Source organism: Podarcis melisellensis (assembly GCF_964234715.1).
Source record: "Podarcis melisellensis genome assembly, chromosome: Z".
Taxonomy (NCBI): domain Eukaryota; kingdom Metazoa; phylum Chordata; class Lepidosauria; order Squamata; family Lacertidae; genus Podarcis; species Podarcis melisellensis.
Window position 1 is genome coordinate 13,258,237 of NC_138547.1, and position 142,589 is coordinate 13,400,825.

A 142,589-nucleotide genomic window follows, 5' to 3' on the forward strand; every position below is an offset into this window, starting at 1 on the left:
ACCAAGCAAAAATTCAACAGGTTGAGCTATTTCCATGGAGAGGTGGGGGAAACGCAGCCTGTGGTTTCCCCCACTTCCAGCACACAGCGGTTCGGGAAGACCCAGGGCTTTTGGCCAGTTAAAAAGATAGCACAAGAGTAAAGCTTGTAAGAAAAAGTTGGCTGTTCTAATGCCCCTGAGACTTCTTAGTCTCTCACATACACATGGCTTGCTGTTTTCATGTGGTGTGATCCCACGTGGCTGCAGTGTATCTGTGAGGAATGGAGAACCTCAGTTTCCCTGTGTATAGCTGTTGAACTCCAGTTCCCATTAGCCCCAGCCAGCATCGCTGAAGATCAGGGATGATGGGAACTGGAGCCCACCAACATCTGGAGGGCCACAGGTCTCCCAATCCCAGGAAGATATAGATGCTGCAGTCAAATGGCTGGGCTGATCCTGTGGACAGCTTTCACCCTCCTTCAAGGCCTTGTGGCAATTGAGTGGGGGAGACCACCAGTGGGTTAGTAAAAAACAGATACACCACCTACTGAATGAAAGCCTGTTGTGCTATAGGGCCAACCCAATAGCAGATATGGAATAGGTCCTACATTTCCACTATTAAAAAAGCGTTGGGTTGTATTCAATACTAGTCCTACACAGAGTGGACCCACTTACAATTATGGGCATAAATTACTTGTGGAACAAACTGGGTTCAGATCTATGTCAAGCTATGCTCATTCACAATGAACCTTAGGAGAGACTTCCTAACAGAAGGAGCTGCTTGATAGTAGAATAGACCTTCCTTGGGAAGGGCCATGGGCTCTTCTTTGGATAAATTGTTTAGGCAGCATCTGGGTGGGAATCTTTAAGGGGTCTTGGACTTGGGAAAATTCCTGTCAGGGATCCAGCATGTGATAAGATTTTTGCCACAGATACTGGAATGCCCATAAGTTAGGGTAGAACAGGTTGGGTGGGTGGGTGGAACTGAGGGAAGATGGTGGGAGGGGCTTAGCTGCAGGGTGCAGCCTCCCCCAGTTGACCTTGGGGGAGAGACCTATTGGGGATAGAGAAGACAAACACAGCATACACAGCATGCATCACATCCCCCCACCATTGTTATGGCTGCTGGGAATTAGTTGCTCTGTGAGGAGTCAACTGGAATTGCCAGGATCCTTTGGAGATGTGCGTTTTAAATGTATGGCATGTACACAGCCCAAGGAAGCTAGATTCTCTTCTAACGTAACAAGGATAATGACAATAATAATGGTTTTATTATTTGTATCCCACCCATCTGATTTGCCTATCTTTGTCACCCAGCTCAGGCATGATATCTCCTCTGTTATCTTATTTCTACACCCTGTTTGCTCATCCTCCCTGACTTCCTCTTTTTGGACTGCTGCTAGACCAACCAGAACAGAGATTTCCTCCCCAATAGCACACTTCGTTTGGTGTTTCTTCTACAGTTGCTATTATTTTTGCCTTTTCTGCTTTTTCCTTGCCCATTTGGGGAAGGAAGGTTTGCTGGAAGGCAAACAGCATCTCCTGGTGCAGAGGGAGTGGGAACAACTGGGCCCCCCAGCTGCATCTCCATCTCTCTCTGAGAGGGAAAGGCACACCTTGAGCCACCCTGGATCCCCGCATCAAAGAGCCGCTCCTCTGCAGGGAGCCTAGAGAAGATTATCAAAGCTTGAAGGAGAAAGATGCTCAGCAGGCGGAGAATGAATATTACAGGTAAAGTTTCTGCCTCTCTTAAGACAGCTCTGCTAATTTCATCTCCCTTTTCCCCCTTCTTATGCCTTTCTTGCTTATAACTCTTCCCCCTTAAATCCCACTTTCCTGGAATACTTTTGGCTTAAGGTGCTAGTCCTCATCCCGCACCAGATCCACACCATACTTTTAAAGCATATCTAATGCAAGTTTAAAGCACATGGCTCACCCTCCCCCAAAGAATCCTGGGTACTGTAGTTTGTAAGGGTGTTGGGAATTGTGCCTCTGTGGAGGGAAAACTACAGGTCCCAGGATTCTTGGTGGTGGTGGCTAGGGAGCAGACAGTTTAGCTTACGGTTCCTGTACAAAACATCATGTACTTTGATAATGTGTTGTTTGTGTTTCTGTGACCCAGGAGTGGGAGAAAACATTTTCAGCCTGAGGCAAGGCATTCAGTTCTGGCAAGGGTTACATGCCTGCAATGGCCAGATTTGCCAGAGGGAAAAGCGGGTGAAGTAACACACGTAGAGCAAGAAGCATGATAATATTGCAGATATTAATATTGTGCAGCTTGAAGCAATTGGATGCATTAAAACTAACTCCTCTTGGAATAAAACTCTGCCCAGACCCATAAGTATTGTTCAAAGCTTTACTAACCAGATCTTCTTTCAAAACAGGTACAAAAACATTAATGATACATCCAAAAACAATTCCTTACAGTTATGTGCATGTCCCAACACAGGTTGGGCTTCTTATAAAATATGAAACGGAGGGTCTGTCTCTCCACAACCTCCATTACAGCCTGGAGCTGTTTTCCCTTTAGGAGAGACCTCATTATCACATCCTTTGTTATTGGCTGCTTGAGAACAACTCACACAAAACAGAGACACCCCCCCCCCCCCGCAGATTAAGATATGCATAAAAGATCAGTCTATCGCTTTCACGTGATCTAAGGTCAGTCACGAGACAAACCAGAAGACATCAACAGTTAATCATCAACCTGCTAGAGAGCAGAAAGCTCCTGTTGCTCTTCTTTAGTTTTGGAAATTTCCAGTTCAACCCTTAGTAATATACATACAGGCATTCACCATTTCAGTGTCAATTAAACAAGTATACTTAACACATAAGAGTTCAAGGACACATTTCAGCCAAGAAAAAGCACTAAAAGAGGGTGTGGATTAGGAGCGGTGCGAGGCCTGGAGAAAGTTCAGGGGGCCATACAGAGAGACTTGGAGGGTTGGATTCAGCCTGCATGGAGGGCAGGTGCATGGAGTTTAGGACGATAAGATGGAGCTACAAAAGAGGAAGGCTCCACTCAATGATAGAACCAGTACCTGGCAACCCTGGGCAAGTTGCTAGGAGCCTGGCAGGGGCATGCTGCCAATGGCTGCCTTGGCCACCCAATTTTGACCTATTCCAGCCGGGCTCTTCCTATGTTCCACCAAACTCGTAAAAATACAGGAACCCTCTTGCCATCAATATCCGTGATGGACCACATTGGTCATTCCGTAATTGTTCTCTTCTCTCTCCCTTTCCTTCCCAGGACTCTTAAAAACCATCGGCTCTTCCTTGCCACCTTCGCTGCTGTGCTTGGGAACTTTAGTTTTGGTTTTGCTTTAGTCTACACCTCCCCGGTCATCCCTGCTTTGGAAAAATCTCTCGTCCACAATTTAAGACTAACAGAGGCAACAGCATCCTGGTTTGGGGTAAGAGTGGCCAGCCAGCAGGAAAGGCGGGAGAAATAGACCTAAGAGGTGCATGCCATTGGTTGGATTGCAGTGTTCCCAAGGGGTGCCAGGTCTCAAAATATGACCCAAAGCTGCAGGGTTTTAGCCTCTTTCTCTGGGTCTCCATGGGAAATATTAAAATCTAAGACTGATGGGGTGGTCTAGTTTCTGCTTGGGAACTTTTGCTGCTAGCCAGGCTGGTCCACCTATGAAGCAGGATCCACAAGGGTAGAAGGACCCAGAGGGGAAACAGATCTACCCTCCAATAAATTTATCGCTTCTACCCAGTGGCAGAAGCGACAGCTGCAGCATGCTTCTTGGAGGCCAGATCTGCCACTTCCTTGGCAGCACCCCCATGCCACTTCTACAGCGGCCTTTTGCTAAACAGGAAGTGCTGCTAGTCTCCTCCCATCCTTCTTCCCAAAGAATGTCCTTATCCCCACCACCACCATCCCCCTTGTTCCTGATGTAGATCTTCACTCACTCCTTCCCTGGTTATAGTGATGGGGTGTGTGTGCCTTTTTGTGGTTTGGCTCAAGTGCCAAAATGTATAGGACCAGCCCTGCTGCTAGCCCCCCCCCATCCTGTTAGGCTCCACCCCCTGGTCTATATGCCATCATGTGAGCCTTAGGAGACCCAGCAGCCCTGGGCTCAACCAAAAGAATCTGCTTCAACCTTTGCAATGGAAGAACCCAAGCTGAGTGAGGGGCTGAGGCTGAAGCAAGGATATGACTTCTATTTCTGGGCAAGTTGCTGTATCTTGGATTAGTTGACTCTACCTCGCTTGCAGGGTTGTTGAGAGGACACGATTGCATTTTTCAAATCCCTAAGGGCACAAAACGGTTCTCTGCTGCTCCAGAGGGCAGAAGTGGATCTCATAGGCTTCAGGTACAGGAGGGTAGGTTTAGATGGAACGTTAGGAAAATTATATTGTCAGTAAGAGAGGTTTAGCAACAAACCAATTACCAAGAGGAGGAGTAGACTCCTCTGCTTTGGAAGTCTTCAACTGGAACCTGATGAGCCCTGGAGATGTTCTTGCTCTTAAGTTTTCTTCTATGACCTCGTGGCTGGATTAGCATAGGGGTGGGGAACTTTTTTTCCAAAACCTACACTGGCTCCCAGTACGTTTCCAAGCACAATTCAAAGTGTTGGTGCTGACATTTAATCCCCTAAATGGCCTCGGTCCAGTATACCTGAAGGAGCGTCTCCACCCCCATCGTTCTACCCGGACACTGAGGTCCAGTGCCGAGGGCCTTCTGGCAGTTCCCTCACTGCGGGAAGCCAAGTTACAGGACACCAGGCAGAGGGCCTTCTTGGTAGTGGCACCTGCCCTGTGGAACGCCCTCCCACCAGATGTCAAAGAGAAAAACAACTACCAGACTTTTAGAAGGCAGCCCTGTTTAGGGAAGCTTCCTGCTTGGCAGGGGGTTGGACTCGATGGCCCTTGTGGTCTCTTCCAACTCTATGATTCTATGATTCTAATGTTTAACAGACTATTGTATTTTAATATTCTGTTGGAAGCCGCCCAGAGTGCCCAGTCAGATGTGCAGGGTATTAATAATAATAATAATAATAATAATAATAATAATAATAATAACAACAACAATTACAGCATTATAAATCAAGGGCCACATTCCCCCCTGGATAAATTTCCAAGGGCTGCATAGCATTTGTGGGAGGGGCTAGAGGCGAAAGTGGGTGGAACTACAATGCAAATGCTATTATTAATAACTACACGACTTTTAGAAGACATCTGAAGGCAACCTGTATAAGGAACCTTTTAATGGTTGATGTTTTTCTGTTGTTTTATATGTGTTGCAAGCCTCCCAGAGTGGGCGGGGTGAATGAATGAATGAATGAATGAATATATATATATACCTGCAGGTCTCAGGGCAGTTACAACAGAAAACCACAATGTAAAAACAGAGAATAAATAATAAAAACAAAAACAATCCAATAATCCCCTTCTCCCCAACACATTTTAAAAGGACAGTGGATGTCAGTCAGCCAAAGGCTTGGGTTAAAGAAGAATGTTTTTGCCTGGTGCCTAAAGGTGTATAATGAAGGCACCAGGTGAACCTCCCTGGGGAGAGCATTCCACACATAGGGAGCCGCTGCCGAAAAGGCCTGTTCTCATGTTGCCATCTTCCTGATCTCTTGTGGAGAAGGCACACAAAAAAGGGCCTCAGAAGATGATCTCAGGGTCCAAGTTGCTTCGTATGGAAAGAAGCAATTCATTGAGGTATTTTGCCTTCATCCAGCTCATTTCAACCACTCAAAGAGTATGGAAAGCAGGGCTGTGAGGGTTGTGGCCTGGGAAGATTTTCCAGGGACCCGAATTAGAAGATGGCCCAACTCTAGGATTCTGAAAAATTAAACAAGTGGATTTTGCAGAGATGATTAGGCCTAAGAATTTTAATCTGGGGAGCGATCTGCAAATCCATCAGATTAGTCAACGGATGCTAATTTTAACCAGTAGGGCAGAGAGATAAATACATCCACTGGGTGCTGCTGCTTTGGCTCCAGTGTGTCGCTCTAGCAGAGGAGGCTGTGTTAAAAGTGGCCTTCCTGTCTGACAATGTGGGAGTTTTTTGTTGATTAAACCATAATGTCACATGCTTCCCTTTTTTCTCTTAACATCGCCTACACTGAGGCTTTAATAATATGCAAATATACTTAAATATAGTTGATGGGTGGGTTTAAGAGGCATGTCAGCTCTGCCTATTTTCCACAACCTATCCCAGCCCCCCTAGCCTGTAATCTTCATTCTAGTGAGAGTAATTGTTCAGGTGTCATTACCGATTCCAAAGACAAACATAACTTTAATGAACAGACTATACAACCCACTAGACTTGCTTGTGATGCTTCCTTCCTGGGCAAAATACTCATGGTTCTATATAGGACACTCTATTCACGCTGAGAGCTAGAAGGGACCACTGGCAGAGGAAGAGGAGGGCAGGGGGAGCGTACCACCCCCGGCAGCATGATCCTGGTGGGGCACCATCACAGCTGCCCCTCTGCTCGTGCTGGGCACCACGACCCCGCAGGCGGTGTGCCATGCCTCCAGGACGCGTGCCAGCCACGCCCACGCCTGATCTCTGCCCCCGGTGCCAGAGCATGAAGCTCTGCCACTGGAAGGGACCACAAGTTCATCTAGTCCCACCCCCTGCAATGTAGCTTAAGAATCCCCAACTGATGGCCACCCGGCATTTGTTCAGAAATCTCCAATGAAGGAGAGTCCATCACCTTCTGAGAGTCCATCCCACTGTTCTCAAACAGCTCTTACTGTCAGAAATGTCTTCCTTATGTTTAGTCAGAATCTTCTTTTTAATCATTTGAATTTATTGGTTCAGATCCTGCCCTCTGGAGCAACAGAAAACAAGAGGCTCCATCTTCCATGTGACAGCACCTCGGCCATTATATTAGGGTTGCCATATTTCAGATGCAATTCAAACACAAAAGTTGTTGAGGGCTTCCCCCCCCAAAAAAAATCTCAGACAACCAATACCGTCATATTCTGTTTGCCAGGTGTATGGCAGCCCTACCTTATATTAGCTCCCAGAATGCTCTTCTCCATGCTATACATACCCAGCTCCCTCAAGTCTTTCCTTCATCATGGAAAATTTATTTTTCCCCCAGGCCAGATTTCTCAGGGTGCTGAATTCAAAGCCTACTAGTTGCAATCCTATTTCTATGGTTTCAGGCCACCATCATGATCATATTTGCTTTCCTAACATATTGCCCCTGTTTCTTTGTGTGTCTGGCAGTCTGTGTTCACTCTTGGAGTCGCAGCAGGTGGTTTGGGCACCATGTATTTCAACGACTACCTGGGCCGCAAGCTGAGCATCATGTTTTCTGCTGTCCCATCTGTCATCGGATATCTCTTTATGACCAGCGCCCAAGGGACCTGGATGCTGCTGGTGGGCAGGCTGTTAACAGGATTTGCTGGGGGAGTGACTTCTGCTTCCATCCCAGTAAGTCAACAATGTTCTTTTCCTTGAGGTTCAATCTCATTCCAGCAAACTCAAATTGAGTACCATACGTTGAAAGCACTTTGAGGCCACTTTAAACAGTAATGGCTCCCTCCCAAAGAATCCTGGGAAGTGTAGTTTGTTCAGGGTGCCAAGAGTCATTAGGAGACTCCTGTTCACCTCCCAAAACCACCATTCTGAGAGTGGTGTAATAACCAGTCCCTCTTCCCAGAAAACATCCAGGAATTGCTAAGCCCACACTGGAACTTGGATGGGTCATAGAGATTTTCTTGCCTCCGCAGCTACTTTTGGGCATGTGCCCAAGAGCCTGGATGGTAAAGTGATAATTGTCTCTGCCACACACTTCCTTCCTCTTCCATTTACTGGCTGAGCAATATTTAAAATAGTGAAGCTGGAGGTAGTGGTGTCCTGAGTTGTAGTTCCCCCTTTCTGTCTCCTGAAAGGACCACAGGAATATTAGGGGAAGGACCATAGTACAATGGGAGAGCATCTGCCTTGCGTAGAAGGCCCCAGATTTAACCCCTGGCATCTTCAGGTAGGGCTGGGAATATCCCCAGTCTGAAACCTTGGAGAGCCACTAACAGTCAACAATAGTGGAGCAGTGCATCTGACTCAGTAGAAGGCAGCTTCCCAAGTTTTCCCATTTAAACCAGACCATTATTTGGAACCATAAGGACTGGAAAGCTTAATTTAATTTTAGGGGAACAGTCATAGCTCAGTGGTAGAGCATCTGCTTTTTATGTGGAAGGTCCCTGTCATCTCCAGATGGGGCTGGGAAAATTTCCCCGCCTAAAATCTTGGAAAGTCACTGCCAATCAGTGTTGACAATCATGAGCTGTTTGATTTTCATACTAACCTACCTTTCAGGGGCCCTGAGTGCAACAGAGTTCTCTACACCTATGAATCCCAGCAACTGGAATTCAGAGGCATATTGCATCCGACAGTATGTGGCAAGGAACAGGGGAGAAATTAAGTTCTCATTCAAATGTAAACTTTTAAAAAATGCAATTCCCAACACAATATTTGAACCAAAACACAGCCATTCTACAAAATACCTACTCATCTGGATTTTGCACTACAGTTTTCCAGCCACGCAATGTCTCAAAAAATGCATGTGCTAAGGTAAAGTGCATCAATGCATATATCAGTGAAAATAACCTACAGAAGTGCAAAACTGCTCAGAAATAACACGTAGAGTAGGAGACATTCGCACAAAAAATGTTGATGACTTTTTTTTGAGGACATGTTATTTATAAAAAAAAATCACAGGCTAATGTACAAACATGGATGACTGATGTTATGCTTGTTAAAACAAGAAACTGAGAGAAGCTGAAACTGATAGATTCATCCATCCCTATTTGTGGCTACATCCATTAACTTAGGTCCATTAATTTCACTGGGTCTACTCTGTGCAAAGCCTATTTGGACACACACACCCCTGTTCTGCTGATTAAATTCTGGCAACTTACCTTCCTTTTCTGTCCCTCCAGGTGTACATCTCTGAGATCTCTCACCCTGGAGTCCGGGGAGCTTTGGGCTCCTGCCCTCAGATCATGGCCGTCTTGGGTGCCCTTTTCCTCTATGCTTTAGGCAAGTAATTGGATGTGAACTGTGGAGGAACGGATCAGCGTCAGACTATTTGGCTTAAACGTAGGGCGGCTGGTGGTCCTTAGATCAGTGGTGTCTTCAGACAGGAGAACTGGGCTTCAGAGATGATTGGAATGCTTTGTTTGTTCTGGAAGGATTAAGGTATCCTTCTCCTCCCCCTGCCAGAGTCTTGCATCCCCTCTTCCAATACATGGGCCTAGTCTTCTGGTTGGACAAGTAAGACCAGCTCAGGACCTCCCCAAATTGCAGGGTTTCCAACCCAGTGACTCCTTGTTTATTTGTTTGGAGAAACACTGGAAATTTCACAAGCTATTTATCTGATCTTTTGAAGTCATTCTGTGTTTAACCCTTTCTCAGACCTTTGACACTGAGGTCCAGCTCCGAGGGTCTTCTGGTGGTTCCCTCACTGCGAGAAGCCAAGTTACAGGGAACCAGGCAGAGGGCCTTCTCGGTAGTGGCACCCACCCTGTGGAACGCCCTCCCACCAGATGTCAAAGAGAAGAACAACTACCAGACTTTTAGAAGACATCTGAAGGCAGCCCTGTTTAGGGAACCTTTTAATGTTTAACAGACCACTGTATTTTAATACTTTGTTGGAAGCCGCCCAGAGTGGCTGGGGAAACCCAGCCAGATGGGCGGGGTATAAATAAATGATGATGATGATGATGATGATGATGATGATGGCAGAAATACACATTGGTTATCAGAGCTTAGCCAATGTCTGGGGCGTGGGCTTCAGATCAGTGGCAGAGCTTATGCTTTGCATGTAGAAATGTCCTAGGTTTAATAGCCAGCAGCTCCAGTTGGGCTGTGAAAGACTCCAGAGGAGAGGAGAGTGCCCTGGATCTTGGGTGCTGCTGGTGGGCTACCCATTGGGGCATCAGGTTGGCAACTGTGAGAACAGTATGCTGGACTAGAAGCGCCATTGGCCTGATCCAGCAGGCTCTTATTCCTTGTCTGAAACTCTTGGAGAACTGCTGCCAGTCAGTACAGACACTAATGAGCTAGATCAGCCTTTCTCAACCTGTGGGTCCCCAAATGTTGTTGAACTACAACTCCCATCACCCCTAGCTAGCAAGGTCAGAGCTCAGGGATGATGGGAGTTGTAGTCCAACAACATCTGGGGACCCACAGGTTGAGAACCGCTGAGCTAGATGGACCAATGGGCTGACTCAACATAAGGTGGTTTCTTATATTCCTGGAAAAGGCCATAGCACCATAACAGAGCATCTGCTTTGCGTGCCATGTTCATTCCCCATCTTCTCCAGTTAAGGCTGGGAGAGACCTGCATCTGAAACCTTTCAAGGTCTGTTGCCATCCAGTGCAGGCATTACTGAGCTAGATGAACCAATTATTGGAGTCACGAAAGCTACTTCCTGTTGGAATCAGATAGATTTGAACCCTGGCCTCCCAGGTCGTAGTCTAACTCTCCAACCATTGCACCACACTGGCTCTTCAGGTTACTCTTTCAGGGGCCAGTCAACCTTTTCTGTAAATGTTCAGGTTGACATTCAAGAGGCAAGGACTGTGTAACGCAAGAGCCAGGAAGTGCCCACGGAAGACCAAACACACTGGACAGGATTGGGGAGCCGATAATGTCGCAGTCAGGCTCTTGGTTGCAAAACCTGAGATCGAAACAACAGATTGGGTGGAGATAATGCAGTCGCTCAGGGCGCCTGCCAATTAACTCAGAACATGTAAGGTTTTTGAAACAGCCTGGCTGGTAAAGGAATGGAGAGAGAAAGGGGATCCAGCAGTAATTTTGTAGGCCTTCCCAAGATGACAAAAAGGACTGGAATTACTGTACATTTAAGCTGTTGTGCCCAAAGCTGGGGCAGTCACCATGGTATCTTCCAGCTGATATTGGACTACAACAGGTATGGGTAATCTTTGGCCCTCCAGATACTCATGAACTATATCAGCCCCAGTCAGCATGGCCAACAGCCAGGGATGATGGGAGCAGTAATTCAGCAACATCTGGAGGCCCAAAGGTTCCCCAAGTGTGGACTACACCAGCTCTGAACATGGGGAGTAGAGGGGTATGGTTGTTTATTACTGTTGCAGCTTGTTGGAGACAGTCCTTCACTCACCTCTTGCTCTGTCCTCTTCCCACTGCAGGCCTCGTTGTTCCCTGGCGCTGGATGGCAGTGGCTGGACAGGTGCCTGTCCTACTCATGATTGTATTGCTGTCTTTCATGCCTGACTCACCTCGTTTTCTGGTCTCCAAGGGGAGGGAGGATAAGGCCCTGGATGCCCTGGTATGGCTGAGAGGAGCAAAGGCAGAGTACTGGTGGGAATACGAGCGAATCAAGGAAAGCTTCAGTGAGCAGGTGTGCTATGGAAGGGAGGGTCGAACATGTCAATTTCAGTTCCTTTGTTCCAGTCGTAAATTCAGTTCTCCACATTTTCACATCCTTTTGCAACTTACAAAAAAAAAAAAAAGCTCCTGTGAAAATTTGTCAGCATTTTTGTGTGAATTTCTCTTACTGTACACATTTTTTAATGAGATGTTCCCTAATGTCCCCCCACTTTTTTTTTTTTTGCAAGGCCACTTTTCTCTAATTCAATGCATTTTTGAACCAATTTTCACCCATATAGGCATTTTTATGGATGCTTTGCCTAGCATTTTCATTTTTGTACACCTTACTTGGCTGAAGTGCAGCACTACAAAATTTGGCAAAGTGTGAATTTTGAAGGAGGGCTGTGTTTTAGTTTGTACAGTGGTACCTCAGTTTAAGAACAGTCCTGTTTACGAACTACTCCGCAAAACCGGAAGTAGTGTCCCGGTTTCCGAAATTTACCTCGGTCTAAGAATGGAAGCCGAACGGTGGAAGGGCACCAGCTGCAGGAGGCCTCATTAGGGAGAGAGCACCTCGGTTTAAGAACAGTTTCGGTTTAAGAACAGACTTCCATATATATATATATATATATATATATATATATATATATATATATGCAGGTTTTGGTGTCCTCGGGTGTCTTCCCGTGTAAAAGTTGGGGTGTCTAGGCGACGTTTCGACGAGGTCTCACTCGTCATCTTCAGGCTGGTGCTTTCGGCTTCTTGTTACTGGAACAGAGCAGGATCTCAGTGTTTGAGTTCCTATAAATACTGTTGAGGGGGTGTGGTGTATAGCCTCCAATGTTCTGGGCAGAGAGGAAGTTCCCAGGCTAGTGTGCCTTTTCTTCTTTTGTTCCTTAATTACTTGAGGGATATCCTGAGTGATTTCTTGAGTGATATCCTGAGTACCACTTTGTGAAGAGTTTTTCTGAGAAGATGGCTGTACTGCACTTAGTTGTGCTCTGGCTTGGCTTCGTGTATAGGGGCGAGCTGTGGTTTTGTGGCTTGTGTCAGCTCGCCCCTATACACGAAGCCAAGCCAGAGCACAACTAAGTGCAGTACAGCCATCTTCTCAGAAAAACTCTTCACAAAGTTCAAGAGGTCAAGACACAAAGACTTTAGCAACTAATCCACACCTAATGACCCACCTAAGTGGTACTCAGGATATCACTCAAGAAATCACTCAGGATATCCCTCAAGTAATTAAGGAACAAAAGAAGAAAAGGCACACTAGCCTGGGAACTTCCTCTCTGCCCAGAACATTGGAGGCTATACACCACACCCCCTCAACAGTATTTATAGGAACTCAAACACTGAGATCCTGCTCTGTTCCAGTAACAAGAAGCCGAAAGCACCAGCCTGAAGATGACGAGTGAGACCTCGTCGAAACGTCGCCTAGACACCCCAACTTTTACACGGGAAGACACCCGAGGACACCAAAACCTGCATTCCTGTACCCGTGAAAATCTACGAAAGCATATATATATATATATATATATATATATATATATATATATATATATATATATATATATATATTTGCTTTCGTAGATTTTCACGGGTACAGGAATGCAGGTTTTGGTGTCCTCGGGTGTCTTCCCGTGTAAAAGTTGGGGTGTCTAGGCGACGTTTCGACACTCAAGATATCCCTCAAGTAATTAAGGAACAAAAGAAGAAAAGGCACACTAGCCTGGGAACTTCCTCTCTGCCCAGAACATTGGAGGCTATACACCACACCCCCTCAACAGTATTTATAGGAACTCAAACACTGAGATCCTGCTCTGTTCCAGTAACAAGAAGCCGAAAGCACCAGCCTGAAGATGACGAGTGAGACCTCGTCGAAACGTCGCCTAGACACCCCAACTTTTACACGGGAAGACACCCGAGGACACCAAAACCTGCATATATATATATATATATATATATATATAATATGTAATATAAAAACGGCCTCACAGTTTGCAGTTAACTAGGAGAACTCTAAAGTGGCACCACCCCAATTTTCTCATCTCCTTCTGTGCCCCCTGCTCCCAAATTACATTCTTGTGTCTTAAAAGTAGGGCTGGAGGAGGAATCTGCCTTTACTCAGATTCTAAATCCCACTTACTGTACTTTTCCGTGTATAACACACACACACACACACACACACACACACACACCGTGTATAAGATGCCCCCTATTTGGGGGGACTAAAAATTAAGAAAACACCACGTCCCCGCTAGGCACTACCCATTTGTAAGACAACCCACTATTTTTAAACATAATTTTTCAGTAAAAAACATAGTCCTATACATGGAAAAGTACAGTACTTAATCCAACCCAAGAGGATTATGACCAGGGGCAGGTCAGTGGCCCACTTCGGAATCTGCAGTCTGGCAGATTCCTTTGCAAAGTGCCCTGGAGTTTTAAAGCTACAGTTACTTAACACTGTAGTCTGAGTATTGCACACACACCCCAGGGGCGTCTTAGCCATAGAGGCTAGTGGCACGGGGAGCCATGGCACCAAGTTCTGGAGGGCGCCAGGGAAGAGGCGGAGGCTGGATGCAGCGCCTCCTGGCATCAGCTCGCCGCCCTCGCCCGGACCCGGAGCCTCCGCCCCGCCGGAGGAGCTGCCCTGCAGCCACTGCCTGCCCAGAAGGAAACGTAGGGGTGGGGGGGCGGAAGAAGGATCCTTGCACCATGGTGCCAGATATGCGTAAGACGGCCCTGGCTCCCCCGCACTGTCTTCCCCACCTTTGAAGCTTTTGAAATAGCCTGCCTAGCTGCCTATGCTTGCTGGGGCTGGTGGGAGCTGTAGTTCAAAACATCTAGAGGGCACGAGGTTGGCCAAATCTAGAATATACCCCTGAATGGAAATAGTTTCCCGCAAGAATTCCTCCTCCATTCATCTGGAAGGCAACAAATCCTCAAGTGTGATGTGTTTCTGTCTTCTTCTTGATATAGAACAGGTGCGAGGAGCCATTGGCCCTTCAGGTGCTGCTGAACTACAACTCCCAGGGGAGAATGGTACTTCAGCACTTTCTGGAAGGCCAAAGACTCCCTAGACATAGGAGCAATTGTCTATCGAAAGGGAGAGCCAAGCAAAAGGGAAGGCATCATTCCATTCCTTGGAGGCCATTCCACGAAATCCTGATCTTGTTCCTGGGTGTGTGTGAAATGGATCTGTCTGAGCCATTTGTATCCATATTTCCTTAGAACAGACCAATTTCTTGGAAAGAGATCAAGCAGCCCTACATCTGGAAACCGCTGGCTATCACCTTGTTGATGAGGTTCCTGCAGCAGCTCTCAGGGGTTACCCCCATTCTTGTATACTTGCAGGTGATATTTAGCAGCACAGAGGTCATATTGGTAAGCTAGCCACTTATCCGAAATTCTCCTCAGGACCTGTCCCCACCCCCATTCCACCCACTACCTTCCTTTTTTGGCTTCCATTGAAGTATCCTGCAAACTCTCATTTGTGAAGGGGCCTTCTAACAACAGTTCCCAGGATGCTTTGGGGGAAGCCATGACTGTTTAAAGTGGTAAGAGAGTGATTTAAATGTTTGGAGCAGATGTAATTTAGTTTTTACAGCATGCCTTCCAACGTTCCTCAGATGAAAGGAGAGACATTCTGTTCTACATCAGTATCACTGCCCAAGGGGAGGGGTTTTCCCATGTTTTTATTAAAGTTTTTCATTATACAGACAGCCCCTGCCCCGCAACTCCCCCGACCATTGCCTATGCTGATGGGCTAACGGGAGTTCTAATTTAACAGCATCGAGGGAATCAAATACCAAATCAGCCTACAGAAGTGAGGGTGCTGCTTGTTCACTGTATGTTTCATTCTACCATTGTGGCACAATGGTTAGGTTAGGGTGTTGGACCAGGACCTGGGAGACCAGGGTTCGAATCCTGACTCAGCCATGAAGCTGCTTGAGTGACCTTGCGCCAGTCACCATATCTCTGCCTAATCTACCTCACAGGATTTTTGTGAGGATGAACTGGGGAGGAGGGAAATGATGTACACCACCTTGAGAAAAGGTGGCATATAGAGGTGATAAATAAAATAAAATACCTTCATAACCTGTACATTCCCCACACCCCAGCACCAAACTAGACATGAAGCTAAATGTGGCATTTGGAATCACCATAAAAAATTGCTCCTCATCCACATCCACTATTGATTAAGAAAAAATATTATATCATTCTTAGTTTATTAAATTCATTCTCGTAACAGAAAAAAATAAAACTCTCATTTCCCTCAGGCTTACAGCCTAAAGAGACACGAGAGAAAGGGGAAATGGGTTGGGGGCGGGGGAGGATTTATTATCATGTCCAGTTTGGCCAGTTATCTCCTGTTCGCTGCGTGTGTCTGTTTTAAGAAAATGCTGACTTAGGGAAGGAGCCTCAGACACGCTAAATGTTTTCTCCTTTTACCTTTGCAGGAGCCACAATATGATGCTGTTATCGTGGGGGCCGTACGCTTAGCATCAGTGGCAGTGGCCACCTTCTCAATGGACAAAGTCGGAAGGAAGGTTCTTCTGTATATCTCAGGTGCAGGTTTTGTCCACTCTTATCACACCCCACCTGGTGCATCTATAGATCAATTTTGCAGAGTCAAAACCAGCTTTGGGGAATTGTTTGGCTCAATCATTTGGGTGTGGGGGAGAGAGATAGGGGAGAGAGAAAGTATTGAATTGAAAGCACTGAACATGTGGGGTGCGGGTGGGCATTCTCTCCCCATCACCCCCCAAACCAGATACCCGATAAAGTGAAATGGGCCGCTGGTGCTTTGCAACATTTGCCTTTGCCAGCCTAGGCCAGTGTTTCCCAACCTTGTGCCTCCAGCTGTTTTTGAACTACAATTCCCATCATCCCTGACCACTGGTCTTGCTAGCTAGGGATGATGGGAGTTGTAGGCCAAAAACATCTGGAGGCACAAGGTTGGGAAACACTGGCCTAGGCCACATTCACACCACACATTTAAACCACTATGATATCACTTTAAACAGTCCTGGTTTCCACACAAGAATTCTGGGAGCCGTAGTTAAGGGTACTGAAAGCTGTTAAGGAAACCCCTTATGGCCTTCACAGAGCTACAATTCTGGAGTTCCGAATTCTGAAGAGAGATTGGTCATTAAACTACACTAGGGATGGTAGGTGTAGTTCAGCAACATCCATGAGGTAGGCCAAAGTTCTCCTACCCCAAGCACTTTACAGGGGGGAAAACCCTGTAGGTTCTTAGCCACAGGGCCATCTCCCTAGAATGTCAGGATCCAGAGACTGGGTGTGAAATAATGAGCAGGTTGAGGAAATTCCCAGACATAAATAAACCTCACATCTCACACTGTTCTTCTTCTTTTTTGACAGCCATCATTATGCTTGCCTCAAACTTGACTTTGGGCTTCTACATCCACTTCATACCTCAATATTCCCACAATTCAGCAATTATGGTTAACTGTAGCAGCCATGAGGGCCTGGCTACCAGCTGGATAAGTGGCCTCACTGTCATCCCTCTGATTGCCACCATGGTCTTCATTGTAGGTATGTTATTGTCAAGAACAGGAAGCCACCCAGATACCCTCTGAATGTTTTAAGCAGTAGCTTGATGTGGCTTACTATTATTGCAAATTAAATTTATATACCATCCTTCAACTGAGGATCACAGGGCATTTATAGTATAAAATTATGCAAGGTGTGGAGAATGTGGAAAGACAATAACTTTTCTCTTGTCTGTCATAACGCTGGAATTCACGGACATCCAGTGAAGCCGAATGTTGGAAGATGCAGGACAGATCAGAGAAAGACCTTCTTCACACAGCACATAGTTTAACTATGGAATTCACAAGAGGCAATGATGACCACCGGCTTGGATGATTTTAAAAGAGTACTGTACAAATTCATGGAGGAAGAGGAGCCTGTCAATGGCTACCAGTCATGATGGAAGTGTATTACCTCCAGTACCTGTCACTGGGGACCATGAGTTGGGAGAATGCTGTTGTGCTCAGAACTTGTTTGTTGGTTTCCCTTTGGGGTATGTGGTTGGCCACCATAACAACAGGATACTGGATTAGATGGGCCTTTGCTCTGAGCCAGCAGTGCTCTCCTTATGTCAAAGCTTCCCTACACCTGCTGTTATAGAACAGAACTAAATCAAAATTGACAGTTATAGCTGTTTTGGTTTGCCACACTAACATGTTTGAGGAAGGACTAGTCATTCAGCTTTGCCTGAGGTTTTTCAGAGGGGCTCCTCTTTCCTGTCTCTAGGTTATGCCATCGGTTGGGGTCCCATCACCTGGCTGCTGATGGCTGAGATTCTCCCACTGAAGGCCCGAGGGACAGTGTCTGGGTTGTGTGTTCTTGTGAGCTGGTTGACTGCCTTTGTCTTGACAAAAGTCTTTCTGTTGGTTAAGGTAAGTAGAAGAGTAGGGTCGGCTTACCCATAGGTGCAAGGGGTGCGGGGCACTCAGGCGCCGGGCTCTCAGGGGTGCCAGGCTGAGAGTCTGGGGCCGAGATTTGGAGTCCGGGGATTGGGAAGAGCCAACAGCCGCTGTAGAGCAGAGCAGAGCCTGTCAGAGCGCAGCAGCAGTTCTGCTGCAGGCAAGCGAGGTGCTGAGGCAGCCGGCTGACTCCACTCTCCTGCGTGCCCGGGCCGTCAAGAGGCCTGCCCAGAGCACGTGGCTCACACAAGGCGCCTGGCTTCACTCAGTCACCGCCACCTCGGGCTCGACTGTTGTGCTGGGCTCTCCTTGCCCCCCCTCCCCCCCCAGGCACCTGGCCCCAGCCTTGCTCTGCCCCCACTGCCGCTGCCACCGCCTCAGGCTCCTCTATTGCTGCTGAGGTGGCCAGCCCAGCCAGCTCTGCTGTGTGCACCTCGCTGACCCGCCCTAAAAAAAATGTCCACAACTTTGTGGTCCCCCCCTAAAAAAGGTCGACTTGGGGGGGCGCGCCAGGCGGATCTTTGCACCCCAGCACCGCATATATGATTAAGATGGCCCTGAAGAAGAGACTTCATACATGTTGCGAGATATGCCACAGAAAGGGGCTATGTACACCCCCCCATTCACCTTCAGTGCAGCCCCCCCACAATCTGTATCTATCGTGTCGTTTCTTATGGAATATTATGTTTTGATGTGTTTTCCCCACAAACCCAGTTTCAGGTGAAACTGAGAAAAAGGACCTAGCGGCGTTTTAAGCTGGTAACATTTACACAGCCCTAACCTGCTTTAACAGTCTGACCCCTGATCCTGGGAACCTTTAGCACCCTTAACAAACTACAGTGGTACCTTGGGTTAAGTACTTAATTCGTTCCAGAGGTCCGTTCTTAACCTGAAACTGTTCTTAACCTGAAGCACCACTTTAGCTAATGGGGCTTCCTGCTGCCGCCGTGCCGCCGGAGCATGATTTCTGTTCTTACCCTGAAGCAAAGTTCTTAACCTGAAGAGTCTGTAACCTGAAGCGTACGTAACCTGAAGCGTATGTAACCTGAGGTACCACTGTACAACCCACAGAATCCTTTGGAGGAAACTATGACTGTTTAAAGTGGCATCATAGCGCCACCATAGTGCATAGTGGTGTGAATGAAGCCAAAGTCTCAGTACCCTCACCAGGGTCTAGAGCAGGGTTGGGGAATGTTGTTGTTTTTTTAGCACAGGGGCCACATATGACTAGTGGGCAAGGCCACAGTCAAAAGTGGGAGGAGCACCTAGGAAATAGATTTAATGCATAAATAAGTACTTTTCACTCTGCCCCATGTCCTCTTTCTCTGCTTGTCCAAAGGATAATTTCTTTTTCTTTTCCAGGCACAGTATGGTCTGGAGGTTCCTTTCTTCTTCTTTGGCGCTATCTGCATAGTGAACCTTATCTTCACGTTTTTCATTCCTGAAACCAAAGGAAGGTCCTTGGAGCAGATTGAATCATACTTCCGGACTGGGCAGAAATAATGTATGGAATCTTTCCACTGCCTTAAATGAACTTTCAACATCAATTCAAGTCCTTACAATATGAGCAAATGAGAGACTTTTGAGGCCATGGCAGGTGGACCACTGTGATAACTTATTATCCAAGCTCCTCCAGTCCTTCAACTGGGATGGGAGGTGGGGGCGGATATAGTGAGATATTATTGCTCATATGCATTTATTAATTTCCTTAAAACTGACAGGTACCATGGCAGCTAAGAGGTTGCAATACACACCAGAAAGTTCTCAGTTGGAACCTTGCTTCAGTCACAAACTCATTAAATGGTTGAAGGCAAGCCACTCTCTCTTTATTAGCTCCCTCCATCTGCAATATAAAAACAATGATACTGACCTACCTTGCAAGGTCTGCTATTAGGATGTGTGTGAAGCATTTTGAACATTGTGAACCAAGGGCCGCCAACATCTGTGAGCCAGTGAGCATATCTGGAATTTTGAGAAAGTGCCATGGGTGCAATTAATCATTTGTTCATCCCAGGTGTTTCAATGGACTTCTCCATCACTATCCAAACCACACAGTCCATTTCCCCCCTTTTTAAAAATGGATTTATTTGAACTAGAGCAACTGAGTGCTTTATTTAAGCAAATCTGACATTTCAGTATGTGTTTGAAATCCCTCCTACAAAATATTGGCTAGAGGCACCATTTGTCATTTCCCCATGTGCTCAGCTTGGGTCTAGCAGATTACCTGACAATCACCACACCTATTTTCCTGGTCCATGAGAAACAATGGAAATGGAAAAGAACACTAGATTGCCATGGGCCCCTGTCTATAAGACGTTTAGCCAATAGCATTCAAGAAGTCTGTCAAGGACCCAGATTCCACTGGCAGCTCTGATCACATTCAGCACAACTGTTGCTGCCATTGCCAAGTGACCTGACCAATATCATTATCATCATTACCACCTAACTCCTGGGCTTGACAAACAGAAATAAACAAGGGTTTCTTTTCATATCATGGAGAGCAAAGTCAGCAAAGTCATCTGCTCAGAAAACTGCAGTGAGAGGCACAGCTGCAGGAACCAGTTGAAAAAGTTGGCAGCCCCAACAACCACACCATGGAATCCAACGCCAAACATCAGAATGCATTATGTGTATTAACCATAGGCAGCTTTAGCTTTTTAAACTGCACATTGGTTTCATACTACTTCTAAGGAGAAGAGGAAGCCCCAACTATTTATTGAACTAGATGGAAAATGTTTATGTATTTAAAACGTCAGCAAATGGCATTGCATTCTGTTCTTGTATTTGCAGCCCAAGCACACATATTTGCTTTAATAGTGCCATTTTTCAAATAATGAATAATTGCTTGGCAAAGAAGACAGTGCAAGAGGGGATTGGAGAAAAGGGGGAGGGTTTTATGGACTAGTTCAGTGGTGTCCAAACTTTTTTCAAAGAGGGCCAGATTTGATGAAGTGAAGGGTTGTGAGGGCCGACCAAAGGGCCAACCAAAATTGTTAACCTTTTTTAGGATTGAAGTTGTTGAGGGTTTTTTAGGATTTTACCCCAGGAAATAAATTGCCACAGGGGCAGGATTAAACTGACCGGTGGGCCGGATTAAGCACCCGAAATTGACTTTGGACATGCCTGGACTAGGTTAAGCTCAACAACTACAGGAGAAGTAGGAGCTTTTCAGTAGTACCAAGACTCCCCACAACCCTTAGTTGCTGGATATCTCCCCCTCACTTTTGGTCTTTTGAACATTCATCATCCACGTCAGCATACTTTCAAGCTATCTTCTGGAATCATGATGGTTAGAACTTGGAGTGATTAAAAAGTAAAGCCATGCAAAACACCCAATTCTGTACTGGGGAACTTTCAGAAAAAGTGAAACACGTGCAATTTTCATAAGATAGGAAGTAGCTCCTCTAAGTCTGAAATAGCTCTGAAAAGATCAAAAGGGCCAGAAGCTCTTTAATCCACAGGAATTAGCTCCATAGAATGCATCCTGCTTTTTCTGTTTCCAGAGCACATTCTTTAGCAGCAGGAAGCACATACATACACAAACACACACACATTCCACCGTAGTAAGTAGCTTTTGAAACTGAAGAACTTATTACCAGAGGTAGAATGGTCTTTTTATTCACTGCATACACAAAAAGGGGATCAGTGACAGGCAGGTTCAGTAAACTGGTGGTTGTCAAGGGATTCTACACAGAATAAAAACTGGTTTACTCAGATCAACCCTTTCCCCCGTAGACCAGTGATGCAAGCCAACAGTCTCAGCTTCACAGAAGTGGCCCATCCCATTTTGCCAACTGAGGAGAAACAGGAAAGTGCACCCTTGTAGCAGCGCCCCCTCAAAGCCTCACTTACTGGAGTTGTATGGTGACTTCCAGCGAAATCCCCCTGGAAGCCACAGCTGCACAACCCCAGCACTAACCCATGGGATTCCACTGCCTAAGCTGGGCTGCTTCATCTGCCTCATGGGCCCTAAAGATTCACATCCTTGAAAAGGAGGAGGCCATCTGCTCATGGTTGCTTATCTTGTAGGCCAGAGATGACCAGCCAGTTGCCTTCCCGAATCTTACTTCCAGAATCCCTGGCCATTGGCCATGTTGGGTGGGGCTGATGGGAATTGTAATCTATGAACATCTAGGGGACATACTCTATGCAATATACCTCCACTAGTGCATCATATAATTCACGAGACAGGCGTAAGGACTTCTTCACACAGCACGTAGTTGAGCTATGGATTTTACTCCAGAGAGCTGTTCCATGAGGGGCGCCAAGCAAAGATGGCTTTAAAATGGGTTAGGACAAATTTGTGAAGGGTAATAAGGCTATTGGCCACAGCTGCTATGTTGTTGTTGTTGTTGTTGTTAATTGAATTTATATACCACCCTATACCTGCAGCTCTCTAGGTGGTTTACATCTTGCCTGTATGTGCCAGTTGCTGGAAATCACAAGTGAGGAGAGTGCTGTTGTGCTTGGGTCTGTCTTGTGAGCTTTCCACAGGCATCTGGTTGTCCACTATAAGACCAGGATGCTGAAGTAGATGGGCCTTTGGTCTGATCCAGCACAGCTCTTGCTGAGGCCCCTTAATAGCAGGGATGGGGAACCTCAGGTTCAGGGGCCAGCTGTGGCCCTCCAGGTCTCTCTAACCAGCCTTCAGAAAGCTCCCCAAGCCACGCCCTTCAGCAGCCCTGCATCACATCCTCAAGTGGTTTTGCCAGGCTGAAATGTGTCCTAGGACCCTGAAGGTGCCTCTTGCTTGCTTACCAGGATGGAGGAAAGCAAGGCATGTGTGAATGTGTGCTGAAACTCGTCTACTGTACAAATGTTACACCTGTCGTTTGGCCCACTTTTGCCTCTGGTATGTGGCCCCGAAGGTTGTCAAAAAGGGTATGTGGCCCTCAGGCTGACAAGGATTCTGTGCCCCTGCACTAGGGTGCATGCACTGTCTTTCAAACAATAGCTTTTCATTCCGCCATGAATTACAAGATAAATAAATTTCAGAAGGGATCCTAGAATTAAATCATTGCATTGCATTTCCATCTGCTTGAAAGATGGTGTTGGTGAATACAAGTGGTATGTTTGTTGCATGCTAAAAAAAAAAACACCTGAAGGGAAAAATCAGACAATACTGTGCAATACTCATCCTAGAAACAAGAAAATGTTATCTCTTATACAGCACAGTAAAATAAAAAGAAATTCTTACAATGTAGAATCCAGAGTCTCCAATAATTATTCACAAAAATTAACTATGTCTGAGAAGAGACTGCCTTATTCTTTTATGCTCTTTCAAAATGGCAGTGATCCAGCTTTGTTCAATCTTCAGAGACGGGGTGAGCTTTTTGACAAAGGTCCCTTCCTCTGAAACCTTATCTTTCAACAAGAAACTGGAATCTCTAGCAAAGCATTTCCTCCTAAAGGAAGCCTATAATACCATCACTTCTTGTTGATAATGCATTTGAAAATACTGACCCTTAGCGGTGGGACACAACATTGCATCTGGCAGGTAAGATTCTCACACGCCCTTCTATCAACTACATCTATAGACTAATTAAGTCTATTCACACTATTTCTGTGCCCTACTCAGTTCCCAACTAGCCCCATCTCCCTCTTCCTAAAAAGACAGTGACCTAACACTACTAGACAGAAATTGTTTCCCAACAAATGAAAGCACCTGACTCATGTTCTATACCCCAAGAGAACAGATCCCCCACCAGAACAGTTCGAGGAACTCCAAATAAATAATAATAATACATTTCTTATGCTTTCCAAAGCAAATTACAAGGAAAAGGAATAATAAATTAAATTTATAGCTACAGGGTATAAATACGGAAAGTGGAATTATCAAGTAGTAAAACAGGTTAAGCAGTAGCAAAGAAGATTGCAACTGCATAGCATTTCAGGGCAAGGAAGTTTTTTCCAGTTATAAAAAGCAGTGACCAGAAACAAAACTGGCCAACTGCTTGAACCATTTTACAGTATTGCATTATGGAACCTAAGATTTGTGCTTTTTACATGTACAAAAAATGCCTATAATTGCAGCTCAAGTGTTTTTTATGGGAGACGGGGAAGGGGCTTATTGAGGCCCTTAACTTGAAATGCTTTGAGGTATTGTAAACCAATAATTCTCTCATGCCACCTATGGCCATCTTTGCTGCAAAGTGAGAGCGACAGTTCTCTCAAGGAAGCAGGGGGTCCTTTGCTAGACTTTGGGATGCAACAATGGCTGCCCTTTCCACCCTTGGAAGCCAGGACCACTCCAAAAAGTTATCCTTTTCCCCCACAGCAAAAGCTATTCCTCCCCCCCCCCCCCGCTGAATAATCCTAAAAGGAAAAATAACAAATGCAAACAAACTAAAGGTTTTCAAGTAATTTCTCTCCTTAAGAAAATGCATCTCACAAATCAACACACAGTTTGCTCAGTTCTAAAGTTACTAAAGAAATGGGTCTAAAAATTAATCAGGGGAATAATTATCTGCAATGCAGAGGTGGGAAAACAAGACTCTAAAGTAGGAAGACAGCAAGGTCCATCAAGCCCCCAAAGTTTGTAACTCTAAGAGAGAACACCAAATCAGAGACTGGGTTGGTGGCTCAGATATTCAACACTGAGGTCCTAGAATTCATTTGGTACCACATTTTCCAGCTCCCAAAATAGCTTCCCCATCACCCCAAATGTCAAAATAAAATCAAGGCCTAGAATGTAGCTTCTGATGATCTCAGAAGTACCGTATTGAGCTGCTAAAATTGTATCAAAAGGCTGTTGCAACACAGGTGACTAAGAGTCCACCACAGTGATGTGACAAATGGGGCTTGTTCACCCTATTTGGTTCCACACCAACCTGAGAAAGGAGCAGGGTGGGAGAAGGGAGGACCCCCACATTAAATCCTGCCCCCTTAAAGCTGCAGCATATAAGATTCACAGTGTTGCATAAATGTGTTTTTCTTTTTTAAAAAAATGTTCTGGGGACAAAGGAGAAGGTATGTTTTCATTCTGCACTCTCCGGCTTGAAATTAGAAGTTTTGAAAGAGTTTCACAGCACAGGATTCCAAGGCCAGTTTCTAAGGCTGGAGTGAATTCCCAAGCTTTGCTTTTCAATGAGATGGGAATGACTGGCCTCAAAAGAATGGCGATGTCACACGGCCTGCGGTTCGACACTTCCTGTCATTCCTTCTTCGTTTGTTTGCTTCCGTTGCAACTGCTGCATCCTTGCATACGTGATGGCGTCTCCCCTACAAAAGGCAAAAGACAGCATAGCAGCTTGGAGTGAGTGGCGGTTTTGACAGGCACAGCACCCAAGAAAGACCAGCAATCCACTGGCTGAAATAGGGAGGGAGGGAAAACTCTTCTCTCTTACTTTTTGCCTAATGCTGAAAGTCCATAGAGCACTCCCGTCGCAAAGGCAATGGCATTGCCTAATAAAGTTGTCAGAGTCAGACTCAGTATAACTGGGAATATAGCCATCCTGGGGGAAAAGAGAGGAAACTTGTGAAGTTAAGGCAGTGTCGTGCTGCAATCCACTTCAACACAGGATGCCTAGCAAAACAAGGACCCAAATGTGGACCAAGCGTTTGCTGGTACAGGATTTGTGACCTCAGATTTTTCGCTTCCAAATGGTCACTGAAATGACCTATTGAAGTGAATGAACCCAAGTTAGGCATGCATGCCCATGAATTACAATGTGTTTTAATCACACAACCAGATTTAGGGTACATACAAATCAGATATTGGAAAGGGGTCTGCGGAGAGGGAAAACATACCCAGCTTCAAGAACCAAACTCATTCAAGGGGGGAAAGTTTAGAACAATTTGTATTTTAAACATATTGAGTGATATCCAACAGGTCAGTGTCAGAGTAGATTCACTGAAAGTTACTGGACAAATGACTGATCAGGTCTACTCCAAATATGAGATATTGCCCATTAAAAACTTTTCTAGGAAGCATACGCCAGGCAACACTCATTAACCTTTGATTTAAAAGATTTTCGCCACATCTGCACCATGCATTTAAAGCTTTATTAGATAAGTTTTAAACAGTCATGGCTTCCCCTCAAAAAAAGAATCCTGAGAATTGTAGTTAGCTGAGAATTTTTAGAAAACCCCATTCCCCTCACAGAACTACAATTCCCAGAGTTGTTTAATTATCAACCCCTCTTCCCAGTGAGTAGGCCAGCCTCCACCAGGCCTCTTCTTCCTTAACTGTTACTTGAAGGCAGCCATTCCACCCCAGGAAGCCAGGCTCATTTCATCAGCTTTACTTGAGGCCCAGCTTCATCAGGCACCTCCTGACCCTATACAGGACCAGATGGTCAATACAGGAACAACTGTCTAGAAATCTGTGCCTGTGTTTTTTGTTTTCCTCTACCCTCCGTGTCCTTTCCCCCTTGTGTGTCATGTGGGTTCTTGTTAGATTGTAAGCTTGTGGGTAGGAACTGTCTTGTTTTGTTTGTATTGCAAGCTGCTCTATGAACCTTTTTGGCTGAAGAGTAGGGTACAAATGCCATATATATATATATGTATATATATATGTATATATATGTGTGTGTGTGTGTGTGTGTGTGTGTGTGTGTATATATATATATATATATATATGCTTTCGTAGATTTTCACGGGTACAGGAATGCAGGTTTTGGTGTCCTCGGGTGTCTTCCCGTGTAAAAGTTGGGGTGTCTAGGCGACGTTTCGGCGAGGTCTCACTCGTCATCTTCAGGCTGGTGCTTTCGGCTTCTTGTTACTGGAACAGAGCTCTGTTCCAGTAACAAGAAGCCGAAAGCACCAGCCTGAAGATGACGAGTGAGACCTCGTCGAAACGTCGCCTAGACACCCCAACTTTTACACGGGAAGACACCCGAGGACACCAAAACCTGCATATATATATATATATATACAGTGGTGCCCTGCAAGACGAACGCCTCACAAGATGAAAAACCCACTAGACGAAAGGGTTTTCCGTTTTGGAGGTGCTTCGCAAGATGAATTTCCCTATGGGCTTGCTTCGCAAGAAGAAAGCCCATAGGGAAATCTCCGGGGACCTCTTTTAAATGCTAGCGGTGGGGAGCAAAGCCTTCCCCCCCCTCCGGCCTTCAGAAGAGGTCCAGGAAGGCCGGCGGGGGCCAAAAGGCTTTGCTCCCCACCGCCAGCATTTTAAAAGCAGTCCGGGATAGCAGGGAAGCGCTTCCCGCTATCCCGGATGGCTTTTGAAGGCAGGCAGGGGGGACAAAGACTTTTGCCCCCCGCCCACCTTCGCTGCCGCCGGGAAGAGGTCCAGGACCTCTTCCGAAGGCGGGCGGGGGGCAAAAGTCTTTGTCCCCCCTGCCTGCCTTCCCGGGGGCTTTTAAATCGCCCCGGGACTGTCCCTGGGCGATTTAAAAGCCCCCGGACCACTTTTGAAGGCAGGCGGGGGGGAGCAAAGCCTTTTGCCCCCCGCCAGCCTTCAGAAGAGGTCGGGGGACAGACTGTCCCTGGACCTGGTCTGAAGGCGGTTTCCATAGGAACGCATTAATTGATTTTTAATGCATTCCTATGGGAAACCGTGCTTCGCAAGACGAAAAACTCGCAAGAGGAAAAGACTTGTGGAACGAATTAATTTCGTCTTGCGAGGCACCACTGTATGCGTGTGTGTGTGTGTGTGTGTGTGTGTGTGTGTATGAACTCTGGGATAGCTCAGTTGGTAGAGCACGAGACTTTTAATTTCAGGGTTATGGGTTTGAGCCCCATGTTGGGTAAAAGATCCCTGCATTGCAGGGCTTTGGACTAGATGGTCCTCATGGTCCCTTTCAACTCTACAATTCTATGATTTCAGAAATAGACTGGAAAGAGAAGTTGCTGAATTGCAACTTATTACCAAAATTAAAACCATGGAGAGACCTGGTCTGAATAGAGACATTGGATTCTTATCTCATTATACATGATAAAGCTATTTTTAGCCATCTCACCCCTTGCTTTTTCCTGTAAGACCAATTGCAGTCGTCAACAGTCGTCAACAGGTTTACCACACCTATCAGCCAATCACCCATTCCCACCACCCTTCTGAGTAATACCCCTCCCCACCCTCTCACAATATATAAGGGTCTGGTGACTCCTGTTTCAGTGTATCTGAAGAAGTGTGCATGCACACAAAAGCTCATACCAATAACAAACTTAGTTGGTCTCTAAGGTGCTACTGAAAGTAACTTTTTTTATTTTGTTTCGACTATGGCAGATCAACACAGCTACGTACCTGTAACTATTCTATGATTCTGTGATTCTTCTCATTAGTCACCGTCCCCTTCCAAACCACAAAGAGTATGCTTTGTTGTGTTTACTGTGGATTTGTTATGCCAGAGCACTTTAACTGTGCAAATTTAGAGCTTTGGTATGCACTTGAATCGCTCTGGCACAATATTGGCAATCCAGAGTCACTCCCAACCCCAGGACACACTTACCCGCAGTAGAAGGCACCTTTCTGCCATGGACGCAGTTTGTCTGCCCTTGCTGACACAGCGTTTGCAAACTCGATGAACTGGCAGCAGAAGGGGGCCTCGCACAGGAAAAGGACGAAGGCATTCAACCTTTGGGGCAAGAAGTCACACTCAAAACCAGAGAGAACCCACCCCATCCATAATGAAAGGACCCATCTGGTGAACGCATGAATTTTTTGCTGGATCAGGCCAATGGCTCATCTAGTCCAGCATCCTGTTCTCACAGTGGCCAACCAGTTGCCCCAATAGGAAACCCACAAGCAGAAGCCAAGGACAAGAGCTCTGTCTTCTCCTGTTGTTTCCAGCATTCAGAAGCATTGCTGCTTTGAAGTGTGGAGACAGGGTAGAGCCATCATAGCTTAGAAATCATGGATAGCCTTCTCCTCCATGAATTTACCTAATCTTCTCTTAAAGGCGTCTAAAAGTTGGTGGCCATCACTACCTCCTGTGGGAGCAAGTTCTTCTCTACACTAAGAGAAGAAGTCCACCCTTTCGTCTGTCCTAAATTATTTGACTTTCAGCCATGTTGGATGCCCATGATTTAAACTTTTTTTCTACCCACTTTCTTCATGCCATGCATAATTTATGAACTTCTACCATGTCAACCCTTGCTTGCCTTTTCTCAAAAGTCCTAGACACCACAGCCAGTGAAACTCTTAGACTGCTTTAGGTTCTAAGCTTTTATAACCTTACTGGGGCCAGAGGGCTATTTAGCTAGTACAGTCATACCTTGGTTCTCGAACAGAAAGCGTTCTGGAAGCCGGTTCAACTCAGAACCGTTCGAAAACCAAGGCGTGGCTTCCGATTGGCTGTAGTAGCATCCTGCAGCCAATCAGAAGCTGCGGAAGCTGCGCCGGACGTTCAGCCGCTCAAAAATTGTTTGAAAACCGGAACACTCACTTTTGGGTTTCAATCGTTTGGGAATCGATTTGTTCAGGAGCCAAGGCATTTGAGATCCACTGTAATTGGAATGGGCAAATCTGCCAGTTTTGGTTTCTCTCAGTTTCTCATTTTTCTGATTTTAAGTTCAGTTCTTTATGTTTCTACAAATGTGCAATATTTTCCTTTGTAAAAAAAAAAGTCCACATGAAAAACCACCCCAAACTTTTTCCTATGTGCACATTTTGTTATGAATTTTTGCCTATTATTATTCATTTCTCTACTGCTTTATATTCTTAATTAAAAAATCTCAAAGCAGCTTAGAACCGACATTGAAACATCAAATAAAACAATCCAGAATAAAACATTACTAAAGAAATTCAAGTATACATTCAAACAAAGATATTTAACAGGAAACTAAAATATTATCTTAAAGATTTCAAAACAGAACATTGCAAAAGAGGCCAACTACAGAATGCGCATAAGAGACTGAAAAAAGTTCTGATGGAGGAGATTCATGGAGACCAAGCGGGCTTTCTCCCAAGAAGACATTTGTCAGATAACGTAAGGAATATAATTGACATTTTGGAAAAGTTAGAAGTGAATATAAACACTAAAGCAGTTTTGATATTTGTGGACGCGGAGAAAGCCTTCGACAATATTTCTTGGAGCTTTATGAGGAAGAATCTCCAGGGGATGGGGGTAGGCCAAGGGTTTGAAAACGGTATAGGTGCAATATACTCTGAGCAAAAAGCTAAGCTAATTGTGAACAATGTGGTTACGGAAGAATTTAAGATAGAAAAATTGACACGTCAGTGCCCAGTCTCCCCATTACTTTTTATATCAGTCCTGGAGGTTTTGCTGAACATGATTAGAAGGGATCAGCTGGTTAAAGGGATACAGGTCGGAGCTAAACAGTACAAATTGAGAGCATTTGCAGATGATCTGGTACTTACATTACAAGAGCCAGAATCTAGTACTAAAAGGGTCTTAGAATTAATTAAAGAGTTTGGTCAAGTAGCAGGATTTAAACTGAATAAGTCAAAAACTAAGGTACTAGAGAAAAACTTAACAGCTATTGAAAAAGAGAGGAAAACTTAACAGCTATTGAAAAAGAGAATGAGACAGGTTTAACTGTGGTTAAGAAAGTGAAATATTTGGGGATGAACATGACAGCTAAAAATGTGAATTTATTTAAAGATAATTATGAGAAATGTTGGACAGAAGTGAAAAAAGACTTAGAAATCTGGTCAAATTTGAAGCTTTCCTTGTCTGGTTGAATCGCAGCGATAAAGATGAATGTATTGCCTTGAATGTTGTTTTTGTTTCAAACATTGCAAATTGTGGACAAAATGGATTGTTTCAAGAAGTGGCAGAAAGATATTTCTAAATTTGTCTGGCAGGGCAAGAAACCCAGAATAAAATTTAAGATTTTAACTGATGCAAAGGAAAGGGGGGGATTTGCCCTGCCAGACTTTAAACTTTACTATGAATCAGCAGCTTTCTGCTGGCTGAAAGATTGGCTGCTTCTTGAGAACACAGACATTTTGGATTTAGAAGGTTTTAACAATATTTTTGGGTGGCATGCATATTTGTGGTATGACAAGGTTAAAGCTCATAAAGCTTTTAAAAATCATATTGTCAGGAAAGCATTGTATAATGTATGGATTAAATATAAAGACTTGCTGAAAAATAAAACCCCAATGTGGTTGTCGCCAATGGAGGCAAAAGCTGTGAAAAGGCTCAATATGGAGTCCAAATGGCCGAAATATTGGGAAATTTTGGAACAAGAAGGGGACAAATTGAAATTGCAGAGTTTTGAGAAATTAAAAGATAAAGTGCGAGACTGTTTTCATTATTATCAAATAATGGAGGCTTACAAGTTGGACAGGAAAATTGGCTTCCAGGTGGAAAAATCAAAACTGGAAACAGAATTGTTAGAACCCAAAACTAAGAATTTGTCAAAAATGTATAACTTGCTGTTGAAATGGAACACGCAGGATGAAACGGTTAAATCAGCCATGATCAAGTGGGCACAAGATATTGGTCATAACATTATGTTTGCTGACTGGGAAAAGTTGTGGACCACCGGTATGAAATTTACGGCATGTAATGCCTTAAGAGAGAATATTATTAAAATGATTTATAGGTGGTACATGACCCCAGTCAAGCTTGCAAAAATTTACCACTTGCCTGATAATAAATGTTGGAAATGTAAAGAAAATGAAGGTACATTCTTTCACCTTTGGTGGACGTGCCCAAGGATTAAGGCTTTCTGGGAAATGATATATAATGAAATGAAAAAGGTATTTAAATATACCTTCTTGAAGAAACCAGAGGCCTTTCTCCTGGGTATGGTCGGCCAATTGGTGCCAAAGAAGGATAGAACTTTCTTTATGTATGCTACAACAGCAGCAAGAATACTCATCGCAAAGTATTGGAAGACACAAGATCTACCCACCTTGGAAGAATGGCAGATGAAGGTGATAGACTATATGGGACTGGCAGAAATGACTGGCAGAATCCGAGACCAGGGAAGAGAGAGGGCGGAAGAAGATTGGAAGAAATTTAAGGATTATCTTAGGAAACATTGCAAAATTAATGAATGTTAGAATGACGTTGGTTTAGAAATTAAGTGGTTTTCAACTGTAATGATTAAGTAAAAAGAAAAGAAAGGCTAAAAATTAAATGAAAAATAAGGGAGAGGATTTGCTGAATTAATAATTAGAAATTGGAATACAGAAAGGGGAGGTATGAGGAGGTCGGGCAAGTAAGTTATAAGAAAATAAGGGATTGAAATTATACTTGTTTTTGTTTGCGTTTTGTGTGTATTGTTGTTTTGTTTTTATATAATTTTTGAAACTTTAATAAATATCTTTTTAAAAAAACCAGAATGCGCATTTAACGCAGCAATGTTAACAAATTATCTTAAACATTTCAAAAGAAAACATTAATAATGTCAAATATAAAATGCACATTTAAAACAGCACAACTAGCAAGAGAATAAAGCATTACCTTAAGCACAGAACATATCTTCTGCTGCTACCAATCCTGCCATTGGAGGTTCATGGCATAGCTGTCAACTTTTCCCTTTTCTTTCAAGGAATCCTATTCGGAATAAGGGAATTTCCCTTAAAAAAAGGGGAAACGTTGACAGCTATGGTTCATGGCAGGCAGTGGTTGTGGAACCTCAGGCTCAGTGACCTGGGGCTGCACTAAGAGACAGCCAAGACGGCAATTTCCCCATATATAAAGCATTTTTATATGTTACTTTCACTGATCTATGTACTGATAGGAACACTTTACCTTCATCTATGCAAATTTGGACATATGAGCTGGCTGGAGAACTGCACTGCAAAATCCAGAGAAGCACAAATTTCAATATTTGGCTGTGTTTCAGTTCTTGTTGTTTCAGAAAGTGTGGGTGTGGTTGGTGTGCCTTTAAATGCAGCCGACCCTCCAGGTACGGTGATTGTTAGCTTGGTCTGACTCAATTATGTTGTCTTGGGTTCTGTGTTTTATTTTACTTCTAATTTTAAGTATTTTAAATTTTGTAGTGTTTTAAAAGTTTTTCAGTTTGTACTGTGTTGTTGTTGTTTTAAATCTTCCACTTTGCTTGCCCTGGGGCATTGACTCAGAAATGTGGCTTTAAAATATTTTCAATTAATATTGCATAAAATAAACTGGCAGCAGCTCTCTGGGATTTAAGAGCAAGAGACTTCCCAGCCACACCTAGAGATGTCGGGAATTGGACCTAGGACCTTCTGCATCCAAAGCAGATGCTCTAGCACTGAGCTATGGCTCTTTCCCTAGAAATAAGGTAAGATTCTAGTCCTCGTGGTTCTGAACAAACAGCCCGTTGGCACATGGAATTGCCTAGTACTCAGTAAGACCCCATGTCCATCTAGCTCAGAACTGTCTGCATTGATTGACAGTGGCTCTCCTGGAGATGCCAAGGATTAAGCCTTGCTCTACCAGTAAGCTGTGGCCCTCTCCCAAAGCTACTCTGAACTGTTTTCTATTTTCGGAGCCACAGGGACTCAGCTGCAAATACAGTCATACCTCATGTTACGTTTGCTTCAGGTTGAGCGTTTTCAGGTTGCGTCCTGTGGCGACCTGGAAGTACTGCAAAGGGTTACTTCCGGGTTTCGCCACTCGCGCATGCGCAGGTGTGCAAAATGATGTCACACGCATGCGCAGAAGCGGTGAATCGCGACCCGCGCACATGCAGACACGCAGGTGCGGATTGCGTTCTGCTCATTTTGCAAACGGGCCTCTGGAATGGATCCCATTCGCAACCAGAGGTACCACTGTATAATGTTTTAAGTGCATTTTAAGTGTATTAAACAAATGTGACACTAGGTGGCACTGGTGAGCTAATGGCAAATTCCATATATACTTTACTACTTTTTATTTTTTTTAAAAAAAGCACTTTCACAGTGTTTTTTTATATCTGTGTAGATTCAGCCTGGGGGGTTGGAACTGGCAGGAAGGCCAGAGACTGTGCTAAGTGGGCAGTGCAAAGGCCACACACCCCACCAGGACAAATCATTCATTGCCTGCCTCTGCATTTGCAACAGACTTCTATCTCAGTTGGTGTTGACTTGCAGCACCCCAGTACTCGAAACAAATAGTCACCGCAAAGGAAGTCAAGTTTACTTACATCATCCAAACGCCAGCTGCGATGTTGAGAGGGTGAATAGTCACACAGTTAAAGAGGCCAGCAAAGGCACACGCTGAAAGGACAAAGCAGGTAGAAAATGTTAAGATCAGCCCTGGTGGGTCAAGGCATCCTGTTCTCACAGTGACTGGCCTGATTCCTCTGGGAGGCTCCCAAGAAGGTCCTGAGTGCAACAGCACACTCTGTCCACTTGCATTTCCCAGCAACTGGTCTGTCTACACTGGTATATACTGGGGTGTATGAGGTGTTAGAGGGATGTAGGTGGCGCTGTGGTCTAAACCACAGAGCCTAGGACTTGCCGATCAGAAGGTCAGCGGTTTGAATCCCCGCAACGGGGTGAGCTCCCGTTGCTCAGTCCCAGCTCCTGCCAGCCTAGCAGTTCGAAAGCACGTCAAAGTGCAAGCAGATAAATAGGTACCACTCTGGCGGGAAGGTAAACGGCGTTTCCGTGTGCTGCTCTGGTTCGCCAGAAGTGGCTTAGTCATGCTGGCTACATGACCCGGAAGCTCCCTTGGCCAATAAAGCGAGATGAGCGTCGCAACCCCAGAGTCGTCCGCGACTGGACCTAATGGTCAGGGGACCCTTTACCTTTACCTATGAGGTGTTAGGGGAAGGGTAGTACATCTGGCAGGGGACATAACATGCTACTTCTGGGGTAGCTTGTCCACCACCTCCCCCCCACCAGCTCTCACCTGTGACTCCTAGAAGTTGCCAGCATGTGACAGTGGCCACAAGGGTTTGAGACCCATCAGCTATCCTTACCTGGCCGGCTAACCAGGTAAGGATAGCTGATGGGTCTCAAACCCTTGCTGAGTCAGGGACTACTCCTGCATGTGAAAACAGGCTCTGGTGGATTGAGTGGATGAGACCAATAGTGGGTCCAACAGTGAAGAAGGCGTTTTGCGTTCATGTTGTAGAGGGAAGTGAGGGGCAGATGGGGCTCAGCAACCTAGGAGAGCCAGTGTGGTTTAGTGGTTAAGAGCAGTAGACTCGTAATCTGGAGAACCTCCACATGCAGCTGCTGGGTGACCTTGGGCCAGTCACACTTCTCTGAAGTCTCTCAGCCTCACTCACCTCACAGAGTGTTTGTTGTGGGGGAGGAAGGGAAAGGAGAATGTTAGCCACTTTGAGACTCCTTAGGGTAGTGATAAAGCGGGATATCAAATCCAAACTCTTCTAGGAAGGTAGCCCATCTAGCTGAAGAAAAACTCTGATCCTAAACCTCCACTGCCTTGTGGGATATCTTCAGGGGGCAGGGAAGGCTAAGGAGTAAATCCTACACAAATTTGGAGTCCCTAAGATGGATGGATGGCACCTTGCTGTCCTCCTTCCAGCAAATCCTGCAGCCAAGCTGGTGCCAAACATATTGCTCTGCTTTCTTCTGAACCACATTGATGAGGCTGAGAGGCTTGTAGTCTGGGCAACCCAGGACCTCCAAATACTGCCCAGGCTTGCACACCACAGAAGATCACAGCAGTTTGACTTCAAGAGGCACACTAACAATGGTATTCACCGCTTCCAACAGTGGACATCGAGATCCATACCCTTGTCCTCCATGATTTTGGCTACGAATCTTCTTTTAAAGCCATCCAGGTTGGTTGTTATCACTACATCTTGTGGGAGTGAGTTCCACAGTTCAACCATGGACTGTGAGAAGTGAAGCTGCAAAGTGACATCACATGATGAAGATGACAAAATTTTGTGGCCATTCTGAAGACAGGTTCTGACGCTGAGGGCTAGTCACCCGCCTAAGGTCACGCTCTGCTTTCATAGCAGAGGAAAAACTTTGATGTGATTCTCCTGGACGTAATCAGACTGGGTTCCGAGAGCTTTGAGAACTGGACGTTTGTTCTCTACAAACTCCGACAATGTTTCCAAAACTAATTTTTGTAAGGCTTTTTTGGGTGGGTGGGAGAATTGAGTGCATCTGTGTGCATCTGTTTTCTTTGTGCCATTATTTCTTGTCAACTCAGCTCTGCTGGCCCTTGTTTTTTCATGAGCAGTGTCGCATAATACTGGGATTAAGTTACCTGCTGACGACCGCGAAAGAGGTCTGATGCTGTATCGGATGCAGAGAACCTTGCTGCAAGTTTAATGAGGACCAAATCCCAGGTGGTTCCAAGGCTTATTTTTGGACTGTTCAGGGCATAGTTGTTGTTTTTGTGGGTGGGGAGGGGCAGGGGGAAGTGCTGCCTTTAAAAGCAGCCAAAGGTCTGAGAATTTTAGCAGGTGAAACTTTCCCTAACAAGTGGGTAGGAGAAGCAGAGAGTGAAACCCAGCCAAATTCTACTATAGCCAGAGCCAGCTCACCCATGATGCAAGGAGAATAGTGGCTGGGACAATGAATGTGAATTTTTGTACAGTAGGCCAGATTCTACAGCCTCACACACCCCTCTCTAACCTCCATGTAGACATGCAGGAAGCATTATCAGAGTTCAAGGGGGGAAACTCTCCTAGATATTTGTTTGAAGGGGACCCAGTGTGTGCTGCAGTTTCAGCACCCAGCCTCCGCCAGAGTGCTCGGCCTCCTTCATGAGGACATGAAGTTGCACATGCATCGTGCCTGTGATGTCACGCGCCACATCTGCTGGGCCCCCTTAATCTTGGGGGCAACCTGGAGCCTCTGCTCAAGGAGGGGTCAACACTTGGCTGGTGAGGGGTGTGGCGTGAAGAGGGATCCAAGGAACAGAAAGAGTGGCCTGGGGCTGAGGAATACCAGCTTGACAAAATATTACACAACAAGTTTAAACATAGGGAGCAAAGTACAGCAGGAACAAAGTTCAACCCCGCTATCAGGTGTGCCCTAAACCATGAGGAAGAAATCGCATTACAGAGAAGCAACTGGGAACAGGTATCCATGGCTGGGTGTAGCAAGGGAGAAGTTATTTCAAGTCGTAAGCAAGTGTCTCAGGCACAGTCCCCAACTTAATCAGCCTTTGCAAAACACTTTTTAAAAACACTGACTTCTACAAAAGTAAACTCTGCTTAGAAATGCAAAATACCAGAGAACGAGCAAATCAACTATACAAATGGGCTCTGCAACAAAATGGTACAGCACGGAGTGCTTCTGTACCCAGTCGGCTGGGAAGCCATGCCCTCAATTCCATTCCTGAATGAGAGAGGGTGCACTTTTTGAAAAGAGCTTCATTCTATCTATCTGTTTTTATTTATTTGAATGTTTCCAGGCCACCTTTTAGAGCAACACCCTTGAAAGGCAGCTTACGGCAAACACAAAATGCAATATTACATTTCGATTAAAAACAAAAACAAATCAAGAACCGGTCAAACCAGGTCCCTTAACTAACCCACAGGCTAGCAAAAGGCCATTGTAGTGAATGAAAACAAACTTAATATTAGAAAAAAGCCAGCAACAACACTTAACTAAAACAAAAGTTTCAGGCCAGCTGCCCTATTAAATCTTTCAAGGAAAAAGACCGTGGAAATGTGTGGTTTTTATATAAAAAGTCCAGCTGCGCAGATGGCAGACATATGCAAATAACTTGAAAGGGTGTGTCACAAGCATGGAGTCACCACCAATAAGGTCCCAGTTCTCATGCCCCTGCCTCACACAGCTACAATTCCAGTGTGATTTAATAGCTGATCCCTCTTCACAGGGAACTCCGGGAACTGTAGCTCTGTGAAGGGAATAGGAGGTCATCTAACAACTCTCAGCACCCTTAGCAAACTACAGTTCCCAGGATTCTTTGTGGGAAGGCATGGTTGTTTAAAGTGGTATGTTATTGCTTTAAATGTGTAGTGCAGATGTGGCCTGAGTCAATATCGGCTGGCCCTGATAAGATAGTGGAGCCTCCATGGTCGGAAGCAGAGTACCCACTAAATATCAGATCCTGGAGGTGAAGAATATGGAATGGCTAATATCATTGTACCCTTCTTACTGGTTTCCTGGTGGCATGTGGCTGGCTGGACCTTTGATCTGATTCAGTCATGGAGTTCTTATGAATCTGGATGGTGGGGGGCATTTAGGCACAAGCAGAGACTGGGTGGGTGTTCCCCACATGACACCACTGTAGACTGAGACATGAGAGAGACCACTGGCTGAGCTTGAACTAGTCATTGCCTCCCAGCCTCACCTATCTCACAGGGTTGCTGTGAGGATAAAATGGGGAGGGGGAGAGCCTTGAACTCCTTTGAGAAAAGGTGGGATATTAATATTTTTTAAAAAAAAACAATGAAGTGACTTTGAGTAACTCAATCAAACACCAAATACAAACATTTGCTAATGCAAAATAGGCACTACCCTGTTGCACTTTTGATCTGTTTTGCATATTGCACACCCTGATGTAGGTATTTATTTACCTACTAACTATATTTAAATGAAGGCAGTCAATAGTTTAGTCCTCTTGACAGCTCACAACAGAAGAGTGACAAAACATGTTTTTTTAAAAGAAAAAACCCACCCCCAAAAACATGTGTACAAAAAGTTTGCAGTGCTATTCCCCCGCCCCCTACAGGAGAGAAAATTAAAGCAAAATATCCCCAAAGACACAAAATCAGCCAGTCGGTGCAAAGCAAGCCCCCACCATAGGAGGCAAATTGGGTCTTGGGACTTTGTTCTGGAGGTGCGGGGATAGGGGAATCACTGGAGGAAAAAACTGTGGGGTGGGAGGAGTAAAGGAAATACTCACAGATGCCCCCAATGATGCCAGCCAGTCTGCATAACCACTTGTACCACCAGGTCATCCCATCATCATCATCGGTGGAAGACGGGGTAGCAGCAGCAGTAGCTGCATCTGACTGAGGCTGCTCTTCATTCATCCTGCCTTTGGGTATGTGTGTTAAACGACAGGTAAATCCACCTTTCTCCTTTGCTGCTTGCCACTGTAATTTCTCCCCCGCCCCTAGCACTGGGCAGGATCCTAGTCCTCAGCGCATCGCTGTACACCCACTGCCCACCCACTGTCCCTTTAAAAGCAGCTCCAGCTGACAATGGAGACAGCCCCGCCCACCCCAACCAGCTGTCCCCCCCCCCCAGCGTCTCCCTTTGTATTGCATTCTGGGTCCCCTCCTCCTCTGCAAGAGGATGAAGTGGGAGGGGCTGTCTACATCTCTCATCCATAGACTTAAGGAGGGAAAAGTAGACTGACCTTTGTTTGTTAAAGGCTGCAACTCCCTTGTTAATTTTGAAGCCACGTAATAAAACTGCCTCCAAGCCTATTTTCCAGGGGTGACCCTGGTTTAAAGAAGCTGCCCCGGTTTCTGACTTGATCCCAGAATGTCCCACTTTTCCTTAGGATGTCTGTGTTTTCATTGGAGAAATGTTGGAGGGTATGGAGTTATGTGACCTCCGAGCTGTCTGAAGGCAATCCTGTATAGGGGTGTTTTTTGTTTAATGTTTTATTATGTGTGTGTGTGTGTATATATATATATATATATATATATATATATATATATATATATATCGAAGGGACGCGGGTGGCGCTGTGGGTAAAACCGATCGTATGGTCGGCGGTTCGAATCCCCGCAGCGGGGTGAGCTCCCGTCTTTTGGTCCCAGCTCCTGCCCACCTAGCAGTTCGAAAGCACCCCTAAGTGCAAGTAGATAAATAGGTACTGCTTTATAGCGGGAAGGTAAACGGTGTTTCCGTGTGCTGCGCTGGTGCCGGTTCGCCAGAGCAGCTTCGTCACGCTGGCCACGTGACCCAGAAGTGTCTCCGGACAGCGCTGGCCCCCGGCCTCTTAAGTGAGATGAGCGCACAACCCTAGAGTCGGACACGACTGGCCCGTACGGGCAAGGGTACCTTTATATATATATATAAGCTGCCCAGAGTGGCTGGGGCAACTCAGTCAGATGTGTGGAGTATACGTATATATCATTATGGAATGGGATGTCCCTATTTTCATCGCAGAAATGTTGGAGGGTACGCTATAGGAAACTGAGAGATCTCACACCCCCTTAAAAAAAAAGGAAAAAGAAAGGGGAGGAATAGCAGCAAATGCATAACGACTTTATGCTCTTTCTAAGATGTAATGCTGAATTTTCATGTGAAGTTGAATTTTGAAACATGTTAAAATCTTGCTTGCCAGTGGAAATGGAAGGAGATGCTAGTGCGGTGCGATGGTTAGAGCAGAGCTTTCCAAACTGTGTGTCGCGACACTTTAGTGTGTCGGCTGCAGTGTGTAAGTGTGTCACGCGAACGCTCCCCACACACTCCTCTAGGGGATGGAAAAGGGTTAGTTTAACCTCTGGTTTGCTAGTGAAACAGAATTACTGTGTCACGAAATGATGCATTTCATTTCATGTTGTGTGTCACCAACATGAAAAGCTTGGAAAGCTTTGGGTTAGAGTGCAGAACTAGGATATGGAAGAGTTTTCAAATACCCATTCAGCCATGAAGCTCACTGGGTGACCTTTGGGGCAGTTAATTCTCTTAACCTAACCTCTACCTCACAGGGTGGTTGTGAGCAATGTTTTTTCCAGGGGTACTCAAGGGTACTCTGTACCTGCGCCTCTTTTTCTAGATAAAAAGGACTGGTTGTGAGGATAATGGAAAAAAGAGAACTATGTACACCACCTCACATGGGTACAGCCAGGCTTTATGGGGGGGGGGGCAGAACCAAGTTGTCTGCAATGCAATTGGTCAGTTAGTTAAGCATTTTTATTTGTTTACTTGGTTTAGGGGGGTAGCCCCCCCCCGCTACACCCATGCCACCTCAGTCTTAAGTATATATTTTTCAGAGTCTCACTAAGCCACTTCCCAGGGCCCACTGGACTTGTGGACTTGAACACACTTTGTTCAGAAGGGGTGTTGGGAGTAAAGCAACAACACTTGCAATAAGTTGCAGCATTATCAAACTATTTATTCCTGCACTCTGCTGTGTACACACATACACTCAAGGCTGTTGCCACTGCTAGTGTTGCTCGCTAATCCCTCCTACCGCCTGCCTGCCCCTCCACCCTCCCACAGCTCCTGTCTCTCTCCATCCCTGCACCGTTCAATTCTTACTGTTTAAAACCACCATTTTAAAACTTCCTTTCTCTTCTGCTCCCTTCCCCCACCCTGACCAGGCAAATCCAGAAGTGTGATGCAGCACTACAATCCTCCAATGGGATTGTACGATGACAGCTTTTGATTTTTAGGTATATAGGAAAATATATACCAAACTCCAACACTATTTGCCTCACAAGTAGTAAGTAGTTCCAACTCAAGAGTTGGAAAACCTGCATTTGCAACTGAGTCTACACATCCTCCAGCGTGCCATGGCCAAGCCTGTATCTGTAGTGAGTGTAGATGCATAACACACACAACTGCAAACATATTTGAACACACTGCATTTTTCAATATACTGTATACACCCTCACCTAAAAATCAGAGGCATTTGGAATAATAATTTCTAGGTAGAGGACAGCAGAGATTGGCCAACTCAGGCTTACATGATACAGTACACAGGTGCAGGGATTATTAATTTCAGGCTAATAACTTTTCAGGTTCACACCCATATAAAGACTTTATTGGCAGATCTCCAAGAGGTATGTATGTGTATGTTGACTTTACCACATGAGAGGAGCAGGACTAACCCTGCTCGAAAACAACAGCAGCAACATTTGAAGGAAAAATAATTGAATCGGTGGAGATCCCCACCTGAGACAGTGGCAGAGCCAGGGTGAGTTCAGGCATGAGAAGCCCCTCCCTTCCACAGCAATGGGAACAGGTGCAAAAAAGAGAGAAGGGCTCCTGCAACCTCTAAGAGTTTTTCAGTGGATATCACTTTCCATCCCTCCTACAAGACAAACTGTGTTTACTAACTCCCCCTGACTATACAACCCTTGGATGAACAGTTGACCTTGAAACAACTTGAGGCTGTGTTTATTTGGGCAAAGTTACCCAGTATTCTGCTTGGAAACCGACGCTGGCAAAGTCTTTGCTGAATTCAATTTCGGCCCTGCTCCCAACTGACTCCCAGTAGAATGGCTGGTTTCCATGGAAAACTGCGGTCTTCATGGCATTGACATCTCGGATCTGAAGAATGGAAGGTCAGGTCAGCCAAAGACACAGAAACGTGACATCCACAACAGTTAAACTATACTTTGTAGTGCTGAGTTAAACCATGGAACTCACTCCCACAGTAGGCAGTGATGGTCATCAACTTGAGAGGCTTTAGAAGAGGAGTAGACAAATTCATGGAAGAGAGGGCTATCAGTGGCTACTAGCCATGTTGCCTATGCTCTGCCTGCACAGTTGGAAACCATCATTTGCTGGAAACCACAGGAGGGGAGAGTGCTCTTGTGCTCGGGTTCTGTTTTCGGATTTCCCACAGACACCTGGTTGGTCACTGTGAGAACAGGATGCTGGACTAGGTGGGCCACTGGCTTGATACAGCAGGCTTTCTTTATGTTCTTATGTTCACAATGCCTAAGGATTCCTTCATTTCTCCAATTTTACTTTACGTTCATTTTGATTTGTGCTTATGATGGTATCGGGAGGGTTATACACGACCACACTTTTGCACCTGCAGATCTTTCAAGGTGGACTTACTGCTTACTACAGTCAGCACGTCCCATAAAATTCCTGCTGAAATCATGTAACTTTTCACACCACAAACATTCTGGTTTATTTATTTTGTCCTACATTTGTTGCATTGGTGGTGGGTTTATCCTGGACTGTTCACACATTCTTCTGCTTTATTGGTTGTTCTGCAATGCTTCCCCAAAATGGAACCACACTATTACTACCTGGAAGGGTACCTCTTCTGCTACAGAATAAGAAGAAGAGTTTGGATTTGATATCCCGCTTTATCACTACCTGAAGGAGTCTCAAAGTGGCTAACATTCTCCTTTCCCTTCCTCCCCCACAACAAACACTCTGTGAGGTGAGTGAGGCTGAGAGACTTCAGAGAAGTGTGACTGGCCCAAGGTTACCCAGCAGCTGCATGTGGAGGAGCGGGGAAGCGAATGCAGTTCACCAGATTACGAGACTATCGCTCTTAACCACTACACCAAACTGGCTCTCCACTGCTCTCTACAGAGCAACAAATGTGGGATAAAAAATAAGCCAGAATATTTGTGGTGTGGAAAGTTACCGGTACATGATTTCAAGTGGGGGGGGGACCAACAACAACCCAAACCTAGTATGGACTCTGGAGGGGTCCCAAGAGTGGCTATTCCACCATAAATGTCCAGGATAGAAGCAGCATTTTGATGGAAAAGGAGCAGGGGTGGGGGAGAGAAAAAGCAGAAGACAACAACAAAATTTGAGTGCATGTTAGAAAATAGCCTCCTGTACAAAGGTAACATTGGCACTCATTGCTCCACACACTTTTGCCTCTGGCTCTGCTCACCATGGGTAAATGGCTCCCAGAAAGTTGTCCAGGAAGGAATGCAGCCAATAGGTCAGTGGCGGACTTTGGTAATATGTCGCCCTGAGTGAAAACAAAATCTGACTTGCCCTTCCCACCTCCCATATTTTTTATTTTCACAATAATTCCTTTTGGTACAGTGGATCTTCTCAGTAGGTACCCATATGAATATAGGTGGTGGTTGTTTTGCACACCCTTGGCTCAGCGCCCTGTGCGGAAGGAACCACCCACACCGCTGTAAATTGAGTGCTGATCAGATTCTCCACCCTTGCATCTGATTAATGTTATGCTTTTATTCTCCTAGTGTGTGAGACCTGGGCCCTTACTCTGTGCAGTTTTCTCACCGAGATGTAACTGGAGTGTGTTTGGTTGGAGTCAGCTGTTGGGTCCACATATGCAGCTTGAATGGCAATGCAATGCCTAGGAGCCACGTCAACAAATGTCCTGCAAGCCCCTTGTTGTTCCCAGCCTGCCAAAGGAGTAGGGGTCACTATTCTCCCACTGGGACCGAACAACTGCACGTCGCAATCTGCGGTTAAGGAAATGGATGCAGAAGACAGCAATGAATCTACCACAAATGAGGATTTGTGGTAGAGTTTTACTTGTGCTTTAAAACTTTTAAAATGTTTTTGAAAGAGAATGCCTAGCTGCCCTGGAAAAATGAAAGCAATCCAGGAACTCTCCTAGACCAGGGGTCAGCAGACTTTTTCAGCAGGGGGCCAGTCCACAGTCCCTCAGACCTTGTGGGGGGGCCAGACTATATTTTTTTGGGGGGAAATAAATGAACGATTTCCTATGCCCCACAAATAACCCAGAGATGCATTTTAAATAAAAGGACACATTCTACTCATGTAAAAACACACTGATTCCTGGACCATCCGTGGGCCGGATTTAGAAGGCGACTGGGCCAGATCTGGCCCCCGGGCCTTAGTTCGCCTACCCATGTCCTAGACTATCCCTCCCCAAGTGCCTAGCTCTGTGAAAGGACCTGCTTTCCCTTCCTCAGAGCAAGGCAGAGACAAAGTAGCAGTGAAAACAGACTGTAGTTGCATTACAAGAACAAAACATTAAAAGCAAGTGAAGTGTTAGGCTCCTGTGGGTGAGTGCACCACCCAGTGGAGCGCCCGACCACTAACACATGTGCCTGGCTTGGGTGGCCTGTGCGCCAACCTATTTTTACACTCTGAAAAAAACACCAGAGGATCCAGCCACAGACCTCATGTCTCTCATGGAACCCTAAAACCTTCTTAAAAAGGTAAAGAGTCCCCTGACCATTAGATCCAGTTGTGACCGACTCTGGGGTTGTGGCACTCATCTTGCTTTACTGGCCGAGGGAGCCAGCGTTTGTCCACAGACAGCTTCTGGGTCATGTGGCCAGCATGACTAAGGCGCTTCTGGCGAACCAGAGCAGCACATGGAAACGCCGTTTACCTTCCCGCTGGAGTGGTACCTATTTATCTACTTGCACTTTGATGTGCTTTCAAACTGCTAGGTTGGAAGGACAGGGACCGAGCAATGGGAGCTCACCTTGTTGCAGGGATTCGAACCGCCACCCTTCTGATCTGCAAGCCCTAGGCTCTATGGTTTAACCCACAGAGCCACCCGGGTCCCTTAAGTCCTTCTTAGATCTCCCTTTTTCACTTCCAGTGGAGCCAGCTCAGTATGGCAGCAACCAAACCTACCTTGATGGTATTTCTTAGCTGCCACTTTGCTGCTGTACCAAAGGGAAACTCCATTCCCAGGACCCAGGCGGCGCTGTCTCACCACCAGCGTGTTGGTCCTGGTGTTTATGGTGGAATGCGCCAGCTTCTTACAGCCTGTCCGCCACATCATCCGTGTAGAAAACAACATCACGTCACCTGGAGCAAAAGATAAGGGATGCTGGGGAACATGTCAGACTGATCATCCACAACCATTTTATAACAAATGAGACTGTCTGCTGATAGTAGGGAAGGGCAATTAATTCTGTCCATTGTGGTTCCTCTCAATTCCTACTTTTTCCAATTTTGTGTTCACTGCGTTTCTGCATCAGTGTGTGATTTTTAAAAAGGTCCTCATGAACATTTAGCTGCTATTTCTCATAATCTGCTATTATATCTTTATATGAACATGCTTGTTTGTAATCTTAATTGTAAAAATATTTATAAATATTTATAAACCATTATTCATTTTTTTAAAAATACTATACGTGAAACAATACAATAGAAACCTTGTATACAGTTAACATCAGAATCAGCTAACTATTCTAGAAATATGCTTTCTTAATCGTCTGCATAAGTCTGACAGAATAGAAAATTTTCCAGCAGGTCCTGAAGCACAAGGCGCCTGCTGAATCTCTGTTGGCAGAGTATTCCACAATTTTGCTTAATACACGTATATTTTGGAACAGCACTTTTCCCTAATGTAATGCATTTTTGTATGCTATTTTCACTAATATATATATATATATATATATATATATATATATATATATATACCCAAAAGCATGTTTTCCTGCACACATTACTTGAGGCTGGAGAACTGCGTTGCACAAATTTTGAAGGGCTGTGCTTCGGTTCATGCATTGTTTCAGAAAATGTGAATTATGATAGGTTTGTCTTTCAATGCCAATTCAGTTGGATTCCTCTCCCATCCTGAGCTGTTGGGGACATATATAACTATGCAGGCACCTGTAATCTCAATTCAGGCCACAGAATAGGGTGGGGAAACTATTTCAGCCTAGCATCTCCTGGTTGAGTTAAGATTTGAACTGGTGGCTTCCCAGCTCTCATGTCCTCCAATGCTATGAACCAAACACTCACCTGCACTGCAGTTCAGGGAGCTCTCCAGCACTTGGACCCTTAGGACCTCTCCTAAGGGGCGGCCAATGGCAACAATGCAGTCGCTGGCTTGCACACCAGTCATGTTGATGAACCCAGTGGAATTTAGGAACAGCTGCCCACAGGGACCTGCAAAGGAAGAAAGGCAGCAATGCTTCTGAATGCCATTCCCATTAGTGCATCTGATCAGCAATTGTGAGAAGAGGACTAGCTGGGCCCTTGGACTGATCCGGTAGGCTCTTATGTTCTTAAGAGGGCATAGCTCAGTACCAGAGCACCAGCTTCTCTTACGTTGAAGTCATTATGTCATGCTCTGCAACAGCCATTTTATGAATTTATTATTATTAAATTATTACCTGCCTTTCTCCTGCAGGTCCCAAGGTGGGTTACAACAATTTGGAATTTATTACTAGGAACACTTAGCAACCATATGTACACTGTGGGTCCAAAACCACATACAACTCAGGTGTCAATGGCCAGGGTAAAAAAAGTACATCTGTACAGCTTTCTCTGGAAGCTGTATAGTTAAGAAGCCAGATGTACCTCTGTGGAGAGGGAATTCCAAAACTTAGGGGCTGCCACAGAGACTGTTCTCTTCCAGGAAACCACCACCCTGAACTTTTGAAGGCTTTTCTGATATTAACACCCAAGAGAGTCTGTAGGAAAAGAGGTGGTCTCTCAAATATGCCCCACCAATTGCACTTCCTCACAAATGTACTTCCTGGCCTAAAAGGGGTTGGCAGCCCCTGTTAAAAGGCGAAGTCTAGTGATAATCACACGTAAGTAAATACAAGCTGCGCAACTGTACTCATCAGCGTTCCACAGTATATCCTCAAATCGTTTCATGGAAGGAGCTAGTCCATCAGGCTGTGGAAGGTCCAAAGCTCTATGGTGTGGCTTTTCAGGGCCAATGGTCACTGCAGCCATCAGTTGCTCCGTAGGAGGCGGCAAAGTCCTGAGATCTGTCCTGGAGACCGGACTTACTGTGGCCTGTTCAAGGCAGGGAGCGACAGAGCAACTTCGCAACATCACAGGCTTAGGGGAGTGCATGCAAAAGGTGGGGTTCACCCGTGCCCCAGTTTCGGGATTGACGCAGAAATCCTGTCGTGTCTGAATACCATTCCCACAAGAGGCAGAACACTGGAGGGAGAAACCCAGAAGCAATTTTTAAATGAACAGTAAGCATTATCAGATGAGAGGAGCCCTGGAATAATGATGGGCAGCCCCATCATTGGCTTATGACACTTCTATGCTGCCTTTTCCTCAGAGACCACAAGCCAGTACAGAGAAGGGTGGGCTGGGAAAGAATGACTCCCACAAGGGTGGCATTTGAAGCTAGGCTGATCTAGCTCTAATCGAAGAGTCTAACCCAGGGCTCCCCACAACCAGTTTGGGCTGGAGGTCACATTTGGAAATCTAAGAAAACTGTGGTAGGCACCACAAAATGCCCATTTCACAGAAGAAAAGCTGGTGATACTGAATCTGCCCATCTAAACAGGCAAAACATTTAACCACTTTCCCAAGAAACAAAGACTGACAAAAAAGCAGGCAATGCCCCCAGAACAAGTCCTCAAAGTAAAAAAAAAATAACAAGAGGGGCAGGGGGCCTTGGCAAGTGCCAAGGGGGGTTCCTGAGAGCAACCCAGCTCTGTCCTAATTCCAACACATCTCTGAATGGTATTGAAGCCTGAACCAGGGGTGGGGAACCATTTTTAGCCTGAGAGCCACATTCCCTTCTAGGCAACCTTCTGAAGGCCACATTCCAGTTGTTGTTGTTGTTGTTGTTGTTGTTGTTGTTGGGGCCAGAGGCACAAGTGGGAGAAGCAATGGATGGAAATTTTGCTTTTGTACAGACTCACCCCACCCCATCTCCATCTTCCATCCAAGCAAGAGGCATTATCAGACTTAAGGGACACATTCTAGCCAGGCAAAAGCACTTGAGATATGAAGCAAGGCCAATGGGGTATGTGGCCTGGGAAGAGTTTTGCTGGCCAGATAGAGAGGCCAGGTGACCCCAAGGCTTTAGTTCCCCACCCCTGACTGAAAGGTTTACCTGTGTCCATTTGGTGACCCTCCATTCATAAGGGCAGACCCGGATCACACAAGGCACACTGAAGGGGGGCTTCTCTGCTTCTGGGCACTGGCTTTTAGCCAGCTCAATCTCTTGTCCCCCAGAAAGCTGCATGCAAGTCACCAACTGGGTGGCTACCCCAAGTCCACAGGAGGAGGAACACGGACCCATTCTAGTCACTTTCCACCTTCTCAGAGAGAGAGAGAGAGAGAGAGAGAGAGAGAGAGAGAGAGAGAGAAGAGAGTTGATCAGTGAGTCAAGTGAACACACAAAACTGCCCTCCTCAACATCCCCAGATTTTAACACGACCCTCCTATCATTCTACTTTGCACAAAACATTTGGGAATATCAGATTATCTATATCTGTCTATACTGCTCTTCATATACACCACATTCAAATTCAATCTAAAACATTAAGGTAATAAGAAAATTATATGTAGCATTTTAAAGTTATCTGTTTATGTGTAAAGAGCTGTTGCATGTTTTGGAGCCCTTGACATTTTGTTGTTGTTGTTCTAGTGTCTTCGTCTCAGTCTGAAGCATTTGAATATAATTTATGCATAACTAGCCTCGTAGCTGGCATGCCTTGGGAATTCTAAGAACCAAAAGAAAACCGTTGAAGATTTGAAAGGTTCAGTCCACCATCTTAATTCAAAATTGCTTTCAACTGTATTCCAGTATAGACAAAAACTTGCTCCTTCAACCCAGGAACCATCATGCTAAATTTGGTTGCAATATTCAAATGCACACTGAAAAAACAACTTTCCAAGATATATAGTACAGATAGATAAGCAGTCTATAAATTAGCTAAATAATATTTGTGGTGATGAGGAAAAGACTCCAGTTAAATGAATGCACAACTAATGAATGACCTTGGGGGACATGGTTCCAGGTTGCACACTTCCTGCTCTTCCGGGCGAGGCAAACTCTCACAGTCCGTGTCTGGTAGAATCTCTTCCTCCGCCTTCTCCCCTGTTGCCCGTGCACAGTAGAGGACCTTGCGCATCACACCTCTACCACAACTGGTGCTACATGTGCCCATTTTGTAGGACCACCTGTAGGACCACAGAACCCAGTTGTTGAATCAAAAGCACCCAGGGGCCAACATGTGACTCCCACCCTCAGTTCCACCCACTGTTAACAGGCCAATCCCAGACCTGGCTCTAGAGATTATGAATTCATTATAAAAGACAAAGAACACTCTCCTTGGCCACTGCCCTCAAAACAATTGGCACTTACCTGGCTGGGCATGGCTCCATAGCACATTCTCTGCTGCTGGCTGGCCTGTGTATCCGGCTACATTTCGAGTGAGGAAGAGTGCGGGTTGTGTTCTTGTCTTGCCGGACGCAGCGGACCGAGAGGGGTATCTTTCCTCCACCACAGGTCACAGGGCATGGAGCGAGTTCCTTCACTTCCCAGCTGGAGAGAGAGCAGGAAAGGAGGAGACAAACACAAATCAACTTATTCCATCAATTTCCTTGGGCTTGTGACAAAACCACGGATCCAGTCACTGGTGGCAAGCAGGAATAATCTCCAGGTGACCATCAGGCAAGGAATCATTTGTAAACGCATGAGTGAGTAGATTCTTTTTTCTTTCTTCCGGGCTGTGAATGTGCCTCAAGGGCCTGTGAAAGGAATACAAGGCTAGATATACAAGATTTATTCATACTTATGCTCATGCTATGCACTTTTACCTTGCTGGACATGGCGTGGGGTTACACAGTTCCAGCTGACTCGCTGGCTTTGGTGCCTGGTTACAACGTTCCTCCTCTGCTTCCTCTCTGGTGTCAAAGACCAGGCAGACATAGCTCAGCCTCATCAAGCCTGGGAAGAGAAGTGGCCAGAGTGGGTTATGTAAAACTCCTTTGTTTCCCCCCAGGAGCCCACTTGATGAGCTCCAATTTCTTTTAATTCCTTCTCGCAGGGATACTGGATCTTCCCTCTTTTCAGCTCTCAGCCTGGCAGCAGCCATTCCATCTGGCTGTGAAGCCAGCCAGGAGCACAGAAGGGAAGCAGTGCTATTCCACTGGCTCTGCTGAAAGACCAATTGATTTTGGTTCTCTCTCAACTGTCACCTAGTAGCCACCATCCAGTCAGGCTGCAGAGGAGAATAGCTATCAACGTTTTCCTTTTTTTAAGGGAAATTCCCTTCTCCCGAATAGGATTCCTCGCAAGAAAAGGGATAAGTTGACAGCTAAGCAGAGAAGTGGGAAAGAAACAAGAAGCTACTCCACCAGACATCTTTGGCTCCCATACAACTAGTAGTGATCATTCCATTGGACTGCAGCAGAAAAAGAGAATGGAAACAGAGCTATTCTACTGGCTCTACTATCAGTTGCATTTGGCTTCATCTCAACTCTCAGCTGGGCAGCAGCCATCCCATCAGGCTGCAGTAGAGTGAGGGTTGGGACTACATCAGCTCTGCTGAGAGACCAATTCCATTGAGCTTCTCCAGCCTTCAACTGCCATCTAGCCATGGCCTTTGCATTCCATCAGGCTAGTATCTAACATTAAGAACCAGTCCCCGAGCTTGCTCTTTCCTTTTCCCTCCTCATCCCTATTTTCTTTCATGTCACATTACTCAGGATAGACAGTTAGCCTATGGACAGGGATTGTCTTGCTTTATTGATCATATGTAAGCCACTCTGGGAACTGTTTTGTTTGAAGAGCAGAATGAAAATGCTTTGAAGTCAAACAAACAATTAGTGTGGGATAAGTGTGTTGTCAAGACAAAGCTCCCTTCTGGAAAATGATAATACACAAAATAGTCTTTGATGAGCTCATTAATGCACAAGAAGCACCTGGGAAACCACCTTACCTCCCCCGCAGGTGACAGGGCATGCTCCAGCCAAAGGGCTCCAGACATACACTGAGCGATTTCCAGTCTTATGAGGCCAAAACGGGACCAAGAGCTCTGAGTGGGGCATCTCTTCCTGCTGCAGAAGAGCACAATATCTCATGGCAGGGAAACAAGTTAGGATGTGGAATGTAACATATCTGTCAAGGCTCCCCTTTAGGGAACCCAGGGGACTCCAGTTTTGGCACAGGGATCTTCTCAGCAGCTTCATCATACTACAGCTCCCAGAGTGATGAAGTATGTAGCATTGATGCATCCAGCTTGATGCATCCAGGGGTCAGCAAACTCTTTCAGCAGGGAGCCAGTCCACTGTCCCCCAGACCTTGTGTGGGGCTGGACTATTTCTTTTGTGGGGGGAGGGAATGAACAAATTCCTATGCCCCATAAATAACCCAGAGATCCATTTGAACTAAAAGGACACATTCTACTCATGTAAAAACACGCTGATTCCCGGACCGTCCATGGGCCGAATTTAGAAGGCAATTGGGCCGGATCCAGCCCACAGGCCTTAGTTTGCCTACCCATGTACTTGACCAACTTATTTTAATAGGCTACATTGTCAACAAAGTCTCCTCCAGAAAACCATTTCATGTTACAAATATGCTGGGGTTTCTGTCAGTTGCAAAGCTATATTAGGAGTCGATGGAGAGAAAAGCTGAATAAGTATATCAGACATGGCTTGAGCTGTTAGCATACAGTGGCTACATTCAACTGCAATTGTATCTCCCCCAATATTTCTATTTTCACTTCTATAATGCACTTTGTGTGTTCTTTCCACTATTATATGCATTTTTATACACACTTTAGTACATGCATATTTTGGTATACGTGGAGAACTGCATTGTCAACCTCAGAGAAGTGCAAATTTTGAACCATGGCTGCGTTTTAGTTTGTATATTGTTTTGAAATGGCAAATTAGGTAGATTTCTCTTCAGACGCGAACTAAACTGGGCTTTCCCTGCAACCCTAATTAGACTGGCCTTTAGTCCAGTCCAACAGAGCTCCTCCTATGCTCTACGTACCGTGTTCCATCCCAAAGGGCAGATGTTCACCATGCAAGACACAAAGGCCAGGGGCTTCTCATCCGCTGGGCACAGGCTGGCATTCACGGTACTTTCCACCCCATCCCAGAGTTGAACGCAAGTCAAATTCACTGGGGCAACCCCCAAGCCACAAATTGCAGAGCACTGGCCTGGCTCTGATTCCTTCCACCTGGATAGAAAGTAACAGCCATTACAGAATGGCATTGGCGACTTCTGGATTTCTCTGCAACAGATTCTATATTCACTGTGTGTTCGTGGGTGGAGAGATGGATAACCTTTCCAAGTCTTTTATGGAATATAATGCTATCAATGTCTTCTAACCACAATGGTTTTGTTTTCCCTTCATTGTCTCAGGCAGTCTGCATCTGCAAGAGGGGAGAGTTGATGTTGAACCCAGGTCCTGCTTGCGGACTTGCCATTGGAGGAATCAGGTTGGCCACTATGAAAACAGGATGCTGGACTAAATTTCTTGGTCTGACCCAGTAGCCAGGCTCTTCCTATGTTCTCCTTGGATTAACTTAGAAATGATCGAAGTTTTCCTGGTGTAGTTGGGCGAGATCAGAGAAACCCCTCAATGTAATTTTGTGAGCCAAGTAAAGACTCATGGTTCCAGGTGTATGTGTGTGCCACCACCCATCTTCACCAATCACTGCACATTTCTGCAGTTTTTCCTTGCTCTTCCACAGAATCACAGGAGGCCAAGACATTGGACAACCCATTGTCCCTTATGGGTGACTTATATGTTTACTTACCTTGGAAGACACATCTCAGTGTTGCAGGACTCGACAGCTGATGGTTTGGGAGCATCCACACATTCTGAATCAGGCAGGGTCACATTCAATCCTCTTTCTTCCTTTGTACAGTAAACCAGTCGCTCCATCACACCACCGCCACAGGGGACGCTGCAGGGCCCAAAGTATTCTGCTACCCATCTTGGAGAAAACAGGAAGGGCCTGTCACACCCACCCACACTCATGCAGGAAGTGGCATCAGGAGCACAGGAAGCTGCCTTATGACAGAGTAAGAGCTAGGGGTGGGTGATATACCCAGAACTGGTTTGAAGTCCGTATCATATCGGTTTCATAATTCTTGACCTGGCAATATATCACGAATCATGATGTGTGCGTGTTTATGTGCTATACAAAAATCACAATGTGGGGAAAGCCAACCAATGCCTCTACAAAGCTTCATCCTTATTTCAGTCATTGGGATGTATTGGTATATCACCAATGTTTAACTGGCGATATATCACAAGGTTGAAAACCAGATATCGCCCAGCCCTGTTCAGAACATTGATTTGAATAGCACAGTAATGTCTTCAGTGACTGGCAGTGGCTCTCCAGGGTTTCAGAAGGGTCTCTTCCAGCCCCACCTGGAGATGCCATTGGGGACTGAACCGGGAACCTTCTGCAAGCAAAGCAGATGCTGAGCTGTTGCAGTTTACTTGAAAAGAAATCAATATTCTCGTCCTTGTGGTTCTGAGTACAGGGGATGAAATAAAAAGGAATGTTGGAAGCTGCCTTGTATGAGTCAGACCACTGGTTTATCTAGCTCAGTAGTGACTCTCCGGCATTTCAGGCAGAGAGTCTCTCCCAGCCCAAGCTGAAGATGCTGGGGGTTGAACCTGGGACCTTCTGCATGCAAGGAAGATGCTCTTCCTGGGACTCTGTGCCACCTAGTAAAACCACTGCACCACACTTGCCTAGCCAATTCTAGAAACCAAACTGGAATATTAGGACTAGTGGATTCATGCAGAGTTGGTCTTCTGAGATAGCTTCAATATGTACACATCTCCTAAATTAAACTATATTTACTGTTAGGACATAAGCTAACATAGGAAGCTGTCTTACATTGACCCAGACTGTTGGTTAGCCAGCTCACTGTCTACACTGACAGTTCTTTGGAGTTTCAGAGGATTCTTTTCAGCCCTACCTGAAGATGCTGGAAACTAAATCTGGGACTGTCTGCATGGAAACCATGATCTACAACCCTTTCATAGAAAGTTGCTTTGTACCTAGCCAATCCATTGTTCCACCTAGCTCAATATTCTCTGCGCACGCTGGCAGTGGTTCTCTTGGGATTTCAGGCAGGGAACATCCCCAGCCCTAACAGGATCGAACTTGGAACCTTCTGTATGCAAAGCAGGTATTCTACCACTGATGCCCTACTTTAGCCTTTTCAGTGATGGCAGCAATGGGCTATGCTGAGGCTTTTGAAGATGAACATGGGTCACCTGGGCTCTTCCTTTCCCACAAAGAGAACTAGCAGAACCTTTACTCACTGGGGCTGGCAGGGGGCCACAGCACAAGGCTCTTGCCTGGCAGGGGGCCTTGGGGTCTTCAGACAATGTAGGTCATCCGTCATTTCATTCCTTGCCTTGTCAAAGCAGGAGTAACTGACCTTCAGAGCACCTGCAAAATATGAAGTGTAAAGGAGATCGAGATTTGCCAGAAGGAAAGAGGGGAGTCAGTGCTGATTGGACAGAACAGCTATGGGTGACAAGACAGACAATATTAAAATAGATGGCCACAACTAACAGGTTAGTTATTTTCTATGGGTCTACTCTAAGTAGAACTTAGCTGGATACAACTAATTGCTTTTCAGTACATACTTTGCCACATGAAATATGCATCTTTGTACAAATTTAATCCAAAAAAGCTCATTTTTGTGCACATCTCAACCCCAAGCACACATATTGCCACTTTTTCTTTTTTTTTTTTTTGGACTCAAGGAATTTGAGAGTGGCAAAACTGGAAAGTTAATGCCTTTTAGCCCTGAGTAGGGTGGATCAGGTTAGTCTACTTAGAATTGTGTACCAAATGAAATTCTCAACCATCCTCATCCAACCCCTTGCAGGAAACCTGAGGCTATAACATCCAGTGGTGTCAATTGGGAGTGGTGGGGTGTGCAAGAAGACCAAGAGGAGGTGGAGCCATAGCCAATGACAATAACCCTTGCAACTAAGGAGGAGGCCGACAAGTGGGGCCTGTGGACTATATTTAAGTAAGAAGGTAGACAGAGGTTGGTGAGACAGTGTTCCACTTGCTCCAGTGCACCTTTATTAAGTCAGCACCCTGGAGAGCAATCCCACCTCTGCGCTCAAATAACTTCATCACAGAAATGTCCCATTCACAATTGAGTGTGGAGCCAGAAAACAATGTGCCTCACCTTCCCCACAGCTCGCAGAGCAGGGGCCAAGCTGGGGTACCCATGAATGTACCTCTTTCTCACTTGGTCTGAAGTAGCTGAAGGCAATGTCTGGGCTAGTGGCAGCCCCATACTCCTTCCCGTATTTCCTATAAACCTAGAAGGGAAAAGCAACCAGGGTTTGAATAGCATCCAGAGATCAACCAACGGCTTGGCTGATTTCAATGGGTTTAAGAGGGAGTGGGAAATCTCAGGCCCACAGGCCAAATGACCTGCCAGCCCTCTCTATCAGGCTGTACCGTGTTACCTGTATTTCTATGTCCTCCTGCGTTGGCCCATTCACATGAATCTCCTCCAAGCTTGGCAGGTTCTCCACAGTGAGAAAGACCTTGTATTCTATCTGATTGTCTTCCAGGGCCGAGGGGTATGTGATGTTGAAAGAGATTCTGCCTTTCCCTGCCACTACATACTGCCCTTGTACCTTCACACCTAGAAGGAGGCAACAGCAATGTGTCACCACAAGGGATGGGAGATACCCGCTCTTCAACATTGCGATGCTATCACCAGCAAAACATCGCAGTAGAATAATATATCATGATGTCTGGAAATGAAGAGGAAGGAGGACTTCAAAGCAGATTGAACTGGCTCAGTACAGTAGTCAGCCAGCCCTCCATAGTCAATCCTCCTTTGCAGCACTGATGGCATAGCATATACCGACAGCATTGCCTCGCCTCAGCGCCTCTCACCGCCCTGAAGCAGGTGCACCAGCTCCCTCCTAGCCTACCCCATGGACCTTGCCGCACTTCACGGAGCACCTGACATTGTTGATGCCCCAGCCAACCCCGCTACCTCCATCTTGCGGGCAGCAGATTGAGGGGAAACGGGTGTCACTGCCAAGCCACCATGAAGGCCTAGAGGTGAGGAAGAGGACCCAGCGCTGCTCCCCATGTGCTCCCACCACAGGGATTCAAAGGACACGGCCCTGCCTTCGCTTCCCAGCACCCAGTGTGAGGCAGAAGGAAGGAGGCAGCTTGCTTGCTTGGCTGGAGAAGCGATGGCACTGACAGGCGAGAGAGCCTCCCCCTCCCTCCCTCCCTCCCCAGTCTGAGGAGAGCTGAGGACTGAGGAGGCCATGCGTGAAACACTGGCGACACCTGCTGGGCTTCATTGTATAATGCCTACCTTAAAACTGTGAAATTGTCACCGCTATGACCCGTTTCAAACCCAGTTTCAGGCGATGTTTGCCCAGCCCTATTCTCCACATCTAATTGGTACAGCTTTTGCTGTGAATATAAGCATATTAAAAATGGAGCTTTGCGAAAGCATGGCTTAGTAGGTACAATCCCAAGACATTTGTTTTTGGATTGGCTTTTGGTTAAAGGAAACTGGGGTGGTTGCTACATTGGAATATTGGGGTTCCCACAAAATGATGCGTTTGTTGAGCATTCATCCTGATTTCCTTGGGCAAAGTTTATGCAGAGGCCAGACAACGTACCCTATTAACTGAGCTGTTGTTCAGAATTGTCTGCGGAGAGATTATACATCAAATGAGAGCATTCATCCTGATTTTCTTGTGTGGTGTTTATTCATTTATTCCACTTTTTAATGCATTTCCCCGTCACTTTCATTACCACAAAAAGTCATATTTTTCTTTTAAAAAGTGAATTTGTTGTGCTAGAGCGACAGAGTACTTTAATCTACTTTAATTAAGCAAATGTATATTTCTAGTTTGTGACTGATTTCCCCCTGCAAAATGTTTGCATTCTCGAGGCAATCTCGTATGGGTTTGCGTTAGAAATTATTGAGGTTGGTTGTGGCAGTCTTAAAGCAGCTTTACTATCTGCAGCTTTGTCTTATATGTTTAAAGGATTTCAATTTGTTTATTAAAAAGCTGCATTACTAAACTCACCCAAATGCGTGAACAGTGGGTTCCGGTTGACCACATGGACCATGGTGGTGTTAGGAGGGAGCCTCAAAAATGTAACGTACTCTGGAAGGGGGACAAAAGAGAAGGGAGAAACGGGGCACATCTATACCAAAGAAGATCCAAGAAAGGAAAAACGAGAGGCAGGAGAAGCTGTCTGGAGCTAAAAATGTGTGGGATTGAGGCACAACCAGGCAAAGTGGAAAATTCCATTTAAAAATAGAAGCAGAAATTGCTGGTGCTTATTTGCTTAGCCTGTGTTTGGAATGTAAATCAATCCAGCAAATACCGATTGGTAATTGGTGGTGTTTTCAGTCCTCAAAGGATGTGTAATTGATTACTTCCTCTCATGCGCCCTCAGTTTAAATTGTGCTTTCTTTGTATTCAAATGAATGATGAGGAAATTATTATGTCGTTCATTGCATTAAATTTGTAACCTACATGTGATATGATAATAATATAATAATCTATTATTTATACCCCTCCCATCTGGCTGAGTTTCCCCAGCCACTCTGGGCAGTTATATGGAAATTATTATTTAACTTACATGAAATAGCAGAAAGCAAGGCAAATAATATATTATCTGGTGGAAACCGAACTGCAGGGGAAAGGAAACAATGATGGTTGGGATAAGAACAGCTCAGAATGGAAGTTGCTGACTTTTCACAACCCCAGCCATGTGACATTCAAAGCTATGCCAAAGCTATGCCAAAAGATTTCAGCGTCCCAGTGCAAAAAATGGTTTTAAATTTTTTACTTTTAATCACTGAACTTAGATCCAAGCAAAATTTCAGTTTGCAAATTGTTTTGAGATAACCCAATTTCTTCCCCATCCCTACAAGGAGCCACTCACTATATTTCGGCTTAACCTACCTTCCAGGCTTGTTCTGAATGTAATGAAGAAAACAGTGCGCTCCATTCTTGGAGGAAAAAGAATAATGAAAATGTAACATTTAGAAAAGAAAAAGAGAAGGAGCAGTGCTATACCTCTGGATTTTCCTTCTGCGTAGGAGTCCTTCACACCAAAACAGGTAGTGTTGTCTCCACCACATACTCGGCACATATCCATCCTCTTCATGGAATCCATCCTACCGTCACAACCAAACATCTGGGCAAGAAAGAAAGAAAGCTGCTTCAGTTGCGCCCAGGGAATAACGGAGCCACAACTGGCCTAATGCAGTGATAGGATATGATTAAGGTCCCCAGCATGGTGCCCATGGACACCATAGGGCCCTCAATCCACCACCCCTTAGTTTCTGACCCTCCCTCTCCCTCCCACTAAATGAGTTGTTTGGACTTTGGGCAGTGTTGTCTATTGCGGGGGAGTTGCCTGCCTGTTTTTTAAAATATATTTTTACTTATTGGGGGAGTTGCAGGTTTTGGGGGGGTGTTCTAAGCATTGCCATTCCCCCTCCCCCAAGAAATGTATATTCTGTGCAGCCTATTGCAGTTTACTAGATAAGAAGAGTTTTACTGTATCAGGTGAAAGGCCTATCTAGTCCAACGTCCTGTTCTCATAATGGCCAGTGGAAGAACCACTACAGTGGCAGAGCTTCTGCTTTGCACGCTGAAGGCCTTAGGTTCAATCTCTGGCATTTCCAGGTAAAGGTGGGGGAGAACTTGGTCTGAAATCCTGGAGAGTGCTACCAGTCAGTGTAGACAATACTAAGCTGGATGGACAAAGGGGTTGAAATGGAATAAGGCAGCTTCCTGTGTTCCTAAGGTCCCTTTCTCTTCTGTGCAACTGGATGATGGGGGAAACAGGGAGGCATAATTTTTAAAATGTATTTTTATTAAAGATTTTATTGATTTACAGAAGTATGTGTAATCTCTCTCTCTCGTATTTCTTTCCATGTAACATTTTTACAAATCAGTTTCATTTGTTGAGATATTAGGAAGAAAAGGGGGGAAGATGGGTGAGGTGGGGTCGGGTGGCAATGTTTTTATTTTACTTAATGTATGTAGGGTTTGGTGTCAGCGCTGCTTGTGCTGTTCACTTGTGTTCCTTTGGTGGTGAGAGAGGTTGGGGTTTGCCTAGGGTATGGTTGTTTGTTTGTGATTGGCTGTGGTGATCTTTGTTTTTGTATGTGAGTGGGGTGGGTGGGTGTTTTGGATCAGGCTAGCCCTATTGATTTATATGCTGTTGGTGGATTATTGTCATTGTCTTGTTGGGTTGTGTATGTGATAAAGGGGAGCCATACCGGGGTAAAGGTGTCTTCTTCTGTTTGTCCCAGTGTCTGTTTCAGTTTATTGGTTAATTTTTCTAGTAAGGCTGTTTACAGGGAGGCATAATTAAGGGTTGCCACCTTTTCCTTTCAGCCTTGCTCCTGTGCCTTTAACAGCAGCCAGGAAAACTAAACCGAGTGTGTTTAACAGGTTATTTCTTTTAACGGGTTATTGCTCAATTCCTCCTCGTGGGATTCCCACTGGGGCATCTGAAAGAAGAAGATGCTGGACCGGATGAGTCACTGGCACAATTCAGCCGGGCTATTCTTAAATTCTTATGTTCAATAACAAAGCCTTGTTTTTTTATTTTATGTTATGTTATGCCTTCAGCTCTTAATCTTTTGAAAGCATATTTTTATGCAGGGAGCAACTAATGTCAAATGAATCATAATAATTACATAAATGCACAAGCAAAGCTTTTCCTGTCCTGGAGATACATTATAGGGAAAGCTTCACTGGGCTGAGTCACTGAGGAGACAAACTAAGAATGGGTGCAAGACAGAAAAAGGCACAGGATTAAAAAAGCAACAACTCCAGGACCTGACTGCCTTAATGAAGTGCCAGATGTTCTCTGGCACACCTCTGCATGGCTATTGTTCTTACCCTGCAGCTGCCCATCACACACAGGCCAACCGCTGTCTCTTCTGCAGGGCTGCTCAGCTCACACCTTGTTCCATCTGTGAATCGATCCCCTCGGCTCACCATGAAATTCTTCCCAGATGCCCTACACATGTGTTTGCACATGGCATCTCCTGTGATGGGTAGAAAGTGCTTAAGAGTTTTAGTGTGACAATGAATTTAAATAGTATTGAGGAAATGTTAGAACTCCCCACCCCCTTTTCATAAAACTCCCAAATCTGGATTACCTTTGGTGTAGCCAACAGCCGACACCCACTTATAGAAGGATGGGAACTCAAGGCTGAGGTAAAGTGGTTTCATATCCGTCAAAGCACATTGTTCATCCATGAAACCCACCTGGGTTGTCGTTGGGCAGGGCTGTGGAAGAGGAGACAGATCAAATGGCTGAGATCAAACATGCCATTTCATACCACCATAACAGCTGGGCTGCCCTTTGCTTTGGGGAAACAAGTAAATGGCCCATTCTTCTAACCACAAGTTGGAGTTGAAGGCAAGTCCTGCTGATTTAAATGGAGCTTAATTCCAAGTAGGGGCTTTTAAGGGATGAATATCATGTCCCAAACCTGAATTTGTGGAGATAGCATCAAAGGAGAGGCAGTGCTTTTAGAGATGGATTGTCAGGTGGGAAGATGGGGTACTTAACCCTTCCTGTGTCCACCACCTATTCCCTCAATTTAAGCAAGTACACACATATTCTAATTCTAGTTGCTAATACTCTTATGCAAGGAACCCTGACAGTTAAGTCCAGTCGCAAACGGCTCTGGGGTTGCGGCTTTACAGGCCAAGGGAGCCGGCGTTTGTCCACAGACAGCTTCCGGGTCATGTGGCCAGCATGACTAAGCCGCTTCTGGTGAAATCAGATCAGCGCATGGAAACACCATTTACCTTCCCGCCGGAGGGGTACCTATTTATCTACTTGCACTTTGACGTGCTTTCGGACTGCTAGGTTGGCAGGAGCTGGGACTGAGCAACAGGAGCTCACCCTGTCGTGGGGATTCGAACCGCTGACCTTCCGATCGGCAAGCCCTAGGCTCAGTGGTTTACACCACAGTGCCACCCGCATCCCGTATGCAAGGGACCACATCCATGCAATTCCCTTATGTAGCCTTGTTCTACCCTAAGACCATCCATAACTATCTGGAGCATGTTCTTTCTCTGTTTAGGGAAGCTTTTAATGTTTAATAAAATATTTTATTTTAATATTTTGTTGGAAGCCGCCCAGAGTGGCTGGGGAAACCCAGCCAGATGGGTGGGGTATATATTATTATTATTATTATTATTATTATTATTATTATTATTATTACTATTGCAACCTCTATACATTCACCATTGGGAAGAGCTGTATAGCTCAGGGGTGAACAGTCATGTAGAGCTGGGAAAGGCTTTTGCCTGAAACCCTGGAGAGTTCCTACCAAACAGTGTATGGACAATAATGAGTTAGCTGGACCAATGGTCTGACTCGGTATCAGGCAGCTTTCTATGCACCTGAGATTTTCTCTACAGTTTGAGGACTAGAAACTTGACACAAAGCTAGGAATTAGAGGTCCACATCTGTGGATGCTGAACCAGACTCCTCACCAATGTAAGAAGAGCCTGCTGGATCAGACCAGTTGCTTATTTAGTCCAGCATCCTGTTCTCCATAGCGGCCAACCAGATGCCTATGGGAAGCACGCTAGTGGGATCTAAGTGTAACAGCGTTCTCCCCTCCTGTGATTTTCCAGAAACTGGCATAACTGGTACATTCCACATGTAAGGAATCATGGAAGACAACACAGAGCCTATGTATATGAAGAGTGTCCTGAGATTTACAAAAGGAAAAGCTGCCAGGGCTTTCTAAACAGAGGACAGAAGCAAAAATGGCTGCACTCCTACCTGTTCATTACACATCTCTGCTTGCAAGTCTTCTCCCTCACACTGACGTCCACCAAAAGCAGGTCTGGAAGGAAAGGACACCTTTGTATGTGTGGCAGGAGGAGAATGGATCTTAATCACACCCACACTGTACATTTAAAGCAAGTCCTGACCCCAATCCTCGGAACTGTAGTTTCTTAAGGGTGCTGGGAATTGTAGCTCCATGGGGATTCTTTGCATTGGGTGAGTGAAATATGCTTTAAATGCATGGTGTGTGACCCATCAGATCCCAGTTTCTGAAGCGAAGCTGCTCTCTGAGCATAGACAAGATGCTGGTCAGCACAGACCCGGGACACACCTGGCCATCAAGCAGCTTTGCCCAGGAGTCATGGAAAGACCTATGAATATGCACTGCGCTACTAAGCAGACATTTACACATCTCGTTTCAATTAAGTGCCGCAGAGGCTGTCCCACTGGGGTGAATGGAGCTTTGCCCCACCATCCTCAGTCCCCTTGCATCCAGCTCTCTCCCAGGTTCTATGGCTCCCTTTGAACACAGTCCCCCCCCAAAAAACACTGCTCTAACAAGGACTTACTCACCTGGGGTTGTTGCACTGTCGCCGCCTGGCCACGACTCCCCCACCACAGCTCCGGGAGCAGGCAGTAAAGGCAGTCCAAGTAGACCACTTCCCATGGACTGCTGCAATAGGAATCAGTTCTTCCAAAGATCTACAGTGGCCTTTGGAGCACCACTGGAAGTGAGAACAGCATGGCCATCAAGCACCAGGACAGCAGCCATGGAGGTGTGAACCCAGAAGGGCCACAGAGAAGCTAAGCAAAATGCATGTAGCTGGACTCTCAACTCCCATCACCACAACATCTGAAGGACTACAGGTTCCTTAGACTGATGGGACTCCCATCAGTTCAAGGCAGCCTGGCCGACATTCAGGGAGCTAGACATCTAGAGGGACACAATGTCCTCATCCCCATTCTACTGCTGTTTCATATCAGAAGACCCATTTACCTTGTTGATTCCACATTCAGTGCCATCCAGGAGGGGAATGAGGATCCGAGTGCAGCTGGATTGGTCAGCTGGATTAGTGTGGCAAGAAAGAACTTTGCACATATCCTAGAAATAGGAGAAGCGGGGAGGAAGATAGGTGACCTGCTGCTTTACTGGTTATTATTTATTTGACTTAGGGAAAACATGGGAGTGCGGAGTGTAAGGGAAACCACTCCCACAGCCTCAGCACACTGCCATAACACTGGCCTACCTTACTGGGGTGTTGTCCAATATGACAAAGATAACGTACATGATATGCTTTGAACATGCTAAAACGCAAAGTGAATCTGAGAGCCAGTGTGGTGGTGTGTCAGATTAGAATCTGGAAGACCAGAGTTCAAATCCCCTTCTCAGCCACAAAGCTCACTGGCTGATCTTGGGCCACTTACCATCTCTCAGTCTGTCCTACACCACAGAACTGTTGCAAGGATAAAATATGGGGGGGGGGGGCGACAGGTGCGAAGGGAGAAGCGAAATATATGACACCTTGAGCTTTTTGAAGAAAATATGAGATAAAAATGTAATACGTAACTGAATTGGAAATGCTATGATTATGACTATTTGCATGTAATATCAGCATGACCCAGCAGATAAATGTAATACATACAATGTCGTGCCTGGAGAAAGTGCAAGCTGTAGCTCCGCCCCCAAAGGCCGTTTTGCACTGCTCATCCACCCCATAATAAAGGCCTGGCTTCCCTCCTGGGATATTGTCCTTGAGGTCTGGCAAGTCATTTGTGCAGCTTGCTTGGCCTGTACTGGGGAAAAACCAAGACAGAAAAACTGCTTGTGGATTAACTTCAAGGAGTGCCAACTCTTATTAAATGCATAGCCCACCAGTGATCTCTTAAAAAAACCAATGGGCTCCATCATAGTCCAGATGCTAGGGCAGGGCTATGCAGAGGGAAGAGGTGGAGTCAGGAGTGGTGTGGCCCTTTTTGCTGCCTGAAGCAGAATGGAAAGTGTTGCCTGGTTGCTGCTGTACCTGCTTCTCTGCCCGCCCTGCTACCTCCACCACTGGCGGAAAAGCGGTCCCTGCATCTGCACCAATTTGCATGAATCTTGCTGAAATCAAACTGGGATATTGCCTTTGGGGTCTTCAACCACCTCAGTCTGCTTAATGGTCGAGCTACTCTAGGCGGGGTCATGTAGCTAGATTACTCAACTCTCAGATGAAGAAGATGGGGCTATGCAGATAAGTCTTACCTCAGCTCTCACTGGCTGTCATTGAGTTCTATGGGGCTGAGCGAAGCCACCCGGTGGAGCTGTTTATAATATGCAGATGAAGTGGGATGGGCTATTCAGATAGGAGCTGGCTGAGCTCTCAGGGACTGCAGTTTAGTATTTGCAAATGAAGGAAGTGGGGCTATGCAGTTGAAGGCTGACTCAGCTCTCAGTGGCTTCCACTGACTTCTATACACTGGCGAAGGAAGAGGCGTGCGGGGGGGAGCACACTGCCCCCGGCAGCGCGATCCCAGCAGGGTGCCATTGCGGTTGCCCCCCCTCGCCCGCCCGCTCTGGGTGCCCTGCCCCCGTAGGCTGTGCGCCCCACCCCCAGGATGCGTGCCAGCCCCGCCCCCGCCTGCTCTCCGCCCCACCCCCACCCCGTGCCGGAGCATGAAGCTCCGGCACTGCTTCTATATGAATCATTAACTTGCCCTGGGGCTTTGCTACTGATGAGTTAATAAAGATTATATTAATATTATAATAATAAAAAAGAGGATGTAAAAGTTAGAGTCCCTTATAGCAGGAGATATTTACCCAGTTTTATTTCCCCACACCCTGTGGAGAACAGATCCTGAAATACAGCGGTACCTCGGGTTACATATGCTTCAAGTTACATACACTTCAGGTTACAGACTCTGCTAACCCAGAAACAGTACCTCGGGTTAAGAACTTTGCTTCAGGATGAGAACAGAAATTGTGCTCCAGCGGTGCGGCAGCAGTGGGAGCCCCCATTAGCTAAAGTGGTGCTTCAGGTTAAGAACAGTTTCAGGTTAAGAACGGACCTCCGGAACGAATTAAGTATGTAACCAGAGGTACCACTGTAACTTCTCCATGTCTATAGATAAAGGACCCCTGGAAAGTTAAGTCCAGTCAAAGACGACTATGGGGTTGCAGCACTCATCTCGCTTCAGGATGAGGGAACCAGTGCTTATACACCGACAGCTTTCCGAGTCATGTGGCCAGCATGACTAAACTGCTTCTGGCACAACAGAACACCATGGCAAGTGCCAGAGCACACAGAACCGCCATTTATCTTCTTGCCACAGTGGTACCTATTTATCTACTTGCGCTGGTATGCTTTTGAACTTCTAGGTTGGCAGAAGCTGGGACAAAGCAACGGGAGCTCACCCCGTCATGCAGATTCAAACTGCCAACCTTCTGATCAGCAAGCCCAAGAAGCTCAATGGTTTAGACCACAGTGCTACTGGTGGTCTTCCTGTATATAGACTGATGTGATCCCAGAATCCCATTGTTAAAATGATCTATAAAAAGTGTATGTGGCTTCTCTTGCCTGGTGTTTTGTTCCCATTAACTGTGTGCCCAGGACCAAGTGAAGGATGGTCCATTAGGAGGTGAGAAGGGCACAGCCCTGCCAATCTCAGTCTCCCCCCCCCCGGCATACCCCCATCTGGCTGCCTTCTTACTTACTTACAACCATTCCAGGAGGTGGGAGCACTCAGCAGGGTGGATGATGGGGGGGAAACAAAAATTAGTTGGCTCTGATGTTGGCTGGCTCACCCTACTATTGTGCTCCTTACCTTCTGCCCTACCAGTCTCAAGGAACACCAATCCACCACTGCCCAAGAGGTTGCAAAAGACATGGTCCGAAGCGCCCCTTGGCCTTTTTACCTGACAAATGTTAAGAACTGCTCTCTGCTACAGGTGGACCAGGTCAAATCCACACTGTTGTGGCCACCTTCAGAGCCCATGATGTGCCCATCGCCTGCACATCGGTTCCCTTCTCCGTCATGCTGGATCCCAAAGCTGCAATGAAAATTAAAAGGGAAGGAATGAAAGAAAGGAAGGAAGGAAGGAAGGAAGGAAGTGTGAGTGGGGGGGGAGAGAGGGGGGGATGAATCTGAACTTAAATTCTGTGGTTTATTTCTGCAAATCATGGCATGAACCTTGCTTGACCCTGGTACCAGCCTTATCCTTATCACAATCATATTCTGAATGCCAGTCAGGAAGACATCCTGAGCTCCTCACACCTCGTAAAGGTCAGCACAAGGGAATCAAGTTATAACTCCAGCAAAAGATCCCAAACCTCTCTGTAATGTTTGTATGAATACATGTGAGTGCTGGATATGGATGTGGGTGCAGACAGATGCTTGTAACTCCCCCCCCCCCCGCAACCTCCAGTTTTTCCAGGTTGAAGACAGATCATGCACTCTGGCTGTATTCACACCATATATTAAAATAGAGTGTTCATTCTTTGCTGTTTGAATTGTATTGCATGGTTTTAAATTAGAAAAGTGCAATAAAACCACCTAGAAGTCACAAAGAAAAAATATTAGAGGCTGTATACAAAGCACAATGCAGACCTTGCAGAGCTACATTTCCCAGCACCCTCAGCAAACTACAGTTCCCAGGATTCTTTGAGCAACATCATGTGTTTTAGATGCACTTTAAATGTGTGCTGTGGATCTACTCTTAGCTTTGTATGTTCCCTCAAAACACAAGAGGCCTTCCAGCCTTCATTACATATCTTTAGGCGCCAGGCAAAAACATTTCTCTAAAACCAGGCCTTTGGCTGATTAAACATTCTATGACATTTTCAATGCATTTATGAAAAGGGGGTGGGTTATTGATTTGTTTTTGATCATGCATTTTGTATTTTCATTTTGTATTTTTAATGTTGTGAACTGCCCTGTGATCTTCGGTTGAAGGGTTGTATACAAATTCAATAAATAACAATGATGAGATTAATTCCTTGCCCACTGACCTGTGACCGATCTCGTGGGCAATGGTAACTCCCAGACCAAATCCAGTGTCCTCGGTGATGACGCAGCTCCAGGAACTGGAACAGGCCCCGCCTAGCTGAGTGACACCACGCACTTGCTTGTTTCCATCAGGTAATTCCAGGTCAAATCTAAAGCAAAACAGGTAAAGAGGAAGAACACTAAAGCAATGGGATGGGGAGCTCCTCCAGAATGTATTTAGTGGGAGTGCAAGTGCATACTGGAAAATTTAGGTGTGTACAATTAAAGTGGGATTAAAGAACTCTGTTGCCCTAGCGCAACAAATCTACTTTAAAACAAAGCTTGACTTTTTTGAAGTTAGGGAAGTGGTGGGGAAATGCATTGAAAAGTGCAGCATTAAGAAATGACTAATGGAAAGACATATAAACTTCCTGCAAGCAAATCAAGCTGGATGTTCAATAAAGACAGGCATTGTCTAACCACTGTGTAAGTTTTGTGCAAGCAGATCATGGCAATTGCTCAGTAAATATGTTGTCTCGAGGAGCCCAGGCAGATGGAGAGATAGGAAACCAGTGGCTCTCCCCATGCTGTTGGACTACAATTCCCATTATCCCCTTTCCACTAGCTGTATTGGCTGGGGCTGATGGGACTTAAGAGTCTGGAGGGCCACAGTTTTTCCTGACCCTGGACAAGGCTACCAAGAGCTGCTTTGCAAGACCTACTGAACTGCTAAGTTCCAGCACTGGGTGCTCTCACACCATCCATGTAGGGACCATGTGCTCATGGGAGAGGTTCAGGCAAGCAAAACTTGGAACACACTGGGCCTATGGTCCACCTTCCATTACACATCACTCAAAGAAAGGAGAGAGAGAGACAGCTTAATTTACCTGGTCACGTACAGAACTAGATCTGCATGGTGAGGATCCGAATCATTCTCAGGGTTGACTTTCCCAGCCCATTTGCAAATGCTGATGATTGAGGAAGTGATGTTGGTAGAGATGTCGATGCCTTCCTAGAGAGAGGGTGTTCACTGAGGCCACTTTAGTCTCAGCGGTGCCCTTGTAAAACTCAGCAGGGAGTAGGATGGGCACAAACAAGAATTAGTTGTCTCTGGTTCTCAATGGCTATGGCTCTGCATGCCAAGGACTGGGGCTCCATCTACTGTTTGGGCTCCTTGCCTCCCCCTACCCATCCCAATGGCCAACAACCACCCAATTAGGGACGTCATTCATGAGTTGGATTCATTTCATTTACTGTTCATGAGTTATTGATCCTAGCTTGGCTCATGGCTCCCTTTAATATTCTAATCTAAGTGCTAGTTTGTTCCTGCCTGAGGAGGGTTCTGGATCTGAGTGAACACAGATCCATATGAGCTTACTAGGCCTGGAGGTTTCCAGTAGGGCACTCTAATGACAAAAGTCCCTAGATACCTGAGGGTGTCATGAGCCAGGGCCAACTAAAACCTGGAGCTGACTAGGGCTGGGTGATATCTGCTTTTCAACACTGATGTATCACCAGCCAAACATTGTGATATAGTGATATATAATGATGTCTGAAAATGAAGAGGAAGGAGGACTTCAAAGCGGTTTGAACTATCTCAGTACAGTAGCCAGTCAGCCCTCCACAGCCATTCCTTCTTTGTACCACATTGTAGTTTCTATCTGCACTGATGGGACAGCATATACCGACAGTATCACCTCACCTCAGCGCCTCTCACTGCCCCCAAGCAAACGCACTGGTTCCCTTCTAGTCTACCCCATGAACTTCACTGCTTCATGCTGCACCTCATAGTGCCAGCGCCACAACCAGTCCCACAACCTCCATCTTGCGGGCAGCCGCTTGAGGGGAGAAATGGGGACGGCCACTACCACCAAACCACCATGAAGGCCTGGAGGCTCTTGCCGCTGCTCCCTGCATGCTGCCTCCTCAGGGGCTCAAAGGACTCGGCCATGCCTCCGCTTCCCAGCGCCAAATGTGAGCCAGAAGGGAGGAGGCATCCCACTTGTTTGGCTGGAGGAGGGATGGTGCTGGCAGGCAAGCGGGCAGGTGGGCGAGCGAGTGAGCCAGTGCAGGACTCAAGAGGTAGGTGCAGACACGGCTGCTGCCATCAGGACCACTCCAGTATCTTAGGGGATGGCTGGGCAGTGGAGGGAGGGAGGGAGGGAGTGGGCCTCAGGTGGCCTTGCATGGCTCTCTGAGGAGAGCTGAGGACTGAGGAGGCCATGCATGAAACACTGGTGACACCTGCTGGCTTTCACAGTATATTGCCTTGCCTAAAATCGTGAATTTGTCACTGTGATGCAGGTTTCAAAACCATTGTCGGGGGATGAATCAATACATCGCCCATGCCTAGAGCCAACACAGTAATTTATTTATTTATTTATTTATTTATTTATTTATTTATACCTCAGGTTCAGTGAGGACAATCATTTGGACTAGATGAACCCTGAACTGTGCTCCCAGTGACGCATCTCGAAGAAGCTCTGCTCCCTGTTGAGAAAAAGAAAGAAAGCTTAAGGCAAAGGTGGGGAACATGTGGCTCTCTTAGATGTTGTAGGACTACAGCTCCCATCAGCCCCAGCCAGCATAGCCAACCGTCATAGATGGAAGGAGTTTTAATCTAACTTTACATGGAGGGATACAAGTCCCTGGTTTAAGACAAAGCTATGAGCATATCGGGACACAGGTGGCGCTGTGGGTTAAAGCCTCAGCGCCTAGGACTTGCCGATCGAAAGGTCGGCAGGTTCGAATCCCTGGGGTGCGCTCCCGCTGCTCGGTCCCAGCGCCTGCCAACCTAGCAGTTCGAAAGCACCTCCGGGTGCAAGTAGATAAATAGGGACCGCTTACCAGCGGGAAGGTAAACGGCGTTTCCGTGTGCAGCTCTGGCTCGCCAGATGCAGCTTTGTCACGCTGGCCACGTGACCCGGAAGTGTCTCCGGACAGCGCTGGCCCCTGGCCTCTTGAGTGAGATGGGCGCACAACCCCAGAGTCTGTCAAGACTGGCCCATACGGGCAGGGGTACCTTTACCTTTATGAGCATATCAACAGCTGTAGATGAATTACAGTGCAGAACACAAGCCATTTCAACTGGTTCTGTGAAGCTTTGGAAGGAAAGGGCTACCTTTTAAACACTGTTTTTTTGCATTCTCTGTTGCAATAAATGTGAGAGCTGAAACAGTCTCAGAAACGCTGTTAAATGCTCGGAAAAAGTCAGAAGCCCAAGGCAGTATAAGTTCCTCAACTAAGTTTATTCAACATTTGTCAGTGACAACAGCTCACTCATAGGAACACAAGAACCAAACTGACTGGATGATAATAATGCCAAGCATGAACTGACCGTTGACAGTTGACAGTTGACAGTTGAAAGTGCACGTGCTTACTTGCCATTAGAACGTTCATCTACCAGCGCTTATATGATTGGTTAGAATGCGCCTTGTAACATAAAATGTGTTAAACCCAATACATAACAAACGCTTAACTGAATGGAACCTCCAGATCCAGGGGCAGACTATCTCTGGATTCCAGTTGCTGGGGGGAAAGGAGGAAGAGCAAAGGAGGAGGCTTGGCTTTTTGGAAGCCCATGGCTGGCCACCATGGAAGTGAAACAGAGTGCTAAAATAAAACAAACGTTTGGTCTGATCTGATGAAGCAGGGGTTTTACTGTGGGTGGAGGGGAGGAAGCAAACCTCCAGCACTATCAGGATGTTGGCAAAGTTTGCTAGATGTTGCTGATGTATAGATATCATTGCGTCACACCTATTTTTTGTGCTCTAGCTACTAGTGCGTTCATGCCCTGCTTGCAAACGTCTTGTTAGGGCATCAGGCTGGCCCTTGGGATCTGAGAATCCTTCTCTTAGATAAGCTTTTCGCCTGATCCTGCAGGACCTTTTAAACATTTTTAGTGTAGCATCACATAAAAGATACAAACTGCCACAGGATCAGGAAAAGAAGGGGGAGAGAGAGAGAGAGAGAGAGAAAGCACACCTGCATACAGCCAGAGAGCAACTCACAATGTTCACGTTGGTGAGGATGTACCTCTCGGTATCTTCTTTGTGGAATTGAAAGACATCTGGGCCCACCACAACCAAAAGCTCCAAGTGTTTCACGTCCCCTTCAGCCCCTCTGCGGTATCGGGACGGGAACTTCCGCCCTGCAATAGCACACAGACTGGATCCCTCGAGAGCTTCTGCCAAGCCAGTAAATAGTACTGAGCTATTTGGACCAGTGCTCAGAGCCGATATGAGGCTGCTTCCTTTGTTCTCCTAATATACACATTGTTTACACAGTTTTCTCTGATATAATCCAGTTAATAATAATAATAATATTTATTATTTACACCCCGCCCATCTGGCTGGGTTTCCCCAGCCACTCTGGGAGGCTTCCAGCAAAATATTAAAATACAATAATTCATCAAATATTAAAAGCTTCCCTAAAAAGGGATGCCTTCAGATCTATGGATGTCATTATCGCTAACGTATTTCATACATACTATATGCATTTTTAAAAGCATTACTTGGCTGGAGACCTGCATTGCGAATTTCAGGAGGTGTCTGCATTTTGATTTGCATATAGTTTCAGAGGACAGGTAGGTTCGCCTTTGCTGTACTGAATTTCTTCCCCACTCCTACTCTGAACAACATAGACTGACACACAGACCAGACCCCCTGGTTCTTGACAAGATTCTGACAAAAATGCCTACCTGTCTGTGTTGTTTTGTAGTTCTGTTGAGTCCTTAAGATGACGTGAGGTTTGGGAAGGAGTGGGCCCATCAGCAGGCCTTGGTCTTGTCTTCTAACTGGCTTAATGTGAATTTTAGCACCATGGACAATGACAAATCCTTGCTAGGAGGAGGTAAACACATAAGAAAGATGAATCTCCTGGATCAGGCCAAAGGCCCATCTAGTCCAGCACCCGCCTCTGACAGTGGCCTGCAGGAAACTCGCAAGCAGGCCTGAGCACAAAAACACTCTCCCTTGGGGCAGTCTCTAGCAACTGGTATTCTGAAGTATTGTTGCCTCAGCCACTGAAAGCCTTATCCTCTGTGAGTTTCTCCAGTCCTCTTTTAAACCATCCGAATTGGTAGCCATCACTGCCTACTCTGGAAATGAGTTCCATAGTTTAACCATGTGATATGTTTATGATTATAAAATTAGAATTTTATTCTTCCCTTGCTGTCAAAGAAGCCCAGGCTGGCAAACCAAAAACCCACTCACCCCCACCCCAAAAAGTAATACCTCTCACTTAATGATGTTTTTAAAAATTGTAAAATATATAGAAACAATCACATATCCTCACAGCTAATAATTTCAAAGTTGCCAGAAAGAGTATCTATTAGTCAGATGCATTTCACAAATGGAGAACCACCACTGAGAAGGCCCTGTCCCAGGTCAGCACCAACTTGGTAACCCCCAAAGGCAACATCACCAACAGGGCCTCCCCTGCCAATCTTGGAGTTCAAGCTGATGTATTTAGATAATTGCAGAAATGTGATATTTGCCTGCCTCGTGGGGGATCTTTGCTTCTTAAAACATTCTGAGACTAAACTCACCAGCTGCCCTTCACAATATGTCATTCGGCCTTCTGCACCTGAAGGACTGAGGACCTGTCCCCCAGCAAAACAGTTGCCCCAGAAACGGCGTAGCAAACTGTTGGATGAGTTCAGCCTTCGGTTGCTCACAAAGGAAGTGGGAAAGAGGGCTTGGTCGTCTGGGAATTTGAAGGCAAAGACTTCCCCTGAGGCTCTGAATGAGCAAAGTTGGGCTTTGCAAGATGTCCATCCATCATGGCTCTCTTCACAGGAGCAAGTTAGGTAAACCACTTTGAACTCTGGCACTGTGGAAATTGGGAGTGGAAACACCTGGCGTTAATAAAAACAATAGATATTGATGAAGAATTCAAACAAGTGCAGTGATTCTTTAACCAGGTCTTTGGCTGATTGACATTCAAATGCTCTTTTTAAATGTGTGTGTGTGAGGGGGTGCTATTTGGTTGTTTTTGTTTCATTTTGATTGTGTATTTTGTTGTGATTTTATCCTGTGAACTGTCCTGAGACCAGTGTGTATAGGGTGGTATACAAATTTTAATAATCATACACGTGCACACACACACACACACACACACACACACACTCACTCAGCGTCTCCTCCTCCCTCCAAACCCAGGTTACAAAGTTGGTAGCAAATGGAAGGCTTCCCCCCTGCAATTGCAGAGCAGACGACCCATTTGAACCCAGACTGGGCTTGCTAATGCAAAAGCAGGGTAGTAGCTAACTTCTTACCTTCAAATACTGAATTGGTGCCAAAATATGAGGAAGTGTCATGAGTTTCCAAAGAATCCAGAAACGTCTGCAAGGGACGAGAGGGCAGGGAGAGAGTCAGAAACTATGAATGTGGGGACCTGACTCTTGGCTTGATGGGATGCCCTTTGAAGAAGTGGGGTTGGATGATAGAGCAGCCCCTCCAATGCAGACAGGGAACCTGGGTACTATGAGGGGTAAACCAGAGGGGCCTTCTTCAGATGACAGCCTGCCTGATGAAACTGCAATACACAGGGTCCCAATCCCTACCCACCCTCCTAGGTTGGGTGTATTTGAGGGCCATTTTTAAAAGCAAGAAAGTGTAATCACATATTTGGGATGAAAGATGTGTGTGTGTTGCTTAAGAGATGGCTAGTTTGCGTGTCATTGATCATGATTTTAAAGCAGGACTTGGGAACCCATAGTTGTCAAGAGGATAGGGACTGGTCTGGCATGTCCCTAGATTATCTGACAGTTGTCTCCTTAGCGGCTACCTTTGTGAACAGGCCTTTGTGTAACTAAAGAGGTCGGTCAAATAAAGATACCGTGTTGACATAGAAACTAAATAGCCAGGACCCTTAACAAAAAAATAGCCCAGCTCTAAAAGGAGCCAAGTGTCAGGAGCCCTTACCCCAAAATTCCAGTTACAGATAGGTAGCCGTGTTGGTCTGCCATAGTCAAAACAAAAAAAAATTCCAGATGTATATCTGAAGAAGTGTATCTGAAGAAGTGTGCATGCACAGTGTATCTGAAGAAGTGTGCATGCACACGAAAGCTCATACCAAGAACTAACTTAGTTGGTCTTTAAGGTGCTACTGGAAGGAATTTTTTTGTTCTTACCCCAAAAGGCACCCCTAGCATTCTATGTAAGTTTGTGTCGCTTGTAAAAGGTTTGTTTTCCCTCCTCATAATCCCTTGCAAATCTGTGATATTTTTGGTGTATTTTTCTTTTTGTAAATCTACCAAAGAATAAAATCAAATCAAGATTAAGGTTTTTTTTCCAGGAAGGCGGAAGGCGTGTGTGCTGTGTCCCATTGGTGAAGTGGTGATGGCACCCACCCTTCTTCTGATAGGAAATGCTGGGGGGGGGGGAGGTGGAATGGGGATTTGAGGAGAGTCACTTGGGAGGTGGCGAGAAATGTTCCTATTTTCATCTGAGGAGTATTGGAGAGCGTGCCAGAACCTCCGCTGACATTGGCTGTAAATAAAAACTGCAGTTGAAAGGACTTGTGCTTGAACTTTCTACTCCTCCCTCCCTCTTGTTTTTTTCCTAGTGTGCTGTGTGTGTTTTTAGATTGTGATACTTGAGGGCTGGGGCCATCTTAGTGTTTATCTTTGTAAGCTGCTCTGACAAGTCTCTGGTTAAAGAAGTCCAAGTGCCATAATAAATAAATTTTAAATGTCTTGTTCAGAGATAACACTACAGCAATACATTCCCCCTTCACCCACTGCAATGATGTGGGCTTATATATTTTTTCAACCTAGTATCTGACTGAGTGCTTCTTTCCATGCGTGAAACTAGCCACGCAAAAACTGCTGACTAGATGGTGCCATTCATAGAGATGTGGGAGCAGGGAGCAGGCTCAAAGCTGAGGAGGGCAAATTAATGGAGGTTTACCACTGAACTACCCCGCAGTCTCATTTAAAGAGCTGGATCAACTCCATCAAGTATTTCTTTTGCAGGAGGAAACTAACTCTTCCCCTTGCAGCCCTGTTTTTCTAAAGGTCAAACTTACCCGTTGGGTTCTTGACAGCCAGCAAACTCCCAAGGGGAACACTGCACAAAATACCACCCAGGTATTTAGGGTCATGATGATACCAGCAGGATCTACAATGTACACCTTGGAGCAAGTGAGAAACTCTGGGCTTCCTTTTGGCCTTTTCGTGTCATGGAGCAGAATCAACAAACGGCAGAGAGTTTAAACAAGTGAGGTGGGGCATTTCAGGGGAAAGGGTATTTTTCTGCTGCAGCTGGGGGCTCTGCCAAAGGAGCTGAAGGGCGGAGGAAGGCTTGTGCAATGTTTGCACAGACTGGCCTCAGCCAAACAATCAGTGATGGAAATAGGAGCTTTGGGATGGGTTATTTTGAAAATGCACACACAGCAAAACAAGACAGAAAAGAGAAGCCCAGGAGTGCAGGGGGATGGAAAAGGCATTTGTTCTACTTTCAAGCAGATTCCCGGTTTGTGTCAACCAAGGATGGAAGGCTCTTGTCAATTTTGGCCATTTCAGTTTCTCATTTTTCCAATCTTTAATCAAGTTCTCCATATCTATGAAGCCGTTTGCAAACTTTTAAAACCCCTCACAAAAATTCTACAGCACTGTGGTGTCAATTTCTTGTATTAAAACACATATTTCTCTGCAGTTTTGACTAGTGTAAACATTTTTGCAAGCATTTTGTCCTAATGTTTCTGTGTTATTTTCACTAATACATTCATCTTTATGCACATTTCCCATCCACCCTTCTCCAGTGAGAGATGGTGAGGCTGGGGCTCCTCACCTTTGCAGTACATCTACACAGGACTGAAAACTAATTTGAAGTAGCCTCAGTGAAAATTGAAACAGGGCAGTTTTTTATTCTGGATTAGATAACAACTCAGGACAATTTTGTCTCTCTGGTTTCATATATCATAGACTCCAGTTCTCTACACTGCTAGTAGAACCTATCAATTTGTTCTCAGACTTTGGGGGGACTTTACACCTTACTCCCCCCCCCCCCCCCGTATGCTGTGCTAGCAAGAAATACACACACACACACACACACACACAATTTATTTTTATCCTTCCAATCATTCTGAAACTATATATTAAGATGGGGAGACATTTAACAAAGCTGGGGTGAATAATGAAAAGAAAAGCTCTGTTAGGATACAAGAAAAGGGATTACCGGTAAATTCAGGTGACATGTGGGATGCATAAAATGAGACTCTGTGTGGACCCTAAGGCCAATGGTTGTCCACATTTCATTTACAGCTTTCAAGAGAACAGCCTGTACTTTGAGTTGGGCTCCGCAATTGAGGCATCAAAAATGTTCTTCTGAGTTGGCCTTTTGAAGGCTTCTAAGCCTAGTTCCTACAACAACTGATGAGGTGGTAAACTCTAGGCTCTACCATTTTGGACGGTAGTTGGGGCTCATGGGACAGAATACACTTCAATATTAAAAACAGAGCCCCAGTGTAGAAAACTGAGTGTTGAATTAAGAGTTTTAGCCTAGTTTAAATAGGCTGGGAGGATAGGATTTTTTTCCCCTTCCAATTTATCCTTTTCAAAAATGTAGGTTTTGCCCCTACAGTTATAGGGAATATGACCAACTGCTGTGTAAAGGGAGCCCGTGATAACGGTCGGGTACCACCAGGAAGAGTAAATTTATTTCTCTTTCTACCCCCTCCCTCCCTGAGTAGTTCTTATTCTACACTTCCATCTTACATGATGGCATCATAATAGTCTCCTTCCTCACAAGTTCCATGGCAATAAATTATTTTGCATCATCCTAATCATCCTGTTGAATCTTCCTGTTTTCAAGAACTCTGAGCAGTTCCTATTCTGCACTGGGATGCTAGGATATTAGATTGTGGGATGTTAAGTTTCCATGCATGGAGCAGTCTGCACAATATTGCTCAAGCGTAAGGGGGATTCTGATGAACAGAACTCCCTATTCTAAGTGGAATGGGGAATTAATGAATATTCAACACTCCTGTGCCTGTGTCTCCTTGGCTGCCTGGGATACCATGTGCACATATGAACTGGACTCTAAATAAGAAATGGTGTGACTATGTGAGGAAATGACGACGACCATATGTTTGGAACAGGAGTGGGAAACCTGATTTTAAGAAATTGTAGTAAATCAAATTAATTTGGTTTGATTTATAATAATTTGGAAAATATTTTTTTTGAAAAATGGTAAAAAGGTAGGACCTATTTTTATTGTAGAGTATATTACTCCTGAGGTAGTTAATGCTTCTTCCGTTCCATTATTCCTGTTCTCCTTTTTACATAGTACTATGCTATTTCAGTAATCAAAAAAATCTGAGGGGCTGCAAAATTCAGAAGATCCACTTGGAGGCTCCAAATATTGGCTTCAAAAGATTACCAAAGTCTGCACATTTTATCCTTCTTGGGGAGGATAAACCTTATGCGATCAAGGCTTTAATCAGGTGTATTTGTGTGGCGGCAGTAAATAAAGGGAGAGTAGGTTTCTTCTGCTCTCTATTTATTTACTTCCCCCACACCTCCTGACACCAGAGTTCTGCTTAAGCCCATGCAACAGCAGGAAGCCTTTTCTGCCTCACCTCCCCCTCTCCCATGTTGCTGAGACTTGCTTGGCAGCCACCACTATTCCAATGAAAAAAGTAAACTGGTGTTATTTACTGAGTTAAAAATAAATAATCTTGTCTTGTTTTCTAAGCCTCTTTCCTCTCTTCTCCCCTCCTGTGTGTGTGTTTCTGTGCCCACTCCTCTCTTTTAAGGAACGTTCCATCACCTTACCTTTGATATCTATGCTACTCATTAGTTCTACAGCTTTTATTTTAGATAAAAGCTGCTAATTTAAGAATTATGTGTCCATTCGCCTCTACATAGCTCCGTGCCTATTTCAGACTTGCTATTATAGCGGTATAGCATGATGTTTAGCTGGTGAAATATCACAATGTTGAAAAGCATACATCTCCCTGCCCTGGATGAAGCACTTTTGCTTTATCACCTATGTTTATGTAGGATGCTCATTTCAGTCTGTCAATCTTCCTGCCTTTTCAAGGATTAGTACCTCATTTGTGACATAATATATTGCATGCAGGACTTGCTTTTGTTTTAGGTATGTTCCTCCTGAGGTTCTTAACTGTTTCCAGTCCATCATTCCAGTTCTGCTTTATACATAGTGCTATGCTATTTCAGTCAGCCAAAAATCTGAGGTGTTCCAAAATTCAGAAGATCCACTTGGGGGTGCCAAATATTGGCCTTCCAGAGGCACCCTTTTTAGGAAAGATTTCAAAGTGCATCCATGGAGGGCAGTGCTAGGTACTTGCTTGCCCAGGTTTGGGCAGGACAGAAGGGCTCTAGGACACTGCCAGAGCCTTGGACTTCCCTACCCAGAACCAGAGCGCTGCTCAGGTCGCTCAGCCAAGGTGGCACAAAATTGGGAAGATCCATATTGTCTGCCTTTGGAAGGGTGGCACAAGGGCTCTGGGGTGCTGCCACTAAACCACTAAACCTTATGAGATTGCAGTGGGGGGGAGGTAAATAAATGGAGAGTGGAATTCCTCTATTTATTTACTTCCCTAAACTGGGGTTACGTAAAAAAAAAAAAACTTGTCCCAGTTGTTTAAGCCTCTTTCCTCCCTTCTCCCCTCATGTTTGTTAGGGAATATGCTCTCATCTTACCGTTGATATCTATATATATTTGAACATGGCTATCATATCACCCCTTAACCTCCTCTTCTCCAGGCTAAACATGCCCAGCTCCCTTAGCCGTTCCTCATAAGGCATCGTTTCCAGGCCTTTGACCATTTTGGTTGCCCTCCTCTGGACACGTTCCAGTTTGTCAGTGTCCTTCTTGAACTGTGGTGCCCAGAACTGGACACAGTACTCCAAGTGAGGTTTGACCAGAGCAGAATACAGTGGCACTATTACTTCCCTTGATCTAGATGCTATACTCCTATTGATGCAGCCCAGAATTGCATTGGCTTTGGTAGTTGCCGCGTCACACTGTTGGCTCATGTCAAGTTTGTGGTCAACCAAGACTCCTAGATCCTTTTCACATGTACTGCTCTCAAGCCAGGTGTCACCCATCTTATATTTGTGCCTCTCATTTTTTTTTGCCCAAGTGCAATACTTTACATTTCTCCCTGTTAAAATTCATCTTGTTTGTTTTGGCCCAGTTCTCTAATCTGTCAAGGTCGTTTTGAAGTGTGATCCTGTCCTTTGGGGTGTTAGCTACCCCTCCCAGTTTGGTGTCATCTGCAAATTTGATAAGATGCCCTTGAGTCCATCATCCAAGTCGTTGATAAAGATGTTGAATAAGACCGGGCCCAAGATAGAACCCTGTGGCACCCCACTAGTCACTCTTCTCCAGGATGAAGAGGAACGATTGATGAGCACCCTTTGGGTTCGGTCAGTCAGCCAGTTACAAATCCACTGAGTGGTAGCATAGTCAAGACCGCATTTTACCAGCTTCTTTATAGTGATGCCTCGCAAGACGAAATTAATTCGTTCCGCAAGTTTTTTCTTCTTGCGAGTTTTTCGTCTTGCGAAGCACGGTTTCCCATAGGAATGCATTGAAAATCAATCAATGCGTTCCTATGGAAACCGCCTTCAGACCAGGTCCGGGGACAGTCTGTCCCCCGACGTCTTCTGAAGGCTGGGGGGGGACAAGGGCTTTTCTTCCCACCCCCAGCATTTTAAAAAACCCCAGGACAGCAGAGGACTTCTCCGCTGTCCCAGGGCGATCTTAAAATGCTGGCGGGCGGCAGCGAAGCCTTCGCTGCCGCCCGCCAGCATTTAAAAAAATCCCAGGACAGCGGAGAACTTCTCCGCTGTCCCGGGGCAATTTAAAAGCCCCTGGGAAGGCAGGCAGGGGGGACAAAGACTTTTGCCCCCCGCCAGCCTTCAGAAGAGGTCCAGGACCTCTTCTGAAGGCCGGCGGGGGGCAAAAGTCTTTGCTCCCCCCGCCTGCCTTCAAAAGCCATCCGGGATAGCGGGAAGCGCTTCCCTGCTATCCCGGACTGCTTTTAAAATGCTGGCGGTGGGGAGCAAAGCCTTTCGGCCCCCGCCGGCCTTCCTGGACCTCTTCTGAAGGCCGGGGGGGGGGGAAGGCTTTGCTCCCCACCGCCAGCATTTAAAAGAGGTCCCCGGAGATTTCCCTATGGGCTTTCTTCTTGCGAAGCAAGCCCATAGGGAAATTCGTCTTGCGAAGCAACTCGTAAACGGAAAACCCTTTCGTCTTGCGGGTTTTCCGTCTTGCGAGGCATTCGTCTTGCGGGGCACCACTGTACAAGAATATCATGGGGCACCTTGTCAAATGCTTTGCTGAAATCAAGGTAGGCTACATCCACTGCATTCTCTTCATCTACCAGGCTTGTAATTCTGTCAAAAAATGAGATCAGGTTAGTCTGACATGACTTATTTTTCAGAAATCCATGCTGACTATTGGTGATCACAGCATTCCTTTCTAGGTGCTCACAGACTGTATGCTTAATGATCTGCTCCAGAATCTTCCCTGGTATTGATGTCAGACTGACTGGGCGGTAATTATTTGGGTCCTCTCTTTTCCCCTTTTTGAAAATAGGGACAACATTTGCCCTCCTCCAGTCTGCCGGGACTTCGCCTGTTCTCCAGGAATTCTCAAAGATGACTGCCAGTGGTTCTGAGATCACATCTGCCAGTTCTTTTAATACTCTTGGATGCAGTTCATCTGGCCCTGGAGACTTGAATACATCTAGACTAGCCAAGTATTCTTGTACTATCTCCTTAGTTATTCTGGGCTGTGTTTCCTCTGCTGAATCATTTGCTCCAAATTCTTCAGGTCGGGCATTGTTTTCTTTATCAGAGAAGACTGAGGCAAAGAAGGCATTGAGGAGTTCAGCCCTTTCGGTGTCCCCTGTTTGCATTTCACCATCTTCTCCTCTGAGTGACCCAACTGTTTCTTTGTTCTTCCTTTTGCTACGAACATACCCATAAAAACCTTTTTTATTGCTTTTAACCTCTCTAGCAAGCCTGAGTTCATTCTGTGCTTTAGCTTTTCTGACTTTGTGTCTACACGTGCTGGCTATTTGTTTGAATTCCTCTTTGGTGGTTTCCCCCCTTTTCCATTTTTTGTACACATCCTTTTTTAATCTTAACTCAGTTAAAAGTTCTTTAGATAGCCACCCTGGCTTCTTTAGGCACCTTCCATGTTTCCGTCTCATTGGTATTGCCTGAAGTTGTGCTTTTACTATCTCCCGCTTAACAAACTCCCAGTCATCATGAACTCCCTTTCCTTTTAGTATTACTGTCCATGGGATCTCACCCAGAAAGTCAGCTTTCTTAAAGTCAAGAAATTGAGTCCTAGTATGCTTGGCTGCTCCTTTCCGCTGTATAGTAAACTTCAGAAGAGCATGATCACTTGCGCCTAATGATCCTTACACTTCTACCCCACTAACCAGGTCATCAACATTTGTTAGGACCAGATCTAAAATGGCTGTTCCTCTTGTTGCTTCTCCCACTTTCTGGACAATGAAGTTGTCTGCAAGGCCAGTGAGGAATCTGTTTGACCTTATGTTCTTGGCTGAGTTTGACATCCAACAAATATCTGGGTAATTGAAGTCCCCCATTACTACTATCTCCCTTCCTTTTGCATGCTTGGCCATCTGTTCCAGGAAGGCATCATCTATTCTCTCATCTTATCTTTGATATCTATGCTGCAAATCATTTTACAGATTTTTTTTTTGTTTGTTTTTAGGGAAATGGTGATAATATTAAATTTTCATGTACTGTAATATAAAATAACAGTTGTAACAATATTTAAAGGGGAAGAAAACATTTACAAGTTTTAGTCCCCTCAGTAGTAGCAGTTGCCAGCACAGGACCCTGTTCACATCTACATAGGTTCATTGGGGGCGGTATTTAAGTAGGGACTTGGGGAACAGCTGAATTCCCTTACCTTTTTATTAATTTTTTTTTGTCTGGGAGGACTAGAATGGATATACACACAATGCTTGATCATTCAGATCATTGTCTGCTTGAATCTATTAACCACATCTTACTTTTAGGTACTGGGCAGGGAAGGTGGCAATCCGACTAGGGCTGCAATAAACAAACAAAATGTTTCATGGTGAGTTACTCCACTTTATTCTAGAAAAAATGCTCTGGTTCTATCCTTATTTCAGACATGCTGTTGTATTGGTATATCGCAATGTTTAGGTAGTGACATATCACAATGTTGAAAAGCAGACATCGCCCAGCCTCGTTGTATCACCATTTTAGGAAAGATTACAAAGTGCATCCATTTTGTGTAGCCTTTGGAAGGGCGGCACTAGGGCTCTGGGATGCCAGAGCCGTGGCACCACCTTCCCAAAGCCGGAAATCTAGTACTTGCTTGTGCAGCATTGCGGAGGAGGGAGCTGCTCAAGGACACTGCAGTTTCCTTCCCGGAGCCAGAGTTGTGGCAGTATCCCTGGCAGTTTTTCTGCCCAGGGCACCCAGACTCTACCTTTGGAAGGGTGGCAAAAGGGCTCTGGGATGCTGCCAGAGCCCCTGACACCAAGTAAACCTCATGAGATTGCAGCTTTGCACTTGTGTGGGGTGGGGTGGGGAGAGAATAGATAAATGGAGGGTGGGATTCCTCTGCTTTCTATTTATTTACTTCCCCAAACTGGGGTTATTTTCAAAAAAATTAACCTACCTCAGTTGTTTGAGGCTCTTTCCTCCCTTCTCCCCTTCTTTGGGGGCATGTGTCTCTGTGTCTCCTTCCTGGCTGTTAGGGAACCTTCTTGTATCTTAGCTTTGATACCTATGGTACTAATAACTTCTACAGGTTAAATTTTAGAGAAGAGATGATAATTTTAGGATTATCTGCAGTATAAAATAACAGTTGTAACAATATACTAAAGGTAAGAATTTATATATATATAAAGGTTAGACCCCTATGCAGTAGCAGTTGCCAACAGATCACCCCATTTGCCTCTACATAGTTCCATCCTTATTTCAGACATGGTGTTATATTGGTGGTATATAGTGATGTTTAACTGGTGACATATCATGCTGTTCAAAAGCAAACATCGCACTGCCCTTTTCCGTTCTGACCTATGCTTATGCAAGATGCTCATTTCAGTCTGTCAATACATTGCGTATAGAACCTGCTTTTGTTGTAGGATATATTCCTCTGGAGGTACTTTACACTATTTTCAGTCAGTTTTTACATAGTGCTAGGCTATTGCAGTCATTCCAAAATGTGAGGTGATGAAAAATTCAGAAGATCCAATTAGGGGCGCCAAAAATATTGGACATGCACAGGCTGCCATTTTTGGAATGATTACAAAGTGCATCTATTTTGTGCGGCTGTGGGAGGCCGGCACTAGGGCTTTTGGAGGCTGCCGCAGCCCTGGCACTGCTTTCCTGAAGCCAGAATTTAGTAAGGACTTGCCCACACAAAAGTGAGAAGATGCATACTTGAGAAGATCTACTTGGGGGCACCAAATATTGGCCTCCCAGAGGGTGCCATGTTAGGAAAGATTACAAAGTGTATTCATTTTGTATAGCTTTTGGGAGGGTGGCGCTAGGGTGGCCCCGCCTTCCCAAAACGGGAAGTCTAGTACTTGTTTGTGCAGCATTGCAGAGAAGAGAGGTGCACTGCCAGAGCCCTTCAGTTTCCTTCCCAGAACCAGATCAGTGCCTGCAGTTTTCATCACAGCAAGCCCAGCTTAGGTGGCACGAAATTTGGGGCTCTTGCAAGAGTAGGAAGCCATTTCTGCCTCCCCTCCCAAAAGCCCGGCATGTTACTGTGGCTCGCATGGCAGCCTCCACTACTCTGGTAGAAAAATAAACTGGAGTTATTTAATGCTGAGTTTAAAGCAATAAAAATAAATCTTGCTCTGTTTAAGCCTTTTTCCTCCTGTTGCGCCACAAACAATCTGTGTTTCCCTCATCTCTGTTAGGGAACTTTCTGTCACCTTACCTTTCACATCTATGCTGCTGATTTCTTCTACAGCTTTTTTTTAAAAAGGTATTATTTTAAAAATTATTGGTAATATAAAATCACAGTTGTAACAATTTCTTAAGTGTAAGTTAAAATGAATACGTTTTAGACCCCTAAGTACTATGAGTTGCTGGCATGTAACCCTGTTCGTTCTACATATCTCCGTTCATATTTCAGACACAGACATGGTGCTGTATCGGCATACATCGCAATGACATATCACAATGTTGAAAAGCAAGATATCGCTCAGCCCTCCTTGCAAAATTGAGAAGATCCTCTTGGGGGCGCCAAATTGGCCGCCATTTTAGGAAAGATTAAGAAGTGGGTCCATTTTGTGTGGCTGTTGGAAGAGGGCGGTGCTTGAGGTGCTTCCAAGGGCCTGGCACCGCCATATTGAAGCCGGAAGCCTATTAATGGCTTGCCCACACAAAGGTGGGAAGATGCATACTTGAGAATATCCACTTGGGGGCACCGAATCCTAGCTTCCCACAGGCCGCAGCCATGTTAGGAAAGATTACAAGGTTCATCCATTTTGTGTGGCTGTTGGAATGCGATACTAGGGCTCTTGGAGGCTGCTGCAGCCCTGGCACTGCCTTCCTGAAGCTGGAAGTCTAGTAACTGCTTGCCCAGTTTTGAGAAGAAGAGAAGGGCTCTAGGAGATTGCCAGAGCCCTGCAGTTTCCTTCCCAGAGCCAAATCGGAGCCTGCAGTTTTTATGCAAAAGGCACTCTGCCAAGGTGACACAAAATTTGGTGGCTCTTGCAAGAGGAGGAAGCCTTTTCTGCCTCCCCTGCCAAAAGCCTGGCATGTTGCTGTGGCTTGCATGGCAGCCTCCACTACTCTGATGGGGAAAAAATGGGGATTTAATTTGGGGTTTAAACCTCTTCCCTCCCTTTGCTCCCCCAATCTGTCTCCTTCATCTCTGTTAGGGAACATTCTCTCATCTTATCTTTGACATCTGTGCTGCTGATTTCTTCCACAGATTTTATTTTAGAGAAAAGATGCAGATTTAAGAAATGTTGGTAATATGAAATCACAGTTGTAATAATTTCTTAAGTGTAAGTAAAAATAAATACGTTTTAGACCCCTAACTAATATGAGTTGCCGGCACGTAACTTTGTTCGTTCTACATACCTCCATTCATATTTCAGACACGGACATGGTGCTGTATCGGTATATATTGCGATGACATATCACAATGTTGAAAAGCAAGACATCGCTCCGCCCTCCTTGCAAAATTGAGAAGATCCTCTTGGGGGCGCCAAATTGGCCGCCATTTTAGGAAAGATTAAGAAGTGGGTCCATTTTGTGTGGCTGTTGGAAGAGGGCGGCGCTTGAGGTGCTTCCAAGGGCCTGGCACCGCCATATTGAAGCCGGAAGCCTATTAAGGGCTTGCCCACACAAAGGTGGGAAGATGCATACTTGAGAATATCCACTTGGGGCGGCAAAGCTTCCATAGACTGCAGCCATTTTAGGAAAGATTACAAAGTGCATCCATTTTGTGTGGCTGTTGGAATGCGATGCTAGGGCTCTTGGAGGCGGCTGCAGCCCTGGCACTGCCTTCCTGAAGCTGGAAGTCTAGTAACTGCTTGCCCAGTTTTGGGAAGCAGAGAAGGGCTCTAGGGTGCTGCCAGAGCCCTCCAGTTTTCTTCCCAGAGCCAAATCGGAGCCTTCAGTTTTTAAGCAAGAGTCACCCTGCCTAGGTGGCACAAAATTTGGGGCTCTTGCAAGAGTAGGAAGCCTTTTCTGCCTCCCCTCCCCAAAGCCTGGCATGTTATTGTGGTTCGCTTGGCAGCCTCCACTAGTCTGGTAGAAAAATAAACTGGAGTTATTTAATGCTGAGTTTAAAACAATAAAAATAATTCTTGCCCTATTTAAGCCTCTTTCTTCCTGTTGCCCCCCCATCTGTGTCTCCTTCATCTCTGTTAGGGAACATTCTCTCATCTTATCTTTGACATCTGTGCTGCTGATTTCTTCCACAGCTTTTATTTTAGAGAGAATGTATTATTTTAAAAATTATTAGACCCCTAAGTAGTATGAGTTGCCGGCACGTAACCCTGTTTGTCTCTACATATCTCCATTCATATTTCAGACACAGACATGGTGCTGTATCGATATATATTGCGATGACATATCACAATGTTGAAAATCAAGATATCGCTCAGCCCTCCTTGCAAAATTGAGAAGATCCTCTTGGGGGCGCCAAATTGGCCGCCATTTTAGGAAAGATTAAGAAGTGGGTCCATTTTGTGTGGCTGTTGGAAGAGGGCGGTGCTTGAGGTGCTTCCAAGGGCCTGGCACCGCCATATTGAAGCCGGAAGCCTATTAATGGCTTGCCCGCACAAAGGTGGGAAGATGCATACTTGAGAAGATCCACTTGGGGCGGCAAAGCTTCCCATAGACTGCAGCCATTTTAGGAAAGATTACAAGGTTCATCCATTTTGTGTGGCTGTTGGAGGGCGGTGCTAGAGCCCTGGCACCGCCTCCTGAAAGTGGAAAGTCCAGTAAGTGCTTGCCTAGCTGTGGGAAGGAGGGAAGGGCTCTAGGGTGCTGCCAGAGCCCTGGAGTTCCCTTCCAAGAGCCAGAGCAGTATGGGCAGTTTTTCTGCACAGGGTGCCCAGCTGAGGTGGCACAAAATTTTAAGGATCCTTTTTATCTGCCTTGGAAGGGCAACACAAGGACTCTGGAAAACTGCCAGAGCCCAAACAGCATCTTCCCACAGCTGAGTAAAACAAATGCGATTGCAGCTTTGCTGTAGTGCAGAGCTTTCCAAACTGTGTGTCGCAATGCGTGTGTCCTGCCACCCGAACACTCGCCCCCCTTTTTCCCGGGGGGGTGGAAAGGGATTCATTTAACCTGTAGTTTGCTACTGTGTCTCAAAATGATGTATGTCTAAAAAGTGTGTCCCAGACATGAAAACTTTGGAAATCTCTGTGTGTGCGTGTGTGTGCGTGCGTGCGCGCGCGCTCTATTTATTTACTTTCCTTAACTGGGGTTGCCTGGTTTTTTAAGCCTCATTCCTCCCTTGTCCCCTTCCTTCTGTGTGTCTCCCTTGTGTCTCGTAGGAAATATTACCCCACTTTAACTTTGATATCCAGGCTACTAATTACTTACACAGGTTTGATTTTAGAGAAAAATTCTGAATTTTAAAATTATCTGTACCATAAAATAAAGGTTGTAACAATAAGTTAAAGGTAAGTATGATTTTATGAATTTTAGATCCCTAAGTAATAGCAGTTCCCAGCACATCATCCCTTCCATTCGCCTCTGCATAGTCCCATCCTTATTTTAACCAGTGTTTTGTTGTTTAGTCGTGTCCGACTCTTCGTGACCCCATGAACCAGAGCACACCAGGCACTCCTGTCTTCCACTGCCTCCCGCAATTTGGTCAAACCCATGTTGGTAGCTTCGAGAACACTGTCCAATCATCTCGTCCTCTGTCGTTCCCTTCTCCTTGTGCCCTCCATCTTTCCCAACATCAGGGTCTTTTCCAGAGAGTCTCCTCTTCTCATGAGGTGGCCAAAGTATTAGAGCCTCAGTTTCAGGATCTGTCCTTCCAATGAGCACTCAGGGCTGATTTCCTTAAGAATGGATAGGTTTGATCTTCTTGCAGTCCGTGGGCAGTGTGTTGCATCAGTATATTGCCATGTTTAACTAGTGACATATCATTATGTTGAAATCGCTCAGCCCTAGTTGCAAAATTAGGAAGTTCCACTTGGGGGCAGCCATTTCAGGAAAGATTCTGGGATGCTGCCAAAGTCCTGGCACTGCCTTCCTGAAGCTGGAAGCCTTGTAAGGGCTTGCCCACACAAAGGTGAGAAGATCCACTTGAGGGTGCCAAATATTGGCCTCCAAGAGGATGCCACTTTTGGAAAGATTACAAAGTGCATCCATTTCGTGTGGCTGTTGGAGGTGAATAGCATGCCAGAGCCCTGGCACCGCCTTCCCCAAGTGAGAAATCTAGTACAGTGGTACCTTGGGTTAAGTACCGTACTTAATTTGTTCCGGAGGTCCATACTTAACCTGAAACTGTTCTTAACCTGAAGCACCACTTCAGCTAATGGGGCCTCCTGCTGCTGCCACGCTGCCAGAGCACGATTTCTGTTCTCATCCTGAAGCAAAGTTCTTAACCTGAGGTGCTATTTCTGGGTTAGTGGAGTCTGTAACCTGAAGCGTATGTAACCTGAGGTACCACTGTACTTGCTTGCCCAGGTTTGGGCAGGAGAGAAGGGCTCTAGGACACTGCCATAGCCTTGGACTTCCCTACCCAGAACCAGAGCACTGCTCAGGTCACCCAGCCAAGGTGGCACAAAATTGAGAAGATCCATATTGTCTGCCTTTTGAAGTGTGGCACAAGGGTTCTGGGGTGCTGCCGGAGCCCCTGACACAACTAAACCTTATGAGATTGCAACTTTGCAAGTGGGGGGGGGGTAAATGAATGGAGAGTGGAATTTGTAACCCCTGGTTATAAACTGGGGTTATTAAAAGAAAATAAACTTTGTGCTCTTTCCTCCCCTCTGCCCCTCTGTGTGTGCATGTCTCTGTGTCTTCCTCCTGTCTGTTAGGGAGCATTCTCTCACCTTACATTTGATATCTGTGTTACTAATACTAATAAACTTTATTAAACTCAAAAATAACAGTTGTAAGAAAATCGTAAGGGTAAGTAAAAATGTAGAAGTCTTAGATTCTTAAGTAGCAGCAGTTGCTAGCACAGCACTCTGTTGAACTCTACATCATTTTCATCAAGAACTTGGGAAACAGCTTAGCTCCCCTACCTTTTTAAAATTAAATATATATTTTTTTGCTGGGGGAGGGGGCTGTAATGGATATATACCCAACGCCTGAGCCAAACATCCACCTGTATCTGTAATCAATAACGTTGTGGCCATTTCCAATCCAGATCATTTGGTTGAATTTATTAATCACATCTGCATTTATACATGGGTGCTGGGGGTGCCAATGCAACTGAGTCTGCAATAAATAAACAAAAAGACGAGTTCCCCCAGTTTCCCCCTCCCTCCCCAAAATACTTTGGTTCTATCCTTATTTCAGACATGCTGTCACTGCCTTCCCAAAGCGGAAGTCTAGTACTTGTTTGTGCAGCATTGCGGAAGAGGGAGCTGTTCAAGGACACTGCCAGAGCCCTGCAGTTTCATTCCTAGAGCCAGATCAGTGCCAGTGGGGTGTTTGCTTGTATTTCTGTGTCTCCCTCCTGTCTTTTATGGAACATTTTTTCACCTTACCTTTGGTATCTATGCCAGTAATTACTTTCACAGCTTTTTTCCCTTAGGGAAAAGGTACTATTATAATTTTCTGTACGATAAATAACAGTTGTAACAATATTTTAAGGGTAAATAAATTGTAAGTTTTACACCCCCAAGTAGTAGGTAAAAGGTAAAAGCAAAGGACCCCTGGATGGTTATGTCCTGTGGTTATTGACTATGGGGTTCGCCTCCATATATTTATCTACTTGCCCTGATATGCTTTTGAACCACAGACCTTGCCGAACTGCACCTGCTTCCCTGTTTGCCTCTATATAGCTCTATCCAGGGGTTTTGAGTAGGAACTTGAGGAAATTCAGTTTCGCTGCCTTTTTTAAATTCAATTTTTTTTTTTTTTTGCCAGGCAGGGTGGGGTTGGAATGGATACCCAATGCCTGATCCAAAAATCCACCTGTATCTGTAATAAAAAAATATGTGGCCATTTCCAATCCAGATCATTGTCCGCTTGCGTTTATTAATCCCATCTTACATTTAGCCACTGAGGGTGCTGCGTGGTGGCACTGCAATAGACAAACTTGGTGGTGAGTTCCCCCACCTATTTTTCCAGAAAGAATGCACTGTTTCCATCCTTATTTCAGACATGCTGTTATATCAATATATCGCAATGTTTAGCTGGTGACGTATCACAATGTTGAAAAGCCGACATCGCCCAGCCCTCATTGCAGCCCCCTTCCTTTCTGAGCTCCATTTCTGTAGGATGCTCATTTAGTCTCTCAATCTTCCTGCCTTTTCAAGTAGCAGAACCTCATATATGATATAATGCATTGCAAACAGGACCTGTTACACGTAGGACCTGCATTCGTTGTAGGGTATATTCCTCTGGAGGTACTTTTACATAGTGCTATGCTATAGTAGTTATTCAAGATCTGAGGTGCTGCAAAATTTAGAAGATCCACTTGGGGGCACCAAAAATATTGGTCTAACATAGCCCGCCATTTTAGGAAAGATTACAAAGTGTGTCCATTTTGTGTGGCTGTTGGAGGGTGGCACAGAGCCATGCGCCGCCTTTCCAAAGCCGGAAGTCTATAAAGTTATTGCCCATCTTTGGGGAGGAGTGAACGGCTCTAGAACCCTGCCAGAGCTGACACAGAAAACCTCACACATACACTATGTAAATGAATTAAAGTTTACTACCTTCTTCTTTCCCCCTCCCAATCTATCTCTCCACCCCTCCTCCCCCACCTTATAATTGTATTTATTCTGAAAAAATATTGCATGCACCTCAGCTAACAAAACAAAACACGAGGGGGAGGACACACTACTGTACTAGGCTCCAAAATTATTTATGGAAGTGTTCAAAAAGATGAGTTTAAATCTCACACCTCCAAACTTATTACAATGCCTTTCAACTAATCCATTTGATTCACAGACCAAAGGGCAAATATAGAAATTTCAGATCCGGTATAAAAATCATATAATTGTGGGATGACTTTGTGGTCCAGGGACCATTGAATTCAGTTTCTGCATAAATTAGGAAATCCTCATTAAAACTTCTGCTTAGGTGGCTGTAAAGAGCATGAAATCACCTTGTGACTCTGAGTATATTTCAGTGGCGCTATACACTGGTCATGCTATCCAGAATATTTAAGGAAGCTGATCCTAATTTTTGGAGGGGTTGCACAGTCAAAGCCACATATTTCCATATGTGGTGGTTTTGTGACATCACCAAAGCTTTTCGGAGTTGTGTCTTCAAAGAAATAGCTTGTTATATAACAAAACAAATCAACCAATCTCCTTTATTGGCATAGAAAAAGTGCATCATATACATGGATCAGAACACAACACAGTTAACGAAACATAGTAGAAGATAGTTTAGGACAAACCTGTCCCGACATCGTAAGGTTCATAACATCACTCAAAAATATTTGCACATTACCCACAATCTACAATTGTTCAGCAGATACGACAAGCTGGAAGAATCAGTGCAATAAACCCCCTCCTTCAATAAGGGGGCCAAATACTTATCATATATTTTTGCATAGAATGGGAAATAAAACGTGTGTGATGGATTCGACCTGTTTTGTGCCGAAAGGGCAGTACTGTATCTTTCAGAGTAGGGGATTTTCTAAAATCTACCTTGCAAAACTGCAGATAGTAAGACGTTGAATCTTGCGAGGGAAATTGTAAAGCTGGTGTAAATATGGCATGTCCTGGCCCAAATGAGGGTGGAATTTGTTATGTACTGAAGTTCTCACCCTGGGCCAGCAGGGGGATACTGTAGATAGTTTTCACTCAGGTCCACGTCAGTTATTTTAGGCGGGAAACCCTGGGTTGTTGTTGCTACAATGTTGACAGCCGGCTGCCTATAAAAGCAGGCCGGCTGAGATGTTTGCTGTTCAGTTCTGTCCAGCATACAAATAAAGAGCTGCTCTGGAGAAATCACTGTGTCGTCTGCTATGTTCGCCCACAACCTAACACTGGCGACGAGGATGGGATCGATGGACATCAGAGCACAGCCAGATGCAACCACCTCTGAGCAGAGCTAAATCACTGAGCTGAATCACTGAGCGAAATCACTGAACAGAACCAATTCAGAGCTGACTATTCTGGCTAGAGCACGGTGTTCCATCCATCGCCCTTCACGCCGGCATCGGAATCATGGCTTCACTTGTGCCTCTACTACCTTTTGCGCCAGCCTCTGAATCATGGGACTCCTTCCTCGCTCGGTTCGACTGCTACCTCCAAGCCAATGAGCTGACGCAAGTATCACAGGAACGTAAGCAGGGCCTATTCCTCAGCCTCTGTGGGCCTGAGGTGTTTGAGACGGCCCGAGCATTGGTTGCGCCTGAAGCAGTCCAGGCAACACCATGGGACACAATCCAAGAGAAGCTCTGCAACCACTACACACCAAAGCCGTCCAAGATTGCTGCCCGCCATGCGTTCTACCACCAGAACTAGGCAGAGGGGGAGTCAATCAACAACTACACAACCGCCCTGCGACAGGCTGCAATGCACTGCGAGTTCCGAGACTTAGACGATGCCCTGATGGATCGAATCGTCTGCAGGGTCCGGGACATCCATCTGCAACGGCGTCTCCTCACCAAGCCAGACCTCACGCTACAGAAAGCCATTGAGGAGGCTGTGGCCTCAGAAGCTGCTGGACGCCCAGGAGATCCGCAAGTCCAGCAGCCCACATCTTGCTAGGAAGCCAGTTCCAGTGCATCATGAAGAGGCCAGCAGTGATGAGGCATCCTCCAGTGAAGACGATGACGTGCACCAGACAAAGCGGGAGCGCAGGACGTTCCAACAGAAGTCCAAGGGCCAACCGGAATGTGCCGGCTGCGGAGGCAACCATTCCCGTGCCAAGTGTCGATTCAGAGATGCCATCTGTAGGAAGTGTTCCAGAAGGGGCCATATCGCTAAGGTCTGCCAATCGGCTCCCTCTGACACCCCCCCTTCACCGACTCGCAAATCCAAGTCTTCACTCCAGTCTGCCAAGGGGAGCTGTTTCGCTCTCACCAACTGCTGCTGCCCGTCTGGAACCACGATTGGCCAAACCGACTCGCCTACGCGACGCAAGCTGAACGTCACAGTGCTCATTGAAGGAGCTCCATGTGACATGGAGATCGACACCGGGTCTGCCCTGTCCATCGTGTCATGGAGCACCATCAAAAGACTGGTACCCAGAGTGTCCAAAAGGCAACTCGACTCTCACCGCGTACACCTGAGAGACTACCAGGGAAACGACATTCCCGTGGTAGGCGTTGGCCGGTTCCGGATCGCCTTCAAGGATTTTTCGGGCCTGCTCCGGTTGGTGGTGGTCGAAGGTCAGCGGCCAAGCCTCCTAGGGCTAGACTGGTTTGATGCCCTCGGCCTGGAAGTCACCGGCATCAACTGCATCTCTAATGCAGAGACTGAGAGTCTGGTCAAAGACTTTGCTGAGGTTTTTGACAGCACTTTGGGGCAATATACAGGTACGCCCATCTCCTTAAGCCTTGATCCACAAGTCGCCCCCATCAAGCTAAAGCCACGCCGGGTTTCCTTTGCTCTCAAGGCTAAGGTGGACGAACAACTGGGCAAGCTGATCGCCCAAGGAGTTTTGGAGCCGGTTGACCACGCCAAGTGGGAAACCCCCATCGTCACGCCTGTCAAGCCAGACGGGTCGGTGAGAATCTGCGCTGACTACAAGTGCACGATCAACAAGGCACTTAGGCAGCACGCTTATCCGGTTCCTGTTGTCCAACGCCTGCTGCGTTCCCTGGGTGAGGGTAAGGTCTTCGCTAAGCTGGACCTTGCCCAAGCCTATCAACAACTGCCCGTTGATGATGCCACTGCTGGAGCCCAGACGATCATCACCCACCGAGGGGCATTCCGTTGCCGCCGGTTGCAGTTCAGGGTGAGTGTGGCTCCTGGCATCTTCCAAAGCCTTATGGAGTGTCTCCTGCAAGGGCTTCCGGGCGTGGTACCATATTTTGATGACGTCTTGGTGTCCACAGACTCACACCAGCAGCTGTTCGAGTGCCTCCGTGCCGTGCTGACCAGTTTCCAAGAGGCCGGGCTCAAGGTAAAGAGGGAGAAGTGCCAGATCGGCGTTCCACAGGTAGAGTTCCTGGGCTATCTTATTGACACCTCCAGCCTTCACCCGACCACATCCAAGATTCGTGCTATCCAGCAGGCCCCCATCCCAAAGAACAAGACGGAGTTGCAGGCGTTCCTGGGGCTGCTGAACTTTTATAACATGTTCCTGCCCCACAAAGCCACGGTGGCTGAGCCTCTTCACCGACTCCTCAGCACAAAGATGCCTTGGTCCTGGGGTCATCAGGAGACGGCGGCCTTCAACGCGGTCAAGGCTCTGCTTTCATCGGACCATGTGCTGGTACAGTACAGTGAATCCAGGCCGCTGGTCCTTGCCTGCGACGCCTCACCTTTTGGCATCAGCGCTGTCCTTAGTCACCGTTTTCCAGATGGAAGAGAAGCAACGCTCGCCTACTTTTCCAGGACGCTATCTCCGACGGAACAGAATTACAGCCAGCTCGACAAGGAGGCACTGGCACTTGTGGCTGGAGTGAAGAGGTTCCATGAATACCTCTATGGCAGGACTTTTGACCTCATCACTGACCACAAGCCGCTCCTGGTTCTCCTCGCCGGTGATCGTCCAACTCCACCGGTCCTCTCGCCACGCATGCTGTGACGGACTGTTTTCCTGGCTGCCTACCACTACCGGCTCATCCATCGCCCGGGGAAATCGATGGGCCATGCTGTCGCCCTCAGCCGTTGCCCTTTTCCAGCATTTGTGGAAGACCCGGCTCCAGCTTCATCACTCCTCCTGATTGAGGATCTTCCAGCAGTGCCTGTATCGGCTGTGGCCTCCACATCTGCCCAGGATCGCACCATCAGCCGGGTGCTCACTGGGTGTGGAGGGGGTGGCCACAAGGGCCTTTTGCATCGGAGTTCCAGCCCTTCGCAACCAGACAACATGAACTCTCGGCTCATTGCGGCTCGGCTCTGCTGTGGGGAGACCATGTCGTGATTCCCCAGGGACTCCGTCAACGCCTGGAGGCTCTGCACGTTGGCCACCCGGGAATTGTCAAAATGAAGGCGTTGGCTCGGTGTTACGTCTGGTGGCCTAACATGGACGATGCCATCACTGCCTGGGTGTCCGCCTGTCAAGCATGCCAAGAGTTGAAGCCTGCACCACCGGCAGCTAAGGGACACACCTGGGAGATGCCAAAGACACCCTGGTCGAGGGTGCACATCGATCTGGCTGGCCCCTTTCACGGCCGGACCTTTATGGTAGTGGTGGACGCCGATTCCAAATGGCTGGAGGTGGCCCTGATGCCCTCCACCACTACCGAGGCCGTCATCCGGGTGCTGCGAGGCCTGTTTGCGACGCATGGGTGTCCTGATGTCCTTGTCTCCGACAACGGACCGCAGTTCACGTCAGGCACTTTTGAGCGGTATCTTTTGGGACTGGGCATCCGCCATGCCCTAACGGCACCATTTCATCCCTCCAGCAACGGGCCAGTGGAGAGAATGGTGCGCTCGGCAAAAGAGGCACTGGCGCGCCTGGACCGGGGAGACTGGCACGAATACTTGTTCGTGCAACACATCACCCCTCATGCAGCCACAGGGCAGAGTCCTGCTGAACTGCTTATGGGCCGCCTCCTCAGGTCACCACTCGACTGGCTGCACCCGGACTTTGCCGTGGCCAAACCCCCAGGCTGTGCCAACGTGCCACAGTCATTTGTTCCAGGAAACCAGGTCTTTGCCCAGAACTATGTGGGGGACATTCCTTGGGTGCCAGCCACAGTAGTGGGAGTCACTGGACCTCGCTCGTACCAGGTGGCACTCGAAGACGGACGCTTGTGGCACCGGCACATAGACCAGCTTAGGCGCAGGGTTGGGGACTTGGACACTACCGTGGTGCCCCCAACTGCGCTTGTGGCTCCAGAAGAGACACTTACAGATGGTGAGGCTCCACCTACACCTCCCTCGCAAACTGCCAGCGTGGAGCCGAACCAAGCCGTTTCAGAGGGTCTGCCAGACTTACCACAGACTCAGACCACTCCACTTGCGGAGGCTCCACCCACAGCAGCGGATCCTGGGGATTTGGTTTCAACACCACCTAGGGTCGCACCACAGCCTCAGCAAGAATTGTATGGCCCCCCGGACTTGGCTACCAGTCCCCGGCGTTCTGGCAGAGTTTCCAAGCGCCCAACTTATTTAAAGCAGTGTTTCCCAACCTTTTTTGGGCAAAGGCACACTTGTTTCATGAAAAAAATCTCGAGGCACACCACCATTAGAAAATGTTTAAAAAATTAACTCTGTGCCTATATTGACTATATACAGTATAAAGTAACTCTCTTTAATAGGAATCAAATAAACACAAAGAAAGTATTTTATAATTACTTTATTATGAAATAGTAAGTAAACAGAAATATGAAAAATTATAAAATACTTTATTCATTTACCTTTGAGGTTTGTCTCATGAAAGTTGCCTGTTTCTCCGTGTTTTCACACAGGCGAACAAAATAGTCCGCATTCTTGTTTTGAAGCGAAGGGTGTTTCGTTTGGAGATGGCGTTTAAGTTTGCTTGGGACCATAGCACTGTTAGCTAGCTTTTCACCACACACCACGCACAGTGGAGTTGGTTGGTTTGCATCTCCGGTGAAAGTAAATCCAAATGAAATATAGCTTTCGCTATATTGCCTTGTGCCGGAGAATTTGCTTGAGCTAACCATCTTTGCTTTCTTTTCATGCCCACTCATACTTGGGCTCTCATCTGGCTCCAAATTTTGTTCAGAGTCCAGTTCTTTTCTTTTCAAAAACTTTTCCATCACTGCAGTATCCGGCCATCCAATTGCCACTGACAAACGGATACAGACCCCTTTTTTTTACAGCACAGCTCGCACAAATGTACATGGAACACCCTTTTCGAATTAAAACACACAGTCTCACGAGAGCAAGGAGCAGCGATTTTATATTTTACAAAAAGAAGTCGCTAGTCCTCATGGTGACAGGGTGGAAAATATTTAAAAGCAGAACCACCTTGAGGAAGGTGGAGCCATATCACATCCGGGCAGGAGGCCTAAATTGGTGGAACGCTCAGGCCCCGCTTATTCAAAGAGGACACCAGGCAACGTCTCAGGGTATTAAGAACCCTGAGCTAGATTAATGTCCCCAAACGTCATGGTTTGTGCCAACCTACTGACACTCCACAAAGCTTCTTAACCATGTTTGTATGGAAAAAAAATGGGGTGCTGCGGCTCTCCCAACCCACTAACTACCAGCACGCTTCAACACAATGCCGCGCGCGGCAAGAGCCCAGGCTTTCTGATCCAAGCCGCTTTCCTTAGCGCTTCCGGGCAAAGCCGAGCACATGCTACGAAGCGCCCACACGTGTACGAAAAGTCCTGGCTCAGCCGCGAGTTGGCGCAGGCAGATGCCGTCCTGGAGGCAAAAGCCGTCACATGGGGATTTTCTTCCTCCCTCCTTTAAATTTGGAACGTACGGCGCGCGCTCCCTTCACGCCTAGGGGGATTCCCCCCTCCCCTTCCCGCTCTCTCTCTCTCCCTCCCTCCTTTGGCGCGCGCTCCCTTCACGCCTAGGGGGATTCCCCCCTCCCCTTCCCGCTCTCTCTCTCTCCCTCCCTCCTTTGGCGCGCGCTCCCTTCATGCCTAGGGGGATTCCCCCCTCCCCTTCCCACTCTCTCTCTCTCCCTCCCTCCTTTGGCGCGCGCTCCCTTCACGCCTAGGGGGATTCCCCCCTCCCCTTCCCGCTCTCTCTCTCTCTCTCCCTCCCTCCTTTGGCGCGCGCTCCCTTCACGCCTAGGGGGATTCCCCCCTCCCCTTCCCGCTCTCTCTCTCTCTCCCTCCCTCCTTTGGCGCGCGCTCCCTTCACGCCTAGGGGGATTCCCCCTCCCCTTCCCGCTCTCTCTCTCTCCCTCCCTCCTTTTCTCCACCCACACGCCTCCCTTTACGGCTGCTCTGCACGTGTGCGTTGCTGCGACGCTCTTCCAGTCTTTCCCTGCACCGTGGGAGGTAAGTGCTGGCTCCTGACGTGGGTGCGTGCGGCGCCCCCTCCCCCTCGACCGCCTTCCTCCCACGGCACACCAGGCAACGTCTCGCGGCACACTAGTGTGCCACGGAACACTGGTTGGGAAACACTGATTTAAAGGACTATGTTGTTGGACATGTATCACTGTTGGTCTAAGTATGGGAAATGTAACCGATATGCTTTTGTGCCTAATTGAACCATTACGTGTAGTGCTGTATATAAGGAAACCATTACGATTGTAACTAACGCCTTATCTCGGTGGGGAGGGGTGTTATGTACTGAAGTTCTCACCCTGGGCCAGCAGTGGGATACCGTAGATAGTTTTCACTCAGGTCCATGTCAGTTATTTTAGGCGGGAAACCCTGGGTTGTTGTTGCTACAATGTTGACAGCCGGCTGCCTATAAGAGCAGGCCGGCTGAGCTGTTTGCTGTTCAGTTCTGTCCAGCGTATAAATAAGGAGCTGCTCTGGAGAAATCGCTGTGTCGTCTGCTATGTTCACCCACAACCTAACAGAATTATATATAACAAAACAATTGAAATGTCTCCTGCACTAGCACTACTTGGGCTTATGATCCCACCCACTCAAGACTACCCTAATACAGTGGTACCTCAGGTTAAGAACTTAATTTGTTCTGGAGGTCCGTTCTTAACCTGAAACTGTTCTTAACTTGAGGTACCACTTTAGCTAATGGGGCCTCCCGCTGCCACCATACCACCGCTGTGCAATTTCTGTTCTCATCCTGGAGCAAAGTTCTTAAACCAAGGTACTATTTCTGGGCTAGCGGAGTCTGTAACCTGGAGCGTCTGTAACCCGAGGTACCACCGTAATTAGCCATTCTGTTGATAGCTGGCCATATGGAGATAGCCAGATGTTGGAAAACTGGTGTTGGGATGAACACTGATTCTTGGTGTACCAGAGTATGGTTAATAATAATAATAATAATAATAATAATAATAATAATAATAGGACATGCCCATTTGGCTGGGTTTCCCCAGCCACTCTGGGAGGCTTCCAGCAGGATATAAAAGCATAATAAATCATCAAATAAAAAAACTTTCCAATACAGGACTGCCTTCAGAGGACTTCTAAAAATTGTGTAGTTCTTTATCTCCTTTACATCTGAAGGGAGGGCATTCCACAGGGAGGGTGCTACCGCTGAGAAGGCCCTTTGCCAGGTTCCCTGTAACTTCACTTCTCACAGTGAGGAAACCACCAGAAGTCCCTAGGAGGTGGACCTCAGTGTCCGGGATGAATGATGGGGTCGAAACGCTCCTTCAGTCACATTGGCAGAGAAACAACATGTCAAGACCAAGTGGCAAACACAATCCCTATTCCTTTCATAACATAGGGCAAATGTTTATTGAACACATAAATTGTTCTGACTGTGGCAGGAATTCACCCAACACTCATGGGGAAATGTGGCATGATTTTTTTGGAGCAATCAAATGCAACTTTATTACATAGCATGACAAAAGTCTGTAATTTTATCAGGACAAGTTATTTGTTGTTTACTGTTGGAAATTGTTTTCTCAAAATGTATCTTCTGTACCATGAAAAATAAATGAAAACATTATTTAAAAGAAAGAAAGAAATCTAACTGTGAAATGGAAAGAAAAAGGCGTAGAGAAAACTCAGTCAAGTTAATTCACAGATGGCAGATGGCATCTAAACACCCTTAAGACATTTACATAGACAAAACATATTTGCCAACATACTGGAGAGATGCAGAGCAACTGGTACTACATTCCCTATAAGGTGGACATTATGGGGAGGAATATTCACTGAAGCCTCCTGCCAACCTAGCAGTTTGAAAGCACGTCAAAGTGCAAGTCAATAAATAGGTACAACTCTGGCGGGAAGGTAAATGGCGTTTCCGTGCGCTGCTCTGGTTCGCCAGAAGCGGCTTAGTCATGCTGGCCACATGACCCGGAAGCTGTACGCCGGCTCCCTCGGCCAGTAAAGCGAGATGAGCACCGCAACCCCAGAGTTGGCCACAACTAGACCTAATGGTCAGGGGTCCCTTTACCTTTACCTATTCACTGAAGCAATATTAGAAATCAGAAAGTGCTGTGTAATCAAAGTTTGGGTTATTAACAATTTTTAAGGAAGACCAACTTGCTTTGTTATATAAGGATCGTTATTTTCCTTCTGGTGGCAACACTATTACTTATAGCACAAAATTGGAAGAAACTTGAACATCTGCATATCACACAATGAAGAAAGAATGTAGGAACAATTACCCTAACTGAAAAACTACTGAAGAGGGTACATGCATTGAACAATACAGCTGATGCAGACATTTTATTTGGTATCTCATCATAAAATATTCAAATGAACATCCTGATGACAGGCATCCACCGACCACACACATGGACGTATGGCAAAATCTTATATATATAAGTCTTCTGTTCAGGGGTGGGAGGATGGAGAATGAGGAAAACTTACTGTTTTGTTTATACATTTTGGAAATCATTTTAAAAATATTATTTTTAATAAAATAATATTTTGCAACTGTTTGTTGCAGATAGTCAAATTACAATTGAATAAATAGAATCGGCTCCCTTGGCCTGTAAAGTGAGATGAGCGCCACAACCTCAGAGTTGTCTGCGACTGGACTTAACTGTCATGGGTCCTTTACCTTTTTTCTTTTTTTACTAAAGCCCTGTCTCTTCGAGTCTTCATTCCAGATGTCCAGGCAGTGAAATGATTTCCTTTATTGTAGAACCATCAATCCCTCTTGATTCATTTATTTCAGGAGTAGGAACTCTACCAATACATCAGTAGATGCTGGCCAATTCACAGATATCCCTCTAGTCTGAATTAACATAAGCCCCACTATGTGTAAGTCTCCAGATTTCCCAACAAATAATTAACACAGATCTAGATCTGTACTCTGTTGAATCTCTTTTGATAGCAATATGTTGGGCCTCCTTGGTTTGTAGCTCTTGGACAGGGTTGCTATATTTCGAAGGGTAAAAACCAGGACACCACGAAAGTTGTTGAGCCTTTTTTAGCGGAAACGCCAAAATAAAACCACGACCGTAGTCCTAAGAGACACTTAGGTATTTTTTGCCCAATGCCCAGAAACACCTTAAGCCACCCAAGCCTTGCCCCTTCTGTGTAAACACCATTTCCTGTGGACTAGGAACTCCTTCCCGACGCCTGCCTGATTTTGACAAGGCTGCCTAAGGGCTCCTACGATGCCGACGCAGCCCCAGCTGGCACTGCGTTCCCCGAGAGCCAGGCTTCCTGGCACAGCGGAGATCTGGCCCGGAGGGAGGAGTCTCGGGAGGAAAGGTAGCGGCAGGGCACAGCATTTTGGGCGTTTCCTAAATCCGCACATATGGCAGCCGCGCTCTTGGGCTGCTTTACTCTTGATGCATATCTCTATTTCCTCTTTTCCCACGACTCCTCGCCCCGCCCCCCCCCAAAACCTCTCTCTAGCACTCAGTTGGAGCAAACAGCGAGGACCTGAGCAAGGAGAACGCCATCCCATTCTTACCTAATGTTGAGATATCATACATAATATGTCATTGGTTCATGCTCTGTCCAAGCAAACTAGAAATGGTGAGCAGGGTTAGGGGTTGGGGTTGTCCTCATATAGTCCTTCTGTTTTTTCCTTCCTTTCTTTCTTTACAATCTGCTAGAGCAACCCTTTGCCAACAAATATCCAACAGGAAGATTGGGAGGTGCCAAGAGTCCAGTAAAGGAGTCCCCTGTCAAATGTCCAAACCCCAAGGGACCCGAAAAACTTTTATGTCTCGAACCATCATGTGATCTTTGCATGAAAGGCTGTATTTAAAAAAATAATTAATTAAGTAGTAATAAATTGCAATCAAATCCGAAACAGTCTGGAGTCTGGAAAAAAACATATGGATCCAAAGGTATGGAAGGAAAAATGCCTGACCAAGAATCAGCAGTAAAGGGGTAGATAAAAATGGATTGCCTGTTTCCTCCCCATCCCAAGGATTAACAGTATTCCGTCTTGGTCAGCTAGGAAAACCTCTCTGTAATGTTTCTATCCCTTGTAAAAGTTGTTCCTAACCTAATGTTATCTAAATATTATAAATAATGTTATCTAAATACAGTGGTACCTCGGGTTAAGAACTTAATTCGATCCAGAGGTCCGTTCTGAACCTGAACCTGTTCTTAACCTGAGGTACCACTTTAGCTAATGGGGCCTCCCGCTGCCGCCGTGCCGCTCCCGCACGATTTCTGTTCTCATCCTGAAGCAACGTTCTTAACCCAAGGTACTATTTCTGGGTGAGCGGAGCCTGTATCCTGAAGCGTCTGTAACCTGAAGCGTCTGTAACCCGAGGTACCACTGTATTACGTGTACCTGAAGAAGTGTACATGCACGCTAAAGCTCATAGCAATAACAAACTTAGCTGGTCTCTAAGGCGCTACTGGAAGGAATTTTTTTTCTTTTCTTTCGCCTAGGGCGGACCAACACGGCAACTAGATATCAACTAAATATCTACCTGCAACTAAATATCCGGGGCATGGAGGTGTGGTTCCACTGGGGATATATGAGTGCAGAGGCAGAGCAGCGCACATGCTGTGCACCCGGGGGTGGGGCGATCGTCCCACAGGGGCGGAGTGGCGAGCACGGGGGCGGCACCGCCTGCGCGACAGTCCCACGGGGCGGTGCCACCCGCGGCGAGCATCCTAGGGGGGCGCGGCGGCGATGTCACCCCCACCTCAGGGATGATACCGGGGGCGCATCCCCTTCCTTAGCCAGTGCCCTCGTGCCAGCGGCGTAGCGTGGGTAGTCAGCACCCGGGGCAAGGCAAGTAATTTGCGCCCCCTAACCTGGGGCAAGGCAAGTAATTTGCGCCCCCTAACCCCTAACCATGGTCATTAATACTGACGGCTCTACTCTGGGGCAAACGTCGTGGTGACTACTGCCCTCCGTGGTGTTGTTTTTGCAATTAAAGGACCCCTGCCTCAAATAAAGCATCTTGGGGATTGGGGACTGGGATTTGTCAAGGGAGCTGGGAATTGCAGTTCAGTGGCGGGTCAGGGGGAGAGGGTCCCTTCCGTTTCTGGGTGCCGCGGGCCCCTTTGCGCCAAGACGCGCGTCTTTGGGCGTCGCGGCGCAGCCTTCTCGGTCTCCCTCCCCGGCCCGGCTAGCCCCGACGCGGCTTCTTTCTGGCGCGGGGAGGGGGCGCCTCTGGGGCCAGTGCACCGGCCGGCCTCCAGCGCGGGTGGGCGGGCCCCGTCGGGGCGGGTGGGCGGCGTGGCGCTTGGTGCCGGAGCCTCCGCCCGCAGCGCCCCATCGGGAGACCCGGCCGGAAGGAGCCTCGAGCCGGCTGTCGGACGCGGCTGAAGCAGCCAGGGCGGCATGGCAGGTGGCGGCGGCTCCCCGGCGACTCCACGCGGCCAGCCCTGCGCGCTGGCCGAGCCCCGCAGGCGAACGCTGCCCGTCGGTGAGGAGGGGCTGCCTGGCGCGCCCTCCGCGGCGAGCGCTGAGAGCCGCTGCCATGGGGCTCTGGGCGACTCCGGAGGCAGCGAGCGCGCCCCCCCCGAAGTTGCGCCCGGTGCGGCCGGCCCCCCTTGCACCCCCCACGCTACGCCACTGCCTCGTGCCCCGTCCCATAGCTGTCAACCTTCCCTTTCTTTGCGGGAAATTCCCTTCTTCCAGCGCCGTTTCCCGCTGCTTCTCGCTGCTATCCCGGATTGTTAGCTATCCCAGCGTAGACTGTCCCCGGGACAGGTGAGGCTGCTGATCCCTTATATTCAAATCCGAAAGGTGACAGCTATGCCGCTGATCAGATCCCTTGTTTTCAAAAGTCAAAGTTGACAGCTATGCTCCGTCCCCTATCCTCCCCAAATTTGATTTCTCTGCCTGATATCTGTGGGAACCTGCCCGGCTGCCCCCTTGATTTAATAGACCTGTAGAGTTGCAAGGGTTCCTCAAGGATCATCAAGTCCAACCCTTTGAAATGCAGGATTTGCTCCTCCAGTGGAGGAAAGAGTATTTGGAAAATCAATGGGAGGGGAGGGCAACCTTTATTGGGCTCTGAGCCAGCGATGCTCTCGGCGGTCCCCCCGACGCCCTCCTGCCTCGCCCACCCACCCACCACGTCAGGGGCAGGAATCCTTCAAGGGCGCAACTGGCGCTACGCCCCCTGCCCGGCGTGGTGGCGCACGGCAGGAGGGAAGATGGAGGAGGGGGGCTGCGGAGCGTCCGAAGGAGCCGCGGAGGCTCGCGAAAAGGCCCTCGAGGAGGCGGTGAGCCGATGGACCGTCCCCTTCTACGTCCACCAGGCCATTCAGGCTTTCCGGGCCGGCCGCAGCCGGGACTTTCGCCAGCTGCGGGACGTCGTATATGGTGGGGAGACCAGCGAGTTTGACGAAAGGGGCATTTGGGGAACATTGGCGCTGGGGGAAAGAGTTCTCAAGGTACAGTGGTACCTCGGGTACTGAATTCGTACTTGACCTGAAACTGTTCTTAACCTGAAGCATCGCTTGAGCTAATGGGGCCTCTTGCTGCTGCCGCCAAGCCGCCGGAGCACAATTTTTGTTCTCATTCTGAAGCAACGTTCTTAACCTGAAGCACTATTTCTGGGTTAGCGGAGTCTGTAACCTGAAGTGTATGTAACCTGAAGCGTATTTAACCCGAGGTACCACTGTACTTCCTGCTGAGGAACGTGAATGTAAATAAATAATAATAATAATAATAATAATAATAATAATAATAATAATAATAATTTTATCATTTATACCCCGCCCACGTGGCTGGGTTTGCTCAGCCGCTCTGGACGGCTCACAGCATACAGTATATCAGAACATACTAAAAGACCAAACATTAAACTATATTGCCTAATAGCCCCAGTTCCACTTATGTCACTATTACGTATTTACATTTATATATCACATTTAATAGTCATTAGGTGTTTTCATTTAAGAAAAAGTGAACCTAAAGCAACTTAAAATATAATACAATCTATATCCCTGGAATGTTTGTCATTTGCCTTTAGAAATTAAGGGAACCGATTTTAAAAGAAAAGGCACAACGTACAACTAACCAACAGCACAGAACCCAAAAGGAAGGTCTGCAAATAGCCTGTTGTGATTCTCAGCAAGATGGTTAGGATACATGCCCCCTTAAATGAATGCCTCCTCAAGCCCATCACAGATGGTCACAAGAAGGGTTAGGATCCCTCCACCCACCCGTAGCCTCCTAAGTACAGTGGTACCTCGATTTATGAACTTAAGCCCTTCTGGAAGTCCGTTCTTAAACCGAAATGGTTCTTAAACCGAGGCGCACCTTCCCTAATGAGACCTCCCGCCTCCGTTGCCCTTCCACCATTCGTATTCCGTTCTTAGACTGAGGTAAAGTTCTCAAACTGGGACACTATTTCCGGTTTTGTGGAGTTCGTAAACCAAATTGTTCTTAAACAGGACTGTTCTTAAACCGAGGTACCACTGTACCTGAAAACTTCAGCGCCCTCTTGAAATCTATTTCAAATTGGATGCGTATATTAAGAGAATGAGTTTAATGAGTTTTGGGTATGGCCTGTAGTTGAGTCTGATGGTTTCAAGAAGCCAACTGCTAGGAATGGCCTGGCAGCTTTGGAGTATAGTTTTAAGAAGCTCAACTACTTTACCACCCATTTTCTTACAGCAATTTTTTCTGTATGTCTGTAAATAAAATCTGTACATACTGCATTTCTGCCCTACAAAACAGGAGCCCCAACAAAATATCTGACCACAAAGATGAAGACACTAAAAAGCGATGTGTTTGTGTATATATGGATACTAAGGATATTGTAGATTACACACCAAAAGCAAGCAAATGCGCAGTGACTCCTGGGCCAAAGGGCATGTTGGGATGAAGTTGGCTGTCTGTATATGGTCAGGGGTATAAGGTATGGGACAGGGCTTTGGTGCCCTGGTCCAAGCCTCATTACACCTGATTTGCTGACCTATCTGATTTTGCTCAGTGACTGTTTTGACTGTCTTGTTCTTCTCCAGCTGTGCTTGCACGGCCCCTAGCGCAAGAGAAATGCATTGGCATTCAGCTGCAGATTGTGCAGTTTCTGTCTAAGATTGATGAAGATTGGACCATTGATCCCGAGACCAAGTTAATGCCTCTTGAAGATGCCCTTGTTATTTTGGATAAGATGAAGGATGAACTGGACTTAAACAGTGATGCAGTAGAAGAAATAAGACAAAAAATAAAGGAAGCGGTAAGTGTTAGCATTTCCTCTTTGTAGGCACTGATGACTGTTTCTCAGCCTAGTTAGAAAGTATGAGGACAGCTGTCTTTAAGTTTCAAAATGCAGCATATTTCAGAAAGGGTTTAATGAAGGTTCCAATTCAATGCCAGGATTAACTCTTGCCTATTTTTCTCCATGCTTAAATTAAGCTTTTAAATAAGTTCACAAAAGTTAGTAGAAGCAAGGAGGCAAGATTCCTATAGGGTGGGATGAAATGAGAGAGAGAAATGTATGCTCAAAGGTGCCTGAGTTTATTGGAACTCAGCATGTTTTCCTTCTTCGGGAAATCCAGGGTAATCCAGGAAAAATTGGCTTCTTGACTGACTCTCCTAAGGCATCCATTATTCCAATGTTGTTAGCCTACAGATATTTAAGTAGCTTGCCTTACTTGAATTTAAAAATAATTTTCTTTAATAAGTGATCTAATATTACACAATGAAAACCCACTGAGTTGAAAATGTACAGCAGATCTAGAAAACGGCCGGGGGGTTGCTCCCAAACGGCATCTTCTTAGGTTAGGAGCATTCCCCAAAGTCTTCCTTGCAAACCATTATTTTGTCTTTCTTCTTCAGGCTGTCATAACCAGCATAAAAAACAAAAAATATGGACAAGCCAGAAAGATCTTGAATAAACACATGACAAAGGACCCAAGTTCCCAGGCGAGCTTTCAGCAGGTATGAGTTCATGTTGCAATTGTTGTTGTTGAAATTTGCCTCTTGTAGGGTCATTCCACTACAAAGCAGAGTCATGGTTTGTCCTTCCCACATTCTCCAATTCAGTGAGTGTCTTAAATACTTAGGAGTTTATTTTCCTCTTTACGCAATGAGAAAAATTATATCCACAAGCAGCACATGTTGCTACAGATTGTGCTCTAGTCATCATTACTTTCATGCATTAATGACATTACCTAGACTGCTCTTGTGTTTTGGCTTGTTTTGTTTAAACATCTAATGACTGCAAAAATTGCTTTTATCTCTGTCCTGCGCTGCAATTTGCTTGCAAGTTCTGAAAAACATTTCCCTTTTCTTAGAAAATGAGGTCAATGTTGCAGAGAATCATCCGGAAAAAAAACTTAACTCATCCAGCCATCTTGAACTTCTCCAATTAAGTTTTCCAGCAGAGAATCCTTCTGTCTTTAGAAAGCTGCTGGAGTGTCCCTGAGCCCTTTCTCTTAGAGGTAAGCAAGGGTATGGGGTGTTGTTTGATTGTTGTAGTAGTGGGAGGACTATAGCTCCGTAGCCGAGCATCTGCTTTGCATGCAGAGGGTCCCAAGTTCAATCCCTGACATCTCTAGCTAGGACTGGGAATGTCCCCTGCTTGAAACCCTGGAGAGCCACTGTCACTCAACGTGTGGTGATAGAAAACTATGTGAGCCAGCTTTTTTTCTTCCTATGTTCCTGTGTGTTGCTGGAGCACTTGAATATCACCCACATTGCCACAGCAGAGCTCTTGCCATCTAACCACTGTGATCAAAAAAGCACATTCAACACCTGAGGCTTAAGACAGAAGCCTTCTCCCTGGACTAACTATTATGTGTTTGGGAAATATTTTTGTGAAGAACAAAGTGCCCCACTGCAGAAGAGAACAGGGCTGCAATGTCACATTTAACATATGTCAAGCTTGTAACCTGACAATGTTTTGGACTAGCAATACCCAACAGCTGCAGCATCATGAGGCTGTGCTGCCTGGGACTTAGGGGAGTTGTAGGTACAGTAAAGCATCTTCAGGGCACCAGCTTGGGCATGGCTGCTGTATAGAAGTAGAAAAAGAAAAGGAAAGTAGAGAAATGTTGTCTAGTAACTGTATTCACACTCTCTGTTTAAGATGGCAAAAAAGGATTTGGACGATCAGATAGAGACCGGGCTCAATCCTTTGGAAATGACCAGCAAGGAGGAAATGGTGAAAGAAACCTCAGAGTTGGCAGCAGCAGATAAACCTGAATCTGTGGGAAGATTTGATGAGACTTTGGAAGAGCCCAGGCCTGAGGGAGGGCTTAGCAATACAGCGGAAGAAGAGCCAGAGTCTCTGGAGGGAGGCCGTGAGACAGTTGCAAGGCTTTTGATGGAGGCAAAGGGAGCTGTTTTGGAAGTTGCTCAATTGGTGGATGAGTGCCAGGCAGCTTCAAAGCCAGAAGAAGAAACCAGTGGAGCTGCAGAGCCTGATGATACCTCCCAATTCAGATTAGCTAAGAGGAGACGAATTTGTCCAGATCAGAATGAAGAAGAGGATCTCCCAGGTGGTGAAGAGGTTCATAGGGACCGGGACTGGCCCGAGACCCCCAGAGACCCCCGACACCTGGATAAGCAGCAACTGTTTGAATCTGCTTGCCTGGTTTTGGGTGCTCGGCATGATCAAGGTTTCTTTGCCCCAAGGCTGCTATTGCAGAAATATAGCAAAGCTACTCTCCAAATAGCCAAGCGGCCAAGCAGCTGAGGCTCTCCTCTGAATGTCAGGCCAGAAGCTTTGAGTTCTCATTGTCTGCTCCATAGATTTGGAACCTGGTGAAGCAGCTAGTATCCTGTACACAGTAAGCAGAGGGGTTTTGGGGTACAGCTCTTGGCTCAAAAAAGTAAAATATTTGGACTGCCTGCTCCAGGTGCACAGCAGCAGCACGGACAAAATCATTGCCTTTTGCCTCAGACTGGCTTCTTGTTCTGCAGGATACTCAACGATGGCTCCATGCACTCTTCTAATGAAAGCACCTGTGCAGTTTGGATGGCTTCCCACATTGCATTACCCAGTGACATTACAATGACATGGGGGAAAACATCGTCAGTGTGACAGGCAAAACAACTGTTAAGTGTGATCCTTCAGCTTAGGCTATGCACAGGCTGGCTAAAGGCAAAACTCTCAAAACCTGGTAAATATCTTACAAAGCAAAGTGATCAATTTTGTGAACCATGCTAGAATGAGGTGGCACCTGTGAGTGAACATGGATGGCTGTTTGCCACATAGTTTAGAGTTGCCATATCTTGAAGAGCAAAAGAGCGGACAGCCTGAACCAGGGAAAGAAGTGCACCCACATGCCTCTTTTCCCAGCTTGGGCTGGCAGCAGCAGCGGTGTATAGAGTCGGCCAAGCTTTAATTTACCGTATATACTCAAGTATAATCCGACTTTTTCAGCACATTTTTTATGCTGAAAAAGCCCCCCTTGGCTTATAATCGAGTGTGGTGGCGGCGGAGGGATGAGCAGCCCCAAAGGAGCCCTTTCAGGCTGCTTGTTCTTCTTCCACCACTGCCGCCACCACCAGGTTTGTTGTGTGGTGAACTGGCTTATACTTGAGTCAATTAGTTTTCCCAGTTTTTTGTGCTATAATTAGGTGCCTCAGCTTATATTCAGGTAGGCTTATACTCAAGTATATACGGTAATAAAAGAGGACATGTCTGGCATGTCTGGCAACTCCAACATAGTTTAATCAGTAGTTGGCTGCCTACGCATCATGCTGCCAAGGGGTGGGTAGAAATTGACCACTACCCTGAATTTCTGATGAGGGACAGTAGTGGTAAAACCTCCCAATTACTGAGCCAATAGCAATAACCAGCTTACTGAGTGGTTCCATACATCCTGAATTTGTGTTTCAGAATTGAAGGAAAAAAGAAGCAGCAGCAGGAGCAGCAGCAGCACTTCCCTCTTGGGTTCTAAAAAGAAGGTAAGCAAGCCTACACCCAGTCTGGAGCTGAGCACACCAGTGAGGACAGATAGGTCTGCCTTGATAAGACCCCTCTAAATGGAGGCCAGTTGATGAGGACCCCCTCTCCCAAATGAAGTAACTGATGAAATCTCCATTAATGGGAACATAGGAAGCTGCCATATGCTGAATCCTGGTCCGTCTAGCTCAGTATTGTCTGTGCTACAGACTTTCAGGCAAGGTGTCTCTTTCGCAACTCTACCTGGATATGTCACAGGTTTGAAGCTGGGATCTTCTGCGTGTTCAACCACTGGACTAAGGGGCATTTCCTAGTTAATTAATCAAGGGCAGTGATGGCAAAACGTGGCCCTCCAGCTGTTTTGGGAGTACAATTCCCATCATCCCTGACCCCTGGTCCTGTTAGCTAGGGATATTGGGAGTTGTAGTCCCAAAACAGCCAGAGGGCCAAGTTTGGCCATCACTGATCAAGAGTCTTGGATACCCAGATGTTTCCCAGAAGCCTGGGCAATCTCAGCACGTCATATCTGTTATCTTTGATAGCCTCTTGAACCACACTGTAAGGTGGCTGAATTTTATTACCCACATTTTGCAGAAGGAGAACTAAGTGTGGAGAGCGTGCCATCAAGTTGGGTTTAATCTCTCGAAATATGGGCCAGATATTTGCCTGCTGTGCGTCACTGGGCTACAGCCCATGTCAGCGGCAATCCTCTGTTAGTAACAGCCATTGAGCCATCTCCAGAGGGTGGGGTATCTGTCATTCTGTCATGGGGGCAGGGGGCAAGTCTTGCAGCACTTGATGGTTGCTCATGAGAGCCTGTGCCCTCTTCTTTCTAGATCTGGACTTCAGAGGAGTCTCAGTGGATTAAGGAAGGTGTGAAGAAGTTTGGGGAAGGAAGGTGGAAAGCCATCTGCCAGGCATTCTCCTTTAAGAACCGGACGCCTGTGGCGATCAAAGACCGATGGCGGACGATGAAGAATCAGGGGCAAGCGGCTGAGCTTCAACGCTATGTGGACATAGGGTGGTCCAGAAATACTTTTGCAGTGTATTGCATTGGGCCAGCAGGCTGGTCACTGCAATCTCTTAGCATCCTTCTGCTTTGTCACATAGGATCTGCCCCACCCTGAAAATACAGATGCAGCCAACAGAACTTGAATAAGATATATTCTATCCACAAACAGGACAACATCATCTTATATTCTCAGCATAGGCAAACATTCTTATTTATTTTTGGAATCAACTTACTTCAATTAGTATTAATAACATACTACAGTATATAAAATCCCACCACACTGGACCAAAATACAAAGATGATGCATCACCTTGAGTTAATTTAAAACTAAATATTATTTTTACAGAAATTGCAGTGTTTCATACATTTTGTGTTGCAATTGTGTTTGTGTTGCACACAAACTATACAATTGCATAGTTATCAAATTATTTCCTGTGTTGGACAATGGACAGCCTTCCTACGGTTGGTAAGAAAGTGATGAGTTCTTTAGATACTACAGTGTTGTTGTTGTTTTTTGTATCTTGGAACACTGTTAAAATAAAAAGATCCAGAGTGAATTCCCTTGTGTTCTTTATTATTGCTGTTAGCTGTATGTGAACCAGGGACCAAACAACCTGTATACAGGAACAACTCCACCATAAATGTATATTTGTCCCCTTAGTGTCATATCTACACCAATATTAGGGGCTTATAGCTGATGTGATGTTGGGATGGAGTCCTATACCATCTGTGGAAGATTTTGAGTTTAAGTTCTTTAATATTTGCAGAAACTGACTTGAAGGGTTTGTTCGTCCATATGCCTTTCCAAATTGAGTCTTCCATTGTTACTTTTAGATCATATTCCCATATTGATTTTAGGCTAGACGAGTCCCCAAATTGGTTCCGTATTAAGTGACCATAATTTTTTGATACAGTACTATTTCCTGTACCCCCATTACCTAGTGGCACCTTGAATCATTCAAAAGAAGTTGCATGCAGTTTATCTTATCAGATCCTTTAGTAAATGTTTAATTTGTAGAATTTGAAGCCTGTTTAAAGTTAATTCCCATTTTTAGTACATTTAAAGTTACAGGGTTACCATCCTTCATAATCATGAAACCTAGCTGTGTCTATTGGAATGCATCATGGTATACCAAGAGGTTTGGTAAACCTCAACCACCTTAATTAAAAATAAAAAATAAACAAAAAAAAGATTTCATGGGCAACCTTGAAGACTTAACTTGAAATATGAAACAATTTTAGTTTGCCATTTGGAAGTTGGAAAAAAGTAGGGAGGACCCGAAAGAGGAACAAAAAACAAGGAATTAACATGATATGTATACTGCTGCAATAGTTTCTAAAATGGAAACGTTAAATTTGTTCCACTTTTAAAAGTCCATGTTCATTTTTAAAATAATGGGATAACTCAGTTTAGATTCATGGTTCATGATTTTTAAAATCGGCACTCCCAAGTCTCTAAATCCAGAGCAGCACATAGGTGTATTAAGAATATGACAAGTGATTATTTGAATCAGTGGTGGAAGACTGAAAAACATCAGCATTGATTTTCCAGTGTTTACTTTTAAACCTGCCACTTCAGAAAAGGATTTTAATTTTTCCTTTAATGCACAGGCTGACCCCTTAGGGCCTTTCATCATCACAAAAATATCTGCATACATTGTCAACAGATGCTCCTTGCCCTTTCTCGGATATCCTTTTACATTTGGATTAAGACGTAGGATATTAGTGAATGGTTCAAGAGAGGTGGTGAGGAGCAGTGGGGACAAGCAGTGGCGTAGCGTGGGGGGTGCAGGGGGGGCCGGCCGCACCGGGCGCAACATCTGGGGGTTAGGGTTAGGGGGCGCAAATCCACGGGTTAGGGGGCACAAATCCACGGGTTAGGGGGCACAAATTACTTGCCTTGCCCCGGGTGCTGACAACCCACGCTACGCCACTGGGGACAAGGGACAACCTTGTTTTGTCCTGCCTCTGGGCGGCTTCCAACAAAACATTAAAATACAATAATTCATCAGATATTAAAAACTTCCCTAAACAGGGCTGCCTTCAAATGTCTTCTAAAAGTCTGGTAGTTGTTGTTCTCTTTGACATTTGGTGGGAGGGTGTTCTACAGGGTGGGTGCCACTACCGAGAAAGCCCTCTGTCTGTTCCCTGTAACTTTGCTTCTCGCAGTGAGGGAACCGCCAGAAGACCCTCGGTACTGAACCTCAGTGTCTGGACAGAACGATGGGGATATACAGGGGTATACAGGAGCGCCTAAGGAACATAAAGCCAAGAAGAATGGTTTGGTGAGGCACTGTGAATCACATTCAACAAACGGTCTTCTGGTTTAATCCTGCCCCTGTGGCAGTCTATCTCCTGGGGTAAAATCCTAAAAGCTCAACAACCTCAATTCTAAAAATGCTCAACAACTGCAAAACTGCAACTGGTCGGCCCGCACACATGTTTACTCCTTCAAATCTGGCCCTCTTTGGGCACCCCTAGGCGTAAAATGAGTTGCCAAGCCCATCGGGTCAATGGCTCTTATTATACAGTACTTCAGTTTGTTAAGAGCTTGATCAATTCTTCTGCAGAATGTTATCTTTTGTTGTGCTTTCTTTGTTAAAGGTTTGATACCACATCTTTTCACAATTATTATTATTATTATTATTATTATTATTATTATTATTTTAGGTAAAGGGTTATTTTGGTTATATAAAACTCTATAAACATATTAAAAAACTCCATAAACATATCGCTAATCTGATTTTAGTCATGAGTGAAAGTGCCATATTTAAGGTGCATATTTAAGGTAATTGTTTATGTAAATTGCTTTCTTTTGCTAGTTGTTCTCCCATTAGGACAGACTGTTCCTATCACCACTATTTTCCTGTTCCTTTTTTAGCTGGTGGGACTGGCCAGAGGCGGAGCTAGCTGCTGTGCACCTGGGGGTGGGGCGAGCATCCCATGGGGGTGGGGTGGCAATGTCAAAGACCCTCCAAAACTGGGAGATGCCCTTCTTGTGATGATGCCCACAAAGGAGAAGGTAAGCCATTTCCCTCAAAGCATCTAAGGTGGCCCTGAGGACAATCTTTAAAAATTAAATTAACCATGACAAGGTTCCCTGTGTTTTTAAATCTTGAGGGATAGCAAAAGAAGCAGAATGCAGAAAGAATTAGGAATCCTACTTACACTTTAGATGAAGTGTCTCTTCTTTGCGTTAGAAAACATTTTTGCTTACTCACAAATTACCTCTTCTCGCCTGAACTATCCTCAAATAGTTGCTCTTCCCAAAGTCCTCATCCCAAAGTCACTCAGCAGAGGGACGTGTCACAATGGAGGACATGACACCGTTACTTTAGCTACCTTGCTTAACAATGGGCATTGTTCCCCATAATATTTATTTTTCAAATATATCTTTCAGTAGGTTAAGCAGTCTTATTTCATTTATTGAGAAAAGATCTAGAGCTGGCTCCATCCAGCACGGTGCATTTCTGGAAAGGACAGGAAACACCACACATACACACTTTTCAACATGGTGGGGTCACCAAGGGAAAACACTTCTGGCCTAGATTACGCCTGCTGTTTCTCACTTAATAGTTAAAAATAACCCCTCTCAACACCCTGTAGTAATCTGTCCAGTATTATGACTTCACCTTTAGGCCTCCTTAGGCTGCAAGGAAGTGAAATGTTATGCGTTTGTGGGTGCCAAACACTGAAGCTCTGGACACTGAACATCTGGGGAGTTGATAAGCCTTGTTTAAATGTACCCAGTGCTTCTTTCTGGGGGGACGAAGGAGTATGCATGAATCTAAGGGGAGAAAAAACTTAAAATTTTAAAACTAAGGGGCAGTATTTCAATATGAGTAGGAAAATTACTATTTTTCATCATCACAGCCAGCAAAGAAGTGTAAAGTTAATGAGGACTCTGTAAAAACAAAAGATGTTGTGTAATATAAGGTAATGCATGTTCTTTGTACTTTTGTCTATTTACTGTGTTTATTTTCCCTGAATTGAACTATAAAATGATTTTCCTGAGTCAAAATGAGAGTACCCCATATCATTTATTTAGAAAAAAAGGACAGAACTAAAGCATTTACCATTTCAAAGGAATGACCAGGCTACCCAGAAAATGCAATCAAGTAAGGCGTTATCAAGTATCCTGACAGTCAGGAGAGAGGCAACACTCTCTCTCAAATTTCTGCTGGAGACCGTCACCTTCTGTGATGCATGTATGATGTTTTGGGGGGTGGTCTTGGGCTACAGGGTGGGCAATTTCAAAAGTCTTTATAGGGGCTTGCGCAGCATTGTTCTGAGTCTTTCCTACCTCCATGGAAGGAGGGTAGGAAACTGTTGCAACAGAAAATAAAGATCTGCCTTGCTTTCTATGGATCTCGTCTACCCCATCCATTCATCTTTAACTGATCACGGACTTGGGGGACTCAGTTCCTTGGGGAGTTGGGCAGCAAAACCCAACCCTATTTTTTTCTATAACAGGCCCACACACCAATGGGTGTTCTACAGGGATGTTCACTTTGAGGAAGGGTAGAGAAACCCCCCAATTTAACCTTCTTCAGCAATACCTGGCTCTTTTATCTCCCTGACAAAATAGGCACTCACCAGTCAATCACCCACCTACCTGCTGCCCAGCACTCTCCTGCCTGAGCTGACAGAGATGGTCTCAGGGGCTGTGTTGAGGAATCCCAGAATGCTGGTTTTGAGGGACTTCAACATCCATGCTGGCTCCCTGCTATACTCTAGAGCTTAGAATGAGAAAACAGGCTGGAAGACGGCTTGAATGCAAGTGGGGGGAAACTCTGGTTGTATGCAATTGAATACTTGTGAGGGCTCATCATTGAGCCTACCTAGTGGCAGTGAAGACAGCAAAGAAGCTTTGCTCTGCTGCCTCCTTTGCATCCTCATTGTGCTGTATAGCAGAGCTTTTCCAGGTAGTATGGAGCCTGCTACAGTCTGGCCCGAAGGAGGTGGCAGAACCAATGGCAGCTTGCTGTGACTTGTTTGCAAGGCATTTTGAGGATAAAATTGCTTGCATTCACCAGGATCTTGACTCCGCTGTTACAGTAGATTAATCTCAAGGGGCCGTGGTGGATTAACATTCTATGTCCCTTTAAATATGCTTGTGGGAGTGGGACTTATAGGTTTGCTTGGGTTTTTTCCTTGTTTTTATTATGTTTATTATTATTACATTAAACAGTCATGTCTTCCCCCAAATAATTATGGGAGCTCTAGTTTTTTTACATGTGCTGTGAGTTGTTAGGAGAGCCTTAATTGCCCTCCGAGAGTTACAGTCTCAGAGTGGTACAAACAATCAATCCTTTTTCCCAGGGAACTCTGAGAACTGTAGCTCTGTGAGAGGAATAGCGGCCTCCTAATGACTCTCAGCACCTGTAGCAAACTACAGCTCTTAAAATTCTTTAGGGAAAGCCATGACTGTTTAAATTGCTATCATAGATGTTATAAGTAATAAAACTGCTCCTTTCCCCTTATGGGGTACCCAAGAGCCCATATAGAGTCCTTTTGTAGGTTCTCTATCGGTAGGAGAAAATAACAGAGACCAACCAGAGAATATTGAGAAGCAAAGCAGCTAGTAAGCCTGATCTTTATTAACTGTTGCAACAGGGTGCCCCTTTCACACACAGGAGAAGGAGGAGGACCCAGAACCTGTGGGAATGTTCAGGTGTGCAGGAGAGGATATATTGTGAGTTTATATCCTAATCCAACTTGTCCTAACAAGTTCCCAAAGTATCAGCAGAGTTTATAGACATTCCCCTTTAAGTTCGCAACGGTAACGTCTGCACAGGTTCGCTAGAACCTCTATAATAATTACTCTGGTAATTTCCCCTTTGTTCCCTCTTAAAATGCAAGACACGACACAGTCTTTATAAAAGTATAAAAGAGTTTACTCACATTCTGTTCACAATATGATCCCAGAAGGCAGACAGCTTTAAAAAGGTTACATACATTCGGAATCTATCTTATGCGAAGATAGTCCTTATCTCCTCTCTTGGCTGGGAGCCAAGAGAGCATCCTTAGATGTTTCCTCATCAAAGGAAGATGGCAGAGAGAGAGAGAGTGGCTGGCTGCCCTGTGCTTTTATCATTTACCTGCACAGGTGAGGCCACACCCACCTCTGGTCACATGCGGAGGAAGTCCGTCCCAGGAAGTTTACCTGCTTGCTGGACTGACATCCCTCCCCATGTTCTAACATGTACACTCTAGGAATGTTGTCATTGACTGCTCCTGTGTTTACATCCCACAGAACCAAGGTGTGTCCACCCTTACATAGACATTTTTAATTGCCCAGCCTGGAGTTCCAAGACCGCCCCCAGAAACATCATACATCCATCCATCACAGAAGAGGTGTAGCCCAAGATCACGCCCCAGATATATTAAATAGTGGGTGGACATAGCATATGACACAGAGATTTCTCCAAGTAGTTCCTTATACGTAAGCTGGAACTGAACTGAACAGCAAACCGTTCAGCCGGCCTGCTTTTATAGGCAGTCGACTGTCAACATTGTAACAACAACAACCCAGGTTTTCCCGCCTAAATTAACTGACGTGGACCTGAGTGAAAACTATATACACGATACCCCTGGTGGCCAGGGTGAAAACTTCAATACATAACAAGATGCATCATACCTACATCACAGAAAAGGCAGTCTACAGCAGAAATCTGAGTGTGTTGTTTATCTCCTGTCTGGCAAGTTACCTGATTGCATTATCTGGATTTTGGCCACTCTTTTGTTATTATAACTACTTAATTCCTGAATCTAGGTCACAGGAACAGGCTCACACCCTGTTCATATCTTCAATGTGCCCTGAAGACAGGATCTGTGAGGAAAGAGACAATGGGGAGGTTTCCCACTTTGACCTGGCAGAGAAATATTTGAGGTCAATTTGTTCAGGACCTAATCTGTGGGGTTGCAGACATGTGGTTTATATATACAGTTATGAACATTTTTTTAATATGACCTTAAACTTCTTATAACTATAGAACTTTAAATTTATGGAGTGGATGTGGCCTTGGAAAGTTGCTAGTACCATAAGATGTGCTGCCTCATGAAGGGATTTATCTGAGTACAATAAAAGATTTTGGTTCTTTAGGGGCCTTTTCTCTAAGTGTCCTCCCTCCAAAACAAACAAACAAACAAACATACATCCAGTCCCCTTCCCTCTTTCTTTGATCCTGAGAATTTTGGTAGGCCATTTTCACTCAGACCTACAAAATAACCTTTGGATGTGGAGTGTGACGTTTCCATCTCCGTCCACAAGATGGAACTGGGAGAAAGAAGATCTGTGGGATTCTCTCTGCTCAGTCAGAGGAGGAGAAGGAGGGAATTGTGAGCGGCTCTTTAGAGCCTGGGATTGTGTCAAGACATTTCAGTGGCTTCTTTGAGACTGATCATGGCTGGGGTTATCTGGTGTCTGGCTTTGGTTTGGCTGGGCCTGCATCTGACCATGGGGGCCATGGATTCATGCTATGATGCCCATGGACGGGCACAGCGCTGTATGCCCATCTTTGAGAATGCCGCATTTGGGAGGCGTGTGCAGGTGTCCAACACATGTGGCTCCCCACCAGAGGATTACTGTCTCCAGATGGGAACACGAGACTCCACCACACTCTGCCACCACTGTGATGCCGGCAGCGATGTGCTCCACCACAACGCCACCTACCTGACAGACTTCCATAGCCAGGAAGAGCCCACGTGGTGGCAGAGCCAGTCCATGGCCTTTGAGGTCCAGCACCCCAACTCAGTCAATATCACCCTTCACCTGGGTAAGTTAGAGTGACCTTGTTTTTCTCCCTTCTCCCCTCTCCCCTGCAAACTGCAGAAATTATTTTTTAAGATGCAGCCGCCAAACGGTACACTGAAAGCACATTGTCACCTCCAAAAACCCCTGGGAACTGTTGTTTATCCTTCACAGAGCTAGAACTCCCAGCACCCTTAAACTATTGTTCCCAAGTTTCTTGGGTGTGTGTGTGCTTTAAATGAATGATGTGTACACAGCCTTAATTCAGCATCACATGCAGGCACGCTGGCAGGATGAAATTCAGGGATGAGTGGGGTGATCTCTCCTACCTATATCTGAAAGGGTGAAACCCTCCTCAGCCACTTTACCTTATTGTTTTTATCTGGGGGTCTCAGCATTTAACCTTTTATTTCTGTTAGGTTAGGGCAATGGAATTATTTAGAAAATCAACTTGCAATAAGCTTCTAAAGTTTCTATTTTAATTCAAATAAACTACCCCATATGTGCCCACTTGATAGCTGAAATCAGTGGAACTGGCACTTTTAGAATTGCCACATAATGTTCATTCCATGGCTGCAAGGAATGGGATCTTTTAAGGCTTCATTTGCACTATACATTTCATTGCGTTTCACACCACTTCAAACAGAATCCTGGAAAATGTAAATTGTTAACAGAGCTGAGTTTTGTTAGGAAGCCCCCTTTTCCCTCCCAGAGCTACAATTTCCAGAGTGGTTTAACAGCCAAGCCCTCTTCCCACAGAACTCTGGGAATTGTAGCTCTGGGAGGGGAATAGGGAGGTCTCCTAACAACACTCAGTACCCTTAAGAAACTACAGCTCCCGGGTTTATTTGGCTTTTTAAAGCACTATGATACTCCTTGAAACCTGTAGTGCAAATGAGGCTCTAGTTTATGGAACTCCCTGCCTATGGATGTCAGATAGGTATCCTTAAATGTTTTTAGCGCCTGCTAAAGGTCTTTTGGCGGTTTGAATCCTGTTGCTTGGTCCCTGCTCCTGCAAACCTAGCAGTTCAAAAGCACGTCAAAGTGCAAGTAGATAAATAGGTACCCCTCCGGCAGGAAGGTAAACAGCGTTTCTGTGCGCTGCTCTGGTTCGCCAGAAGCGGCTTAGTCATGCTGGCCACATGACCCAGAAGCTGTACGCCGGCTCCCTCGGCCAATAAAGCGAGATGAGCGCTGCAACCCCAGAGTCAGCCACGACTGGACCTAATGGTCAGGGGTCCCTTTACCTTTACCCAGCCATGTAGTTTTATAACAAACATTTGTTTTTAAATCTGCTGACTTTGCCTATATTTTGATCATTTCATTATGTCAACTTGAATAAATATTTTATACCATCTTATGTAAACTGCATAGAAATAATGGGTGATAGTCAACTATTTTTTCCTCAGGGTAGACCTGTTAAAATGTTCATTTCTATAGGTTTGCTCTGAGTAAAACGTCATTGAGTACCATCCATTTGTTTGTTATCAACGGGTTTGTAAAACACATATCTATGTATAGTACTGTGATTAACAAAATAGGTACCGGTATTTTATATTCTGGCTTCCACCTTCATCAGATACTCTGCTAAAAAATGAAATTATATTGTTTCCAAAGTAGCAGTTATGGAGCTTTGAGGATGGAACATTCAGATTGGCTTTGTTTGATGAAGCAAAACGATGTTGGTACTATTCTCCATACTGAGGCCTGCTAACATGTCCTGCAGTGTGTACATGCAGATAGACAGCTATAGATATAGGAAGTGCTTTTATGGGTGGGGGGGGGGGAATGAGACACTGGTACTCATATGTTGATAAAAGTGCCATGGATGCCAATGCAAGATCACTGCCATGAGCAAGAGGTTAGGGCCCTCTGTGGTGAATATCACCACCTAAAAAGCATTGGATATAAGCATATATGTATCCAACTTTAGTTTTATTCAGAGCAGACCCAGAGGAATTAATGAACATGACTAACATAGGTCCGTTCATTTTGGCAGGTTTACTATAAGCAAAGCTGAATTAGATACGATCCCTTGCATTTAATATTTTGAATAGCACAGCTGGAAACACTGGTAGATTTTAGATACTGGCAAATATTCATATAGGCTCTATTTCTGCTGGTTGAAAGATTGGATTGGAAAGATTGGATTTTATTGGAGAACACCGATGTCCTCGACCTGGAAGGATTTGATAATGCTTTTGGGTGGCATGCATATTTGTGGTATGACAAGGTTAAAGTTCATAGATCATTCAAAAACCATATTGTCAGAAGGGCAATTTTTATGGTCTGGTCAAAATATAAAGACTTATTGGAGAGTAAAACTCCGAGGTGGCTCTCACCGATGGAGGCCAAAGCACGGAAAAGACTCAATATGGAGGCCCACTGGCCTAAATATTGGGAAATAATTGAAAAAATTGGAGATAATTGGAGGTTGCAGAGTATGGAAAAGTTAAAAAACAAGGTGCGAGATTGGTTACATTATGCTCAAATTCAGGAAGTTTTTAAAGCGGACAAAAAAGTGGGTTTTCAGGAGGAAAAGTCGAAATTAGAGACAGAGCTGCTTGAGCCAAAATCTAAGTTAATTTCGAGAATGTACAACTTGTTGCTTAAATGGAATACACAGGATGAGATTGTTAAATCCTCCATGATAAAGTGGGCGCAGGATTTGGGGCACAACATTATGTTTGAAGACTGGGAAAGGTTATGGAACACCGGAATGAAATTTACGGCATGTAGTGCCCTGAAGGAAAATATTATGAAAATGACATACCGGTGGTACATGACCCCAGTCAAGCTTGCAAAGATATATCACCTGTCTGACAACAAATGTTGGAAATGTAAAGAGGAGGAAGGGACATTCTTACACATCTGGTGGACCTGCCCGAAGGTGAAGGCCTTCTGGGAGATGATACATAATGAACTAAAAAAGGTACTTAGATTTACCTTACCCAAGAAACCGGAGGCCTTCCTCCTGGGCATGGTAGACCAGAGGGTGGCCAAGAAAGATAGAATTTTCTTTATGTACGCTACTACAGCAGCAAGGATCCTGATGGCAAAGCATTGGAAGACACAAAATTTACCCACATTGGAAGAATGGCAGACGCAGCTGATGGACTATATGGAACTGGCTGAAATGACCGGCAGAATCCGAGACTCGGGAGAAGAAGAAACGGAGGAAGTTTGGGAAAAATTTAAGGACTATTTGAAAAGGCATTATAAGTTGTATGAATGTTAAAAAATGCTCCTTTTTAGGAAATTACAGCTTCAGCATCGGTTAATTTTTTGAATTGGAAAATAAGGAACAACAAGACAGAAGTGGTGTAATGAAATAATTTTATTGTGTTGAAACTAAAACAATGGATTTGGACTGAAATGTTTAGAGACCAGATATCACGATAAAATGGAAGATATACTATTAGGTTTAAAATAAGTTAACAATTTGCTGAGGTTTTAAACTTACAGAGAATGCAGTGTTCGGAAGATGGGGGGAGTCCACTAGATTTATGGAAATAAGTGTTTGGAAGTTGGATTTGGTATACTATAAACTTAATAAAAATTATATTAAAAAAAAATATTTCTGTTTTGGAATGCATGTGTTCATGTTGCAACATGTGAACATTGAAGAGCTTGTGGTATGGTACCAGTGACCCATCTAGTGCACTATCCTGTTCTCACAGTGGCCAACCAGACGTCTCTGGGAAGCCTGCAGCCAGAACACTAATTGCACTTGCGATTCCCAGCACTTACGATTCAGAGACATATTGTATATAGATAATATTGTAGAGATTAAGACCTAAACCATATTTTAACTGCTGCCACAACTGTTTTGTTTATTGTTATATTGATTGTTAACTTAAACTTACTTTTATTGTGTTTATAATTTGTTTAGTACGGTATGTGAGTCCAGTCTGGGACCGTAATAAATTCAATTCAAATTCAGAGGCATATTGCTTCCACCTGTGACAGTGGACAATAGTCAGCCTGAAAAATTAGCAAGTAATTGAAGTGCTCCTTAAAATAATTGTTGTTGTTGTTGTTGTTGTTGTTGTTGCAACTGAAGTGCTCTGTAAAAGAATAGCTGTTGCTGCTGTTGTTGTTAATTTATATACCAGTTTATTCCCTGACAGGGACTCAAGGTGGCCTACAAATAAAAAAGAGCTAAAAAAATGTGTGTGGTCCAAAAGAATTCTAGTGAAAAAGCTTGAAAAATAGCAATAATCAATCAAATAGAAACCCATTGTTACATGCTAATGGCTTATCTCTGACAAAATAATAATTCCTCTCTGCTAAGATGGAGATGGAGAACCTGTGCTGCCCTCCCTCCACACATTACTAGACTCCAGCTCCCATCAGCCCCAGACAGCATGGCCAACAGTCAGGGTTACTAAAGTCCAGTAACGTCTGGAGGTCCACAGGTTCCCTATTACTGTGCTAAGGTCTTACCACCTTTCCCAATATTAACTGACTTGTATATATTGCTATTTCTGGGATACTAGAATTTGTTAGCAAATGTTAGCAATAAATGAATATTGGGCATATTGAAGGGAAGATAACTGCTGCAGCAATTCCCCTGAAAAGTGCCACACATGGAAATTCCTGGGTTTAGCCTAAGCAAACTAGTCTGGCTGGGCTGGTTGAATATAAACCATTATGAAACCAGGGCCAGGCATCCACACATCAAAGAAGGAGTCTGGGTCTGCACAAAACAGGGGTTGCAAAGGTAATGGGGAGGAGCCTGAATGGAGTGTACCTCCAGGGATGAAGTCAAATGGCTGTGTTAGAAGCACCGAAGTGACCTCCCTGGGGTGCAAGCCTGGGCAGTGTGTATTGAGGCCCTGAACTGCCTAGATGAGAAGACCACCCTCTTAAAGGTAAAGGGACCCCTGACCATTAGGACCAGTTGTGGCTGACTCTGGGGTTGCGGCGCTCATCTCGACTTATTCCCTTTAAAGGTAAAGGGACCCCTGACCATTAGGACCAGTTGTGGCTGACTCTGGGGTTGCGGCGCTCAACAGGGACTTATTCACAAATCTGGGGACTGTCCCCGGGAAACAGAGATGTCTGGTAACCCTAATTATAACTCCCACATAAGTGGGGGGATGACTGTATAGTTACTATATATTTGGTAACTATAGCAATAACCAAAACAAAAAAAATTCCTTCCAGTAGCACCTTAAAGACCAACTAAGTTAGTTCTTGGTATGAGCTTTCGTGTGCATGCACACTTCTTCAGATACACATGTGCATGCACACAAAAGCTCATACCAAGAACTAACTTAGTTGGTCTTTAAGGTGCTACTGGAAGGATTTTGTTTTGTTTTGACTATGGCAGACCAACACGGCTCCCTATCTGTAACTATAGCAATAGCAACGCACATACCATCTTGGTGCCTCACTAGCTTTGAGCAATTTCATTATATCCTTATATCCTGTTGCCCTCCCAAATCTTGGCTCCATTGCAATTATGGAATGATCTCTGATGACTGCTAAACAAATAAGCAGTAACTGCTCTAGCCTGAATCTCTGAGGACAAAATTTTATGTGTGTGTCTATTTTGCATGGGGGGCTGTACTGTTGCCCTGCCCAGATGGCAAAACTGGAGGGGGTGGGTGGAGGGTTGGAGGTTCAAGCGATGGCCATCGAGTCCCAAGAGAAGAGAGGCCCTTCAGGCCAAGAGAGTTTGGAACAGTCTGCTTCTGAAAGAGGTCACTCCTTTCCCAACCCCCTGTGAACGCGCCCACATCTGTTACAAATTGACAGGATGTTTGGACTGGCCATTCTACTTGGGATGAAAGGAGCTGGCCTAGCTCCAGTCTCTGACACCTCTGTTAAACCAGACTTTCCCCCGCTTGACCCAGTACTGTGTTTCAAGGAAAAGACAATACAGTATGTGTTTTAGAGACAGCTTCTCTAAAAGCCCTTAGACATGACATGGGAGGACGGGGACACGAATGTGACTATAGTCATACCTCGGGTTGAATATGCTTCAAGTTGAGCGTGTTTGAGTTGCGCTCCGTGGCAACCCGGAAGTAACGGAGTGTGTTACTTCCGGGTTTCGCCGCTTGCGCACGCGCAGACGCTCAAAATGACGTCACGCGCATGTGCAGAAGCGGCAAAAAGCGACACGCACATGTGCAGTTACGTTTGCTTCTAGATGTGAACGGGGCTCTGGAATGGATCCCGTTCATATCTAGAGGTACCACTGTACTAGGAACAAGCTGGTGTCCACTGAAGCAGAACTTGGTTGTCATTTGTTTCTGTTACTCCTCCCTCACAGAAAATCTGTTCCCAGAGGCCACATTTACACCATACATTTAAAGCACTATGATACCGCTTTAAACAGAAACAGCTTCCCCAAAAAGATAACGTGAGCTATAGTTTGTTAAAAGTGCTGAGAATCTTAAGGTGACCCCTGTTCCCCTCACAGAGTTAGAATTTCCCTGTGAAAAGGGATTGACTGTTAAACCACTCAGGGAATTGTAGCAGCAAATTGTTTGGGCTTGCCCTGGAGGAACCTGTGGCCCTCTGAGTGTTGCTTGCTTCCAACTCCCATGAGCTCCCACCAACATGGTCAATGGTGAGGGATGATAGGAGTTACAGCCTGGCAACATCTTAGTGTAGGACTGTAGGCAATCTATGAGAGATTGCAATTCCTGCAGGCTCTGTTGGAGGTGGGAGAAGTACACATTGTCCTAGCTGAAGAACAACACATTTTCCGGCAACCGGAGCAAATTGCAGTTGAGTCTAACAGTGGCAAAGTAAATACCATTGCTATTTCTAAACAGGATGTTGAAAACTCACCCAAACACACTACCGCCTCCACAAAGGAAAGCCGGCACCTCTATCCCCTGCTAATAGGCTTCTCAGAGTAATCTGTGGACCACTGATACAACGAGGATGCTGAATTCAATGGCGCGATCCAGACCAGCAAAAAATCCTTACCTTCTTCCGAAGGAATCATTAATATATTGTCATTAATAAACAGTAGTATTTAGATAATATTTGGAGTACTGAAGGGGAGATTCCAGGCCAGTGGAAAAATTACTGGCTAAGCTCTTTTTCCAGGTCAGGGCCTCACCCAGGATAGAGGCAGTTGACAAGAAGTGTTGATGACCCATCCCTGAGAACACCTTGGGTCTGTGGCTACTGGGGCGGAGAAAGGTTTGGGATTGAAAATAAGAGAGGAGGCAGACTGTGCTGTGAGATGGCAATGCTGTAAGATCTGCACCTCCTTCATCTAAACTCAGCTGTAAATATGTGTATTTATGTGGGGGTTACGTTCTGAACCTCCGTATGCATATGTGAAATCGCATAAAATGGGGAGCACCTGGAGAGTCCTCCTGGCTCCTGAGAAGACCCATCCCAGAGCCCACAGAGGACAAGCCAGTGGCTTGCAGTTGCTACTACTCTACCCCCCCACATCAGCTGTTAGGTAGGAGGTCTCAGCAAAGCCCTGCTGTGGCACTGGCTCCTGAAGAGACCCTCCCCAGCACCCTAAGAGGACGTCCTCTTTGGGCTCTGGACAAAGTCTCTTCATGAGCCAAGAGGACCCTTCAGGGTGCAATTACAGGATTCACTTCCAGAATTCTGGCACGGCATATGTGCACAGTCACATGCAAACAGTGCATGTGTAAATGGGAACTTGCCTGTAATTAAGCCATATTTCTTATAGACACTACAGCCTCCTCCACATCTTGATTCTCAACAGAAACACAACCCTAGATGAGAGCCTGAAACCCACTGTAATTGTGTGTACCTCTCAGCAGAGATTGGGGTCTTCCCTTCAATGTTCCAAATATTATCTAAATACTACCTGTTATGTACTGAATTAAATAGGATCCAAACTGCAACAGTCTGATTGGTCCTAGAACAATAGGATCCAAAAGGCAGCAGTCTGATTGGTCCTAGAACAATAGGATTCAGAATGCAGCAGTCTGATTGGTCCTAGAACAATGCAGCAATATGATTGGTTGGCAGGAATCACCCAATCATGCTCCAGATAGAAGTGAATCCACAACCTGATTGCCTTACAGTAGAATTCCAGAATTAGCCAATCATGTGCAGCCCATTGTGTAAATAATGTATATAAAGCAGATACTTTGAGGGGACTTTCATTCATTCCTCCTCACCACTATGAGCTGAATAAAGAGCATGAAATCACTTTGTGACTCTGAGTATATTTCACTACCGTTAATTAATTTCCACCATTCACTAACATACTATGGTCCCCTAGATCTACTGTATTTCAAAATTCAGCTGTTAACCATGAGAGCTAAGGATCAAACTTTGGAAGCAGAATGTGTCTAAATACTAGATGCTGAGGGGTGGGGACACAATGTTTGTTTTAAATACTAACAGCAGCCTTGTTGCTCAGAAATCCCAACAAACTCCTTCCAATCAGTTCTGTTTTGATATCTGTGGCTAAAATCAGTGCAGTTTTGAGGACCACCTGCTTCTTTTTCTGCATGAGTCACTGTTCTTGTTGGGCTCAGAAAATTGACTCATGCAGAGACACAATTCCACTGCATGAGTGGATCAGGAATCTATCAAGCAGGTCTGATTGCGCATCTTCAGTTGTGCATGGGCCAACTGAAAGAACAGTGTAGTAGGGCAGTGGGATCACTTCCTCAGTGACTTAATGCTTAGCACCAGTGTTTTTCTTCTAGAAAAAGAGGTACTGGTACTCCATACCGTTCAGTATCTCCAGAAAAAAACTCACTCCTTAGCACTCACAAGAGCCTTCAATTGCTCATTGTTTTTGACGCAGAAACGCCTACAACAGACATCTCCCCCTCATCTGTTCCAGGGTTACTTGCCAATCCCCTACCCTGCCCAAGTGAGGGGCACAGAAAGTCTGTTGGTGGATTCAAAATCTCATCTTTTACTTGCTAATCAATGACAGATGCTGCCGTCTACCCTTGCAGTAGCTGTTGGATAACTCAACACATGCCTGCAAGGTTCTTGCATTGTCCCAGCTCCTTCACAGACATTTTTCATATGGGTGCAATTAAGTGTTTGTTTTCCCCACCCCTTAGTCCCAGAATAATTGCCTTTTCTCAACATTTTGGATTCATTAGGGTCCCAAATGAGGCTAGCTGATTGTGCCGTCTTTTTTCATCGCAAATAATTTTGCAGCGGGGAAGTGGCTCTTCACTGGTTGCATTCTTTCCCCTGCAGCTGACAAAAGATTTGGTGGTTGTTGTCTTTTTATAAAAAAATTAAAAATATGAACGCTGGATGAAGGAACTGAGAAATTCTGTTTCTGCTCACCACAAGGGGAAACAGACACTGTGTCACCTTCTTTCCAACCCAAAAAATGGCTAGCAGTGCACATGTTGATCTAATTCTTGAGGACTATTTTCGGCAGGCTGGCGTCACTGTGCAGCACCCTCAGGCTCTGACGCAGTCCCTTGAAAGGTCACTGAAACTTAGAGGGGGAAATGTCTGTCCCTGAAAGGAAAAGTGAAGTGGATAGGTAGCAGGGCAACTTAGAGGTCCCCGCGAACCAACAGTGGGAATGAAAGGAATTAGTGGTTGAGCTGCGACCTGGCGTCGGTGGCTTTGGCCTTTCACCTGCTGCTATATGTTGTGGTTGTTTAGTCGTTTAGTCATGTCCGACTCTTCGTGACCCCATGGACCAGAGCAAGCCAGGCACTCCAGGCACTACATACTTCCCACCAAATATTTTCCACTGAAAGAATAAGGCCCCACTCTGCACTATACATTTAAAGCACTATAGTATCACTTTAAACCATGGGTAGGCAAACTAAGGCCCGGGGGCCGGATCCTGGCACAATCGCCTTCTAAATCCGGCCCACAGATGGTCCGTGAATCAGCGTGTTTTTACATGAGTAGAATGTATCCTTTTATTTAAAATGCATCTCTGGGCTATTTGTGGGTCCTGCCTGGTGTTTTTACATGAGTAGAATGTTTGCTTTTACAGTGGTAACTTGGGTTACATACACTTCAGGTTACATATGCTTCAGGTTACAGACTCTGCTAACCCAGAAATAGTACCTCGGGTTAAGAACTTTGCTTCAGGATGAGAACAGAAATTGTGCTCCGGGGGCGTGGCGGCAGCAGGAGGCCCCATTAGCTAAAGTGGTGCTTCAGGTTAAGAACAATTTCAAGTTAAGAACGGACCTCTGGAATGAATTAAGTACATAACCCAAAGTACCACTGTATTTAAAATGCATCTCTGGGTTATTTGTGGGGCATAGGAATTCGTTCATACTTTCCCAAAAAAATATAGTCCGCTGCGCCCCCCCCCCCAAGGTCTGAGGGACAGTGGGCTGACGCCCTGCTGAAAAAGTTTGCTGACCCTTGCTTTAAACTATGGGTTGGCAAACTAAGGCCCGGGCCAAATCCGGCCCAATCGCCTTCTAAATCCGGCCCGTGGACGGTCCTGGAATCAGCATGTTTTTACATGATTCTACTCCTCTCAAAGCTACAATTCCTAGAGTTCCCTGTGAAGATGGATTGGGTTTTGATACCCAGAACATAAAGTCAATTCACATGAGGTGACAGTAAGACCTCTGAAGCCCAGCCAGCAGTACCCCACATTAACAGGAACAAGCTTTCTACAACATGCCAAAGAATCCTCTGGGAAGTTCTGAGTTTCCTCAGCAGATGAACTGATGCGGGCAAGGGTGTAACTATTTTTTGTTTTTGTTGTTTTAAACCCACTGATTGCTATAACTGCATTATGGCCCTTAATGATTTAATCCGTTCCAGCTGCTTTTTCCATCTTTTGCTGGCACGGAACAGCCCTGATGCCACTGCGCCATGATGCTTTCTGTGGATGAAAGACCTTTGCTTGTTGATTTAGGGGAGAAGAAGGAGAAGAAGAAATAAACATTCACATTTAGATCCAAGAGATAGCGGGGAAAGTGAAACTCTCTGTGTTTTATTCCAAGAACACTAGATGGTCTTGCCGAGACATAGGGATGCAGGAGAAAATTGATTCAGTTCACAGTTAAAGGCAAACTGGCCATAATTTGTACTAACCGTAACTTAGCCATCCTTCAAAATGCTCAAAATCTTGCATTGCAGTTCTCAAACCAAGTTATGGACACAAAAAACCGTTAGTGAAGGTCATGTGTGCAGGAAAGTGCATAGATTAGTAAAAATATATTTTTAAAATGCATTATTTTAAGGGAAATTTATTGCAAAAGTGTGTACATTGGGCAAAATTGTATACAGACAAGTGTATTAGGAAATTTTCTCACTAAGATGCTGGTGAATTTTCATGGGGACTTGTTAAAAAAAAGATATTCACAAAATGATATGGAAATGTGGAGAAATGAGTTTAAGACTGGAAAAACAAGAAACTGAAATTGACAGATTCTCCTATCCCCAGCTGATAGGTTTTCCAGGAAAGGAATGAGCAGAATGTTTATAAGGAAGGTAATTATTTTTTTTAGAAGAGACAATAGGGCACATCAACAAAAAGGTTGTAGCATGGAGTGTTCCCTGTTCAGGGACAGGGTGATGACTGGCCAAATAACAAATCTCCCCTGGGGATGAGGAGAATTTATCACTTTAACAAAAAGAGCCCATCCGAAGATAACAGTGATTAAAGTGGAGCACTTAAGAATACTTGACCATTCTTTATTTTCTCCCCTTTTAGGAAAATCTTATGAAATCACCTACGTGAGGTTGAAATTTCACACCAGCCGCCCAGAGAGCTTTGCCATCTATAAGCGGAGCCATTCTAACAGCCCCTGGATCCCTTACCAGTATTACAGCGCCTCGTGTGAGAAGACATATAGGAAGCCAGAAGGACAGTTCTTGCGGCCTGGCCAAGATGAGCGGGTGGCACTCTGTACAGACGAGTTCAGCGACATTTCCCCACTGAGTGGGGGAAATGTGGCCTTCTCCACCCTTGAAGGCCGGCCTAGTGCCTACAGCTTTGACCAGAGTCCCATTCTCCAGGTACAAATCTCTGGGTGGGTGGTCCCTTAACACAAGAACAACGGCCTGGTAGTATAATCAGGAAACACTGAAGAACAAACTAGAGTGGTACCTCAGGTTACAGACGCTTCAGGTTACAGACGCTTCAGGTTACAGGCTCCGCTAACCCAGAAATAGTACCTCGGGTTAAGAACTTTGCTTCAGGATGAGAACAGAAATTGGGCGGCAGCAGCGGGAGGCCCCATTAGCTAAAGTGGTACTGAAGGAGGAGAGGACAGGTTAAGATACCCTAAAACCTGTGTAGTCACCCCACCCCCCCAACCAGGCCTCAAGACTTTTCAAAATTACTTTCTCACTCCCACTTCCCTCTCCCGGGCACAGTGCTCTTCCCACCCGTTCAAAAGGCCTGAAAAGGCTACAGTACCTCAGGTTAAGAACAGTTTCAGGTTAAGAACAGACCTCCAGAATGAATTAAGTTCTTAACCCGAAGTACCACTGTAGAATAAATCCACCAGAAAGGCACGATGATTTTGTGAAGAACATGTTGCAGAATTTGCCTGCAATAAAAGACCTGCCTGTTCTTTCTTTTGCTTCGTCTTCTTCTTTTTCCCCTCTTCTTCTTCTTCTTCTTCTTCTTCTTCTTCTTCTTCTTCTTCTTCTTCTCTTTTTCTTCTTTTTTGTAAGGTTTAAAAGTAATAAATATTATTTTTTTAAAAAATAAATAAATAAAAGACCAGCCTGGAGGGGCCTGGCATCTGGAAGGCCACAGGTTCCCCAATCTTGGAACTGTGTTTCAGTTTAACCTCACCCACCCATGCAGGCAGGATGAGGCAAAACAGGAAGGTGCCGGCCTACCAGTGCAGCTCCCCACAAACCTCCCTTACATTGGTCAGGCAGCAGTGTCTGCAGTGTGATGGTGGTTTCCAGCAAGATACAGGAGTTATTGCGAGATTTTGGTGAGATCTTGAGAGACCTTGCCAGAACCTGCTACTGCCACTTTAGGCTCTCTTTAGGTTCTGCTGCCTGAAGTGTCTGCCTCAGTCTGTCCCATAGGTGGACTGGCCCTGCACCTAGGAGGTCCGTTGGTTTCAGTTGGCCACAGCAGTTCTTTTCAGTCAGTGTGCCATGGCAACCTGGGTGCCTTGAACAATGCTCAGTTGCCATGAGCAACACCGGCCTCTGTTCCTCTCCCCCCCCCCCATGCCCTCTCACATCTCTGTCTCCCAAAGACTTTCACAGCTGTTTGTTTCATTCCCAGCCACACACTCCCCTGGCAAATGGTACCTTTGGGGCTGGGCAGGGGGTACTGGTTGCCAGGAGCTAAGGTGACCTTGGAGTAAGCAAGCAAGCGTTTGCTGTGTGCAAGGCCTGCCTGGGAGCTGAGTGCCTGGTGCTGAAGGGGAGCCTTTCTGCCATGCAGGCCTGGCAGTGCCTGCTGCTGCCATTGCTGTCTCCCAAAGTACTGGCCTCACATTCGCCTTTGGCCAGTCTCTGTTGGGCCACTAAGGCTGGGAGCATCCTTGTCCCAGGCCCTTGTGGGGCAACGTGAGGAGGCACCTCTTTTGGGTACAGGAGGGGTAGCAGCTGTCCAGGGGACTCCCAAGAAGAGGGGAGAGGAGAGGAGGCTGAGGGAACACTCCAAAGGGAAAGTGTTTGAATAGGGGTGAGGGGTTGCTGGCTCTGCAGGTAAGGGGTGACATAACTGGGCTCATAAGCCCCACAGGGGTGTCACAGAAAGAATTGGTCACGGGTGCTGTGGACTCAATAAGGTTGATAACCTCTGGGGTACAGTCCATTGGGACTGGTAGGGGGGAAGGCAGGGAGACCAACAGTAGGTGGAGCCAGAGAGCCAGTGGCAAGCAAAGCCAGCCCATTCTAGTTTTGTCCCTGTCCTCCTCCCTGGTGAGTGCTGAGACTAAGCAGAATGGAAATGAAATTAATTTTTTTTTAAAAAAATTGTCCAGTAGTTGGTCTCTAAGGTGCAACTGGACAATTTTTTTAATTTTTATTTTTTTATTTCGACTGCGTCAGACCAACATGGCCGCCTCCCTGAATCCAGAATTGAGCTGACAGCCACTGACACCTTCTAAATGGTTTGTTCAAGAAATATAGCCCACAAAGGAATGTGGCCTTTGAACTCTAAAAATCCTCTGCCCTTCTGCTCTTGATCAATCAGATGTCCTGTACCCCTACTATTTGCTTACTTTCTCACTTACTATAATTAATTTCTTCATCCAAGGATCACAGGGAAGTTTGCAATATAAAAACACAAAAATAAATAAAATAGTAACAAACAAAAACTGTTATGTACTAAGCTTGGATCCTAGAACAATAGACAAGTAGGATCTTGGAATGCAATAACTGATTGGCCTGCAGGAAAAGACCAATCAGACTCCAGGAGGGAAGGAGAATCAGCCAATCAGACAGGACTCATTGTGTAAATAATGTATATAAAAACCTGAGGTTTGGGGGGCAATTGAATCACTGTTTTACAAGCTGCAATAAAGAGCATGAAATCACTACAGGACTCAAGAGTATATTTCAAAAACAATACCCCCATCTGCTGTTCTTCAAAGTCCCAGGCTCCTCCCCTTCTCTTAGAATCTGAGCCTTTGCTAAAAGCCTTTGGTCAGTGCTTTCCCCCCTAGGAGGTACTTAAGGTACACAGTACCGGCATGTCTTCTTCTTGTTGTTAAAAAGTGTGGCACTTAGTGTAACAACTTCATGGTGAGTATCAACACCTATTTTTTATAGGAAAAAGCATACATTTCGGTCCCAGTGGATTGTCATACTGATCCTGTGTAATTCTGTAGGAGTGGGTGACCGGGACGGATTTGAAGATTTCTTTGGACCGGCTAAATACCTTTGGGGATGACATCTTCAAGGATCCCAAGGTGCTGCAGTCTTACTACTATGCCATCTCAGACTTCTCCGTAGGGGGCAGGTAAGATGGGATGGGTGGGCGGAAAGAGGTCCCCGCTTCTTAAGGCTCAAGTGTAAAATCCTAGCCCAAGGACCACTACCCTTTTTTCAGCATGAGGGGTCACCACATCTGGAAATCAAAGAAATTCTCCTGGGTCCCAGCAAATGGCTATTTTACAATTTCCTGGAGATAACAGGAATTGAACCTGGGACCTTCTGCATGCAAATCATGCTTTACTGCAGCTAAGACAGTGTTTCAAATGAGGCCGGATAAGGATTGCTGATTAAAGAAGCAAAACATGTGTCCTTTGGGTGGAGGGAGGGATAAATAGGGGTGGGGAAATCATGGTCCCAAATGTTTCCCCATTCTACCTCCCCCGTTCCTGGTTTTCTTTCTGCCCATTTCTGCTGCAGTGTTAAGAAAACACACTAGAGAAAAAGGAGGATGGGAGGGTGAGGGTGGTCTTATGAAAGCACAGAAGGACCACACTGGCTTTATCTGTCTTGAGTCTTTCTCCCAAGCAGCTGGGATTTGTTTTCTTCTGAACGGGCCACCCTCAGAGACTCCAAGCACAGCGAGTCCTGGGATTAGGGGTCAGGGATAAGCCCTGGATAAAAGAGGTGAAGGGTGCTATGGACTTGATTTGTGTTCTGTCTCTCAAACTTTGCTTTGCATATGTGTTCCCTTGAGGAGAAGAATGTATTTTCCTCATTTTCAACAAAGGCGCATTCAGGACAGACAAGGGGTCTGGAGCGCAGAGAATGTTGTTGGGTTTGTTTTTGTTTTAAATAGCCTACCCTGCTTTGGAGAAGTTCCTAACTGAAGAGGTGAATAATACTGAAAGGGTCAGTTGTCCATGTTTGGGTCTCTCCTAGGTGCAAGTGTAATGGCCATGCTAGTGAATGCATCCCAAATGAAGAGGATCAGTTGGTTTGCCTCTGCCAGCACAACACCACTGGGGAAGACTGCGAGTTGTGCCAGCCGTTTTATCAGGACCGCCCGTGGGCACGGGGCACCGCTGAGGCTGCCAACGAGTGTCTCCGTAAGTGGCATGTTGGAGTCTGGCAACTGTGGTCATTTCCAGCATAAGGAATAGCCTCAGAGCAGAAGGACCACCTATAGTTCCGGGTTCCTTTCCCCCTCGGAAAATTTATTTCAGTGGGTCAACTCTTGAGTATGTTGGAGAGCACCCATTATTATTATCATTATTAATCTACAGTGCAATCAGGATACCGTAAGCAAAAATAAAACAGAGAAGTCTCTGCCCCCAAGGCAATAAAAGTTAAGACAATAAGTTTTGGCAAAACAATCTTGTGTTTGTTTGGGTTTTTTTGTGCCCAGCATGCAACTGTAGCGGCCGATCAGACGAGTGCTTTTATGACTGGGAGTTATACCGACGCACTGGGCACGGTGGCCACTGCCGAAATTGCCAGGACAACACGGACGGCCCGCACTGTGAGCGCTGCCGCCAGAATTTCTACCGCTGGGATACCCAGGCGGCATGCCAGCCCTGCAGCTGCAACCCAGCAGGTAGGCAGATTGGGGAGGCAGTATGAAGGGTAGGGGGGCAGGAAGGGGGAAGTGACATAAAACTCCTAGCTATCTTCTTTGACTGGTAGCACATGAATATATAGAGAGAGAGGGGGAGAGAGAGAGAGTTTTTAATACAAGATTGTTCACAACAGAGACTTCACCCACATATTATTATGCCACTTTAAACAGCCATGGCTCTCCCCTCCCCCCCCAGCATCCTTTGTTCAGGGAGGTGAGAGTTGTTAGGAAACCCACCATTCCCCTCACAGAGCTAAAATTCTCAGAGTGGTTTAGCAATCAGCTGTTCTCCCGAGCTTCCTCCCTGGCATCTCCAGGTGGGGCTGGAAATGCCCTTGCCTGAAACCCTGGAAGAAGAAGAAGAAGAAGAAGAAGAAGAAGAAGAAGAAGAAGAAGAAGAAGAAGAAGAAGAAGAGTATTAGTAGTAGTAGTAGTAGTAGTTTGGATTTGATATCCCGCTTTATCACTACCCTAAGGAGTCTCAAAGCGGCTAACAGAGACGCGAACCTGGTTCACCAGATTACGAGTCCACTGCGCTTAACCACTACACCACAATGGAGAGCTACTGCCAGTCAATGTAGATAATCCTGAACTATATGGAGCCAATGGTCTGACTCAGTATAAATCAAATTCCTCAGTTCCTTTGTTGACACTTTATATCTTCCCAGGTTCCTTGAATCCCCAGTGTGACAGCTCAGGGGCCTGTGAATGCAAAGCAACGGTGACAGGCTGGAAGTGTGAGCGTTGCCGAGATGGATTCCATTCCCTCAGTGAAGGCGGGTGCAGGTGAGAGGAGGAGGAGGAATAGTATCCCCCTGGAACTGTGGCAGGGGCAGGACTAGCTCTACCGTTAGGCAAAGTGAGGTGGCCACTTCAGGTGGTAGAAGCTGGGATTCCTCCTGGGCCCCAAGCCACTGTCACTATTCAGCATACTCCTCTCCACCTGTTCCCATTCTTCTGAGCTGATGCTAGGAATGGTGAAGAAATTCAATTTTGTTTGCATTTCAGTGGGAAGGTGCACTTCTCAAATCAATACACAAAGCGAAACATGGCTACCTTTCAAAATTAACTTCTCAGAGTGTTTTGATTTGATTCTCCAACCAAAGTGCATGTATTAGGAAAATATGCACATAAAAACGCATTTACTGGGGCAAAATAACATACAAAGTGCACTACATTAGAAGAAATTGCTTGCAAAAATGCATGTGTTAATCTACACTGCATATAAAAGTGTGTTTATTAGGAGGAATTCACACAAGATGCTAACAAATTTCTTGACTGTTTTTACATATACTAGGGGCTGTGCCGTTGTTCACTCCTGTCACCAGGCCTCCTGCCATTCCACCCACACTGACCCCCTAGAACTGCGCCTTCCCTCTCCATGCAATTATGAATCCTCTGATGGGGATTATGTAATGACAGTCTTACATTTTTATGTACCGTATTTTTTGTCCCATAGGATGCTCCGTCCCATAGGATGCACCTAGTTTTTTTGGAGGGAAATAAAGGATTTTCCCCCCCTTTATTTCCCCCCCCAAAAAAAACACCAGGTCGGGGAAACCGAACCAGGTTGAGGAACAGCGGGATGGCAGCACTGCGCCTCCTTGCTGTCCCCCGAGCTTGTAGGGCTGGCCGATGTCTGCCCGGCGCGTGGGATGCTCTGCTTCAGGGCGCCCTGCGCGCCGGGCGGCAGGCTGCTATCCGCAGCCTAGACAGCCCTGCAGAAACTCCCGCAGGGCTGCCTAGGCTGCGGATGTGTTCCCAAAGTGCCGGGCGCTCTGCTTTCAGTGCGCCCGGCGCTCTGGGAAGCAGGCTGCGGGTGTGTTCCTGAAGCCTGGAGAGCGAGAGGGGTCGGTGCGCACCGACCCCTCTCGCTCTCCAAGCTTCAGCGAAAGCCTGCATTTGCCCCATAGGATGCACCCAGATTTCCCCTTCATTTTTGGAGGGGAAAAAGTGCGTCCTATAGGGCGAAAAATATGGTATATAGGAAGATATAAAACCTATAATTGCTGCAGAATTGTGGATAACGGAATTTAAGATGGGGGGGGGAGGGAGAAACCAAAACTGACACATTTGTCCATCCCTAGCGGGCAGCAACACTTTCTTGTTGCAGGGTTGGCTGCCTCGCCTAGTTCCCTTCTTTCAACACGTCTCAGACGTTGTCTGGGAAAGTCCCCTTACTGAGAGAGCAGGCAAAGAGGCAGCCAGGCCAGGCCACACACCCCAGCAGCCATGATCCATGTGGATACCTTGCTCTGGTCACTTCGCACATGCTGGAACTGGCGCTGCTGTACTGCAGCCTTTGTTTGAGTGACACAACTTACCGGTATGTTTCATTGGCCTCCTTTTTCAGACCTTGCGCTTGTGATGCAGCTGGCAGTGTAGGAACATGTGACCCTAACACAGGACACTGCAGGTGCAAAGAGAAGGTAGAAGGGTACCTGTGCAACAGGTGAGTAATCTTGATCTCCCGCCTCTCTTCCTTTCCCTCTGTTGTTCCTAGCCCTGTGCAAACATAAGACTGTAACCTCCTCAGAGGAGGGATCTGTCTTTTTTATTGAGGAGAATAAAAGCACCTCCAGATATTGCTGAACTACAGCTCCCATCAGCCCCAGCAATCATGGCCAATGGCTAGGGATGAGAGGAGTTTTAGTTCTGTAACATCTGGTGGGCCAAAATTTCTCTGCACCTGATTTTAAAAACAAACAAACAAGCAGGCACTGTGTCATGAGCCTGAATCTGGGGAGCAGCCAAGACTCTCAAAGAACACAAGAAGAGTCTGTCTGGATCAGATCTGCCCCATCTGGCTAGTATCCTGTTCTCACAGTGGCTAACCAGATATCCCAATGGGAAGCCCACAAGTACAACCTGAGCGTCTTCCCCACCTGTGATTCCCAGCAACTGAGGTTCAAAGGCATACTGCCTCCAACAGTGGAGGGAGAATTTAGCCGCTGTGGGTGGTAGCCTTATCTTCCTTTTTTATATATATAAATTTTTATTAAGGTTTTTTTAATACAAATGCATATTTAATAAACAACATTGGTTAATTAACATATTTTCATTACTACTTTGGACTCCCTCACGTCTCCCGCTTCCACTTGCATCATTATAAAATTGGAAACAATTTTATCTTCCATGGATAAAGATACACTGTCAATAAAAATTGGTCTGCTCCATGAAGCTGACTGACATATGCTCTTTCTTGTCCAGGTGCCAACCTGGTAGCTTCAATCTACAGCTCCACAACCCTACTGGCTGCACCAGCTGCTTCTGCTATGGCCATTCAACAGCGTGCACAGTGGCCCAGGGATATGAGATTCACAATATCATCTCTGACTTCAGCCAAGGTAGTTGGGGAACTTTTCTATATGGGTATATCTGCACACTACAATGTTATGTTGGGCTTATAGCACTTTTAACAGCTGCAGTTTCCTTGATATCATTCTGGGAGTTGTAGTTTAGTGAAAGTGGTAGGATTTCTGTTGAAGTTCCCTAGGCTCCATTCAACCCAACTATATCCCAGGACTCCCAGGAGAGACAGAAAAACAGTTAAAGCAGTAGAAGTCCATAGTGTAAAGTGCACAAGGGCATCACATGTTTATGCAAAATAGCAACAAATAAATAAATACCTATAGAAGAAAACTAAAGGATTAAAATCTGTACAGGCAGTTTGTGTAGGGTTTGCGTTCAAAGTCAATACACATGGCAGTGGTCATGCTTAAGCCCCTTCTGAGCCTGCCCAGTTCTCAGGCCAAAAGTGGTGTATGCATTAGCACTTGCACATCACTACTAGTTTTTACAAGTTTTTACTGAGACAGGTATGAATGAGGGTAACACAGATTGGCAGTTTTGAAAAGGCAGCCTTCCTGTCTGTGGGTGGAGTCAGTGCGAGGCATAGGACTCTCTAGAGCAGGGATGTAGGGTCGCCATATTTCAAATATGGCAATATTTGCCAAGGTTGTTGAGCTTCTTTTAGTTTTGCCCAAAGTTGTTGAGCTCAAAATCTCAAAAAAAGAAGAAATTTTTGAGCTGTTTTTAAGGAAATCCACAAAAAAACTGAGACTTCCAACATTGGTTGCCATACATCCAGATCTTCCCAGACATTTCAGCGGTTTCTGCCCAGACACTGCTTCCGACTGCAGTATTCTGGCTATGTCTGGGAAATTCTGGACGTAGGGCAACCCTAAGGTAAGGTTGCCAGACGTCCCCGTTTCCCAGGGACAGTCCCCTGATTTACAAATCAGTCCCCTGACAATATCCATCTATCTAATAGGAAGTTGAAAAGTGTCCCCGGATTCATTGAAAAAAATCTGGTAACCTTACCTAAGGGATAGCCAAAGTGATGCCTTGCAGGTGTTGTTGGACTATAGTTCCCATCATCCCTGGCTATTAGGCATGCTAGTTGGCGATGATGGGAGCTGGAATCCCACACAAGCCGTAGGACAAATTGGCTACCCCTGCTCTAGAGCGGGAAGAAGCAACCATTTTGCAGTTGCTGCATTTTAGCAATTGAAAATCATATACCCCTGTCAGTCTTTCTATGAATCGCTCAGATATCTGCCACTGCATCCCAGTTCACTTACTAATCTCTAAAGCAGCTGCCCCATTGAGCATGCTGCTCAGCATGAGGAGCCAACCCTGAAGCAAGTGTTCTATAAATCCAGCTAGGCCCCTATTGGCTCCCCAGATTGCCTAAGTGTGGCTGGACTGTTGAGCTGCAGTACCCAAATCTGGCCATTATTTGGGTGGCACTGTAGAGCATCAGAGACCAGGCAAATAGCTCACTGTACAGTGGTACCTTGGTTTACAAACATAATCCATTCCCAAGGTCCGGTTGTAAACCAAAACAGGTTGTAACCCATGGTGTGCTTTCGCCAATGGCTTGTAATAATTGGTTGTAATAATAATAAATGGGTTGTAATCCAAAAAAAGGGACATGCACTTCCAGGTTTGACGTGGTTGTAATCCAAAACAGTTGTAATCTAAAGCGGTTGTAAACCAAGGTAGCACTGTATGTGAAAGCCTCCCCAATGGCACAGCATCAATGGCTCAGCAACTTCAAGAAAAGGAAAAAGCAGCTGTGTAAACCCAGCACTCATAATTTATTTAATTCTGAGCTGTATCTGGCTGAATTATAGTTTTCTGTTTGGCCAGTGGAGAGACATGTGGGTGAGTACACAGCTGGTGACCCAAAGTAAACCCAATGGAGCATATGAGGCCTTCTGTCTCCTGTTCCGCTTTGCACAGCAGGGGTTTATTCTGCACTGGCTGAAGGCCTCTGTGTGAACCTAGCTTGGACTCTGTGTGAACCTATCAAGTAGCTTGCTCAGTCGCCATCCAGCATCCAAGATGGCGCTGAAGCAAGTTCATAGACCTCTCTCTTGTGTGTGAAAGATCACCCTCTGGTGAGCAGCCCAAGGAACGCCCATTATAGAACCTGTCAAAACCCACAGGGCCCAGTGGTCAAGGGGCTCCTGCTCCGTTGGAAAACCTGTGTGAATTATTCTGTATGTAGCTGTTAACGTAATAATCTGAACATGCTATTACTGTCTGCCGGGCCAGGCTACCCATGAGTTGAGGTGGTGCAGTTGCTTCTGGTAGCAGATCCAGCCTCCAGGGAGCACACTGCAAACCACTGCCTGCTGCCACTCATTCCTTTCTGGTCTCATTTTACTTCCCCACTGCCTTCGGGTGGGGGGAGCTATGAAGGCGGAGTCAGGAGCATTTTCTGTTGTGCAGAATGTCCTGAGCCGGCGCTGACAGCCTTTGTTGTATGTGTTTTATTTAATTGTAGATGTTTATTTCTTTACCATTTGGTGGATTTTTTATTGATAGGGTTGCCAAATGTCCTCCTTTTCCAGGAAACGTTCTCTTTTTCATGGGTAGAGTCGTCATAGCGATCCATAGTTAAAAGTAGAAGTTGACAAATGTGTCCTCTTCAAAATATGGCAACCTTTATTCTTGTAATCTGCTTAGAATCCATATTAGTACTTCTTCTTCTACTACTACTAATACTAATACTATTATTACAATTTATTACCCACTCTTCACCCTAAGGTCCCAGGGCAGGTTACAACAATTACAACAATATTAAAAACAGTTAAAACAAGTTACAGTCACAGAAATAAGGTGGATCCTACAAATAATATATCTCAAGTGTCAAAATCTGGGGTAAAGAGGTGTGTCTTATCATTTATCACAAGTTGCATAAGCTGCCAGATGCATCTCTATGGGAAGAGAGTTCCACAGCTATGAGGCTGCCACAGACAAATTGACAGTTAAGTGGTGTATAAAAAGGTAAAGGTACCCCTGCCCGTATGGGCCAGTCATGTCCGACTCTAGGGTTGTGCGCCCATCTCACTTAAGAGGCCGGGGGCCAGCGCTGTCCGGAGACACTTCCGGGTCACGTGGCCAGCGTGACAAAGCTGCTCTGGTGAGCCAGCACCAGCGCAGCACACGGAAACGCTGTTTGCCTTCCCGCTATAAAGCGGTACCTATTGATCTACTTGCACTTAGGCGTGCTTTCGAACTGCTAGGTGGGCAGGAGCTGGGACCGAAAGATGGGAGCTCACCCCGCCGCGGGAATTCGAACTGCCAACCATGCGATCGGCAAGTCCTAGGCACTGAGGTTTTACCCACAGCGCCACCCGCGTCCCTTAAGTGGTGTATACATCAATCAAATAATTAACTGATTAACAATATGTTTTTAAAAACACCCAAATAGGGATGGCATGAAATACCCATTGTATTGGAATCTGTTCCAATTATTTTTAAAATGGAAGGTGAAGCAACACATTTCGTTGTAATGCCTTTCCTTGGTTCATATAGCTTGCCTTTATACCATAACATTTCTTAGTGTCTGGAATCCAGATGCTTTCTCCCCATGGCTATTGTGGTGCAAAGTAACAATTGGTTTGGGGTTTTTTCCATTCTTCCAGAGCTCCAGTTCCTGTTTCAACATGAATAGCTCATGAGACTCTCAGTCTCAGGGTTGTGGGTTCGAGCCCCACGTTGGGTGAAAGATGCATTGCAGGAAGTTGGACTAGATGACCCTTGTGGTCCCCTCCAACTCTACAATTCTATGATTCTATGTAGTTATAGGGTGAAATTTCATCAGGCCTCCATGAGCAAGAATGGCGAAAGAAGGGAAGGATATTAATTGAGTGCCTGCTTTACACACAGAAGGTCCCAGGTTCAGCTCCCAGTGGCATCTCCAGGTAGGGCTGGGAATGAAATCCTGGAGAGCCGCTTCCCGTCAGTGCAGACAATACTGAGCTAGATAGAGTAAAGGGTCTCGCTCTGTATAAGGCAGCTTCCTATGTTCCTGTTGGAAGGGCTGTAGCTCATCTGTCTTGCATGTAGAAGATCCTAGGTTCAACCTTGTAGGCAAAAGCAAGCTAAATTGCAAGGTCAGCCAGACTTGCTTTGTCACTCTTTCTCTCTCTTTGCTTGTGTTTTGTTGTTTTTAACCAGGACTCGATGGCTGGAAAGCAGTAAATCCAAGTGGGCAGGAGGTCCCCCTCCGCTGGACTAGAGGAGAGATCTTCCTGGAGCAAGAGGAGGAAGAGGCTGATTTTATAGCGCCAGGTATAGTATCTGCAAAGCAGGAAGTGATGAAAATTCCTTCTCCCAAGGCTGCTAGCTCCTTCCATTGCAGTTTATCATAATGACCCTAGGTCCAAATGGCCCTCTGGAAGGAATTTGCCCTTGGGGCCAGTCCCAAAAGCACATAGCAAGCTGGTCACTCGATGCTCACTGTTCTGCAAGAGTAGCTTGTGGTGCCAGTATCCTTCCAGCTTGAGGTCATCACTTTGACTATGTCAGGGACCAGGAGTCAGATTCCTCATCAATGGGTGATGGAGGCAAAGGTGCGGAACCCAAAGTGTTCAATCCACGCTTTAATGGAAGCCTATCTAATTTACACTTCACAGAACAATACCATCAAGGCTATCCTTTGAAATTCACACTTTGCCAAATTTTCTGATGCAGGTTCTGCAGCCAAAAGACATGTGTGTTACGGGGGAAAGTGTACCTAAGAATGCATATTTTTCTGAAAAACAACATCGAAAAATGCATTCCCTTATGGAAAATTGCTTGCAAATCATGTATTTATTGGGCAAAAATGTGTACAGCGTTGACAGATGCTGACAATTTTTTGCAAT

At 45.8% G+C, this 142,589-nt stretch overlaps 4 protein-coding genes and 1 long non-coding RNA gene across 16 annotated transcripts in view; 2 read left to right on the forward strand and 3 right to left on the reverse strand.

Moving 5' to 3' along the window:
• Nucleotides 1-1,437: 1,437 nt before the first annotated feature.
• SLC2A6 (solute carrier family 2 member 6) lies at nt 1,438-19,584 on the forward strand. 2 transcript variants are annotated; one of them, XM_081896217.1, is made up of 10 exons: nt 1,438-1,710; nt 3,230-3,392; nt 7,181-7,387; nt 8,896-8,995; nt 11,132-11,343; nt 14,547-14,699; nt 15,776-15,884; nt 16,701-16,874; nt 17,598-17,743; nt 19,133-19,584. In XM_081896217.1, the coding sequence occupies exons 3-10, from the start codon at nt 7,223-7,225 to the stop codon at nt 19,271-19,273; spliced, it is 1,200 nt and encodes a 399-aa protein (XP_081752343.1). In that variant the 5' UTR covers nt 1,438-1,710; nt 3,230-3,392; nt 7,181-7,222; the 3' UTR covers nt 19,274-19,584. The 2 variants fall into 2 exon arrangements, with proteins under 2 accessions (XP_081752343.1, XP_081752344.1); XM_081896218.1 differs by lacking the exons at nt 1,438-1,710; nt 3,230-3,392 and adding an exon at nt 4,123-4,301.
• Nucleotides 19,585-21,372: 1,788 nt separating this feature from the next.
• CACFD1 (calcium channel flower domain containing 1) lies at nt 21,373-38,714 on the reverse strand. The gene is made up of 5 exons (XM_081896723.1): nt 38,425-38,714; nt 33,761-33,833; nt 28,183-28,308; nt 25,117-25,224; nt 21,373-24,991 (listed from the first exon to the last, which is right to left on the reverse strand). The coding sequence occupies exons 1-5, from the start codon at nt 38,552-38,554 to the stop codon at nt 24,895-24,897; spliced, it is 534 nt and encodes a 177-aa protein (XP_081752849.1). The 5' UTR covers nt 38,555-38,714; the 3' UTR covers nt 21,373-24,894.
• A 2,511-nt stretch (nt 38,715-41,225) lies between these two features.
• On the reverse strand, nt 41,226-74,885 carry ADAMTS13 (ADAM metallopeptidase with thrombospondin type 1 motif 13). 9 transcript variants are annotated; one of them, XM_081896713.1, is made up of 32 exons: nt 74,691-74,879; nt 72,937-73,003; nt 72,208-72,491; nt 71,359-71,500; nt 70,670-70,809; nt 69,066-69,149; nt 67,547-67,671; nt 66,683-66,829; nt 65,590-65,724; nt 63,341-63,491; nt 62,695-62,799; nt 62,271-62,422; nt 61,692-61,755; nt 60,046-60,175; nt 59,783-59,931; nt 57,941-58,061; nt 56,939-57,019; nt 55,337-55,518; nt 55,051-55,186; nt 54,164-54,293; nt 52,635-52,814; nt 51,862-52,051; nt 50,801-50,918; nt 49,677-49,806; nt 49,222-49,401; nt 48,855-49,037; nt 47,965-48,169; nt 46,715-47,051; nt 45,894-46,040; nt 44,775-44,951; nt 43,437-43,621; nt 41,226-41,756 (listed from the first exon to the last, which is right to left on the reverse strand). In XM_081896713.1, exons 1-32 carry the CDS (start codon nt 74,763-74,765, stop codon nt 41,604-41,606), a joined length of 4,785 nt encoding a protein of 1,594 aa, XP_081752839.1. In that variant the 5' UTR covers nt 74,766-74,879; the 3' UTR covers nt 41,226-41,603. The 9 variants fall into 9 exon arrangements, 8 of the variants coding, with proteins under 8 accessions (XP_081752839.1, XP_081752840.1, XP_081752838.1 ...); XM_081896714.1 differs by having other exon boundaries at nt 52,635-52,784; nt 72,208-72,500; XM_081896712.1 differs by having other exon boundaries at nt 50,801-50,915; nt 72,208-72,500.
• Nucleotides 74,886-90,623: 15,738 nt separating this feature from the next.
• LOC309361744 lies at nt 90,624-100,727 on the reverse strand. The gene is made up of 2 exons (XR_014164621.1): nt 97,925-100,727; nt 90,624-91,083 (listed from the first exon to the last, which is right to left on the reverse strand). It is a non-coding gene; the product is annotated as an uncharacterized lncRNA (long non-coding RNA).
• Nucleotides 100,728-117,499: 16,772 nt separating this feature from the next.
• The window catches only part of LAMC3 (laminin subunit gamma 3), a 68,089-nt gene continuing 42,999 nt past the window's right edge, over nt 117,500-142,589 (forward strand). The window contains exons 1-9 of one of the 3 annotated variants that reach the window (XM_081896719.1): nt 117,500-118,062; nt 129,670-129,974; nt 132,767-132,897; nt 133,752-133,918; nt 134,218-134,406; nt 135,096-135,213; nt 136,781-136,879; nt 137,638-137,774; nt 141,901-142,014. In XM_081896719.1, the coding sequence (XP_081752845.1) occupies nt 117,690-118,062; nt 129,670-129,974; nt 132,767-132,897; nt 133,752-133,918; nt 134,218-134,406; nt 135,096-135,213; nt 136,781-136,879; nt 137,638-137,774; nt 141,901-142,014 (1,633 nt within the window). In that variant the 5' untranslated portion in view covers nt 117,500-117,689. Of the gene's footprint in view, nt 118,063-129,669; nt 129,975-130,746; nt 130,893-131,206; nt 131,413-132,766; nt 132,898-133,751; nt 133,919-134,217; nt 134,407-135,095; nt 135,214-136,780; nt 136,880-137,637; nt 137,775-141,900; nt 142,015-142,589 lie in introns of those variants that run through there. The other 2 variants (XM_081896720.1, XM_081896721.1) reach the window with 2 other exon arrangements.

Bases quoted from the DNA above. Each gene is read 5' to 3' on its own strand.
- CACFD1 (XM_081896723.1), bottom strand. From the start codon at position 38,554: ATGAATGAAGAGCAGCCTCAGTCAGATGCAGCTACTGCTGCTGCTACC. The intron at 25,225-28,182 runs GTAAGTGTGTCC...CTTTTCCCCCAG, and splicing joins AAAGGTGCCTTCTACTGCGG to GATGGCTATATTCCCAGTTA. The intron at 24,992-25,116 runs GTAAGAGAGAAG...TGCCTTTTGTAG, and splicing joins CTTTCAGCATTAGGCAAAAA to GGGAGACGCCATCACGTATG.
- ADAMTS13 (XM_081896711.1), bottom strand. From the start codon at position 74,765: ATGACCCTAAATACCTGGGTGGTATTTTGTGCAGTGTTCCCCTTGGGA. The intron at 50,919-51,861 runs GTACGTAGAGCA...GCTCTTCTGCAG, and splicing joins GCCCTTTGGGATGGAACACG to CAGGAAGAGATGCCCCACTC. The intron at 47,052-47,964 runs GTAAACCTTTCA...TTCTCCCTCCAG, and splicing joins GGGTCACCAAATGGACACAG to TGTTCTGCCTCTTGTGGGAA.
- SLC2A6 (XM_081896217.1), top strand. From the start codon at position 7,223: ATGTATTTCAACGACTACCTGGGCCGCAAGCTGAGCATCATGTTTTCT. The intron at 11,344-14,546 runs GTGTGCTATGGA...ATATTTCCTTAG, and splicing joins AGGAAAGCTTCAGTGAGCAG to AACAGACCAATTTCTTGGAA. The intron at 17,744-19,132 runs GTAAGTAGAAGA...TTTCTTTTCCAG, and splicing joins AAGTCTTTCTGTTGGTTAAG to GCACAGTATGGTCTGGAGGT.